A 121,896-nucleotide genomic window follows, 5' to 3' on the forward strand; every position below is an offset into this window, starting at 1 on the left:
TGTGAACACTCTGTCCTGATCAAAACAATGTTTGCATGATTATATACATTTGGCAAATCTCACAAAATGACGCACCTCTATTTTATGTCATTTACATCTCAATAAATCTGATTTAAAAGATGTTTTATTATTACCATAACGAGGAAATGTTTTCTTTTTTTTTTTTTTAGCAAAAGTTCGTCATTAAGAGAGAAAAAGGGAACATTATTTATGCTACTTTCTTGAGATTAATACATGACTACATATTTTTGCATAGCGCTATAAATAAATATAGATAACATGCTCACATAGCATGTTATGTACATCACACCCAACAGGAAACTTTTAGAACCACTGCTTCTATAATAGTCCCTGGCACAGAATAACGACAAGGAAGGAGAGATAGTTAGTAGCCACAGTCCTGATGTAAGCAGGGCTGGTGTAATTGCTTCCATTTTATAAATGCAAAGATGAAGTTAGAATGCGTGCCAAAGATCACACAGCAGGTCCATGGCAAACCCTGGACTTGAATCCCTGTCCTTTTACCACAGAGAGAACTGGATTCTCCTTCTCCCCAGATGCCGCAAAGTGAGAAGTGTGGGGTGGGCGCCATGTCCAGCATCGCAAGCCCAGTTGAGGGGAAAGTGGATAGGCAGGAATAAAACTTGTTTATAGACCCTGTGGTTTATTTTGGGTGCTTTCCACAAACTAGCTCAGTAGGTGTGAAAACGCCACCCACATCTTAGCGCTGGGAGCCTGAGGCGGCAGAGCCCAGGTGTGACAGCAGTGGGGACACACCGGATGCTGCCCTTCTGTGGCTCCCTTGCTCTGACGGGTTCTGAAGTGGAGATGGACGACTGGGCCCAAGTTCCCCTGCACCCCACGTTCGCTGTGGTGTCTTAGCCAGGCAAGCAGCCTCAGGCCCCAGGATGGCTTGTCCCAGAGCCCCGTCCTCCCCAGGGCAGGCCAGAAAGCCTTCTGTGGTGTGGTCCTGGAAAGGCCAACCTCTGCTTCCCCGTCCTGTGGTCCTCCCTGCCCCGCGTCCAATCCAGGGCCTCAGGGAGGACTCCAAATCCCCTTCCAGCCCTGGGCGGTCTCCCCTGTGGTCACTTCATCCCTTGGTTGGCTTCCCCATCTTGTTCTTCCCAGGTAGCATTTCCCAAAGTGAGTTGCTCTCGCCACCAGCTCAGACGGATCATCGGGGAGCATTTTGAAAAGAATTCTGAGGAATAAAAATAAGTTCTTAGGAAATTCTGAGCTAAACAAAGTGTCATGGGGTGAGTTGTGTCCCCCCAAAAGATATGTGGACGTCCTAACCCCCAGCACCTCAGAACGTGACCTTATTTGGAAATAGGCTCACCGCAGATGTAATTAGTCAAGATGAGGTCACGCGGGAGTAGACTGGGTCCTTAATCCAATATGACTGGTGTCCTTATAAGAAGAGGAGAGAGACATGTCGAGGGGGAAGAAAGTCATGGGATGACAGCAGGAGGCAAAGACTAAGGGGCTCAGCTTCAGGCCAAAGAAAGCCAGGGATCGCTGGCCACACAGAAACTGGACGAGGCGAGGGAGGAGTCTCCCCCATGGGTGTCTCAGGGAGTGTGGCCCCACTGACACCTTCGTTTGGGACCTCCAGCCTCCAGAACTAGGAGAGAACACATTTCTGTTTTAAACCACAGGGTTTTAGTACTTTGTTATGACAGCCCTGGGAAACCCAGACACGACATTCAGCATACTCTTTACTTCGCAGAGGTTTTAATGAGCTAACCTGCCAGAATTTCCAAGGAGGGGGGCATAAGCCCCACTTTCTCCATTTATTTTACCACAGAAATTTTTTCCTTAAAAAAAAAAAAAATTAGTGCTCCATGAAATGATCTTTGGGAAATGGGGATTTTCAGGACTTATCTCTGGTACCTCAGGGAGATGACAGAGAATAGGCCGAGCAGAGTCCACAGAGCCTGGGAGACCCTCCAGGGAGGGTGCTCCCTCCCACAAGCCCACCACCAGACCCCACAGATGACCCGGTTCCTGTTCAGTTTAAGAACAAATAAATGAACGAGGTCCCATGATTGGCAGCCATGTCAACTGGCGGATGGCTGACCCTCCTCTTTCAGGGGCTCAATGTCAAAGTGAGGCACCACAGACATTTGCTTGCCTCTCTGGCCTCTCCCACTGCTGCCTCACCCCATGCACACCCAGGGCTTTGGTGAGACCAGATTAAAATGTCCATTCTCCTTCCCCTACCCCCAGGGACAACGTTTTCCCCCTGTCCTTCTTCTCAAAAGTCCTTGTCCTTTCCAGAAGCAAGCTGAAGATACTACAGCAGTGCTCGCGGGGAAGGGAGGGCCTGGAGAGCAGGGGGCTAAGAAGCTGCACTAGCAGCTCCAAGGCATCTGGTCTGGGCAGGGACGGAGCAGGGGAGGGGGAGGGCAGAGCCCTCAGGGCAGGGGCATGTTGTGACCCTTCCTGTTTTCTGGGTTTACTTGTACTAGATGTCCCCATAAACGGATAAAAGCCATGTACAAAAATAGGCACTCATCAAACAAATAGCAAGCACTTCCTAGTTACCAAGCTCTGTCAAAAGAACAGGACAAAATAAAAATGGAAACTTCCTACACTTAAGAAATATATTAGTTAAGGGGCACCTGGGTGGTTCAGTCAGTTAAGCATCAGCCTCTTTATCTCAGCTCAGGTCTTGATCCCAAGGTGGTGAGTTTGAGCCCCGCATTGGGATCCACCTTGAACACAGAACCTACTTTTAAAAAAAAAGAAGAAGAAAAGAAAAGAAATATATTACTTAAGGTACATGCTAAATGGCTAGGACAGAAATTCCCCCAATACAATGGCCCAAACCATAAAGGAATTTCTTTTTCTCTTTTGCAACAGCCCAGAGGAAAATTCGACTCCACAGGGTCATTCAGGGGACCAGGTTCTTCTTTCCTTTCCTTCCTGTGGCATAACTTGTGTATAATACAGCTCAGAAATAGTCAGAGGGTGGCTCAATTATCTTTTATGTATGTACACGTCAGTGAAACTACCATCCAGATCAAGGGAGCAGAACATTCCCAGCACTCAAGGTCTTCCTGTCTTGTTTGCCATACCCAAGGGTGTTATCTTATTGCCATGATCAAAATTCATTCCTTTGTCATCTTCACACTCCAGTCCGGAAAAGGGGCTGGGATGGGGATAGAGGACAGGCACATGATTTCCTAATTTAAAAAAAAAATGTGATCTGGAAATGCACATATCACTTCTGTCCACACTCCTTTGGCTAACTCCTAGTCATAGGCTCTGAGGGGCTGTAAGAGTAGCTGGGGGTAATTCCCTCCCGGGCAATCACATCTGCTCAAACACTGACACAGCTCTATTACTAAGAGGGAAAAGGGGAGACTGGATCCCAGGGTGTCACACAGGCAGGATAAATAACCAGACCTGGCCTGTTGAAGCCTGTTTACTGAGGGCACTCATGGAGTGGCAGCACAAGACATCAGAATCTGAGAGAGGGATGGACTCTGCCCTTGGGCTCTGAGGCTTTTTAGCTGGATCGTTACTGGGACACAGGCTCCTCCACTAGACTGATCAGAGGTTAGAATCCAACATCCGTATGGCATGGCTGGAGATTGACTCCAACTCAGCCCTACCATCTCAGCGTCCGTGGTTTGAAGAACACCTCCTATGTATGTCGTTATCAAGGGCTAGACTGAAAGTCCTCCCATTACCACTTCAGGCCACCTTAGGAATCTTCTAGAATTGACTGCTTCAAGCTCTTGGGTCTACCGTGTCTCCAGGGAGACACGTGGCAAGAGACCAACTTATAGGGAACTGGTCTTGGACAAATCCACCCTTACCTGTAAGGGGCACAATCCGCAGGGAGGGCCACAATAGGCTCGCACTCCAGCAGTGACATCCAGGTGCTAAAGCAGATACAGTATGCTCCAAGTTCTAACTGAAGTCCAGAAGGAGGGGCGCCTGGGTGGCTCAGTCGGTTAAGGGTCTGCCTTCAGCTCAGGTCATGATCCCAGTGTTGCAGGGAGCCTGCTTCTCCCTCCTCTGCCCCCCCTGCTTGCTCTCTCTCTCTCTCGTTTTCTCTCTGTCAAATAAATTTTTAAAATCTTAAAAAAAAAAAAAAAAAAAAAGTCCAGGAGGTGTGCTCCCTATGGAAGGCTACAGGTACACAGAAAAAACATGTTCACTGAGTCATCAGGAAAGAAGGAGCTCTGTAGTGCACAGGGGGAAGGGACATGGATGGCAGAGGAACAGACAGGCAGACACTGAGGGGTGTGACAATAGGGGCAGTGGATCTCTTCCCAAAAACACAAATGTGACATATATATAGGGAAAGAAACACAATTAAAAGAAAGTCTATGGTGAATACAAGTTTTTGATAGTAAGCATTAAATTGACACGACTCTAACTTTCCTGGAAGCTAAAGCATAAAGGAAACCCACCAGATTACATAACTTTCACTGCCTGATATAAATAAGTCAAGCTTGTCAAGAGTGATATCTTCCATAAATGTTGTCTCCCATATACTTGGTTTTAAAATCTAAAGGAATTCAAAATTATAAGCAAAAGGGCTAGCATATGTCTGCTATAAAATCCTGAAAAGTCTTAGCAATCTATGTTAGATTGGGGATAGCAATAAATAACATAAATCCATACAGAATTCAGCATAAAACCATATTACAGATAATTAGATACCTAACCACACCTTCTGTGAGATCACACATATATTACTTAGGGTTTAGGCTAATCCGTTATGTCAGAGGCCCCCAGATACAGGGACTTAATATAGAAATGTGTTTGTCTTTCACGGAACACTCTGACTATGGGCAGTGGGCCAAAGGCTGGCAGGTGTCTCTGCTCGGTGAGGTCATTTAGGGATCCAAGTTTCTTCCGCCCTGTTGCCTTGCCGTCGTATGCTGTCACCACTGTCCACATGGTAGACACTGGCTCCAGAGCCACCTCCATATCTCTACCCGGGAAAGACAGAGGGTCAGCAGAACATGCAATTGAGGTACTTAGACAAATAATTCAGAAATGGCATACAACACTTCCTCTGACCCTGTTGGCCAGACTTAATCGTACAGGCACAGTTAGCTGGAAGGGAGACCACGAAATGTGGTCTGTGATGGTTCATTATGTGCCAGGCTAAAATTCAGGGGCTCCTGTTGCCAAAAGGAAGAAGGGCAGTTAGCAATCTCACCCTAAACAGCTACGTTCAGGTCTTTGCAGAGATAAACCAACTGAATGTCCAAAATAATAACAATCATAATAAAAAGCTCACCGGTTCCAGGGCTTTATATTTCTTTTAAAGCAAAAACTCTGGGGTGCCTGCGAGGCTCAGTCGGTTAAGCGTCTGCCTTCAGCACAGGTCATGATCCTGGCGTCCTGGGATCGGGCCCCACGTCGGGCTCCCTGCCCAGCCCGGAGTCTGCTTCTCCCTCTGCCTCTGCCTGCTGCTCCCCCTGCTTCTTCTCAGTCTCTCTCTCTCTCTCTCTACCAAATAAATAAATAAAATATTAGGAAAAAAAGAAAGGATAAAATCTGTTTGTTGCTAACTGTCCATTATCGGTAAGAGAGTCATAGAACAAAGCAGGAAGGCCTTCGATAAACTCTCTAGGCGACAGGCTCAGAGGTCTACTCCATGAAGCCCGCTGCGAAGGTAGGTATCTACCATAGCAGGTGGTCAAGGTGACAAACCTCTGTCCCTCCATTCTAACGGCTGCCAAATCAAGGTGCGGTTTAAACCCAAGCGGGCCTCCTCGTGCCTCCTAACCCCCCCCATCAGTTGTGCACCTGATGCCGCCCTCCACACCTGACCCAGCGGGCAGGGGTTCGCCCATGTCCCCCCGCAAGTCCCTGGCACAGCTGGGACCGCGAGGGAGGACCAGGAGGGACGGAGCCCCGGCGCACGGCCCCAGCCATCATTTTGTGGGCACACTCACAGCCCCGCGCCTCCATTCCCTGGAATCTGTTTGTTAAAAACGGAAAGCTCTTCTCCGTGAGCAGGACCAGGGAGTTTAAGGAGTGGCTCTGTGACTCATGGACACTCAGAGGGGCTGCCCAGAGGACACCAAAACAGGAGATGGCTAAGAAGGAGTGCATAGCTGCGGGCTGAGCTGGCATTTGAGGAGACGCCAGGGACTTAGGGAAGGAATTCCTGTGCTCTCCCTCCCAGAGCACCTCTCCCAGAGCACATCATCCTCAGGGCCAGGGGCCGGCCCCTCCCGAGGACGTCTGCTGGGCAGCAGTGAGATGCCAGCTGTCAGGTGGACATGGACCCAAGACCGCAGCCAGGAGCTTTTGTAACCTGGTTAATGCTGGTCTTCTCCCCGGAGACTCCAAGGCCCGTAAGAGCAGGGACCAGGCTGTACCCCTAGGGCCTGGCACATAGTAAGTGCTCAGTGAATCCTCCCGACTCAGGCCTCACCTGGAGCCACAGTGCAAGGTTTATCATCTGCCACTGGCCAAGGGCTGAATTAGGTCTTTCCCCATAGGGGATCCTGGTTCACAGGAAGAACCTCGAGAGCTGGGTGTTATTACCCTCCCTGGGGCACACAGAGCCCCTCCTCTGCACGGTGCTCTGGTCTCAAGATGACACACTTCCAGGACCAAGGAGCTAAAGCAGACCCTAAAGGCAGCTCAACCTCTTCATCATTGAAAGCACAAGGCACCGAGGGCTGGAATCTCCCGAGAGGGCAGAACAGGAAGGAGGTCCCTGGAGATGGGGGGGCGCCAGCTGCTGTTGCCAGTGCTTCCCACCCACCCCCCGGACTGAGCCTTACACAGGCCCTGGGCGCTGTGGCCGCGCCGTCCCACCTCACAGAAGAGGAGGTAGGCTGGGAGAGGTGATCGCTTGCCCGCATCCCTCTGCGGCAGGATTCGAACCCAGGTCGGCCTGACGGCTACCCACCCCCACCCCGCAACTTCTGCCCGTTCCACACCTGAGTTTTGCTGTGGACCCACTTGTGTCCCCCCAAATTCACATGTCACCGCCCTCCCCCCAACATGACGGTATTAGAATCGGGGCCTCCAAGGAGGTGATTAAGGTAAATGAGGTCATGAGGCGGCGCCTGAGGGGACAGGACCCGCGCCCTCACAGCAAGAGGAGGGGAGGCCAGACCGGGTGAGAACACAGCAAGAAGGTGGCCGGCCACCCGCCAGCCGGGGGCCCTCACCAGAACCCGGCCACGACGGCCTCCTGAGCTCAGATCTGCATCTGCGAAAAAGCTCACCTGCATTGCTTAAGCCCCTCTGTCCGTGTCTACGGTATTTTTTACGGCCACCCAAGCGGAACAAAAAAAGATTTTTCAAACACCAAGGAACGCTTAAGGACTCCTTTCCCCACTGTTCTGTATTTTAGGGAGAAGACTGGTTTCATATCGCCCTGGGGCCATCATAGATTTTCTAGAGGAACTGAGAGTTGTCTTAGGGCCAGGACCTGCTGGCTTAATTTCCTTATAAAGAATTCGTGGTCAACCAAGACTCCCCAAGAAGCTTCCAGAATCCCCTAAAGCAATTCTTCCCAGTTGGAAGATCCCATCTTATAAAGGCCTGGCCCTTGTCACCGCTCCGGAGTGGGCTGTTCTCCCTAGAGGGCATCTGCTCTGCCAGGGATCCCTCATAGCCACATCCACCCCACGGGATCTGAGCCAGAGCACTGAGAAAGGAGTTGCCACCACCCCAATTTCCCGCAAAGGAAACTAGGGTTAGGGTAGGGGGGCCCTGACTCGCTGATGACAGCCGTCCTTGAACTCCGCCCCCAGCAGTCCCCACGGCCCGCCTCAGCCACCCTTTGCTAAATGTTCTCATTTAAGTACAATGCAAAGAAGTACATTTGAATAAATTTTGTTAAGTGAATCAATTTATGGGCAAACAATTACACGCAAGCTGACAACTAAATAATTAGAGCTCTTTGAATACTTTGCCAGCCGAGAGAAATAACACAAAAATGAGGAGGAGGAGGAGGGAGAGGGGGGAGACGGGCATTTTCCCTCTCTCTTGTTGACCTCGGTCCTAGAGACTGCCACCCAACTCCATGGTCCAGGTGTCACTGATGGAGGCCATGGGCCAGGCGCAGGTCAGGGCTAAGTCCCAGGGATGGCTCGGGCAAGTCCCCTGGAGGGTACCTGACCCTTGTCACATCACCGCTAAGTTGTGCTCAGCAAAGCAGGCCCTGAGAGTGGAAGGCATGATGCCAGGCTCTGTCACCCTAAACATGTGACATGATTTCCGGGTCCTCTGATGCTCTGATCACACCCTTCTGGGGACATGCCAGGTTTGCTGATGAACCCCAAGTCTGAGGGTTTCGGGGATGCTTCATCACTCACAAAATGCCTCCCCAACGCTCATCCTATGTAGGCCTCACAATACCCTTGAGAGGAAGGTGCTGTGACGAGCTCCTTTCCACAGAAGAGAAAAATAAGCTTCAGAGAGGCTGATTAACTTGCCCAAGGTCAAGTAACCAGTAAGAGACCAAGCCATGCTTTGAACTCAGACTTCCCGGCTCCACATCCAGTGTTCTTTCCACCCTTCAAACTGCTCCCCGTGCCACAGCCGACATCCCATTTACACACATGTATGTCTAACTTGGCAGGGTCCATACAAGCTTGGGGCTGCACACAAATTTGCCCGCATTCGGAGAGTGTCAGCTAAGTGTCCCCTTTGAAGGAAACTATTTGCACCTGTTTCTGAGAGGAATCTGAAACCAGGGAAGTGATGCCTGAGAATGAGCCCTGTCAATCGCTGAACTCCGCCAATGTGGGTCAACACCAAGGTCAAGGTTGCTTGCTTGTCCCCAGCAGGAAATAGGACAGGGAGCCCAAGTTCACGCTGGACAGGCTCCTCAGGCTCTCTCTAGACTGCCTGGCTGACACCCCCCTACACAGTCTCTGCCACATCCCCCCATATCCTAAAGCCTCCACCTCTCCATCAACAAAAATATAATTTAAACTATGTCTGATGATTCACAGCAAAGAAGAATGGTGCCCTGGCATCTTAGCAGGTACGGGTTCTGCCAGAGAAAATCCTGATGGCTTTCAACAGCATCACATGCTTCTTCAAAAGTGAAAAGTGATTCTAGCCTTCTCCATAGATGTCAAACCAGAAATGGAGTTTCAGATCTACATTTTGAAGTGCTTTGTAAAGCATTTCACCGGAAATAGAAATGCTTTTGCTTTTTACCAAAACTCACAAAATAGCTTGTTTCTGAGTTTTTTAAGTGATCCTATTTTTTTCATGGATGTGGTACAAAGGGGTAATATGTGAGATTTACAAGTAATTCTCTTACTGATGTTTTCCCCCCGACATCTAATTATTCCATTCAAACCCAAGTACATTGTCTTCTAAATTTCTATGTGGTTTAACAATAGAATTGCTTCATTAACTCTGATACATGCTTGGGAATCAAGCAAAAAAAAAATTAAAGGAGAGCTAGAAAAACAAGCAATGATGGACAGGTGTATGCTTGAGTTCTAAATCCTTGCGGGTTCTAATGCCTGCTCCTCCCAAGCCGCCCCTGCCCTTCCTTACAGAGACGCAGCTGTCCCATGACCCTTCTCTCCTGCTTTCTTCCTACAGTGAAGGAAAGGGCCACCACCCTCCTGAACAGTGAAGGACGGGAGCCAGAAGACCTTCCTCCTCCCGCCCCTACATCCGGTTCTGCAACCACGAGCAGCTCAGATTCCTACACAGGTGCATCACGCATAGAGAGCCCAAGAACCACAGAGATCCCAGGGGGTGGGTCCCCCTTTGTTTGCATTGAGAAAACATGAACCCCAAGAGGAGGCATGACTTGACCAAGGTGACATCAACCGCGAGGCCAAACCAGGTCTAGGATCCATGTTTCCCAGCTCGGTGCCCCCACCTCTACCTCCCCTGGGTGACAGATGGGTCCTCCCTTCCCTCCAAGTGGCACCTGCTTGACTTCCAGGAGCTGTCCCAGGGATGACCACCGCCTCCTGCCTGCCTCCCTCAATCCCCCCCATCAAACCACAGTCTCCACAGTAACATCTCTCTCCCAACTCCACCCCTCAGTGTCTTCCAAACAAGGTCCCAAAGCTTCCGCCTGGCATTGGAGGACATACTCACCCTCCCCTTCCCACTACTTCCGACAAAAACCCCGCAAGCCCATCTGCTCTCCACCTCTTGCAGTCTCACTCCCTTCCAACTCAACCCGCCCGCCAGCCTCTCCCCGCCCTCCACACGCTGCTAGAGCACAGTGCCAGGGACCCTCTCTCGGCACGCATGGCCTTGAGCTACCTGGCAGAGCTCCCTCTGCGGGCCTGGGCGCTCTGGGGATAGGGGTGGGGCCGGAGAGCCACATCTGAACTCTTTTTTGTGTAACTTTCCTTTGGGGCTCAATGCTTAGCACACACCAGACGTTCAACAATCCAGTAACCCATAAAGGGAGAATGGGTGAGTGAGGCGGTAGTCCTTGCTGAGAATTCTCATTCTCGGCAGATTAACTAAACTCCCTCCAAATTGTCACGGTGGTCCTTGCCTAGACTGTGAAGGATTTTTTATGGAAGGAGTTTCCAAATAAAACCTACCTGCTAGAATGTTGAGTAAGGACAATACTTGTGCATTAACCGTAAGGAGGACCCAAGCCAAGGACCTTCTGCAGAGTCACCAAGGAGCCCCCCACACATGAGGTACAGACACCTCGAGCCCCCCCCAACATCTTCTACCAGGTAAAGACTGGAGTGGGGGAGGGGGCATTTACGGGACAAATGCCCAGCCCCCCCGGGGAGCACACAGGCGGGTGCAACTGGAACCCCCACCCGCAGAGAGCTCTGCCTGGGAGCCAAAAGCCAAAGTGCAGTCCAAGGGGAGCCAGCAAGACACGACAAGATAGAGGGAGCTCAGAGTGGGACCCAAAGGCTTTCCACTCTCCTGCTTGGCCATCATCAGCAATGCGCTGCCACGTGCGGCCACAAAGAGGCTCTTCCACATGCAGGTGGGCTCCGGTCCTGAGGAGGGGCACTTCCCCCTGGGAAGTGCAACCCACTTCCACTGGCCAAGATGGGGCCACGTTTCACATTTAAACAATCCCAACAAGGGGAATAGAATCGTTGCCACAAAGAGTCAAGCTTCACTCCCTGGAGCGGGGGAGGTGGAGGGGTTCCCCAGAGCATAGAGCCCCTCACATGGGAACAAAATAGGGGTTTTGTTGGCAAGGAAGAAAGGTGGGGGACAGTGGCCATATCAGTCACTAAGGCAGAACCTCAGCCTGACCTACTCAACCTTCAGAGTGGACTGCTGGTCCAACACGACCTCTCCTGTGGTGTGACCGAACATCTCACGAGAGGCAGCGTCAACGGCCTCAGAAAAATCTAGATTTTTCTGTTCCGTTCTGAGTCTTGTGAGTCATCCGAGCCTGTTTTCTCCTCTGAAAACGGGATTATAAGGCTTCGCTCCACCACCGTAAAGATCAAATGGGCAACAGCTGTGTAGGCTCCGTGTAACCTTATCTCTAACCTTACTCTGTGCTAAGGGGCCTCCTTGTCTCCTCAGAACCATGTAAAATATGACTGGGAGACAGGATGCAGTTCGCCGGCTGGCACCAATGGAGGCTATTTTGGGAGGAGTGGTTACTAAGAAACCCGAGGCTCTGGTAACCTTGACAACCATAGGTAAGACAGGATAGTGGCGCATCGACTTTCTGTGTTCCATTCCTAGCTCCCCCCCAACCCCGACAAAGCTTGTATCTGGTGATCTCTTTGTCAGACGAGGCGTCCTCCCAGGGCTGGGCAGAATCTGGTGCTGGTCTGCCCAAACTACCCCTAGACGGAATGGTCCAGATGAGCTCTTAAAGGACGCAGATGACGCCCTCCTTCTGAAGTCCCCCTGGAAGGAGCAGGGTGCCCTCCAAGGAGCTCGCTTTCTGCCTCGCTCTTTCTCGTGGTCCTTTGTGCCAGCCCAGCCCCACTCCAGCTGGCCAGCGTCCACAGACACGGAGAGCTGGAGTCGGGATTGTATATAGGACACCTGGTTAACGATCCCAAACACATGGAGCAGCTCTCAGGTGCACGCAGGGCTCCCAAGGAGGTGCAACAATTATGCTCCCCTGGAAACCCAAAGGGTTTGAAGCAGGGTGTCTACTGGGTAGATGTAGAAATATAAGTAGATATAAATAGGTACAGATCTTTATAACCAGCGCGTAGGATGCAAAGACCACCACTTGCTCCAGGCGCCCTTACACCCACAGCCCAGGTGTGGACCAGAACATGGCAGCATCGTGGCGGCACTGCGCATCCGCCCCGCCCTCCGCCCTCCCCACCCCCACCACGTCCCAGCACCGCGCTCATGAATTGTGCCTACGTTTCCTTGCTGTGCTTCATAGTCTCGCTGTGTTTGCATCCCTGGAAAGGTATTTAGTTTTGCATGTTTTTGAACTTCACATAAAAGAAATGGTACCGACTCGTTCTTCTACTCCCTCTTTTATTTAGCATTCCATTGTGTGAGTACCCCAAAACCTCTCTCATCCCTTCTCCCGCCAGGGAACCCTTTGGTTGTTGGCTCTGAGCACCCTTGGTAAGATTTCCATTAGAATAGACTCCCAGGAGTTCAGGGCGGCCGCAGCACCCCCCCCTCCCCCCGCAGGCGCCCTCAGCTTTGCCAGGTCAGGCCACATTGTGTTTTTCAAGTAATGTGCCCATTTACATCAGCAGTAAACAGATTCATGAATTCTCTTCATATCTCATTAACGAACAAGAATTCTTCATTTTAATATTATCATATTTCTCCATCTTTACCTTTGTGACCATAATCCTTTGTACCTCATCCAAGAGCTTCTTCCTTAACTTTAGGTCGTAAAGATGAACACAATATTATCTTCTTAAAGTTTTATAATTTTGACGTTTGGAGCCTGGTCTTTAATTGGCCTGGGATTGATATTCATAAATGGCATAAGGAAGGATCCTATTTAGTGTTTTTCTTTCTATGTGGTTATTCTTATCTCAGCAATATTAATGATAAGTACATTTCCCCCACTAGCTTATACCGCTTTGTTTTGTCATAAATCAAGTTTCTATGTATGCCTAGTCAATTTCTATCATTTTATTCCATTGGTTTGTTTTCACATCCCTGCCCCAGTGCCACACCATCACTGCAACTTTTCACTAATTACCATTATCTTTCAGGGCTAGTCCCCACCTTCTTCTTCTGGAGTCTTTTAATTAAACTTGGCAAATTGCTCTTCTCGCTACATTTTTGGGACCAACTTGTCAAATTCTACGTACAAAAACATGGGTGCTTAGAGTCCCATAGAACTGAATGTGTGCAATGGCTTAGAAAGAATTAACGCCTATACGATTCTGGAAATTTTGTATCCATGAACCTGACATATTTTGCCATTTATTTTTTAATGTTTCTCTGTAAAAATTGTATCATTTTCTCAACCTTGGTATTACATACTTCTAAATTTATTTCCATGAACTTAATTTTATTTATGAAATTGTAAGTGATATTTATAATATTTTAATTGGCTGTTTGAATATTAAAGTGCATTTGACTTTGTCCCTTCTTTCTCTACAAACTATATCTCTGGGTAACACACGAGTTGATAAGGACATGATTATTTTGGCATCAATAATCTAGCTTAGGGATGCCTGGGTGGCTCAGTCAGTTAAGCATCTGCCTTTGACTCAGGTCATGATCCTGGGGCCCTGGGGTCAAGTCCTGTGTTGGGCTCCTTGCTCAGCAGGAAGCCTGCTTCACCCTCTGCCTCTGCCTGCAGCTCCCCCTGCTTGTGCTCTCTCTCTGACAAGCAAATAAAATCTTTTAAAAAAGATCTTTAATAGTCTAGCTTAAATGAAGGAGTTATAGAATTAGACTGTCACCCTGTTACAATGCCTGAGGGATTCATGGTTATCATTAATGATCGCTAACACTTGCTGACATTCCCAAAAGATAAAGAACCAGTTATTTCACTCCTCTTGGTTAAAGAACTTACAAACACCCTCTGAAGCAGACTCCCCTAAAAAAAAAAAAAAACGCAATCTAAAATCGATCAAGTCTTTAGATAGAATCCAAAATGTACAGAAAGAACAGAGAACAGGACACATTAAATGACACCATGGACACATAATGGACACAGTCAACAATAAACAACCCAGTTTTTTTCAACAAATAAATTGCAGAGGAAAATGAAAATTTAAAAACATGGAGAGGAATCTACAGATTACAAGAGACACAAGAGACAGGCTAACGAGCCAGTTCATAATTCAAACAAAGTGTATATATAAGAATTGGAGAAATATGAAGTCTGAATGCATATTAAGGATTCATTGTTAACATCTGTTTTTAGGTGTGAGCGTGGTATTACGATTCTGTTTTTAGAATGTATCTTTTTTTTTTTAATTTGACAGAGAGAGAGAGAGAGAGCAAAAGCAGGGGGAGTGGGAAAGGGAGACGCAGGAATGTCTCTATCTTTTAAAGATACATACTGAGATGCTTATGGGTAAAACTGTGTAATGTCTGGAATTTGCTTAAAAGATAATCCAGGATAGAGGAGGGGGGAGTGGGTGAAACAGGCATGCCTTGTTTCACGTGCTAATAGATCATTTAAGTTGCTGATGTACATCTGGGACTTTATCCGACTATTATCTCCACTTCCATACACATTAGAAATTTCCCATAGTATAAAACCTTTTTTTTAAATTTTAGACTAAAAGGAAAGAATGTCATTCATTCATGGGTTAAGATGTTCTATATATTGATATATGTACCTCATCAATGCTTATTAAATATATTTTTCAAATTTTCTGTATCCAAACTGAATTTTTTATTTGTTTTCCCTCTGGATTAGTGAAAAATTGTATTTAAATTCTCCCAATTTGATGGGATTTGTCAATTTCCTCTTATAGTTATTTTCTTAAATGAACTTTTGCTTTATATATTTCGAGGCTATATTACTAGGTAAATGCAAGTTTAGAATTCTTATAACTTTATGATGAATTGAGTGTTTTCATTATCATGCAGACCTACTTTTTAAAAAATATTTTATGTATTTGAGAGAGAGAGAGAGCATGAGCACGGGTGGGGAAGGGGGTGAGCAGAGGGGGCGGGACAAGCCAGACTCCCCACTCAGCAGGGAGCCCCACACAGGGCTGAGATCATGACCTGAGCAGAAGTCAGATGCTTATCAACTGAGCCACCCAGGTGCCCAAGTTTATAACTACATCTACTTTTAATTAATATTTGCCTTATATTTTTCTATACTTGACTTCTAACAATTCTGTATGCTTATGGTTTGTCTGTTTTGTTTGATATTTGCATTTGCTTTTTATTAGAGAGTCCATACATGTACAAGAATAGACAGAATCATATATCTCATACACTCATTATAGTCCCAGCAACGATAAATGTCCGCTCTCATGCTGCCTACACTGCCATCCGTTTATCTACACCTAACCACTCATCTACCTATTCTGAAGCAAATCCCAGCCCTTAGGTTTTAGATGTGTCTTATAAACAGCAGAAAGCCATCTTTGTTTTTCTGTCCAGTCTAAATTTTATCTTTTGAATGGAATGTTAGTCCATTTACATGTATTGTGATTTCTGATATATTTGGATTTCTTTCCTTACCATAGTCTGTCCATGCTTTTTTCTGCATTTTTTAATTTTCCTTCTTCCTTGTCTTTATATGGATTAGTTAAGGTGGTGTTTTATCCTTATCCCACTTAGTCCCTTTACCGGTTTGGAAATAGACGCTCTCTCTTCTTTCAGTAGGTAACCCACATGCATACTTAATAAATTTTATCTTCCTTCCCAACAAAGAAGAACTTTACAATTTTAAGTGCTAAGATTTCTGGTATGTTAATTCTATCTTACTTGTTTAATCTCCACAGATTAGCATTTTTTATTCTTGTTGATGTTTCAGCCTAATCGCAGCTTGTTAGATTAATCATATGTTTGTCAGCTTCTTCATCCTTCCATTAGGTTGGTCCTTCTGCCTTTAAAACTTCCTTCGGTGAGGTGGTATTTGGGACAAACTCTGCTGTCTTGACATATCTTCGTTACCCTTATTCTTGTAAAACAAATTTTCTGCAGGTAAAATTCTAGACTGTCAATTATACCTCCCAGGACATGGAACGTACATCACTTTCTGACTTCCATCGTTATTATTAAGTTTGCTATATTGCCTTCTTACAAATAGTGCCAAAAGGCTTTGGAGGCAAATAGGCAGTACAGAAAAGGTGTCCACAGCCACAAACAAAGATGAAGGATGAGGGAGAGAACTTGTCTCATGTCCCTCACGTTCCACATTCCCACAGCCCAAGACACTGCAACTCTGAAAGCAACCCAAATATCCTCAGAGGAAGGCACCCAAATAATCCACTTGACCCCTGTGCCATCGTCACCTTTCCCCTGAGCTCATCATCAGCCATGAAGATGAAGAACAGCAGTGCCCTGACAGGTGGATAGATGTCAAGGCTAATAAAAAGCAGATCAGATTAGCTATAAAGCAGCTCTTCGATGCTCATGTGGCCTAGACCATACCCTCATGTGGCCCAATGGAGAGAAGAAGGTACTGGAATTGTTCCCTGGGCTGTAGCTCTGGATGTGGCCAACAAGTCTGGGGGGGATCATCTCAACAGAGCACAGCTGGTGAATTCTAAATAAACCATCTGTAAAAGGAAGGAAGGAGAAGAAGAAAGAAAAGGAGAAGACATCTCTTCATATCAATTGTCATTCCTTTGAGAGTAATCTGACTCTTTTCTTACTACTTTCAGTGCTCCTGGCTTTGGCATTCTGCAGATTCAAGATGATGGGATACGAGCTGTCTTTACAACACCCCAGGAGGCCGACAAGATGGCGACTGTTGTGACACTTGATTTGAAAGCTAAGGCTCAGAGAGCCCAAGGCTTACCAGGGAGAGAAAGACCAGTTCTCAACTTCGTAGACTCAGAAGCTCCAACTTACTCATCACTCAACAGCTGATCCCCAAGTCCTTGTGAGGCTGATTGGGAAGATGAGAAAGCATTTCAGAGTGTGACTCTGCAGCTCAAAATAGAATGACAGGGATCAGGCCATCAATAGCAGCGATCACCCAATTTTTCTAATGGGCCGCCCAGCGATAAATGTGTACCCTCGGTAAATGTACGTATTTCTTTTATATAGATTTTTTTTCTTGTATAGATTTTATAAATGGTGACTATGATTAAAGTACCACATTATGTGCGCTCTAACAAGTGAACTGAAAATAGCATGTTAGAACAAGATGAAATATAAATATAAATGGGAGTTCTAATATTTGTCCCCACTCCTCAGTGAGTCATCTTGCGCACACCCACTCGGAGGCTGTGAATGTGGCCCCCTGCAAACCGTGTCACAGCAAAGGATGGCACTGCACAAAAAGCCCAAGGGCAAGGGGGTTGGATGCTGTGGGCAAACCCAGAGCCAAGGAGGGAGACACACCAGTACTAAGGAGGTGGCTGCTTGGCCCCCCATCTCTTCCATGGGACAGGACTATGAGGAGGGAGCCCTAGGCCAAAGCTCCCTTCCTCCAACCAGACCTGCCTCCCTCACCCCTGCTGCTCTAGGCTTGTCTGTCAAGCTTCTCCTTTGGCCAGACACACATGGACCCTTCCCGTGTTAACACCCAGCCTGCAGTCAGGCTGTGCCCTTCCTTCTGGGCTAAGGACACATTCTCTGTTTTTAGGGACATCAGCAGGAGCTGATCTTCTCCATACTCAGTTTCCACCAACGTCTCCCCATCCTGGTAATTTTTCATGAGCAAATGCCCCTCCTTCTGTTTTGAAGGATCTGTTCAGCCATATGCATTATGAGATAAACTCCATAAGGAATGACGTCCAAGCCCTCGGTGGCATGGAGTTTGGTAAATCATCCTCGACAATGTCACAGGACATCCATTCCAGTCAAGCAAACAACAAGAGCAAGCATCCTCCTGACTATCTCATCAGACACAAATATTTTCATTTACATCTGAGGAGATCAGGAATCAGGAAGGTCACGGTCTTGACTGACATCAGACCTAGTAAGTGACACAGCTGGGACTTGAATTTGGGTCCAGGTGGCTTCAGATCCCGAGTGTCATCTTTTTACCCTGCTGTCTTTTCCCTAGTACCAGGGGCAACCACGTGAAGACGGGTTGGTTAGCAGGGCTGGAGCTGCTAGTGCTGTCGCAGTCAATAATTATAAGTTGAAACAGTCCTGACTTCGATACCATATTTAATTTTTGTAAACACTTAACTTTTTTATTGTATATGAATAAAAATGCCCATTACACTAACCAGATACCTAGCATTAGAAAATAAGAAATTTTTAAAGCACTGAAACATCTATGGGTATATAATTATTCTCTGCCTACAGACTTTACATGTTTAAAATAGTCACAAAAAGGCAGGAATAATTAAGCTGGCATTATGACTCCATTATTAGATCACCATTGTGTTTTAATCACACAACTAGCAAACTTCCCTCCGGATTGAAGCTGAAATGCCTATCAAGATCAGTTGGATTTCAGGGTCAATCATGGGAAAATATAAACTGTAACTGGGGGGCTGGGTTAAACAAACCTGGATCCTGGCAGCGGACAGCCTCTGAAATTGGCATGCTGTCCCCAAGAGTCTACAAGGTAACAATGCGAGTTCCCTTTAATGCAATTGGAAGGGAAGTCCCACCCAGTGGCCTGATGCGTCCTCCCCTAAAATCAACCTAGAGAAATGACTGAGCGAGAGAAACACGGATCAGAAGAAGGAAGAAGAACGAGGAGATGAAAAAGAGCTGGAAAAACCAAAGAATGGCTTAAGCAGTGCCCGGTGCCTCCCGAGCAGGACTCACACGACCTGCTGAGAAAACTCGTTGGAGTTCCGTGCTTCCCATGGTAAACAGGAACATCCCCTCCCAGAGGTCTGGCAATGGCTCAGACAGGAGACACCCCCATCAGAATTCACTGAGAACTGGAAGTTTGATTTAAGGCAGTTGTTCCGATGGAGGAAAGCTTCATCAGGATTGGGTGGGGCCATGGCTGGACAGTCCGGTTTGATGGAAACAGAAAGGAAGGATTCTGAGCAATGAACTCAAAAGAACCTTAGGGCGCAAAGGGTTTCTTGATGCTTTCCATTGAAAAGCTGATGAGTCTTTTTTTTTTTTTAAAGATTTTATTTATTTGACAGACAAAGATCACAAGTAGGCAGAGAGGCAGGCAGAGAGAGAGAGAAGAGGAAGCAGGCTCCCTGCGGAGCAGGTAGCCCAATGTGGGGCTCGATCCCAGGACCCTGGGATCATGACCTGAGCCAAAGGCACAGGCTTTTACCCACTGAGCCACCCAGGTGCCCCAGAGAAGCTGATGAGTCTTTATGGAAACTTCTATAACAATAATCAGGCTGGGCTGAAGACTCCTGGAAAAATGAAGTCATGTTATTGAAGAGAGAAGAATCACACAGTTACATTAAGTTCAGAGTAAGATTGGCCTTGGATGGTGGAAGACAGTAGAGAGGGTGGGTAGGGCACTTGGAGTTCTGCTCTGGGCGCCATCTTGAACCTTAGCACAGTCACTGTTGGAGCGTCAGGCCAGACCACTGCTGCTCATGTCTGTGGAACAGTCAGGGCACTAGGCACTGCATGATCCCTGCTGTGGGGAGGATTTGAGACCAACCAGGGAAGGCAGACCACTCATCCTTCCTCTTCACCCCAACAACCCACAGCACAGGGACCTGGAGAGTCTGGCTCCTTCCAAGACACTGAGAACCAGAGAAACATCCCTTACCAGAGTAGTTTCAGGGAGGGAGACCACAACCAGGAGGGATTCTCTGGGATCTGGGCCTCAGACGCCCTGGGTTGCATGGAGAAGGGAATCTTCTTTTCCTTCTCCCTGACTGGGCCCATGCATCAGACAAAAGGCAGATTAATAAGAGGAAAAGCAACAGAAGTTTGCAAGCTTGGGCATCACACTTACCCAGAGACAAGTAACTCAAAGTGGGGATTAGAACTTGGGGTCTGTATACCTAATTTAGGGGAAAGGGACAAGGAGAAAGAAATCTCCCCCTTTTTAGAGAAAGTGCATGACTTTGGGGAAAGATAAATGGGCCCTCAGGAAAAGAGACGAAGATACGACAGTTTGTGACAGTCTGTCTGGGCCTGGTGTCAACTCCGAGAGTTGACTGAAGATGCTCCTGGAAGGGGTTTCATGACAACTGACTTCTTTGGTGAAGACTCTTTTAGGCAGATTAGGGATTTCAGGAACCCAAATGCCTTCAGCTCAAAATAATTCTTATGTCAAAGTAGCAAATTTGGGGTGGCATGTCCTGATCCCTTCTGTTCCTTCCCCCTCCCCCATGAGACTCTGGGATCCATGCCAGCCTGACCTTTGATTGACATCGTTATGGGGTCCTGAAGTAACCAGATTCCCAAAGAAGACACCTGCTCCAAAATAAAGACAGTCAAACATTATATACCTCCTGAAGCAGAATTATCTGGAAGAAGGGGATGAAAAATGTAAAAGGGCATAATAATAAATATACTTTAGATAAAGAAAGAATTGATCAAAATTACTTGCAATCATAAGAAAACATTCTTTAAAAAGAAAAGGAAGGAGACAGCTCTCCGAAGTATACAAATGACCAATAAGCCCATGAAGGGATGCTCAGTGTCCTTACTCATCAGAAAAATGCAAATCAAAGCCACTATGAGGTACCACTTCACACTCATCAGGACGGCTATCAGAGTGGGGGTGTGGGTCCAGGAAGGAGCAAGTGCTGGCAAGGGTAGGGAGCAGCTGGAACTCCTGTGCCTTGCTGGTAGAAATGTGAAATGCTACAGCGGCTCTGGACAAGACTATGGTGAATAAACGAAATGAAATATAGAATCATAGAATTGAATAAGTCATAGAACTACCAGTTTAATCCAGCAAGTGTGCTTTTGAGTTCACACCCAGAAGTATGGAAATCCAGGACCCCAAAAGATATTGGGACGCCCACGTTCATAGGAGCATTCTTCACAATATCCAAAGCAACCCAAGTGTCCGTTGACAGATGGCGGGATACACAAAATATGGAGTGTCACCAGACTTACAAAGGAAGGCAACTCTGGCACCTGCTACAACGTGGTGGCCGGCATGGAGGGGAAATGGGGAGTCACTGTTCCAGTTGGGATGATGGAACAGTTCTAGGAATAGATGGTGGTCATGGCTGTGCAATAATGTCAGTGGCCTTAATGCCCTGAACTGTACACTTAAAAATGGTTATTACATAGGCGCCTGGGTGACTCAGTTTGTTAAGTGTTGGACTCTTGATGTCAGCTCTGGTCATGATCCCAGAGTCGTGAGATCGAGCCCCACATCGCGCTCCACGTTGGGCTCTGCGCTCAGCGTGGAGTCCGCTTGTGTGTTTGTCCCTCTCCCTCTGCTCTCCCCCTGCTAGCTTGCTCTCGCTCTCTCTCAAAAAAAAAAGAATTTTTTTTTAATGATTATAACGGCAAATTTTATGTTCTATGTATTTATATGTATGTTATGTCTATGGATAAACATGCTTCCATCTTTCTATTTCCGCTGAGAACAAGACCTTACTCTGCCTGCAGTCCCTGCCTCCATAGGAAGATGCGTATGTCCCGCGGAGGGTCTGCTGTAGACCCGGAGCTACGGGGGGAGGGGCAGTTGGCTTGAAAGGGGCCCAGGACAACTTTGGAAAGTGATGAAATGTTAAGTATCTCAGTGTGGTGATGGGTACAGGGGCGTCTAAATTCCCGGGAAGGCACTTTTTAGTTCATTATTTGCATATAAATTATAGCTCCATAAAGTTTTGTTTTTTTTTTTTACAGGGAATGGATGAAACAAAACTAACCCAGCCCGATGCTGTTAATCATTGAGGTTGGCAATCTATTCCATCTACTTTCATTTGTATTGAAAATTACCATAACAAAAAGTTTTAGAAAATCAAAATAGGCATCATGCAACTACCCTGACTCCACCACCCCAGAGACACACCTCCACGGGACTGAAAGTAAAGGCAGTAACACTCCTGACATTGGCACTTTATTTACAAAATATGATTCATAAGTTTGACTCCTTATTCTCCCGAGAATCCGGGACGGCCATAAATTATCGTGTCGCTCTCACGTGGGGACCACACCGGCGTGGCGGCCAGGCTGGGGTCTGAGCCCAGGGCAGGCAGGGGGTTCTGCCCATCCCAGGGCCACGACCTCCCACCCTGTGGGACTTGTGCCTCTCCCAGCTCCTTTCCAGGCTCTCCTAACAATGTGCCAAGAGCTTCCGGCAGGACAATTCTCACTCAGATTAGCCACGGGAGTTGGAGGTGACTGCCTGTGAGTTATGTCCTACTCAGCCCCCAGTGAGCCCGAAAGAAGAAGCTCATACAGGGGTGGGGAAGCTTCTCAGGCGGGGCCAGAAACACTCCCTGGCTGTTTGCAGAACACGTCAACGTTCTCTGGGTTCTGAGAATGACTTTATGCAGAAAGGGTCGCAAATGTACACGAGGAATGCCATTTCCGGACATCCTAAGCCATAGGCTATGAGTGTGGAGGTGTCGCTGTTTAAGGAAGAAAACCAACAGCTCACTGGCCCTGTCGGGCCCCCACGGCCTGCAGCGGCTGGGAGACGGAATGAGCCAACTCTGGTATCGTGCTTAAAACCATAGCTGCCACACGGTGAACCCCCCCGTATTTTAATTACTATTACCATTTCAAATACCTTCACGGAATATATTAAAAGTGTTTAAATTTCTCATTTCAAATAGAACTTTCTGGCAGCTCTCTTATCTTGGTTCCAGAACTTGCTCATCCAGAGGACGGAGGAGAATGATCCTAAGCCAAAGGCCGTGGAGGTCCCCAAAAGCTATCAGGAAGTTGCCGTTAAACCTTTAATCTCCACATTCCGCCGAGAGCGAGATCTATTGCTTTGCTGTTGGCTGCGTGACAGGTGAGGCAGGTGAGCACGGCCCTTGAAGCCTCCACTGGTGCCCGTGAAGGGGTGAGCTGCCCCCAGGCACAGCGCCGCGTCTGATACACTGTGCGTCACGGGGGCGATGGTGGTTGGCCCACATCAAGGGATCGGAGCGCACTCAGTGCGGCACAGGTGCACACACGCTCACAGACACAGCAGCGTCCCGGCCATCAGGAGGTCCCTGACTGAGAACCAGACAGACAGAGCCAGCCTGGTCCCCCATCCAGAGTGCGGCTCCCATGGGCACTGCACACCAGGGCATAGAGACCATCCAGCACCAAATGGAGGGGCTGCCAGGGGGCCCAGGTGCGGGCCATGGAAGGCTTTCTCATCCCTGGCGGCCCCTGTAGGAATGCAACAAGGCCCCTCGACGTGGGGCTTCCCTGGCCCACTCAGCGTATCTCCAGTCTTGGGTGACTGCCCGGGACCAGCTCAGAGCGTCCTGCCATAGCGTCTGGCTCGCCCCCTAACCACCCGACCTCTCACCTCCCATAGGCCTCGACGCCAGCCTGCACCTCCTCCCCGCAAAGGAAAGCTTGCAGCTCTTAGTGGCCCTTAAAGCCCAGAGCAACAGCAGTATTGGCTCCTCTTTCTTCCGGGACAGAGAGCGCTTCATCTCCTAGGCTATAAAGCAGGGGTAATTACATCCCATCCTTCTAGCACAGCAAAGAAAAGATTTTAAGCTGCATATTAAAACAGGCCGGATGTTTACAGGCTGCCATTATCTCAATTCATTCTCCCTTCCAGGTGCCTACCCTGGGCCTGCTCCAGGCCCTGAGGCCCTCCTAAGTGTCCCCACCCTTGGGTGGCCCCTGCCAGGTGCTAAGGAGAGCGCCCTCTGGTGAGGGAACGAGGGAACAGGGAGGGTGGCCGCAAGCTGTAGGAAAAGGGGTCCCAGCTGGGGGTCAGGGTCAGGACGCTGCCATGCCCTCGGGCCCTCCTCTGAGGGGTGCGCAGAGAAGGGACTGGAGAAGGAACAGAGAGTTCCATCAGCAAGATGGCAGGAGAGAGGACGTCAAGGTGCTGTGGAACTCGCTTCAGGACCACTTCTGGGGAGACCCGTTGGCGGGGCTGGCCTGGAGGACTTGGAAAGAGGCAGGACCCAAGGGCTGCGGCCGTCCCAGGGAAACCCAGGCTTCTCGTCAACTGAGGGGTCGGCCGGTGCTCTGTCTTGGTTTTGAGTTCCAGCACTGGCGCCTGAGCCTTGGCTGGACCCGGGGGGCCTGACCAGGAGCGAGAGAGGGCGGTGTGCCCTCCCAGCCAGCAGTGAGCTGCTGTCTGAGCAAAACGGACAGCAGAAGTAGGGTCTGTGCATCAGGGCACAGAGCAGCTGACACCTGTGTCCGCTGGCCGAACCCTCCCGTCTGCAGCCTCCTTCTAGCCCTGCGTCCTCGGGGCTCAGCCTAGGACATTCCAGGAGTCTGCAGACGGGACCCACTTTCTGGCAGTCTGAGCTGGACGCACACCCACCTCAAAACCAGCCTTCTCTTTCAGTCCCCCTCTCAGAGGTCTGGCCTGAGTCCCCGGCGGCCAAGCCTGGATAGAAATAAGATTTCATGTGCTTGCTTCCTCGCATCTCTCCCCTGCCTCATTCCAAAAAAGATCTGAGATAACGTTCCAGCATCCAAAAAAGTGAAGAGCGGATAGATGTAAAAATCAGGACATTGGAAGACGGTTTGGCAGTTTCTTACCAACTAAACACATTATTTTTATTATTATTGTTACTTATTATTATTATCATTATCATTATTATTGTTATTTTATCAATATGAGGCTTGAACTCATAACCCTGAGATTAAGAGTCACACGCGCCCCCATCGGAGCCAGCCCAGTACCCCCTGACATAGTCTTACCATGTGACCCAAGTGAATTCCTTGGTATTTACCCAAATGAGTTGAAAACATGTCCACACAAAACCCTGCACACAGATATTTACAGCAGTTTTATTCCTAATCGCCCAGGGTTGGAGGCAGCCAAAATGTCCTCTCTCGAAATGAATGAACTGCAGTACGTTCAGACAAGGGGATAGTATTCAGCACAAAAAGCAAATAAGCGATCAAGTCATCAACAGCTGTGCTGGAAACTTAAATGCATGTTACTTAAGAAGCCAATCTGAGCAGATAACGCATTACGTGATTCCCACCATGTGACGTTCTGGAAAAGGCAAAACAATGGAGACAGCATAAAGATCAGCGATGGCCAGGGATTAGGGGGAGGAAGGGGTGAACAGGCAGAGCACGGAGGATTTTTAGGGCAGTAAAAATTATTCTGTATGATGCTCTAATGTCAGAGACGTGCTATTATACATTTGTTCAGACCCACAGATGTACACCGCCGAGAGTTAACTGTAAACGACGGACATTGGGGGGACGCCTAGGTGGCTCAGTGGTTGGTCTCAGGGTCCTGGGATTGAGCCCCCAGTCAGGGTCTCTGCTTGGCAGGGAGCCTGCTTCCCCCTCTCTCTCTGCCTGCCTCTCTGCCTACTTGTGATCTCTGTCTGTCAAATAAATAAATAATATCTTTAAAAAAACAACAAATTATGGACATTGGGTGAGGACGGTATGTCAACACAGATTCCTCGATTGTGTCAAATGTCCCTTCTGGTCGGGGGGGGTGTTGATAAGGGGGAAGGTGTGCACGTGTGGGCGAGGGGGTGTGTCTGAAAAATCTCTGTACCATCCCCTCAACTTTGCTATGAGCTTAGAACTGTTCTAATGTTGAAAATCTATTTTTCTTTGAAATCGGAGCAAAGAAAAACACAGGTAAAGTAGAAAGATAATGCCTGAGGGAAAGCTAATGGGCATGTACTCGGTTATGAAATCAGGACAGAGATTCCTAGGACCAAAAATAGAGAAACATCAGCTAATACGTCGACAGCAGGTAAAATAAACCAACTGCTCCTATATGCAACTGCATCCACAGACCTCAAAGATATGGAAGGTTTGAACGGAAAAGCAAGTTGCAAACACGGTCAACGAATTACACGTAAAATTTCTAGACACACTCCATGATATTGCACATTGCTCAAGGAAGCAGACCCTACAAATCAGGAAATCGTGCCATGGCGGCCTCTCAAACTCACGACGGCAGCTTCCTCCAAGGAGAGATGAAGTAGAAAAGTCTTCAGTTTCATCTGCCTTGTTTTATTTCCGAAAACAAGCAAACCGAAAGGTCTGAAGTAAACACAAAAACTTGTTAATATCTGTTCATTTGGGGTATCAGGAACATGAGAGTTACATTCTCCTTTGTCCTGTCTGTCTCGTGAAGTGTATTCAATAACTATTTCTAACTTCACAAATCACTGCAGTAAAAAAAACATACTACATCCCGAACCGGAAAACCAAGCCAGCCACTCAGATGGTTTTTCCTGGGCCAAATGCCCAGGGGCACTCCCCCGGGCACTCAGAAACAAGGACCTCCATGACCACAGGCTTCCCAGTCTCAACAGCAAGTTGGACAAACCAAAGGCGTAACCACAAAAACAAAGGAACGAGTGAGAAAGACCTGAGTCTTGACCCCACCTAAGACCATTTCATGATATTTTGAGCAACACTCAAGAGAGCCAGAGGGGCAGCCGTCATCCCTCCGCCTTGCACGTGGGACCGGATCTCTAAGAACGAGGTCCTGCAGGGCCTGGCGGACTGCACCCCCTCGGTGCTCACCCCATACTCAGGCTCGGTGGCTACGGTCTGTGATCACAAGGGAAGAGAAGAGCAACTGTGACATTGCACTTCACCCCGCTTTGCCTGAAGAAAGACCTTGTCCCCATCAAGTTGTTCTTGATTCCACAACATTGCCAGGGCCGCCCTGGGGTGGGCACAATGCCAGGAAACTACCTGTCTTACCTCTGGGCCCCAGCATTGCCAGGCAAGCCCACGCCTGCGGGTTTCACAGAGGCTGCCTCAAAGCTCAAAGCATCCTTCCATACATTCCACCAGGCTGACTCTTCCTCGCGTTGATGAGACCCAGCTCAGGTGTTGCCTCCTCCAGGAAGTCTCTGCAGATTGCTCGGTGCTGGGTTAGGTGCCCCTCACGCTGGTTTCTCTTCGGTTTGTTGCATTTCCTCCAAGGAATCTGTGTACTAGGTTCTGTCCTGCACTCAACCACGGGACCTCAGAGGAAGAGACCAGACCTTGCTCATCTCCTGAGCCTGGCCCACAGCAGTCCCTGGGTCCTTACCCATGGCAGGGAATTATACAAAGACACACCTGAGACCAGCTTCTGCCTCCCAGACCCGCTCCCCATCCATCTGTGGAAAGACAGGTATGAAGAGAACAGATTGCCTACATCAGGTAAGCAAATGCTCTCCCTGAGCCATGCAAGGGGCTGGGAGGCGGTGCCCAACGGGGAAATGGCAGCCTTGGAGGTCACGTGGGCATCCGTATTTTCCGTGCATCCCTCAAAGCTGCTGGAAGTGAGCTATGGGTCAAATCGGACGCCCCTGCATGGGAGGATCCACAGGGAGAGGGAAGGAAGGCATCGCCAGTCTTGGCGACAGCAGTGACCCCACAACAAAGGCTGAAGTGACATTGGATCTTAAAGGTGGCAAAGTCCAAGTCACAGCTCGTTTCCCCAGTTGGGACTCCGCTCTTCCGATCCCCCTCAGGTTAACTTGGAATTCCGGGAGATGACCCAGGCAAAGCCCTTACCGTGTACTATTCGTGTACTAAGTGCCGGTCGCGGACTACCTGGAAATTCGGAGGGAAGGAGGGTAGTTTTTACCCATCTCCTGCGTCCCTCTAAGGAGGAAACCGGCTGACAAACCCATGCAGACATTCTAGAACGCTGTGTTCTTGTATAATTTGGTCTTGCTTTCTAGAACACTTAGCCCGGTTGAGAACACGCTGTTGCTAGGATACAACCAATGAGTAAACACGCCGACTTTCTATTATGGGTTCAAAGAATCCCAGCCTCTGCTTGAAACCAGCTCTGCTAAGGGCACTCGTGATCTCCTAATTGCTCTAATGGACACTTTCGAGTCCCTGCCTTGCCAGACCTGTTGCCTCCAGATTCGGGAGTTGATGTCTTGGGCCTCCAGAATATTCCTTGTGCCCCTTTCCTCCATCCATGAGCCTCTCCTGCAGCCCACCCCTTACATAGGGCAGAGCCCCAGGCTCCCCGACCAGGGCCTGCATAAGATGAGACAGGGAGGGACCCAGACAGCAACAGTCAGGGAGGCCTTTCTTCTCACGACCGACGAGAGCCGAGTGGGGGCCCAGAGGGAGGCCCTCCCGCAGCCACTGCATCCGGGCCCCTGGCTCGCTCTTCCCTCAGATGCTGGGTCCCCGGGCACGCTGGCCCAGACTGTCCCATCAGCCCTACTGGGGCTTGCCCTAGGGCTCTTCCCTAGCCTCCGGCCCATGTATCCAACTTCTGGACGTTTCCACCTGGATGCCCTCAGCTGCTCTGAAGCGACCTCCCTCCCCTGCACCTCCCAGTCACACCAGGTAGAGAAGCAGAAGTTGTCCTCACACACCCCTCTATCACCTGGGTCGGGGGACTCTGCCTCTTCATGTGTTTTCCCAAACCACTGCTTCCCGCCACCCCCACCATGACGGCCGCACGGGAGACCCTCATGTCTCTCCCTCGCACTTGCAACAATCATCCGGTCACACTCCCCACTTCCCTTCAGACGACCCACCGCGCCCAGTCGCCGGGGACTCAACCCGTTCTCGCTGCAGTTCGCGTCCTCGGGCCCCGGGGTGTGTGCACGGGATGAGCTCCCCTCCGGTGAGGGACGATTTGGCAACATCTATTAAAATCATAAATGCATCTACGCCCTCGGACTCAGTGATCCCATCACGGGCGGTTCATTCTCGGCACACGTTGCTCTGTACGAGGACCCGAGTCCCAGCATCGTTTACGACAGCACAAAATCGGAAACCTCCTCCACGTCCATCCACAGGGCACGGGTCGAATGCGGTATGCTGGATCCACGGAGCATTTTAAAGAGACGGAAGCAGCTCTGTTGGCACTGAGGCAGAATGACGTCCGTGGCCTGTTGATTAAAAGCCAAGGGTAGAACAGGACCAAGGGCGACCACTGTGCCAAAGGGGAGACACGGACACACCTGCTCTTACAGTCACCTTCCCTCTGGAACAAGACACTCCTGCCCAGGCCAGGGATTGCTTCTGACAGGGCCGGGGGAGACTCCCTCGCCGCGATGTTCTCTTTTTTGCCGCCTGAGTTCTTTATGTCGCGCACGTCTTGCCGTCTGGGCTGCACAGCCAGCGACCTTTCCAAAGTGCAGACGGGACCGCGTCACTCCTGGCTTCGAACACTTCAGGGGCTCGCCGTGACAGGGGGTCTGCCACGGTCGTGGTTCACGCTTGCCTCAGAGCAATTAACTCCTGATCATTATTTTTAAGCCCCTCTTCACTCTCCAAGGTGTCCTGGGGTGAACAATCAATGACACCCTCCCTCTATCCATGACCCCAAAGACGCGGTCCACCCTCCCTAGCATGGCTTGTGAGCACCCCTCATCCGGCCAGGCCCGTCTCCCCGCCCCCACCCTAGCCGGCTCCCAGAACTCCAGAAACACTGAATTTCTTACAGCTCCCCTGCGCAGGAACTATGGTTAGACCCAGGGCCTTTGCTCATGCTGCGCCCTCTGCTGGGAGAGCCCAGCATGCCCACCCAATCGGGGCAGAGCCAGTCAATCCATCCCTCAAGACTCAGCCGTGGGCGCCCCCATCCCATCGCCTGGCTGCTCTGGGACAGAGCCTGCCCAGAGCCCAGGGCCTCAGTCACACCGTAAACCTCTTCTGTACCACGGTCTATCCTTGGGGTCCAGAACCCATCCTGTTTGAAAAGGAAGAGAAAAGTACTGCACTACATTCCAGCCCGGCTCCGGGGTCAGGGGCACTCGACTCTGACGTGGGGTTTGCCCTTTATTAAAGCACAACCTTGGGAGAAGGGGTGCACATCCAGGGCTCCCCTGAGCACCCTTTTCCTATAAGATAAGGAGTTTGGGCCTTGAAGTTTCCTTTTGTAGGGAAAAAAAGATGATTGCTCTACTGCCAAATACAGAAACGTTTGGGTTCAAGAATCTGAGAACTCCCCCTCTGTCTAGGCTAACTTCTCATACAGGCATGTCGGTCCTCAATGGAAACTTCCTAAAAGTGGCAGGTGTTTCTCTTCTATCCCTGAGCCCAGAGGGCAAGGTTAGGCCAACAGGGACGAGAGGTGTGGACTCATCCCAGGGACAGCTGGTGTCCATTTGTCCTCCAGATGCTCTCCCTGAGGGTTGGTTCCTGGGGCCAATGCAGCGAGGTGCCCCAAAGTGAGTGGTTTGAACAACAGATTGATGGTCTCCCAGCTCTGGAGGCTAGATGTCTGAGATCGTGGCGTCAGCAGACTCGGCTCCTTCAGACGGTCCCTTTTCACAAGGACACCAGTCCTACTGGGTTAGGGGCCCACCTCCTCCTGTGGGGCCTCATCTTCACTAATTACATCGGCAGTGAATGACCCTGTTTCCAGACAGGGTCCTGTCCACAGACGCCTGGGGGTTGGGACTTCAGCATGTGAGTCCAAGGGGAAGGCAATTCAACCCACAACACCCTGCTTGTGAGTTATTTTCAGCCCCAAAATGCACAGGCCGGCTAGCAGGGCCCCGCCCCGGAGGCCCCCTCTGCCATCAATGAGGGGTGCCTGAAGCCAGCCTCGCCTCCCTGTGGAAGCCAGGGCCAAAAGGGACACCCCGCTCCCTTCGTGAGGAAAAGTCTCAGGATTCCTTGTAAGATGAGGAGCTCCCGTGTCGCGTGGCCGGTGCAGACCATGGAGCATGTGACTCTTGAGCTCAGTCCAGAGTTCAAGCCCCATGGTGGATACAAAGACTACTTAACTAAATCAACTTTTTAAAAAATGGGGCGTTCCCTCTCCAAACCCAGATCTGAGGATGCCGCTTCTTTGATTCTGCCCTATATCGGGGTAAATATTAGACAAGGTACCATGGAAAGCCAGATTGGGTTGTTATTGTCCCCAAGGACTGACTGACAAACACCCATGGTCATTTAATGCAGAACTCTAAGAAGTTCCCTAAAATGGGAGGAGTCAGCTCCCCTACCCCCACCCACCCCATCCCCGGCCTGGGCTCAAGTGACACATTTCTCTCAGTTGGCACCTGGGGGAATGGGGTCATCTCTGGCAGGAGCAGGATTGACGGCTTCCAGGCCATTGCAGACATGACTTGTTTGAGGGCTGAGCCCCCCATCCAACCCATCTGGCCACCGAGCAAAGGCGAACTTCCGAGGGGAGCCCAGCCAGCGCTCCGCACCAGTTTCCTCCTGGGCCCAAGAGGTCTGCTTCTCATTGATGAAAACATGTTCTTGATTGCACAGGGATGGCTTTCAGCACGTGTAGGCGCCCTGCTCCCTGTTCCCTCTCCTTCCCAGCCGCAAGGCCCCCAACGCCACCCCCTGGGCTCCCTGCAGCGACACCTGGAGGACGTTTCTGGCATTGCTGGTAGTTTCTGGCAGCCAGACCTAGCAAAGGGTTTCTAGAAGGAGGGCTGGGAAAATGTGCTATAAGAAATACACCCAAGAGGGGCGTCTGGGTGGCTCAGTGGGTTAAAGACTCTGCCTTCGGCTCAGGTCATGATCCCAGAGTCCTGGGATCAAGCCCCACATCGGGCTTTCTGCTCCGCGGAGAGCCTGCTTCTCCCTCTCTCTGTCTGCCTCTGCCTACTTGTGATCGCTGTCTGTCAAATAAGTAAATAAAATCTTAAAAAAAAAAAAAATACACCCAAGAACGTAGGCCAGACAGTGATATGTCAGGAAACAGAGTTCCATCCATTCACCATGGGTCGGCAGGTCAGCAACACACGCTCCGGAGTCTGATGGCTCGGGTATGACATCAGCTTCACTCCCCTGCCAGCCCTGTGACCCTGAACATCTCAGCCATCTCACGTCTACAATAAAAATAACCCTGCTCGGGTCACACACTGCAGATGAGGCTTACGTGAGATAATCAGCACAAAATTATCAGTAATTTCTTGTTGCCCCAGGCCAAGACACTCACAAACCTGCGCTATCAAATTAGTTCATCCAACAAACGTGTGCTGAATGTCCACTGTATGCCAGACACCAATGTCCAAAGAGAAGGGAAGAGGCACAGACATCTAGAAGGTTCCAGAATATTCCCTAGCCACTGAGCATCTGCTTCTCTCCAAAACTCACTGCTGTGGGCAACATCCGTGACCCACATAGAAATAGAGCTTCCCTTTGATCCAGCTCAAGATTTCCACCTTTCTAATCTCTCCCCAAAGGTAAAGCCTGAATGGACACCGAGTTGCTACCTCCCTTTGAATCATGCAGCCGCTGGCACAGAAAACATAAAAATTCATTGGAGATTTTTCTTCAGATCCGCACTTCGCTCTCTGTGTAAGCTGTTGGGATTTTGCAACAGTATTTAGAAAATTTGTAATGCCAGGCTTAAAACTTCTTCAGAAGTTTGGGGGTTGGGGAAGGGAGAAGAATTTATTTTAGAATTCTGTTTCCTTGTGGCATCAACAAATGATAAGCGAAATAGAGAGAGAAGCAGCGGCAAGGACCAGGAAAAGGAGACAGTGTCTGTAATGAGAACCCACAACCTCTAATAAGAGTCCCTGGCTCCCGCTCGGGGACCCTGGTACCCCTTGAGTTGTGCTTCAAGACACTTTGTGGCTTCTAGGCTGGGGACGTGCTCAAACCGTCCTGCCTTGACTCCCGTATCCACTCACTTCACAAATACCACTGTTGGGGCTGCTGTATGCAGAAGCTTTTCCCAGGGAACACATTTGGGCTGGAGCACCCAGGCCGGCCCTATAGAAGCTCCAATCTGTTATCAGAGTGGGAACAATGTGTCCTAATTTTAAGGGGCTTAAAAGGCCTGTACCAAGTATACTGGCATTTGAGAAACTTCTGGGAAGGGGCTCAGAAAAGTTCTGAGTAGATTGCTGGCCAGGCCAAAGTCAGGGCCCTCTGAGGACCACTCCCCTGGTCTGTGAGGTTCCTTGCTCACCCTGTAGGACTGATTGAAAGGTGGAGGGTGGGGGAGGTGATACATCTAAGGGCAGAGAAATAACAGAGAAAGAGCCCTGAGGAATTGCCTCCAGGCCATCCTGGCCCCAGGAATTCCAGAACGAGAGAAGGTGGTGGCAGCTATGGCCAGCCGTGGGCCCAAAGGAGAAGAGAGTAGGTGGCAGTGGGGAGGGGACCCTGAATCTCAGGGGGCCTGCCCTCAGGCATGAGTTAACCCCGGGGCCAGATTAAATCTGGAGGCCAAGCTGGCATCAGTCCCTTCTGCAGTGGCCTGACCATGGGCACCAGGCTGGGTGTGACCAGAAGGCCACTTAGCAACCTGGATCAGCTGCTGGTGACACATCCCATCCAGGCCAAGGAGAGGCCTGCCGAGGATCCCTCCATGCCCTGTGTATACAGATGTCAGATAAAAGCACGGACTCTGCCGCTGGAAGCTGAGAGGCTGTGGCCGCCATGCCCCAGGAGGCTTCCCATCCAGGAGGAGCTGGCACCCTCTCTGCGGGCAGCACGACTGTGCAGTGTCTTCTTAGCAAGCTGAGTAGCTCTGCAGGTGGGGGAAAGCCCAGTCCAAGGACCCCCAAGTGGGTGCCAAGTGGGTGCCATTCCCACGGACTACAATACAAGCAGGGTCTCTGGGGCAGGGCAAAGCTGTGGGCCTGGCCAGGTGGAGGGGGCGGGGGAAGGTTCAGGTGGGCACGGGGTGGGGGATCACAGAGCTAATCAATGGGAAGCCTGTCTGTCCAGCTGCGAGTCTAATTCTCATCGTCGTCCTCTGTCACAGTGAGTTCATCTAGGGGCAGCCAGGATCAAGCGCAAAACCTACCCCGGCTGCCCCAAGTGCAAGGAGTCCCAGAAAGACAGACATCGGCGTGCGGGATGGTTTCAGCAAGGACGGCAAGCGCGGTGGTGTCCCCTTCACTTCCAGAAGGACCCCAGGGAGAAGCAAGTTGGGAAGGAGCCTCCCCCCCCACCACCACCATAGCTCAGGGACAGCGAGAGGCTAGTGTCTGCGGGGAAGGAGTTGTTACTGACCAGAAGAAATGGGGCCACGAGCTCAGGTCCGGAGCAACAAGATGTTCTCCTAGAGAGCTGCTCCGAGTGATCCAGGCCCCTCCCCGCCCTGAGAAGACCAGGCCACCATCCATACCTGTTCGCCTCTTGACGACCAGCCAGCAAGGTAGTGCTGGGTCGTAGCCCTAGGTTCTAGTGTGTTCTGTGAAGGCAGACTTCCTGTGTGCCCAGGGGCCCGGCCACGTCCTCTCGGGGGGCCTCGCGGCTGCAGCAGGGGTGACCGAGGACCCGTTCAGGAGCAGTGTAGCTGATACAGCCCTGAACTCGGGCTGTGCTCTGCACACGTGGACTAATGTTGGACTAGTTTCTGCCTTCGGCTGAATTTAGACATCTTTAACAAAATTTCTTTTCCTCCATGGGCTAGATTTGGGATGTTAGAGTGAGCTCATGGGTACTCCAAGAAAACAACCTAGAGGAATCTTCAGTCTCTTGGAACGTTGGAACAGACTCTCTGGGCCCTGCAGAAGAGGCGGATTGTGACGGTCCCCCACGGGCACTTAGCGCCACCTGGTGGTCCTTCTGGTCACACGCAGGTGAGCGTAATCCCAGGCCTGCAGGAAAGAGGAAGAGGACTTTGGCCTTGGGCCGGAACTATGGCCTCCTCCCAAGTTCACCACGCTCCACCAACTCAAACAAAATCATCTAGGTCAGAACAAACGGAGAACTGATAAGGCACAGAGCCCTGTGGCATTTCGTTCACTTTTTACATGTATTCACTGGAACCTTCACTCATTCATCCATTTCCCTGGGCCCCTGCTAGAAGCCAGGACGCAGCCCTGACCAAGTCATGGCCCTTGTCTTCGGAGCTGTTCACAGAGCCCTGGCGGGGGTCAGACACAGACTCACTGTGCTGCAGGTCATGGTAAGAAGTCAGCGGCACAGGATACAGGCAGCAGGAGGAGGGTCCCTCAACCTTCTGACGGGCACACATGGGGACACTCCTGGAAGGGAAAACACATGGTCTTAGACCTTAGAGGCTGAATGGGATCCGGTCAAGGGCAGGATGGCGGTCGGGCATTCTAGGCATAGACAGCCAGAGAGCAAAGTGTTCCCTTAAGACCTGAGGCTCCCCAGGGCGGGCAGGTGCACACAGGGTGGAGCAGGAGGCCTGAGGAAGGCTGAAGCCACTGAAGCTTGGCCACTCGGCCACTGAAACTTGTTTTGTGCCTTGGTGGGTGGCCGGAAAGCCCAGCTTCTAGTTCGTGAAGGAATCCACAGTCGGACGTTCAAGGCTATCTTCAAATAGGAGTCAACATTCAAAGGACATACTGGCAAGGGAAAAAAAGGGAGAGAGCAGCTGGAGAAAATAATGTATGTTAATTTAAAAAGAAAGAAAGAAAGAAATGCGTGTTGTACTGTAAAAAAACGGGGGATGGTCATGAAACTACTTTGGACCTGTGTCCTATCACCGGGTCAGACCATTTGGAATATACTATATTATTTTTTAATTCCACAGTTATAACTAGCACAACTGAAAAGCATTACATTTTTCACATTTAAAGCATTAATACTGGGCGCCTGGGTGGCTTCAGTCGATTAAGCGTCTGCCTTCAGCTCAGGTCATGATTCCAGGGTCCTGGAATCGAGCCCCGTGTCTGGCTCCCTGCTCAGCAGGGGTCTGCTTCTCCCTCTCCCTCTGCTTCTCCCCTCCGCTCATGCTCTCTCTCTCTCTCTCTTTCTCTCAAATAATAAATAAAATCATTTTTCAAAATCATTATTTTTTTAAAAATAAAGCATTAATACTGTGAAAAGCAAACATGTACAATGCATCATAACCTTGTAACCCGACCTTGAAATGTCTTTGGTTTTTAGTACATCAAAAAACAAACTAAGGAAGGGGCCTGGGCCTCTCTCAACTTATGGAAAGATCTAGAAAGTTCTGGGGAAGGAAGGAATGGAAGAGAACCAAAAGAAGGCAGAAGCCAGGGGCTGCTGTGGTAGTTGAGACCTTAGCTGCTGAAACCCGGCCCGGTCTGGGTCCATCTGGAAGGAGAGGAGGAATACTACTGAGGCTTCAAATCTGGCAGGATTTGCTGATGATTCTGTGAAAAGAAAAAAAAATGTTAATAATCCCTTGTGCCTGCTAATGAGGGCAGATCCTGGTAACTAGAGGACCTTTTGTTTGGAGAGCAGAAAGTCAACATCCTTGGTCTGCTGGCTTTTGGCCAAATCACAGGCAGTCTCTGGCGTGGGAGGCAAGGCATTGAGAATTTACAGAAGTAGGAGGGACCAAACTACTCAATCAGGAGGGGACAAGGGATGTGGGACATTCCTGAGGCTGCAGGAGCCAGCGGTCCTGGGGGCCACCACGGAGGGTCTCCAACAGACAGGGGTCCCGGGGACTTCATGGTTCAGAAGGGACCTGGAAGACATTTGGATTGGGCAGCCAAGAAGCCCCTTTGCTTTTTTTAGCATCAAACCTTTAACCTCTGAAACCCAAGAAAAACTGAGCAAGGTGACTTGTTCAGACCATCTCTGCTCTGGAGAAGCGCTTCACAGCATGCTACCCATCACAGTCTAACCACAGATGGGGTGGACATAAGCCATGCCGAGACCCTGGGGTATTCCAAGATCAGCCCCAACAGGTCATGGGAGGCAGGGCGTAAAAACCGCCCACTGCCTACAGAGCAGCTCCAGCTAGAGACCAGCCACCTGGGCAGGCTGCGGAAGGAGAGCCCTCATCTTTGCCCACGAAGCTCTGCTCACCGTCCGTCTCCTGAGAGTTGCTACAAGAGCAACATGTAGGGCACCTGGGTGGCTCAGTTCCTTAAGTGTCCGCCTTCAGCTCAGGTCATGATCTCAGAGTGCTGGGATCGAGTCCTGTATCGGGCTCCTTGTTCCGTGGGGAACCTGCTTCTCCCCCTGCTCGTCCCCTATCTCCATCTCTCTCTCTCACAAAGACAAAAATAAATAAATAAAAATCTTAACTACAACAACAACAACAAAAAGACAGCAAGGTCTAACAAGGAAGACTTAGGCCATGTCTCGCTTGAACAGTGGCCGTGAGGCCCTATAGCTCAAGGGGCTGGGCCTGGTCTCATAAAGCCCCTCACTCTTTGGCTTTAGCTTTGTCTAGAAGCCTCGCAAATCGTTTACCAAGGGAAAGCCAGGCCCAAACATATAACCAAAGGCCACTGGGTCAGCCACTGAGCTGCCTGTCTGACTTGTCGGGTGGCATATTGGGTGGAGATCACATTGGTCTCTGAAATGCCTGTTTAGGAAGGCTTCCTGGAGGAGGAACATACTCCCAGTTATCTGTGTTTGCTGAACGACACTAAAGATCACTTATTACTGCCCTCAGCTCGGATCTTTAAGCCACAGAAATACTTATGACCCTGCAGAGGGAAAAGCCCTTGCATTTTCTGGTCGTTGGGGGAACAACGATTCAGATATTGCTGAATAAGAGGTGACACCCACCTGCACAGCCAGAAGCCCTCCCCGCCCCCTCCGTTGGAGACCTGGCCTGCCCTGAGCCCTCCTCCTCTTCTCTCTACCCACTTCAACCTCTCACTTACATTTGCTTGTCTGGCACTCATTTATCGGGGCGCCTGCCTTGTAAGGGGCATTCCGTCTGGCCTCAGGAGCAGTGAATATCGATGAAACCAGTCTTGCCTTCCACCTGCTTGCAGGGCCACAGTAGAGACAGGAAGCAAGAGAATTTCAACCTTCAGGAAACAGGTGGGGGTGGGGCTAAGGCAGATTCTTGCAGGGATGAAAAGTATTCAACAGCACCAAAGGGAGACAAGAGCATTCCAATCTGGGAATCGACTCCCAACTCTTTAATAACATAAACCGCTGCAGGTGCTTTTAAAACTTGGTCATAAAATTCTTTGGTACTCTTGTCGCGGAGACGTGGGTCTGTGTCCCCTCGCCTTGAGTCTGGGTTCTATTGCTGTTCAGCTAATGAGAGATTCCGTCTCTTCCTGAATCGTGGAGTGCTCACTCTTGAACCCAGCTTCCAGAGCAGAAGGGAACCTCTGCCCCCCCGCAACATACACACACACACAAAAGCCTGTGTAAAGAGCCCACGGGACAGAGTAGGTGTTGTCACCAACCATCCCAGCTGAGGTCCTAGCCAAGTCCCATCCACTTCCCGACGTGCGTGAGCGAGCTCGCAGAAGCTACCCAGACAGTGACCGGTATCAGAAAGCCGCAGGCCAGGAAAGGTATTCCTTTAGGAACCTTAGAAGAGAATTGTTGCGAGCACTTTCAAATGCTGCTGATAAAGCTGTAAATTGACTAAGAATAGCTAGGAGATAACTGGGAAATAGAAATCAAGATCTCTAAAAATGATCCTGGGCAGGTGAATAGTTGTAAGAAATGGCAAATCAGTAAACCGTGATTGTAGAACTTGGGGCGGAGGTGGGGCAGGTTGTGAATGTTTACTGAAAAAGTCTTCCGATATTTCTAGGTGTTTGATATTTTTAATAATAACACGTGGGGAGGGAGAGGGGCTTGTGAGTCACTAAAAGGGAAGCCTAAGGAAATAGTCAAGAGATGTGATTTTTTAAAACCGATATGCCCTTGCACTGTTGGTGGGAATGCAAACTGGTCCAGCCACTGTGGAAGAGTGTGGAGGTTCCTCAAAAAGTTGAAAATAGAGCTGCCCTATAATCCAGTAATTGCACTATGAGGTTTTTTACCCAAAAAAAAAAAAAAAACCCACAAATGCAAAGGAATACATGCACCCCGATGTTGATAACAGCATTATTTACAATAGCCACATTATAGAAGCAACCCAAGTGTCCATGGACAGATGAGTGACTAAAGAAGGTATGATATAGGGGCAGCTGGGTGGCTTAGTGGGTTAAAGCCTCTGCCTTTGGCCCAGTGGTGGTCCCAGGGTCCTGAGATCGAGCTCCACATCGGGCTCTCTGCTTGGCGGGGAGCTGGCTTCCTCCTCTCTCTCTCTCTGCCCGCCTCTCTGCCTACTTGTGATCTCTATCTATCATATAAGTAAATAAAATCTTTTTAAAAAAATTCTAAAAAGAAAGAAGGCGTGATATATATATTCAATGGAATATCACTCAGCCATAAAAAGAACAAAGTCTTACCACTTGCAACAACATGGATGGCGCTAGAGAGTACTGTGCGAAACAGAATAAATCAACCAGAAAGAGACAAATCCTGTATGATTACACTCATATGTGGAACCGAAGAAACAAAACAAACAAGCCAAGGGAATAAGGGAGAAAGACAAGCCAAGAAACAGACTGTTAACTGCTGAGAACAAACAGACGGTTCCCCGAGGGGAGGTGGGTCAGGAAGGGGGAAACGGGACGGGGATGAAGGAGCCCTTGTCCGATGGGCACCGGGGGATGCATGGAAATGCGGAATCACGATACTGTGCTCCTGAAACTAATATAACACTCTATGTTAACTGTATCAGAATAAAAATTAAAACTTAAAAATAAATTTAAAAATAAGAATTAAAAATAAAAAAATAAATTTTTTAATAAAATAAATGGATATTCCAGAATGTCTGCAGTGAACACCAGTGGCCCCTCCTCTTTGTCTGGGCACCACCTATCTCTCTCCATCCCAGGGTGGGGGGCTGGTCTCCTCTGTCCTGTGTCGGCAATCCAGTTCCATCCCACAGGCGTCAGGGATGGGACTGGGCACATGACCTGCACCTATCAAGATTCTGTCCCCGCCAAGTTGGGATCTGACATATAAATCTGAGTTTATTCAAATCTTGTCCCCAAGAAAGATATGTTGAAGTCCTAACCCCCAGCTACCTCAGAACATGAACTTATTTGGGAATAGGGTCTTTGCAGATATGATTAGTTCCGATGAGACCATACTGGGGTACAGTGGGCCCTTAATGCAATACAGCTGGAGTCCTTTCAAGAAAAGGAGATACACAGGGTGTCTGGGTGGCTCAGTCAGTTCAGCGTCTGCCTTTGGCTCAGGTCATGATCTTGGGGTCTTGGGATCGAGCTCCCTGTTCACCAGGAAGTCTGCTTCTCCCTCTTCCTCTGCTCCCCTCTCCTCCCCAGCTCATGCCCTCTTTCTCAAATAAATAATAAATAAAATATTTAAGAAACAAAGGAAGAGGAGATGCACAGACTTGGGGAGAAGGCCGTGTGAGTGGGGAGGCAGAGGTGGGAGTGATGCATGGGCCATGTAGGAGCCCCAGGAAGACTCCAGAAGCCGGAAGAGGCAAGGGAGGATGCGCCTGCAGGTCTCAGAGGGACCACCGCCCTCAGCGGCCTTGATTTCAGACCTCTGGTCCCCAGGACTGTGAGACGGTGCGTTTCTGCTGCCTTCTGTGGGGTAGCCCTAGCGACCACTGCGGGGGCCATCTTCCACCGGGAGAACCGAGCAGAAGGAAGAACAAGGCAGTGCCGCCAAGGGAGTGGCCAAGGGGGTGACCCATGGCTCTCTTCTTCCAGGCTGTCCCGAAGGCAGGCACATCCCCGCCCTCCGGCCACTGGGGCAACGCCTGCGCTCACCCTTCAGTGCCCTACTCCTTTTAAGCCAGATGTGATTCTAAGCAGGTACGAATACCAAGTACCAAGGTCAGGGCAGCCCCTCCTGTAGCAGGGGAAGTAAAAGAGAAGCCAACAAAATGGCCCACCAAGAGGACCAGGGAAATAAGTGGTGGGACATGCACAAGAGAGGCTATTAAGTCGTCCACCCAGAATCACGACATTGAAGCTTATGGACTCCTGTGCTTTATACGCATTTCGCCTGGAATAGGAGGCCTTTGCAGATTTGACCCCCGCCACCTGCAGGGGGCGCGCTCATGTCCCTGCCCTCCAGGTTCGGGGGCAATGCCTGCCTTCTTTGCCAGGTGGCACCAGCGACCACACAGACCTCTGTAAGCAAGGACAGCGGGGTTTGGGTCGTTCCTGCTGGAACGCGGACCAGCCTCTCCAGGACCTGGGAAGAGGCTCTTCTCAGAACGGCGGCCCTCCAGGACCCGTGGCTCTCTGTCCCAATTTGCCTGATGCTCTTGGAGAAACAGAGGCGAGATGGATACTCCCTGCGAGCACCTGCTGTGCTCCTGGGCTGCCCAATGCACGCGGGCTCCCAGAGGAGCGCCTAGGGAGAACACTGTGCCTGTGGACACTTCCAGAAATACACCAGGATGAGGGTCACTCGCTTCTTTTTGCACTAAAATAAAACACGTATCAGAAACCTAATGATGTCAGGTACCGGGCCACACACCATCACTGACCCGGCAGGACTCTCCGCCAGCAGAGTAGCAGAGAACAAAACAGTATATTATACTGATGCAGAGAACCCCCCGACACCTGGGCGAGCCCGCAGGAACACCTTCTTCTTGCATGTGATTATGTTGCTAACGTTCACATGAAATCACATTTACACTTGAACGATTTTCACGTGTTCAAGTCAGTGGCATCAAGCACATTCACACTGTTGTGCCGCCATAACCACCAGCCACGTCCAGAACTTTCTCATCTTCCCAAAAAAAAAGTCTGTCCCCATTAAACGTCAGTTCCCCATCGCTCTCTCCCCCAGCCTCTGGAAACTTCTATTCTACTTCTTGTCTTTATAGATTTGACTAATCTAAGTGTTTCATCGAAGTGGAAGCATATAATATTTGTCCTTTTGTGTCTGGTGTATTTAATACATATGCCGTATATATGTTAGCAGATATGCTTCTGAGATTCAGCCATATTATAACATGTGTCGGAAATTCATCCCTTTGTAAGGCTGAAAATTACTCCCATGTACGGATATACTACATCTGGTGTAACCATTCATCCACCCGTGGACGTGTGGGGAGTTCCCACCTTTTGAGTCCCGAGAATAATGTTGCAATGAACATCAACGTATCTGTTTAAGTCCCAGCTTCCAACTTTTATTTTGGTGCGGGGAGTGAGTGAGTGCAGGGAAGGGGCAGAGAGACAGGGAGAGAATCTCAAGCAGTCTCCATGCCCTGCCTGGCTCCTGGCATGGGGCTCAATCTCACAACCCTGAGATCATGACCTGAGCCCCAGTCAAGAGTTAGACACTTCACTGACTGAGCCACCCCGGCACCCCCACCCCAGCTTTCGGTTCTTCAGAGTATCTACTTAGGAAGAGAATTGCTGGGTCATGTGGTATAATGTCTCTGTAGACAGAACCTCCACTGCTTCCACCAGCAGAGCACGAAGGTTCTAGTTTCTCCCCATCCTTGCCAACTCCGGGTATTTTCCGTTTTTTAAATTGTTGCCATCCTAATGGGTCTGCAGTGAAGAATAATTTCTGAGCCGAGTTAGTCTGGAGGAATGGCCAGAATGGCCAAGCAACAAGGGGAGAAGGAAGCCCCAGCAGAGCTAGCTGTACCTACAATGTCAGGAAGGTGTGAGAGTTCTGGAATGCCAAGGAGAGTAGGACGAGCGGGGGAGCCAGGGCTGAGGCCAGACGTGGTGGGCCATGGAGGCCGTGTCCAGGGGACCAGACTCTCCTAGACTAGCGGGTGGCCTGGGGGAGAGGCAGGGTAGCATGGAGTGTGGCCTGGAGGCAGACAGGACTGTGGGGGGAATCTCTACTCTGCTTCTCACCTGTGTGTCCTCAAGGCAAGTCACTCAACCTTCCCGATTTGGTCCCATGACTGAGAACTGGGACCCCGCCACTCTTCAGCACAAGACTGCTGCCAGGCTTCACTAGAATGATCCAGGTGAGCTCTCCACACAGCCTCCGACCTGAGGCTGACGTTCCCTGGGTGGCGGCCATGATGGGCAAAGGATACTAATGAAATAATAACGTACACACATCTGAGGAAGACGCTGAGTGTGACAAGGTGTAGGCCACCAAGCAGGCAGCATGGAAGCTTCCAAGAGGAAGGAAGCGAGCCTCGCTCCTCAGTGAGCACGTGATCTGTTGCAGGAGAGCCCTGAGGAAGGGCTTCTTGTTGGGACTCTGGCGTGGAGAGGCTGGGTTAGAATCAGGGGAGGGGGAGAGTATATATATTTCTGCAAAATGTTCCACTTCCCATCCCCAAGATATTCTTCCACAAGAGGAAGGGACACGTCGATATTACCAACTAGTGTTCCCTCAAAAGTCACTCAGTAAAGCCCTGACCTCCAGTGTGACTGAATTTAGATATAGGGCCTTTTTGGAGATAACTAAGGTCAAAAAGGTCATAAGGTGGGGCCCTAATCCAATACAACTATTGTCCTCACAAGGAAAGGGAGAGACAGCAGTGAGGCTCACACAGACCAAGGGCCACGTAAGAACCTGTGAGAAGATGGCTGCCTACGAATCTGAGAGAGGCCTCAGGAGAAAGCAACCCCGCTAGCCCGGTGATCTGGAAGTTCCAGCCTCCAGAACTGGGGGACAAGAAATTTCTGTGGTTTAAGTGACCCGGTCTCCAGTATTTTCCTTCATTCCTTTATTGTTGTGAGCCGCTCAGATGAGGGGTCGTGTGTTACTACAGGATAGACTCGTCCATTCTGACGATCACAGATTCCAAGAGCCGAGGCTCTGGGAGCTTGGGTGAGTTGGTTCACCTCTCTGAGGCCTGTCTGCCACAGGGAAGAGTCCCGGAATGCCTGCCATGGAGGGGCCTTCATTCCTTCACTGGACGGTACTCACCGAGTACCCTGGGGGAGTCACCACTGGATAACGGGCCCCAGAATTCGTTCATGTCCCAACCCCTAGAACTGGTGAACACGCTGCATTACATATCCAAGGGGAATCCTGTTTGCAAAGGGAAGGAAGGGATGCTGATCAAGTGATCTTAAAATAGGGAGATTATTCTGAATTATTTGGATGGGTCCGTGTAGTCCCAGGGGTCCTTAAAAGTGGGGGAGGGAAGCAGGAGAGAGAAAAGAGAGAGATGGGACATGAAGAAGACTCAGCCGGACATAATCCGTGGCTTTGCAGATGGAGCGGGGCCGAGAAGCAAGGGATGTAGGAAGCTCAGGAAACAGGTGCTCTCTCCTGGCCTCCAGGAAGGAGCCCGGCCCAGACGAACCCCTGAGGGCAGCCCAGGCAGACCCGGGTGGCACTTCTGACCTACAGAACCATGAGTTAATAAATTTGCATCACTGAAGCCACTAAGCTAGAGCTAACTTGTCACAATGGCCTGAGAAAGGAACACAATTGCTGAGAAGGGGAAAATCCAGGGGCGTGCAATAGAAAACCGGGGGTGGGGGGGCGCAGAGGTGCAGCACGGACTTCTCCCTCCCTGACTGTCCGGGGAGGCGGGGTTGGCTGATAATCCAGTTCCTTCCTTGGGGCTTTCATTTCATTGCATTCACTTCTGAGCAAATATAACGATCATGACAGTCCCCCCAACATATTCATTCTAACCCAGCCCCATCTGCCTTTGTCTCCTCTCCTTTCTGGGTGGAAGGGGTGTTTTCGGAAGTCAGGGTGAGGGACAAGGGGAGACAGGCAGCAGCCACAGTAACCCAGCTGGGGGAGAGCAGAAATGATAGGGAAATAGAAGAAAAAGAAATTTCCACTTTATTCACCAACATCTCCACTCCCGACCCTGCTTTTAAAAATCTGGGAAGGACGTGCAAAGCTATCCTATGTTATTTATTATTATTATTATTATTAATTATATGAAAGTTAGTGGAAATCTGAGTTACTAATTCTGTTCATTGCCCTGGGGGGGGGACAAAAGTCAAGGTCCTGGACTGTCCTTTCCTCCTCCTTAAATCCTCTGGTTTATTCACTTCTGGTTGGTGATCAAGACATTGTGGAAGGAGCCTTCAGAAAATATTATGGTTGCCCCATGAGTCTTTTCGGGAACCATAGCCCGGAGCTGGGGCTTGACAGGCTTAGCTTCCAACCAAGGCCAATGGGACTTTCTGCAACTGCCTCAAATCTTGGTCACCCAACTCTGGAACACTCCGTTCTTATTGACTGAGAGCACCTAAAGAGCAATGCTGAATATGCACCCAAAGTTCTAGAATTCAAGAAAGCTAATTATGTAAAATGTTTTTGACATTTTTGTTCTTAAAACCCAGTGTTGCTTTAAAAAAAAAAAACAAACTGACCTTCTGTGTTCACTGTCTCTGTGGCTCAGTAGAGCTTTTGAGACTAGTCTCAACAGCCCCGCTATGGACCGCTGCCCGCGACTGACTGCACACTCGGTACTTTTCTACTTCTGTGCCTTTGCTCACGAGCCCGCCCTTGCCTGGCTCATCCCTTCTAGCCTTCCTGCCATGGCAGGAAATCTCTTCAACATCAGACTCCCTCAAAGAGAACACACTGCTTGCTTACTATGTGATCCCATGGAACTTTCTGGATATTCCTTCACTGTAGCTTTTTACTGACCTGCTTCCTTCATTGGACTGTGAGCGTCTACACCGCCAGGAACATCTATTAATCACTGGAGTAACCCCCGGAACCCGGGACCATGCTTGAAATAAATGGACATTCAGGAAATACTCGTCAAGTGAATGAGCGGAATGAGTGAGGGACAGGATCAGTGAATGAGTGAACAGTGAACACATCTAAGCCTTTGTTTAAGAAGAGACAGAATGTTCTAGATAAATCCATCTTTTTTTTTTTTTAAAGATTGTATTTATTTATTTGACAGAGAGAGATAACAAGCAGAGAGATAGGCAGAGAGAGAGGAAGAAGCAGGCTCCCCGCCAAGCAGAAAGCCTGATGCGGGGCTCGATCCCAGGACCCTGAGATCATGACCTGAGCGGAAGGCGGCGGCTTAACCCACTGAGCCACCCAGGCGCCCCTAAATCCATCTTTTGATGGCTGAATCTGTGTTCTCTAAATTCTTCTGTTCTCCCCATAGCCTCCAGGATACACGAGGTCTTCGGAGCCTAGCTAGCTTTTTCCCGCTTTGCTCTTCAGTCACTCAACTGGAGAAGAACCAGTCAAGCACTCGAAGGAGGTTCTAGACCTGTGCTGTCCAATACAGTAGCCATTAGCTAGCGGTTGTTATTGACCACTTGAAATGTGGCCAGTTTAACCTGAGACGTGCTCTAAGTATCAAATGTACTCTGGGCTTCAAAGAGTTGGCATGAAAAAACAAGTAAAATAGCTCATTAATCATTTTTATATGATCATATGTTGAAATGATAACATTGGGGGTATTGGGGGTTAAACTCTATTATTAAATTTAATCTGTTTTTCTTTTTCTTAATTTTTAAAGATTTTTATTTATTTATTTGATAGAGAGAGATCACAAGTAGGCAGAGAGGCAGGCAGAGAGAGAGAGGGGAAAGCAGGCTCCCCCGCTAAACAGAGAGCCCGATGTGCGGCCCGATCCCAGGACCCTGAGATCATGACCTGAGCTGAAGGCAGAGGCTTAAACCACTGAGCCACCCAGGCGCCCATCTTTTTCCTAATTTTTAATTCCAGTATGGTTAACATACAGTGTTGTATTGGTTTCAGGTGTTCTTTTTACTTTTCTCATGTGGCTACTAGAGAGTTTTTTTTTAAAGATCTTCCTAATTTATCAGAGAGAGCGAGCACAAGCAGGAGGAGCAGGCAGACAGAGGCTGAGCAGAGAGCCCGGCGTGAGACTGGATCCCAGGACCCACTGAGCCACCCAGGCATCCTGGCTGCTAGAAATGTTTAAATTTCGTATATGGTCGTGGCTGGCATTGTATTTCCGTTGGTGTCAGTTCCCCCTGCTGGGCCTTCTTCACTCCCTTAGCTTCTTATGCCTGGATGACTTTCTCTTTGCCTGGGAAATCTTTCAGACTCAGCTGTAGCTCCACTTCCTCCAGGAAGCCCTATAGGCCCTCACCACTCCTGGACTCCACTTAATGCTAAATGCTTTGGCCAGAATCGGAGCTACCTTAGGCACTCAGCACTACAGAGAAACAAACCATTACTAATACAAAACCAAAATGCTCAAGTCCACTCCAAACACAGGACGAGAAATCAGAGGGGAAAGATACAGCATCTTAGTCTGCTACGCTTAAAATACTTAACTTTTGCAAATTTTGCAACTGATGGCATTGCTAAGGCCCCTCACAGGGCAAGGAGGGAACCCCCCCGTACTGTGGAGCTCTGAGCCTGAAGGCCCACGGGCTTCCACAGAGAACCTGATCTATCAGCGACATGGTTTTGTACTCAGGTGTCCCCGAGATGGGAACTTCTAAAGTAATTCCACAAAATAAGTATATGTTCACTTATAGTGTATACAGTACGTGCTTAGCAAGCGTTTGACTGAATACTCGTCCGGTAGACGAGAAAGATTAGAAAAATATAATTAATATATTACTTAATTAGCTCCCAGATGTACTGAGGGCTAAAAAAGGTTACCCCCCACCCCCAAAGAGAACAAGGGGTGGGGAGTGGAGGGGCAAGGGTTGAGTGACGGGTGGGAAAGGGGGTCGCTAGAGGCCAGGGAGGGAAAGAGAAAATAAAGACCCTTAAGATAACAAGGACCAAACCCCAGACTCCACAGGAGGGACAGGAAGTCCTGAAAACCCAGTTCGGAGTTCGCGCAGGACCAGGGGGCCACCGAGAAAAGAGAGGTTGATCCGCCCCGCCCCCAGCAAGTCCCTCCTTCCGCCGCTCGCTCCGCCCCCAATAAAAAAATCAAACCGGGAACCTCTACCCGGCCGCCTCCCATTGGCTATGCGAATGAGCGAAGCCCGCGAGGACCAATGAGCCGTGGCCACGGCTTGGCGAACGCCTTCCGGCCCGTCCCCTCCGCGCCGCCCGGCGCCTGCCTCACAGGCCGAGGGCGGGACGTGGGGCGGCGGGGGCGCGGCGCGCGGAGCTCAGGCGACGGCGGGACTACACGACGGCCGGGGCGCTCGGCATGGCTCGCCTGGTGCTGGGTAGGCGCCGGCTTCCTGGTGTCGGGAGGCCGCCTGGGAGGTCCCGGCGGGGCGGGCGTGCGGCCTCAGCCGGAGCAGGGGTGGGGGATGGCGGGCCCGGCCGGCGCGAGGGTGCGGGGCCCTGCCGGACTCGGGGCGCGTGCGGAGGGGAGGCACGTCGGCGGGGGCTCCCGCAGCCCACCCAGGGGAGCGTGGCGCGGCGGGGACGCGGAGCCCCGGGGCTGGGCGCGAACCCGGGGCCGAGGGGCGGCGGCGGGCCGGGCGGGAGCCGAGGCCGGGAGCTGCGTGGGAGCCGCGCGGAGCACCTTGATCCCAGGCGGAGGTTCCGGCCGGGGGCGGCCTGAGAGGGTCAGGGTCAGGGCTCCCTTGATCCGGGCCGGCTGTCCTCACGCCGGCCTGCGTGCGGCTCGGCCGCGGGGTCACCACCTGTTCTGTGGACTTGCCACTGACGAGGACCGAAATACCAAAACCCAGCCCTGGGATCAGACCGAAGAGTTGCCTGCGAAAGGGGACGCGGCCTTCCAGAAGCCCTTTAAGCGTGGTGGAACTTTCAGAAAGTCGGTGGAACGCGGACTCCCACGAATTATGTAAATGCCCGTTTTAGAAACGACGGCGACGGAGGTTGAGGATGATCCCGACCCTTTTCTGGCGCCCCTTGGTCCCAGCCCAGCCCAGCCCAGGCGCTCTCACCGGCGTTCCCGGGACGCCCTGGGCGCAGACCAGACCCCCGCCCGCCCCGGCTTGTGCTGGCTGTGTGACCCGGAGCGGGCCGCTTGGCCACTCTGGGCCGTTGTCAGGATGAATGAGTTCACTCAGGTCTCGGGAGGGTAAGCGAGATACGAATACTTGCCGTGGGGCTGCGGAGAGGAGGCGGGAGGACCCCAGTCTCTGTTTAGTTGCTCCCGGGTGAGTTCAGAGGCCGCTCCCGAAGAGTCCGGGATTCTCTCAGTTACCTCGTGATTCGGATAATTGTAGTCAACCCTTGAGGGAGCCCTGCTGGTTTCTAGATGACCGCGTTGGGATCGGGTACTCTTGCTGGCAGGTGTAGGACAGAGATGTTGCTGATGTGGGTTTGTAACGTCCTGAACTACTGTGGAGGAATAATGGGGAGCCGCGGATGGCAGAACCATCTGCTCACATAGATTCTAGACACTCGGATATGCCAGTTTCCCACTGGTGCTCATTATCGGTGAGTGGAAATGCGATGCGAATTTCAGAAACGGAACGTTCATTAGTGGAGGTTGACCTACTTTATCATCTTAAGTGGTCTGGGGTTTTTTGTTGGTTTTCTTGAGGGTTTTCATAGGGGATAGTGACTCCCTTCTTTCTGCTGTTGGAATTTATGCATCTTTTGAACTGTTTTGTTTTTTTTTTTCTCTGAGTATTTCATTTCATTCTAACCCTACTAGGGTTATACTGCCTTTTAAGGAATTTGGGTTTCAAATCTCTGTTATCCAGATATTTCCCCTGGAGAGCCAGTTAAAAGAAAGGGGAATCCCTTGTGAGAGTCAGGCAAAATTTAAAGAAAATAAAAACTCCAGCAACATGGTTAGAAGAAAAAAAAAAAAAGCCCGAGTCCGTTTTACACTGATGTCATGACCATTTTTGTATGGAAAGGAAGCACATTCCCGAGGTAAAAATCATGGCCCATCCCTGAGGTGACTCCAGCCTGCTGTCCCTGATTGATGGAGAAGGGAAAGAAACCAATTCTCCTACCACAATCTACCTAATGACCCTCCCTGGGATTATACGAATGCAGTCTCCAGTCCTTTGGTTAAAAATCTGGATTGCGTAACCATCTTTCTAATGAGGTGGCCTTAGGCAGGTTACCCTTTCTGTGGCTCCGTTTTCTGGTCTAAAAATGGGCATGATGATACATACCACATAGATTTCTCAAAATGAGTTAATATATCCTAGACAGTTCTGGTGTGTAATGTCCTTTAAGCATTATTCATAGTTAACATGTCAGTGTATGGAGAGTAGTTGGACAGATACATACATCAAAATATTAGCTATTCCCCATCCCTCCTGTAAGATTATCTCTTAAGGAAATATTTATATTTATTTGGGAGAGAAGGCAAGTATAAGAATTTTCAGCATTAGTCTGTTAATTGTGACAAGTTGGAAATAAATTCTGTGGGGGTAGACTGGCAGCGTGATAGAGCCATTAAGAATGGCTATGTAGGGGGTGAAGGTGATCCGTAACTACATAGGAAATGTCTTTAACTTATTTTGAGTGAAAAAAAATTATGGAAAAGAATGTGTAGTAAGATCACATGCATATAAATAAAAGTTTTAGACCTCTAGATTACATGGAGGTGTCGGTAAGAATAGTCACCAAAATATCGCTCATCCTAGTGGAACTGTTGATGGGTTTCTTTTGCATTTTTGAAAATTCCACAGTGAGCTCAATGTAATGAACAAGTGTCAGTTCGTGTTGATTTTACAAAAAATGATAAACTTTAGAAAGTAGAACTCCATGGAGGATTTTCCAGGACCAGTCTTAAGTTCTAAGCTTGTTCAGAATTAAGATTCTCTCTGCTTAGGTTCTTAATTTACTTGCTTTGTTAAATACGTCAAACTCCTCTTAACCTTTCCTGCAGCAACAGAAAGATTAGTGAGCAATGCAGTCCAGTAGAGATAATAATGCAAACTTTATATCTGATTTTAACTACTCTAACAGCCTCGTTTAAAAAGGTAAAAGGAAACAGGTGAAATTAATTTTAATATATATTTCCCCAGTGTGTATAAAATATCATTTTAGTATGTTATATCAAAAATACTAAGAAGATGCTTTTTTCCCCCTACCCAGTCTTCAAAATTTTAGTGGGTTTTTTAATACCATCAGTGCCTGTTGGGGCAGCCACATGTGGCGGGTGGCTGCTGTATTGGACAGCAGCAGTTACCAAGAGAACCCCACTTTGGATGGCCTGATCTCCATCCACATGCACCCTTTCCCATCTTGGGAAGTGGGAAAGGAGGTCATCCTGTCCCAGGCTGCTCCCATCACTGGCTCTGGTTCCCTCCCTTCCTGATTCCAGGCATTTTGTTTCATGATTCCTCCACTTTTTCTTAGTCTCTCTCACTCCCCTTTGAAGAGAAACCTTCCTTCCACCCCACATTTGCTTGCCTTCTTGTGCTCTTCATAATAAGTCTTGTTTTAAAGACTTACCTGTAGTTTCCATCAACTTGTTCCCTCCTACACTCCAGCCTTCTGCAGATTGGCTGCTGCGTATTTTCACTACTCCGCCACAGCTGTCCTGCGGCGGAGGACAAGTCCTGCAGTTAGTTTTCAGTCTCCTACTTGACCTCCCAGTAGCGTGTCTTACTGTTGCGCATTTCAACTTTCCCTGGGTTTGGGTGATCCCACTCTCCCACATTGCAGCCAGAAAACTCTCTAGAAAACAAATCTGGTCATACCCCTCTGCATGATAGCCTTTTATGTCACATAGTAAAGTACACAGTTGCAATATTCTTTTTTTTTTTTTTTTTTTTTTTTTTAAGTAGTCTCCAGGGGCACCTGGGTGGCTCAGTCAGTTAAGGGTCTGCCTTTGGCTCAGGTCATGATCCCAGAGCCCTGGGATCGAGTCCCACATCAGGCTCCTTGCTGAGCAGGAAGCCTGCTTCTCGCCCACTTGCCACTCCTCCCTGCTTGTGTACGCATTTGCTTGCGCTCTCTCTCTCTCTGTGTCAAATAAATAAATAAAATCTTAATAAATAAATAACTAAAGTAGTCTCCATGCCATGTGGGGCTTGAACTCCCATCCCTGGCATTGAGAACGGCATGCTTTGCTCTGCTGACTGAGGCAGCCAGGCAGCCCTGGGACGCAGCCTTCTTGAACAGTATGATTACATTGTTCCTTCATGCCCACGACCTAGTGAGCCGTTTTCACCTGAGCAGTAAAAGGACAACAGTGGTTTAATGGGAAGAACTTGGAAAAAGAAGTCAGAGGCCACAGATGGGCCACTGGATGTGCCTTTGTTTCCGTATTTATTAAAGAGGGATTATCCCTGCTCTTTAGTTAGTGTTGCTGTGAAAAACCCAGTGACCTACTGTGTTTGAGAGTGATTTGAAGATTCAAAGTGCTGTGTAAGTAGAAGATGGAAGATTTAGCAGTGGAGCAGTTGGCACTGGTGTATGCACCTTCCTGGAGAAACTCTCCGTTGGGTTATTCAGCAAAGCTCGGTTCAGAGTCTTCCAAATTCTGTCCACAAGGCTTAGGAAAATGTGACTAAGATGGTGCGCGCCCATGCTGCCTCAGAGGACAGGTCGGTTTCACAGTTTGGTACATCAGTAGATTAAAAGAAAGAAATTATATGATCATCTTCATAGATCCTAAGAAAAGGTAACAGGAATTTCTCTAATATCATCAAGTTTATTTTTCAACCCAAAGCCAGCAAATGAGAAAATATTAAAGTCAAGAATAGTTCATTATTAAGCATTATTAAGCATATTGTATTAGATGCAATGCAGTTGGAAAACAAGGAAGTCCTATATATATTTAAAAGGAGGAGGTGGAGCTGGATAGTACTACCAATTCAGAACTTTTGAGTTCTTAAGATATTCGTAAGTCAGTTCAGAACTTGTTTTCCTATATAATTGTTAAAAATTACGTTTCAAGTCCTAGAGTAGCTAGCAAAATGCACAAGGTCCACAATGTGGCTAAACTGTGCTGTTAATAATGCAGGACTCCATGCTCGCTTTATAACCTGGATGAGAAAATTCTTTGTAAGCGCATCCAACAACATTTTAAGGGCCTGCAGATTGCCATGAATAGTGTTAGCAGAAGTAAAACTGTTTATAAAAGCGGTTATTGCCCTTGATGTCCCAGTTTAGTGGAGGAAGCAAGTGATTTTTCCTCCAAAAGTAGTAAAGGTAGCGTGCTAATATCACAACTGTGTGTCACAAGAAATAAATGCTGTGTGCACTGTCCAGGCTCACAGGGTGGCCTCCCAACTTCTCAGTGTCCTCGCCCATGAAATGGCCGTAGTAGTAGTACCTCCCAGGGTGATTGTGAAGAGTGAAGATGTTCGTGTATAATCACGAAGTAAGAAATGTTTTGTCAGTTGCAGCTCGAGAGGTGAAAGTGTGGCCTCTGTGTCCTTGTGTCCTGCGCCAGGGAGAGCGAGATCCCAGGGGCTGCAAGGGCGGCAAGCTGGGGGCGGGGCTGGGGGTCAGAAGGGCCCTGCCCCGGGAGCACCTTGGGCTATTGACTCCCGTTACTGAGTTTGCTGCCAGAGCCTGAACCCTTTCACTCATGTTTGCTTTGTGTCGCCGCAGGTCTGATTAGCTGCACCTTCTTCCTGGCAGCGAATGGTCTCTATTCCTCCAGCGACGATGTGATCGAGCTGACTCCATCAAATTTCAACCGAGAAGTTATTCAGAGTGATAGCTTGTGGCTTGTAGAATTCTATGCTCCCTGGTAAGTAGAAAGCCGTTGTGGGTTATATATGGTACTCCATAAAGTTAGAGAAAATACTATTTGAAAGTGTGGTTTTATTCAGTCATCTAGTTTATCTAGCTTACTGCTTTTTTAAAAGAAGTAGGGAAGTGGGAGACTCCCTAGAGTGGTGTGAGTTAAAGGCCGTGGAGATTGAGTCCACCGAAAAAATACGGTTGAAGCAGCTAACTGTTGCAAAAAAGAAGAAATAAAATCCTTCTGATTTTAAGAAGGTATATTTCAATGATGAGGCAAGTGGGATCTTGATGGGAGGGAAACACGTTTATGCTGAAAAGTACTGGGCACAGGAAAGGGAAGATAGATTCCATTCTGTTTCTTGAAGAGTGTTGCTTCCAGAAATAGGTCATTAAAAACTGGTTTAATTTAAAAATTCTTCTCTTTCCTTACATGCATTGCTGGCGATGGGGACCCTTATGGGGTAAAGATGCAGTTATTGTTGAAATTAATGGTGCATGATTATACGTAGTCAAAATACAGTATTGCACTAATTATTTATGTAGTTCAGTCTGTAATGCAAACAAAACAGAAACCCAACAAATAGGCAAGTGTAGAGACAAATGAATGGAAACTGCAAAATGTGCTCAAGGCTGTTACTTCTGTAATCTAGCAGACCGTGAGTAGCGTTAGGAGACCTGGGTCCCAGCCAGCTGTGTCCCTCAGATGATCTCAGGAAGTCCTTTTAGATGTGAGCTGCGCCCCCTATGCTCACATAGATGTAGTCAGTGAAATTCTTACAGATTCTTACTGGGCTTGAGAAGGGTACATTTGAGGATATACCTGATGGAAGGTTTTCCTTTATTGCTGTAATTTTTTCCTTTGCAAGACCATGAAACTGACTTTTGGAAACTCATTACCAGTCCTCATGGACTATTTCAGTTAATGTCCAGTGTAGCAAATTAAGGTAAAAACCCTCTACTTTTATGTTGCCACATTGTGAATACTACTTATCTGAGTGCCTTTATTATTTTTTTTAAAGCCTCTCTTTTTTTTGTTAAATCCAAATGAGCATTCTGTATGGGTTAATTCATTTGTATTAGTAAATGTACAGATTGTAATTGTACAAACTGTTCTGTTGTTGAATGCTTTTGTATGCAGTTTTTATGTTAGATTTTTTTTCTTTTTTTTTTTTTTTTAAAGATTTTATTTATTTATTTGACAGAGAGAGATTACAAGTAGGCAGAGAGGCAAGCAGAGAGAGAGAGGAGGAAGCAGGCTCCCCACTGAGCAGAGAGCCCGATGCGGGACTCGATCCCTGTACCCTGAGATCATGACCTGAGCCGAAGGCAGCGGCTTAACCCACTGAGCCACCCAGGCGTCCCAGATTTTTTTTTTCTTTTATCATTTATGGCATGAGTAACTGACATTGTTTTGGGGAGCTACTATATAAAGATAATATACCTCATTCCAAAACTAAACCAAAGAGCATCATTGAGAAAGCCGGATCTGGACCCTGTAGTTAATGGTTAACTGTTAGTGGCAGTTTTGCTTCCTAATGTTCTGGGGAACAGGAGGTCTCATTAGAGCAGGTATTTTTTCCCCTCTTCTTGTATTGGAACTTGGCAGCTTGGTGAAGGCTTTGAATTCCTTCCAGAATAAAGATTTTCCTCTTTTGCGTGTAAAATAAAGCATATAGGACTGTGTAGGGAACCTAAAATATCTAAATAACATCAAAATATTAAAATAAATCTTGATGTGGTTATGTGGTACTCGTTCACTGGGACAGTAAATACCAAGATCTGGCAGCAGCTCTAACGCCTAGACACCATCGTCCCGAAGTAGTGATGAGCATAGGCAAGGCTAGAAGAGAAGTGTAGCACTGGGGCAGGGATCTAAGAGTAGGCGTGTGTAATGTCCATCGTTAAAGGAAAGCCTTCATTTCCATTACAAGCTAGCAAAATAGAGGTGTCTCCCCCCCCATCAGAAGTTCTTGAAGCCCCTGCATTTTTGTCTACCAACACCTTCAGGGTCTGTGGACCACAAGTGAGGAACCCTTGGGTTAGAGATATGCATATCAAAACTGAAGGTAACATACGCTCTTGACAATCTCTGATTTGAGTCCTTTCATAGTATAAGCTGAAATTAAAGAGGCGCAAAGTCCTATAAAACTTTGGCTCTTGGACTTCTAAGCAGGAGCACGTGGACAGCAGGATATTAGATAGAAGTATGTAGAAGCAGCATTCCAGGACATTTCCCAGAAGATCCTGACGTTCATTCATTCATTCATTCATTCATTTAAAGATTTTATTTATTTATTTGACAGAGAGACAGTGAGAGAGGGAACACAAGCCAGGGAAGCAGGGGAGGGAGAAGCAGGCTTCCTGCCGAGCAGGAGGCCTGACGTGGGGCTGGATCCCAGGACCCCTGGATCATGACCTGAGGCCAAAGGCAGATGCTTAATGACCAAGCCATGCAGGTGCCCCAAGGTCCTAACTTCTAAAATATTGGATTAAGCTTAGGCCCCTGTGGAAGGTGATAGTACATAGTGATTAAGAACGTGGGACCTGGAGTCAGAGACCTATCCAGCAGATCTGTCACCGGTCCGCTGTTTGATAGTGGACAGGTTTGTTAATTTCTCCACCTCTGTCTCCTCATCTGGAAGATGAAGATAACAAGGCCTGTCTTCACTATCATGCCAATGAAATGAAGTTCTGTGTGAAGGGCTCCTCATGGTGCTGGCATATGCACATTGTGTTTGCTCATTTGGTGTTTAGAAACCTAGATAGGAGACTTGACTTTGTTTTGTCAAAAAAAAAAACAAAAAAACAAAAAATAATCACCTATGCGTAAACTGGTTATGGTATCTTCATATAATGAATGTTACTCAGCCATAAAAACAATTTAATGTCTGCAGGTTCGATAAAGGGTGTAAACATAACAGGTTTGTGTATGTATAACTTTTTAAAAGCACTCATCTGTATGTGTTATGTTTTACAATATTTCAGATATTGTTCCCTACAAGATTAAAGTTGGTTTTTTTTGTGTTCTCATCTGCCTCTCTCTTGCCCTTTTAACTCCCCACCTTGTGGTATCGAGGACTTTTCAGCTTGCGAGGCTTATAAATTTGGGATTACATGTACATTTTTAGCTCCACATGCTGCTGTGGGAGCCAAAGAACATTGAGATTTAGGCTCTAATATTGATGGCCTCATCTATAAAATGAAGAGGTTGGATTAGATCAGGGAATATCAAACCCAATGGGCTTAAGGATCACTAGCTTATCTTACTAAAATGTGGGTTCCTGAACCCCTTCTGTAGGCATTCTAATTTTATGGCGCCCAAGAATCTGCATTTCGCCTGGCCTTATAGAACTCAGACCAAACACTGAGGTATACTTGACCAGAAAAATGCTAAAGTTCCTACCCAGGGATAGAGTTACAGGGAACAGTTTAAACTCTTCAAATATAATTTGATTAAACAGTAATTTGAAAACTTTTTAAGTTAATATATAAAAAAAGGATTATTGTAAAGTCACTTAAAATGGCTAGTTCCTTCTCGCCACCGATCAGGTTTTATAAGTACATGTATTCCCGGCAAGCACCCGCCCCGTGCAAGCCACTCCGTAGACTGCTGGTGGAGTGTTTTTTTTTTAAAGATTTTATTTATTTATTTGACAGCAAGCACAAGCAGGGGGAATGGCTGGCAGAGGGAGAGAGAGAAGCAGGCCCCCACTGAGGAGGGGGCCTGATGTAGCACTTGATCCCAGGACACCGAGATCACGACCTGAGCCGAAGGCAGATAGACACTCAATGGACTGAGCCACCCAGATGCCCTGGTGGAGTATTTTTGAATTGGGGATTAAAGACATTAATTGTTGCCATGTGTTTTCATCTCCTAAAAGGTGTGGCCACTGTCAGAGGTTGACACCGGAATGGAAGAAAGCAGCAACTGCATTAAAAGTAAGTTTCTGAGACATCCACGTTCCCCTGTGAATGTGTAAATCAGTATGCAGCTGGGCTTGATGTAGGATTGGAAGGTCATTTGCATATTGAAGCTCAGAGCCTTTGTTCTGGTGCCAGAACCATGTAGGGAGCAAAGGGATAGCATACATTTAATTTTTATGTTGTCTATTTTTGTTAACTCGGTCTTCCAGATGAGTGACATGATGATTCTTCATCATGTTGATTCTGGAAGCTGCCGAGTTCCCTCCAGGGCTGGCTTCTGTCTCACCCATCATTCCACATTACATTAATTCTGTTTGTCAGCCTAACCCTGCCCTTTACCATCTTGTCCCTGAGTCTACAAGAATCGATTGATGGGTTTTGTGGAATCTGCTCCAGCTGAAAGAAAAGTAGCTAACGCTTTTCTGTTTTCACAGGATGTTGTAAAAGTTGGCGCAGTTGATGCAGATAAGCATCAGTCTCTCGGAGGCCAGTACGGCGTTCAGGGCTTTCCTACCATTAAGATTTTTGGCTCCAACAAAAACAGACCAGAAGATTATCAGGGTAAGGACTTTTCCTAACGACTCCATTCCTCTGGTTGGAATTCTGATTTGAACAGGTAGGTCAAAATTAGGAGCAAGGGCATGTCTGTTTCTGTAAATAAAGTATTTCAAAACACAGTCACACCTGTTAACGTATTGTCTGTAGTTGTTTCACGCTCAGATGGCGGCATCCAGTAGCTGCTGCTGACAGGGAGGCCTGCCCAGCTGAAAATAACTTCTTGTTTGGCCCTTCACAAAGAGTTCGCCAGCTCTTGGTCTAGAGTGAGAAAACCCTCTCTTTCTTGGTAGTACCTTTCTTAATTTGGTATATTCCCAGGTAGATTGGAGGAAGGGGTGCTGGTTCAGAGGGTGGAGGCCTCTGGAGATAGAGAAGGAACAGAAGGCTGTGGTCTGTTCACAGCTTGCCCTTCGGTGTGAGGACCTGTCAGCCAGGGCCATGGAAGGACACACTTGGAACGTGTTCTAAGTGGTGTTACACTGTATTTGTTTTCTGATGTCAGGTCTGAAAGTATTGTCAGATGTTTTTCTCTCTTCCTTGGCAGTTTGATAAGAAACTATTTTTTTAAAAAAATGAAATTTTCCAGAGATTTTGTTAGAGTATTGCCTTTAAACTGTGAAGATAACCTCACGGCCTATATCAACCACGCACTTCTGAGTCCATTACGAGCCCCCTGACTTTTTCCTTGAGTACTGTAGTTTCTTGTTTGTTAGTTTTTTGTTATCTTTTTAAAGATTTTATTTATTTATTTGATAGAGATCACAAGTAGGCAGAAAGAGGAAGGGAAGCAGGCTCCCCAATAAGCAGAGACCCCGATGCCGGGCTCTATCCCAGGACTCTGGGATCATGACCTGAGCTGAAGGCAGAGGCTTAACCCACTGAGCCACCCAGGCGCCCAGAGTAATATAGTTTTTGATGAAATTTCTAAGGGCTGTTGTCATTATTGAGTTTCAGTTACAGGGTTTAATATTTCTTAGATTAGGAGTAAATTCAGCTAGAGAACCTAAAAAGAAGCCCAAGATAACTGTGTCATACGCAGGGTAGAACAAAGAGGCCTGGACTGCTTTCTAGTTTCTTGGCTTCACATATTTCATATCCTTTGTCCACATTTTTTTTTCTCTCTGTTATCATAGAACTAGTTCCTTCTATTTTTCTCAGTTGGTAATTTACTTTCTGCTGTGGCAACTAGATAATAAGTTTCTTACGCATCTGTGTCCATGTTGCACATTATGTAAACATTTGTGAGTTACTTTCCTTTGTAGATGATATTGATAGGTCAACAGGAAGGTGTTCTTATTCACACTAGTAATCTAAAACTGAAGAAGGGGATTAGGTTTTCCCAGTGAAAAGTCTAGTGCAAAAGGCATTAGAGGGAGAACTTGGCCCTTTGTTAAATACACGTTCGTACTGTTGGGTGTGTTCAAACATCCGATAAAGCTGACAGATTGAGGTAGTGTCCTCCAGGCACACAGCTCACCGCCACCTGTCCGTCTGATTGTGCTATGTCTTCCTGTAGGTGGCAGAACTGGTGAAGCCATCGTAGATGCTGCTCTGGGTGCTCTCCGCCAGCTCGTCAAGGATCGCCTTGGGGGAAGGGGCGGCGGATACAGTTCTGGAAAGCAAGTAAGGCTGTATAGTGTTAGTTTTTGATGTGTGTAATGATTCTGATGCCAGAGTATGGATTCCTTGTAGAGGATAGGTTTTTTTGTTGTTGTTGTTCTACTTTTTTTAAAGTCACTACTACTATTGTAGGTAGTAGAACTTTCGGTTAAAAACAGGTTAGATCAGCTAATGCCAGAGGGAGGCAACCAACCATCCTGTTCGTTTGACCTCCTCAGAGGCAGTCCCAGGGTGGCTTGCCACAACTGTAGGCCAAGAACCAGGCCACAGATGGGCGTCTCTGTCCCCATGCTAAAATGGAAGAGTTTGAGCTGTAGACCGAGAAAGAGCTCCAGGCCGGGGGAGCCAGGCTCTGGGGTCCTATGGCCGCTGTAGTTCTAAAGCGAAAGAGAAGAGACCAGGTGGACTTTGGGCAAAGAGGGGGGAAGTTTGAATGATCTCTTGGCCTGTATCTGGCAATCAGCCTGAAATCCTGGAAAACGCCTATGAATGGACAGGAAGAAGACAAAGACGTTCTTGTTCCATGGATTGGTATTTTAGATGTCCGTGTAGGAGATGGGATGTTTAACCATGATGTACTTATATTCTCGTGAAGAGGCCTTAAATTCTTACAAATAGAGATAAAATGGCCCTTGACTCTTAAAGAGACCAGTACAACTAGCTCCTTACACAGATGAAGAAGTTACCCAGAGACTCCAAGCTCTTATCCTTTATTTCAAACTCCCAGCATTTAATGGGCATAGTTGTCTCCCTGCTTCCATGGCTTTTGGCCCAAGCGCCAGTAAGCAGTAAACAGAACTGACTGCTTCTGAGCCTTGGTACTCAAGAAAGTTCTTTGGAGGCACCTGGCTGGTTCAGTTGGAGGAGCGGGTAACTCTTGATCTTGGGGTTGTGAGTTTGAGCCCCACATTGGGTGTAGAGAGGACTTAAATAAATAAAACTTTAAAAAAAGAAAATTCTTTGAAAAAAGGGATTAAATGTTATATTTAGCTTTCTTGAGTGATAGGGATTCTATCTATGGAAAGGTAGCAACTGTGGTGCATTTAACATCCTGGGATGAAGGAGCAGCTGTGCCCGGTCTGAATTAGAGTAGTGTTACTGGGCGGTTCTGTGAGCAGTGTGGGGTTTCCCTTAACAAAACAGCAAGGACAGAACTCAGGTGCGTGCGATAGCTTATACTGTAGGAGCTGGTCATTGACAGTAAACACCTCTTAACACGCGAAAATACTGTTAAGGAATGCCCCCAAACTGAGTAAGTTTTCACTTGAAAGAAAAGCTCCAAACCTCATTAAGATGTGGGTGAGACCGTTAAATCTGTTTGGAACAGGAATAATGTGCTTTCTGGCCACGCCTCGTTTAATGTTCAGTGTCACCTGTGACAGGGTAGGAGTGAAAGTTCAAGCAAGAAGGATGTGATTGAGCTGACGGACGACAGCTTCGATAAGAATGTCCTTGATAGTGATGATGTTTGGATGGTTGAATTCTATGCTCCTTGGTGTGGACACTGCAAAAAGTAAGCGCTTCGTACCGAGTTCTGTGCGTCACGGTGCTTTCAGTACAGTCACCTCGATTGCTTCGAGGAAGCGGGCCCAGACCTAGGTAATCCCCAGGATCTCTAGAAAAACTCTGGACTCGAGGTGATGGTTACACGTTGGCATTAGAATCTTCTGTTGAGGGACGCCTGGGTGGCTCAGTTGGTTAAGCAGCTGCCTTCGGCTCAGGTCATGATCCCAGCGTCCTGGGATCGAGTCCCGCATCGGGCTCCTTGCTCAGCAGGGAGCCTGCTTCTCCCTCTACCTCTGCCTGCCTCTCTGTCTGCCTGTGCTAGCTTTCTCCCTCTCTCTCTGATAAATAAGTAAAATCTTTGGGGAAAAAAAAAAAAAGAATCTTCTGTTGTGTTTTCGGAGATGAACAGGGAGCCAGCGTCCCGATTTGGGGAGGGCAGTGACAGAAGGCCCGGGAGGGAAACGTGCAAGGGTGGTGGTGCTTCAGGCCGCACGTGTGCACGGCGTGTGTCCAGGTGTGCTTTCACAGGCCTGGCCAGACGTGCGCACCTCAGCTAACGTATCTGTGCCAAGAGTTAAAACGCTTTAAGGTGCAAATATTTTTCTGTAGCCTTGAGCCAGAGTGGGCTGCTGCCGCTACGGAGGTCAAAGAGCAAACACAGGGAAAAGTGAAGCTCGCCGCTGTGGATGCCACCGCGAACCAGTTCCTCGCCAGCCGATACGGGGTGAGTGTGTCTGTAAGGCTCGTTTCTCTCAGAAATACACCGTGTTTTCAACTCTTCAGCCAGCGTTCCAAACCTCCCTGTGTGGTAGGAGGGCATTTGTAATGAAACTAAATGACTTGATTGTTAAAACTATTAAATCTTCAACTCAAGACTATCAATTTTTTTAATTAATTAATTTATTTTCAGCATAACTGTATTCATTAGTTTTTCACCACACCCAGTGCTCCATGCAGTCCGTGCCCTCTATAATACCCACCCCCTGGTACCCCAGCCTCCCACCCCCTGCCCCTTGAAACCCCTCAGATTGTTTTTCAGAGTCCAAAGACTATCATTTTTTTTTAAATCCAGTATCTCACTATTTCTGCTGTGTGCTTTGTGCAAATATTCAGCTTGCCCAGGCTTTTAAAGTCGCTAACATTGCTTTCAAAGTCGGTCCATTTGTTCTAGAACAGATGTGTTGTATGAAGTATATAGGTGAGTTTTGAATGAGCCTTGGCTAAGCCTGGTGGGCAGACTGTTAAAACCACCTGGTTAACAGACCTTTGTCTCATCCCCGATCACTGATGTAGGCTGGGACATTGTTTTGTTAAATGACCTAGAAGGTAGTTTTAGAATCCATAGAGATTATTTTATTTCTTACTAAATGTTAATTTGAAAAAAAAAAAAAAAAAAAACTAAATGTTAATTTGATTGTCTTTTTTTTTTCATAGATTAGGGGATTTCCTACAATCAAGATATTTCAGAAGGGAGAGTCTCCTGTGGATTATGATGGAGGGCGAACACGATCCGACATCGTCTCCCGGGCTCTGGATTTGTTTTCTGAGAATGCGCCACCTCCTGAGCTGCTTGAGGTAAACCACTTCCTTCACTCGAGATAGGAAACACTTGTCCAGGCTGATGGCGGGGGCTATGCCTCAGTGATGACTCTCATTTTGTCTTTTCAGATGAGCGCTTTCCCTTCTCTTCTAAAGCGTTCTCTTGGAAGTGATACTGTACTTCCAAGTGGGGAAGATCTGTCTGATAAATTGTTGCGTCTTCATGACTTTTAGCACTAAAATAGTTACACTGCAGGGATAGATGTACCAGGCTGCTTATCAACAGAACGCCTCCAGTCACGCTGTCCTTATTCTTCAAGTAATAGCTGTTCTGTGCAGCTAAGCACGTAGCGGGCATCGTGTGGGTACGTTTACGTCTGTTCCTCTCAGTTCCCACACGAATGCTTAGAGGTAAATATGCTTTTACCTCCGTTTTACATTTTTAAACAGAGGCACAGAGAGCCTCAAGGGCTTGTGCATATATAACACACGTATCTATCTGTCTAGCTAATGGTTGTCGGAGCCAGGCCGCACCCAGGCTTTGTCACTCTAGAGACTGTGTGTGCGTGATGTCCGCTGGCACCCCAGAGGGAGGGCTAAGGGACAGATCACAGGAGCCCGTCACAGAGCAGAACTGTCGCTGGTGCCACAGTACTTAACGAGGCTGTCGTATTCAGAAGGAGCCGCTCGGTCCCGTGAACTGCTTTGCTCTTTAGTGAATGTGACAGGGCCAAGTCTTTGTTGTCACACTGACCTCTGGGTTTCGTGTCAGCGGCCTTCCAACCAGCTCTTGTCTTCTGGGCCCACAGATCATCAGTGAGGACATCGCCAAGAAGACGTGTGAGGAACATCAGCTCTGTGTCGTGGCCGTGCTGCCCCACATTCTGGATACCGGTACGATGAGCAGAGGTTCCCTCGCCGTCTCCGCTCCGCGCTCCCAGCTCTGAGAACGCGTGCTCGGTTGATGAATGTGACGGACTCCTTTCCCTTTCCCCTGAAAAAATTCTGTCTGTTTCAATCAGGAGCGGCTGGAAGAAACTCGTACTTAGAAGTTCTTCTAAAGTTGGCAGACAAATACAAAAAGAAAATGTGGGGGTAAGTTGTCATTATCTCAGTAGGATTTGGCTGGAAGAGCTTCATTGCTCCTGAATTTTGGGTTTCCACTGTGTTCTCAGATGTGCCCTGTTTCTCTCTGGCTTTTTTTTTTTTTTTTAAATAGGTAAATAACAATTATCCTCTAGAAGGAAAAGCAATCAGGATTCTTCTTTATATAAAAGACACTCATCTATGCCACGGTGTACTCTTGCTCAGAGCAGTCATTTTATTTTATTTTTTTTTTTTTTATTTTTTTTTTTTAAGATTTTATTTATTTATTTGACAGTCAGGGATCACAAGTAGGCAGAGAAGCAGGCAGAGAGAGAGAGAGGAAGGGAAGCAGGCTCCCTGCTGAGCAGAGAGCCCGATGTGGGGCTCGATCCCAGGACCCCGGGATTATGACCTGGGCCGAAGGCAGAGGCTTTAACCCACTGAGCCACCCAGATGCCCCCAGAGCAGTCATTTAAATGGTGGTTGGGGTCCCAGCTTGCAAGCAAAAACCGAGTCCCCTAATGGCACTCTGGTACAGCTTTGAGGGCTAGATGAGGCAGAAGTAGAAGGTTGTTTTCTTACCCTTTTCCAAGTGAGGGGGTAGATACAGGCAGATTTCAAGGCACAGTGTGTCTGCCTCCTGTTGGATATTTTTGCTTCTCGTCCTCAATACCTCTTGCCGTCCCCCCGCCTCCTGCCCCTGCTGCCCCGCTCAGGTGCCGAGTTCCCAGGATTGTGGCCTACAGAAAAGCACTTTCCGGTGCCCCTTAGTCTTCACCGCTGTAGCAGTTGAGTAAAGAAACGCAGTCGAGCATGTTCGTAGGTCTGGAATAACGACATGTCAGTAAATATTACAAAGAAGTCACACTCCTAGAGAGCATGTGTAACCCTCCCAGTGATCAGTAGGAGTTCAGGTAACACAGACAGAAAACTTACCAGATTTAGTGGATATTTCAGAGGCCAAGAGGAAAATTTTGTAGATTTGAGGGACTTCGGGAGGTACAGGGTAGGGCTTCTAAGAGGGGCCTGGAGTTAAGAGCGTGTCTAGAATACATTATTTTGGTAAACTTTTTTATTTCTACATCCCTTTCATTCCATGAAATAGTTGGAGTGTAATCATTTTTTCAATACCTGCTAATTATATTTCAACTAATTTGAAAGGGATCTTTACCCTGAAACCCGCCTGTCTTTCTAGGTGGCTGTGGACTGAAGCTGGAGCCCAGTCGGAACTTGAAAATGCATTGGGGATCGGAGGGTTTGGGTACCCTGCCATGGCAGCCATCAATGCACGCAAGATGAAATTTGCTCTTCTAAAAGGGTCTTTCAGCGAGCAAGGCATTAATGAGTTTCTCAGGTAATTTCTTGCTCTCTCGAGTTGTTTTTATTTCGTGGCTTCATTCTGTGGTGGTGTGGGTTCACAACTGGGTTTGCACAGACCAGCCAGTAGCTAGAATTGTTTGGCATCTGGCATTCCATCGAATTACATGTTTGCGTGCTAAGTCATCTTCCTGTAAGAGCTGTGTTCTCTTTCCTGTCGAAGGATTCTACAGAGCGTTGGCCACCTTGCCGTTTTGTGCCACTAGCATTGAACTCTTCCTGATCCTCATAAAAGTCTCACATGGGCTGGAAGGAGCCCTTTCTCACCCATTCCCCCCCTAGCATGCTCTGTGCCCCTGACCTCGGGTAGGATGGCTTCCGTTTCTGGCCATTAGCTCTAGAAGGTCATTCTGTGGAAACGAGCTTACTTCTGCAGTGACTTCAGACAGTTCGGAGCTGTCTGTCGGCCCTGCTCCTCAGCTCATCCCAAAGACTTCATCGCCTTCCAGCAAATAGAAGGCAGCAGCGCTGCACTGTTTCGGTGAATGCGTCTCCTTATAACTGTGCCTTTCACAACGGTGAACCTTGTCAGCCCAGACCTTGTCTCTCTCCACTCGTGTAGAGCTGGTACTAAGCTCCGGGTAAAGAGCTGATGAACACGTATCTTGTAGGCTTTATGTATTGTGTACCGGATTCTTACACTGAAGTAAACCCCAGAAGAAGACGCAATTAAGAAAATCAGAGAAAATAGTTTGTTACTGTAGTGTGAGAAATCTGTGTAAATGGACTCGCATAGTTTAGCCCATGTTGTTCCGGGATCATCTACTTAGAAAAATGTCAACCTTTTTCAGCAGCGGATCCCAGTGTCAAGAACCTTAGGAAATGCATGAGAGCGATAAGTAACAAGATTGAGCCCTTGGACTCACTGACTGGCAATGACCCGTTCTAACCCCAGCTTTGAGTTTATTCGTACTTCTTTTCAACTAGTTTTTCTTTTCTGGTTTGTTGTTGTTTGTTGAGTACAGAGGAGTTAACTAGTCTGGAACTATCAGGGTTGCACCCGCGTTCTATACCACCTGGGATAGCTTTTGTGTACTTAATTTGTATTTAAGCAAAATAAGTTTTTCTTAATTACTGGTGATAACTGGTTTTACCTGATGCCAATACCTGAGCAATTTCACGCCTGGTCGCTTTGCTGTCCTTGCTTGCAAAGATAACACCATGCAGGAGCGAGAGGTGAGAAATGCCTCCGCAGGCACCTAGTAGGCAAGTAGCCGTTTTAAAAGCATTGACGTGCTCGCTGCGGCAGCACAGATACTGAAAGCGTTGTTCATGCACGCGCACTCGTTCATGCACACGCACTCGCTTTGGTCCTTCCCCCGCAGGGAGCTCTCCTTCGGGCGGGGCTCGACCGCACCTGTCGGAGGCGGGGCCTTCCCCCCCATCAGCGCCAGAGAGCCTTGGGACGGCAAGGATGGCGAGGTGAGTCCCCCGCCACGGGGCCACGTGCCCGCGGGACTTGTCGTTGGGCTGCTTGTCCAGCCGCTTCTAGCTCTCCCTGTCCGTGTGCCTCTCTGCTGTTTGTCAGCCAAGTCCTTTCCACCGCGAGGAAGCCTTGGCATGGGGTCACAGACGTCCTGCCCTCCGCAGCCTTTCAGGGCCGCATGGCACTGGATATTCTTGACGAGACCGAGGTTTCCTTCCTGCGTATCACTCCAAAACTGAGCATTTAGCCTGGAATTCATTTACTCTGTGTCTGAGAAACAGTTACAGCTTTGGGATGAGTGTTTATTCTAGTACACTTCTGCCCCTTCCTCCTCCGAAGGACCAGCTAAGTGGCCGTCGGTGTTAAGGAGGTGGGAATTTGTTAAATTCATGCTCCACCCAAGTTCTCAGATTTTCCAGCTGACATACTAGGCAGTGTTCATGCAGGAGCTGGGTGAGGGAGGAACGGGCTCTCCAATCCGGGGCATCCCTAGAAATGGCCGCTCCATGGTGAGCCCAGGCGCTCGGAGCCCCTCCCCCCCCCGAGTCCCTGCAGGGCCTCACGTTGTCTTTGTTTTCCAGCTTCCCGTGGAAGATGACATTGACCTCAGTGACGTGGAGCTGGACGATTTGGAAAGAGATGAGCTGTGAGAGGCTTGGCACAGACTTCAGTTCGCTTTCCTTGGGAGAGTTCCCCAGCAGTGAAGGAACGTTCTTCACAATCAGATGAGTCTACCAGTGGCCTTTTTAACCAAGAAGTAGCACTTGATTGGTCATGTGAAAACACTGCACCAGTGAACTTTGCATCTCAAGAGAACAGTGAAAAATTCTATGAATTGTTGTAGCCAGTGAATTGGGTTGTATTCTGTCAAGTAATATTTTGAGGAAAACTGATGGGCTGTTGACATATTTTTCCCTCCCTCTGACTGCTGCTGAAATGTTCTTGGAGGCTGTTTCTTACATATTAAGTTTTTTTAATGTGATTCTTTCGTTTGAATATTAATGGCTTTTTTCCATTAAAAAATAAAATAATATTTTGGACAATGCCAATAAATGTATGAAATTAGTGTCCAGATCATAAAATCAGAGTCCGATGTTTAGCCAGTAAATTAATATAACGAAGGAAAGACCCTGATGTCTTACCTCCCTATAAACCTGTGACCCAAAGGACACCATCTGGAGGCCGGCCGCAACACAGATTTCTTATGTGCCCTGCGAGGCCAAGTTCCAGCTGTGAGATGTGACCTGTACAGCGAGTTTGTAGAAAGAAGGGTGAAAAGCAGTGGGCGGTCAGTTGAGAACTGCCCTTCGTGCCCAGGATTTTGTCTTCGGCCCGTCCCCAGTGACCGTTAGGAAATACGGCCGAGGACACAGCTCGGGATCGGACATGCTTCCTTCCTCTGGCCGCACGAGGTGGCCGTGAAGGCCCAACACGGCAGCCGCTGACCGACCGAGGTGGAACCCGTTTCTGTAAAGTGCAGTTCCAGTAATGTTAGAAGATAAGAGACCATTCAAAGGACTGAGCATTTCTTTATTGTAACTTAAAAAAAAATAAATACAACTGTAACTAACTTTTGTGAGCAATTTCTCTAAAAGGTGAATTCCGTAGGGTCCTCCGGCGAAGGGAAAGGTGTCTGTAGGAGTCTGGAGACAGGAAAGCATGCTGGGGCCGTGCAGCTCTAGTCGAGGAGACTGAGGTCGATGTGGAAATAGACGTAGGGAAAGTAGTCCTGGGTGCTGAGCTGCAGCCCTGGGATCTCCACGGACGCCTGCAAAAGACGGCACGTTGGCGCTCTATCTAGATGCAGACAGCACTCCGCTGTCCCGCCTCGTCTGCCCGTTTCAAGGTGGCTCTCTAGCTCTGACACACACACACACACACACGGCCTCCTCCCTGTTAGCCTTGCACACTTGTGAAACGTAGGTCTTAGCAAAAGGGTAATGTCCATCTTTGCAAAGTGCCTCCCATGTGGAGAGATGGACGTCTGTGCGGAAAGCTGGCGCTTTCTGGATTCTCTACCTACATCCAGTATGCTTGCGGCTGCTACTTGATCCAGATGTCTGAAGACGGAGTTCAGCACCTCCCGTAAACGTTTGGTGGAGGACTTCTTGTGAGGCTGGAGGAGCACCGCCTGGAAATTCACCGGAAGTCCGTACCTTCCCAGACAGACAAGACATGCGTTAAGTTACCTCAGAAGCAAGTGTGGGTCTAATACTCCCGACAAGAAACAGGAAGTTCTCGTAAGAAAAAGGCCTCAGTCAACATAGCTTAAGAAAATAAAACTCAGCTGAATGAAATATCTAGGGTCAGAGGTGAGACTACCTGGATTCTTCTGGATAGGAACATCGCTAGTAGAACACGCTCCCCAGCCATTTCTGGCCGTTCATGGCGTGGTGTCTGCTGACAGCGAGGTCGCCTGGACCCGCAGGAGGACACGTGAAGGAGGCTGCTTGTAACCACGCGTGCGCTGCTTTCACTGGAAATCGAGCCTACGACCTACTTAGTCCTGTGCCTTCGATGGACTCTGGACTCTGGGCGCGCTGAAGCCCGGTTTCAGAGGCCCGCCGCGGTCTTCCCAGGAGCCAAGTGCCGGAGAAGCTGCTGGCCCAGCCGATGGCCTTGTCCCTCCTCTGCTCCCTCTTCCCTCCAAAGCTCTGGCATTCGGGGAAAACGAGCCGAGGGGCCGCCGCCGCCGCACACCCGAACGAGCAGTTTCCCTTCACACGCCCTACCCCAGCGGCCCGCGCGCTTCGGAAACCCGCTCCAGGCCCGGACTTCACCGAGACCATCCTCTCCCCGCGCCGGCCGTCACTGCCGCCCCCGTCGGACTACACAGTCGCCGTCCCGCTGCTCTGGGAGATGGTTTATCCTCCCTCACGAGGACGGCGGTGCTGAGAGCTCTCCTGCCTTTCCCAGCCTGGGAGCTGCTGCAGGGCAGAGGCACGGGTCCGTGGAGAGCAACAGGCCCTCCACTGCTTCGTGGATGCCGGCGGAATGCAGCCTCTGAGCCCGTGGCCCCTTTCACAGCCCACTCTTGACTTCAGGGCTTTTCCCATTCTTGCCAGACCCTTCCAGTCCTTTCCCTGCGAACCCCGTGGCAGATCAGTTTAAAGGAACGCCTTCTGTTCTGCTCGGAATGTGCCTTCCAGGAACAGCTGGGTCTGCTCTGCTGCTCAGGGCCGCCCCCGCTGCTCCCTCCTGGATCACTCAGGAGACAACCCTCCTCCCTGATCACTGAGGCCACTTGGTGGGGAGCCCTCACCGGTACCCTCCATACCGAGACCACTGTAGCCAGCACCCCCACCCGGCTGCGAGGGGCGTCAGCCTTTCTCACCTGCTGCCCCCTTCCCCCGTCACCACTTTGCCCTGCTTAAAATAAACTTCCTCGGCTCCCTACGGCTCTCATTCCAAACCAGAGTACCCAGTGTCCTGTGTCCCCCAATCATCCTTCGGCCACCACTCTAGCTGGTCCCACCAATGGCCTCACATAGCCTTTGCAGGACACGTAGATCCTTCTGCTCCCTCTCCCTCCTCCTGCCTCTGACTTCCTCATGGGCTTTTCTGCATCCACCCCATCAACATCCACGTTGGTGGGGTTCCCCCAACGTGCCCTTTCATGTTGCCTCTATACGACTCTCCCTAAATGAATGCACACGCACAGCCACCATTAGGGTTCCCTAACATTCCCCACCGGCACCCCTCGCAGGAGCCAGACCGACCAGCGAGCTCCCTGGCCGGCTGGCCCATCTCTTCCCGGATGACTGCGGGCCCCGGTCCCCTCCACCCTGAGGGGGAGCTAGGTGAGGGCTGGGTCCACTTCACTTTGGTTTTACTGAGCCCACCAACAGTCAGCATCTGGTCCTTGTCCAGCTCTGGGCTGAGGGACAGAGGTGGAGGGCGAGGAGGAAGACCGCACCGCGCGCCAAGCGGGGAGTCCAAGGAACGGGCCGGCAGGTGAGCCCCGCCGTCTTTGCTCTAACAAACTTGCTTCCAACATCTGTTTTCTTGGACTATGATCTCTCCACAGACTAGAATATGGAAAAGCTGTTTAAAAGGATCAGGTAGCGCCACACACACGGGTAAGAACTGGAAGCAGGTGAAAGAAGCTGCAGCACAGTGAGGGCGAATGATCCCACCCGGGGGCTGAGAAAAGTCTTGAAACCACGAACCGTGATTATCTCTGGGCCGGGGGACTGTGAGGAACTTTCTCCACAGTATAGATTTCTAAACTTGAATTTTTTTTTTTTTAACAGTGTTCATGTATTACGACTGTATTCAGGAAAAATGCAGATACAGTAAGAAAAAGTTCTACGCTGATAGTCTCATAAAGAATCATTCCTACAGCTAAGTGTGAAGTGTTAAGTGTCTGCCTTTGATTCAGGTCGTGATCTCCAGACACAGGGACTGAGCCCCGTGTTGGGCTCCCTGCTCAGTAAGAAGCCTGCTTCTCCCTCGGCCTCTGACTGCCACTCCCCACTCCTTGTGCTGTCTGCCAAATAAATAAAATTTTTAAAAGAAGAATTATTCTACATATACTTTTAGGGGAAACCGTTTGATCCAGCTTAAGATACTGAAGACCTCTACCTCGGCTTCTCGAGCAAAAGGCATCCGCACTATGGGGCCTGAGAACCACTGACTTTGGAGGCAGGTAGGTCAGTGTGGGGCCCCAGATGGCTGGAACACTGCGGGTTAGCCTGCGTACACCCTGCGACCCAGCACCACAATCCAGGCCATTCCAGGCCTCGGAGACGGGCGGGCGAGGAGCTATCGTGTTTGGACAAAACCACACCTGGCAGCCACCCTATTGTGTTTGGGCAAACCCGTGCCTGGCAGCCACCAGTTTGTTTGAACGAAACCACACTGGCAGCCGTGTGGAGCATGAACCAGAGGCAGAGAACCAAGGCGAGCCCGTGGCAACAGCTGGGCCGGGGAGGCCAGAGGCAGAGGGAAGAGAGAAAGCAGAGGCAGGAGGATGAACTGTTAAGGGCGCTGGGGGGCCCTGGGAGTGGGGAAGGGAGCGAGGATGCAGGAGCAGAGGGAGCTGAGCCCTCAGGTTTGGGGCCTGGGGACAGGGAGGATGTGAGGCCAGTGGCATTGATGGGGCAGCCAGAGGGAAGAGGAGCCAGATGTGCAGAGAAGCGGGTTTCCGTTGAGCGGCAGAACCAGGAGATGCAAGAAAGCACAGGCAGGGAAAGGGGCCTCCGGGTGGGCGGTCGCCGGGCCGGCGGGTGAAGGGGCTGGGGACAGCACTCCAGAGGCTCGGAAGACCGGGGGGGCCAAGCAGCAGGGGTGGGAGCTTCTGGAAAAAGAGTGTCCAGCCAGCCGTGTGCGGTGCTACCAAGATCTGCCCCCTGAGCTGATGACATGGGGCATCTTCAAAACACAGGAGAAAAGCAGGCTTCGGACAACATTTCCTGGATGTGAGGGCAATCCGGCCGCGACATCTGTCACCCCACGGATCACCAGGGTTGATTTGGCTGATGTGGCTGGCTAGGCCGGTGTCCCCGTCCCCCCTCACGGCTCCACGTGTGTCCCTCCCAAAGCCGCACCCTCCGTCCAAGGGGACGGTCGTCTCGGTAGGGGAGGAATGCTCTTCGGTCAAGGGTATATGAGCAGCTGTGCTCCCCTTCTAGAACCTCCAAACCAGCTCTCAAAAAATATTTCCTATATAATTCCATTTTTGTAAAAATTAAGTAAAAAATGGATCTATCTATAAACTAGGGGAAAATAGAGCGAAACAAGGACAAAAACTCCTAAAGCGGTTCACGCCCGCACCTGAGCCAGCAGCGCGCGCTCTCGGTGTCAGAGGTAGAGGTCACTGTAGCTCACTGCGCTTCTCTACGGTTGCCTCATTCTCCACAGCGAACCCACTTCGCTTTTGTTAAAAACAAGACAAAATTTTTGTCGTCGTTAATTCGCTCTGCTTTAGGTTTTAGTTTTTGGGTTGCCTTGGGCCTCAGAGTCAAGGACGGACGCGGTGTGGTGTCTCTTCCAGGAGTGGCCAGGCCCCGGCAGGTGCGCAGACCAGCACAGAACCTGCTGGAGAGGGGGCACGACCCCCACCCCGGGGCCGGCAGGAAACGGACGCGGAGCACAGGACCACAGGGACTTGGGAAATCCTACGCATGTCGCCAAGAGCCAGGAGCAGCACAGGGAGAGGGCAGGGGGAGGTGTGGGTGCTGGATGGGAGAGGCGGCAGCCCCAGAGGCCCCCCGAGCTGGCTGCTCCCCCCGCCCCCCGCAGGACAGCCCGGGCTGGGCGCCCCCTCCACGCACCTGAGCACAGACTCCACAAACACCCTCAGCGCCTTGATGTGGATCCAGGCAATGAAGGCTTCGCTGAAGTTCACTTTGAGCCAGCGCAGCAGTGGGCCCTGCGAAGACAGGACAGCCTGTGATGCCCGCGGGCAGCGGCACCAGACGCCAGGCCAAGGGCGACACGGGTCCCGGCAGAGCGAAGCCTCGCGTGGAGAGACGCCTGGCGACCAGCAGAAGCAGCGAGTCAGCCGGCCCCGGCCCACGTTCCCGGGGCACCGGGTGCCCGGCAAGCTCAGCGGGCCGCCACCTGGCACATGCGTGGGGCCACCAGAGACCGGGCTGCGGAGGGCCGGGCAGCAGCGGACGGGCTTCCCTGGACACCGGGCCACCAGGGAGCCCATCTCTGAGGAACGCATCGCATCCCCCCGCCCCCAGCCCCGTCCTGGCATCAGCCACCAGCTGCCGCTTCCGGGGGCTCCGCAGAGCCCACCTCCGAGGCCACAACCCCAGTCACCGAGGCTGGAGTGGCCGGTCCTCCAGGGGAGCCCGAGCACCCGGAGCCAAGGCTCCGAGCCCCCACTGATGCCTCCACTGCCCACAAAGGTCAAGGGTGGGTCCAGCCAGCGCAGCCAGGGGAGGAGAGCTGGGGGCCTGACCCCCACCAGCCAGCAGGGCCTGCCCCCATCACCAGCGGCCACCACCTCCAGGCAGGGCAGAGGACCCCTGGCCACCAAGCCGGGGGGCGGGGGGCAGCTCCGAAGACGCCTTCCACACGAGGAGGCAGGCAGCGTTCTGGGCTCCTTGATGGAAGCCCTCCCAAGCCACACTGGGGAGCAGAAAACGCAAGGCGCCGTTTCCTCCGAAGATGCCTGCACTGGCGGGGACATGCGAGCGGGGGAGCCCCGGGGCTGCAGGGGTGCTGCTTACCTCGCCCTCGCCCTCACTCTCTCTCTCTCTGTCCGTCTGCCCCGCCGCGGGCCTATCGGGGTTACCTAGCGGGGTTACCTTAACCTTGTGGTCCGGGAAGGTGGAAGATCCCTTTTTAAGAGCAACACAGGAAGTTTGCTAAAGGCACAGAAATCATTTATTAATCTTTCAGCAAACACGCATCACAACAAACACACAAAATCCGCATCTCCGGGAAAGCGCATGGGAACGCCGGACCGCCCTCCGGACTTGCAGGCCCGATGGACAGGAGATGGGGCGGGGCGGCGGGGGAGGGGGGCTCAAATCTTCGGGGCCCCTACCGCAGGGACACGGCCATAATGCCAGCAGCGGGGCAAGCTCCCGCATCCTCGCCCCTGCCTGGCCTTGGTCGGGAGCACCCCTCCACGGGCAGCCAGGACATGGGACCACGGAGCGCCCCTCTGCCCTGTCCAGCCACGGCGGCTCCATGGCACTCATGGAGGCTCCATGCAGAAAATGAGCCAGGCACGCCGTTGGGACCTACCATGCTTTATCCTCTTTTCTCTGCAGAGAAAGAGGAGAAAGCCCTGGAAAATCCTACCATGTGCTCTCCAAGGGAGCCGGAACCCCAGGACCTAGCCTGTCCCCTCTGGCTGACAAGTACCAAAGACAGTGCGGGATGCTGATGAGACCCACCTCCCGACAAGCTAAAGGGGAAAGAGGTGCCTCAGAAGCCAGGGCAGGGCTTCCCCCCGGCTGCCCCCTGCTCAGTGGCACACAGCCGGAGCCTCGCATGGAGCTAAATGTTTCCGAGTTCGCGTGTCTCCTCTGGAGCTCCATTTCCCCTCCACCGAGACCCTGGCAGGGCTCCCGGGGCAGCCTGGGTGTGCAAAGGCCTCCACTTGCCGCCTTACACCTGCGAGGAAGCGCCAGCTGGCAACCTGAGCCCCAGACGGCAGGCGACAAGCTCTGGTGTGTCACCTTGCTCCTCAGGGGGTCTGTGCCAGCGCCAAGGCTGGTGCCAAAGGCACGATGTGACCACCTGTCCTGTGGGCAGGGCCTCCTGCCTGGACGTTGGTCAAATCTGCCACTGTCTCGCCTCCCCCCGCCCCCCGAGACACTGGGTAGGGGGCCCAGGGCCAGGACCCAAGCCAGCAGGGATGAGGCTAGAGAGAGACCACGGGGCGCTCCTGGGCGATCAGGGTTTGGGGCGAGCTAAGGCCAAGGAGCAAAAGTCCCCGCCTGGGTGTGTGGGGTCTGAGGCCTCGGGACCCAGCACCTCCTCACAGGAACAGCCCTAACCCAAAGCCCGGCAGATCTGGGGTCTGAAACGCGTGCGTTCACTTGGTGTGCACACGCACGTCCGTTCACATGCGCGTCTGCTTGGGGGCGGGTTAAAGCCCCCCACAGGCACCACTATAGGACGAGCTCCTGCCTCATCCTCAAAGGGGATGGGCCCGTCCAGTAAGGCTTTGAGAAGCCCAGTTTGTGGACCCCATGCTGCTGCTCACTTCCGAGGGGGCAGCTTGTCTGGAGTCCCTGTGAAAAAGCCACTGACCAGAGAGGTCAAACCAGACATGCCGATTCCGCCAGCCCGAAGTCAGAGAAGGCCCGGGGTCAACACAGGGCCGCGAGGGGGGGGAATTCCTGCTCTTCGCCTAAGCCCGTACTGGCAGGTTCATGTCTACACCACAGCTTTCTTCCAGAACCTGAAGTACATTCTACTCCTTCTTCCCTCCACCCTACACCAGAGGCCAAATTGGAAGTTTCTGAGAACAGCACCCAGTGGGGATGGCGGGGAGAGGGGCCCTGAAGACATTCCGCCAGGGGGGACCCCAAAGCCACCCGGCTTAGGTGTCTCCACAGCAGGAGGATGCCACGTGTGGAATGAGCCCCTCACACAGAGCAGCTGAGTGACCTTCCCAAGGCGACACTGTCACATTCCCAAACTCCAAGCCTGGTTTGCTCCCCCACGAGCTCAGCGGCGCTTGCACGAGGAAGGTATCTGTCAGGCTGTCGTCAGAAACCTCAAGGAGAAGCCCCCACTCTTTGCTGAAAGCATTGGGGGAATAAAGCCAGGGGCTGACGACAGGGGGTGTCCCATCACGCATAAGAACCACACTGAGGAGGCCAGCAAGGAGACTAAGGCAACAGGCCTGCCCGCGCTTGGCACAGGGACCCCTGCCTGGATCCCCGCCTGCCCTGCCCGGATCTCGGGGCACAGGAAGGTGAGGGGGGGTTCTCCTCTTGGGGGAAACGCTCTGTGACCTCCCAGAGCCTCAGTTTCTCAGGGGCACGTTGGAGCTCGGAGTCCCTTCCTGGAGGGGCAGGGGCAGGACTCGGGAGCTCTCCTAGGGACGGCGCCCAGCGCCCTAGCTCACAGCTCAGGTGTCCCCTGGGTGCCCCGCCCTGGCAGCCTCATGGGACACCTGTCCCAGGCCGCGTGCCCCCAAGGGAGGGGGACGCTCTAGAAAGTCGCCCGCCTGCCCATGTAGTCTACTCACATACTGTTGCTTCTTATCAGACAGCAACCTGCTCATCTCTTCCCTTTCCCTTTTAATTTCTTTCTCATCATAGTAAAATTCACGGACAGTGAACCTTAAAACAAGCAAATGAGAGGCTTTCACCAGGAAGCTTCCCGACGGAGCAGAGAGACCCGTCCAGTGGAAACAGCCCAAACCCAGAGAAGCCCACTGAGGCCAGCCCTTACTTGTTCTCTTTGGCTTTGGTTTTGAAATCCTCGATCACTTTTCGAAACAGGGTCACCGTGAAGAGGCCGCCCTCGTTGTCCTCAGCAATCAGTCTGGTGGAGAGAAGCATCTGGTCACTGGACGCCTCACCACAACTGCGGTCGGAGCTGGGCTAGGAGCGGCCTGTTCCCTCTCCCAGGGGAGGTGGGTTCCTGCCCAGGGGCGGCTGGCTTGTGGGCAGGCAGGGCCCCCACCCCACCCCCACCAGCTGAGGGCAGGGAACCAGACGCCCCTCATGACTTCCTGACTCCCGGCCGGGGGGTGCGGGGCTCCACCACCTGCTGCTGCTCCCGCCTGCTCCTTCCACCCCCGCACCGGGCTGAAGCCTCTGGGGCCTCTGGATGACCTAAAGGCAGACCCTCGAGGGGAGGGAGGGGCAGGGGACTAGCTGCAGAGACCCCCAGTTTGGCTCCAGTGTGTGACGTGCTGAGCCATGGAGCTCTTCCCGGGTCTCAGTCACCTGTGTGCGTGTGTTGGGGGGGACGTGCCCAGGCTCGGACGCGCTACGCTCAGAACGAAGCAGGACAGACAGACTCCAGTCGGTGGAAACTGTCCCACCGTGTCCACCTCACGTTCAGTGTCCCTATGTTCCAATCAGCCAGCCTCCAAGGCACGCCTCAACACAGGGCCACAGTGGGCACTGTCCCAAACACAGGGGTCACGGCAGCCAGCGGTCAGCTCCTTTGAGCCGGCCTTGTCGGCCACAAGACCTCAGGGAAGCCCTCCGCCAAGCCCGGGCAGGACTCACAGGCATGCTGGCCAGGTCACCTTTCCTGTCTCTGGGCCACCCCAGGCTCCAGAAACTTCCAGAATTACCTCTGCAGACCCTCCGGTGGCTCCTGACAATGCAGGGCCGGGGCTTCCGGTCTGAGCAGCCAAATCACCTACCAAGGTAGCCGGAGGGGTCCCCCAGCTCGTGGCCACAGCTCGTGGTCGCAGAGCACTGGCGGCCTCTGCCGAGCTGGCCTCAAGGACCAGCCCCTCCATCCGGCCGTCTGCCCTCCTCTCCCTGCAGACGGCCCTGGCTTCCTCCTCTGGCCGCCCCTCGTGACCTCAGGCTATGGCTGTCCCGTTCCCTGCACCCCTCAGTGTAGCTCCTGATCGCCATCTCCTGTGAGCTGTGACCCCGGGAGAGCCACCCCGACCAGAGGGGGCCTCAGAGCGGAGAGGGGCACGGGCAGAGCTGTCCTCACCCTACGCTGTGCGCCCAGAAGCAGGTGAATTGGTGTGGCTGAACGAGACCCAAAGCCAAATCTTTTTAAATTACAAACTACTTCAGACATACGAAAAGGAATAGAGACGGGCCCTGGGTGGCTGTTGGTCTGCCGTGGGCTCAGGTCATGATCTCCGGGTCCTGGGATGGAGCCCCACTTCCAGGACCCGGCTCAGTGGGAGTCTGCTTCTCCCTCTCTGCCTCGCCCCCTGCTCATGCACACGCTCTCTGTCTCTCTGTCTCAAATGAGTAAGTAAAATCTTTTTTTAAAAAGAAAGGCATGAAGAATAACAAATACTACATATAGGCAGGCCCCACTTAACACAACTCTCACGTGGCAGAGAAGCCCCAGGCCACACTCTAGCCACATGGCACTCTCTTCTCTGAGGTCACCACTGCGCTGAGTCGGGCGTTTCCAATCCCCCGAACACCCCCTCAATTCTCCTGTGCACCTGCACGTGCCCAGATCACGTATGGTTTCGTTCTGTCCATTTCCAGGCCTTGAGTGGCTGGCTTCACGCTGGGTGTCCTTCTCAGCCACTGGCCTGTCCTGCTCCACCCAGGATGGTGAGACCCACGCCTGCTGCTGCAGGCAGCCCCCTGCTGGGCTGGTTTCCCCACGTGCGTGGTGATCGCGGTTTGAATATATTCCTGTATCTCTTCTCCTGCCACTTTCCCAGCTCTCACCGGCCACTCCTGCTCTGACTCCAGCAGGCCAGACACTACTCCAACTGTCCCCACCCCACCCCACCCCTGTGGCCATCACGGATCAGAGCGCAGTGAGGGGGATCTTCACCGGCATACAGCCAGAGGGGGCTTCCTGGAAGAGGGGGCAGGGAAGCGGCATTCTGAAGGATACAGGGAGCTTGGCGCGTGGCTGGGGGAGCGGCTGCAAAGACCTCCAGGCTGAGGGACTCTCATAAGCTCAAGCGGGGAGGGCTGAGGGTCCCTGTACCCTCACAGCATACTTGGTGCCTAGGTGCCAAGGTGGGGTTTCACTCACTTAGTCGACCGAGGGACCACCATGTCCGAGAGGGATTCATAGGTTTTTTGCCATTGTGCGTAGCTTGATCTGCAAGAATACGGATCATTCAGTGATTTCTGCAGAAAGGCTGGGGGTGTTCAAGTGTCTAGGACACTGTACACTACTTTTCCCAAGGGACTGAGATCAGCAGGCCTGGGCCAGAGAGCCCCAAGCACCCCAAGGTCCTGCCATGGGCAGTGGGGACCCCCTCCCCAGCCTGGTCCTGGACCCAGCCTCCCAAGGGCGCCAGATGCCACAGACGGTTCAGGTGAAGGGTTCAGCTAGATATGTGGGGAAGCTTTCCAGTCCTGACCCTGTGTAGCCTCGGAGAAGCCAACTGACCTCTCTGGCTTCTGGACAAGGGGGTCACAGGCGCCCCCGCCCCCCTCCCCAGTTTATTGTGAGCAAAATGGGCTCCTGTCTAAGGCTCGTGGCACACGGAAGCTGCTCACTGCTTTACCTGTGGGCACTCACCCTGCTCCCATTCCTGCCGCTGGAGCCCTGGCCATGGAGGGCCCCCCTTTCTCTCCATTGGACAGGGCTGGTTTCCTTCTGGGATCACCAACATGGGCTGAGGCCCCCAGTAACCCCCTTCCCAGGCCACTTACTTGGGGACAATGACCAGAAGTGTGACGAGATACTCAGAACCCAACACGAAGTCTTCTTTGCTCACGATGTCGCTCAGGGTCCGGGTGAAGAGGTTTCCCCTGAATCCGGGTGGGACAAAGGGGGCGGGATTAGCAGACAGGCAGAGGGAGGTCGCGTGGGCCCGGGCTTCTGGGACGCATGGACCCCCGCACACCCTCAACACACAGGCCCTGGGTCAGGAGGGCAGGCAGGAAACATGAAAGCTCAGAGGTCCCCGGGCTGAGTGTGCCCCTTGGTCCCCCAGCCGAGGGTGGCCAGAGCTGCTGGGGCTGGCGGGGCCAGAGGCCCCCTCACCAGTCCCCCAAGGGGCGGCAGAACCCAACACCACCATCACCTGCGCTGCCCCTGGGGCTGCCGGGAGGGGACTGTGGGTGTCAGGCAGCTTGAGTTACACCGGTGTTAACACGGGCTGTCCCGAGCTGAGACGGGCCCAGAGAGAGGCCCGGGTCACTTTTCACACCTCCCAGGTCCAGCTGCCAGGGGACCTCACCTGCCATTGCTTGCTTCATGCCCAGCAGAACCCGGTCTCCATCGAGATCATGGTATTTTTAGCACATGGTTCAAGGGTATTGTAGCAGCAAGCAGGCCAAGGACGGCTACAGAGACTGTAGCCTGGGCACCCGGACCGTGTCAGCTAATACATTAGGAGCCGACACTTCCCTGGCCAATGGGTCTCAAGCACTCCACCAAGGCCAAGGTCTTAGGTAACATGCCACCTCCAGCCTCACCTCTCCCACGTGCGCCTTCACTGCTAAGTCCCTTAGGACCCTCTCCAAAGGCACGGGCACGTGTCCCCTACCGCACCCCCATTCTGCTCTCAGGTCTGCTCTGTCTCATCGACGCCTGCGCTCCAAGCACACAGCTGATTCTCTGCAGACACTTGTTGGGCAAGTCACTGGGAGCTCCCCGAGGGCAGAAATCCAATTTTCTTCTGCTTTGTTATCTTTAGGGGCTGGCATAAAGCCTGAGAGGATAGCCGGTGCTTACTGCACATTTGTTGGAAGAAGAATGGGCGAAGGCGGCAGAACAGCTTTACCCCTTCCCCCTCCAAGTGCTCTCAACAGATCAGCGCGGCGGTGAATCAGCTGAATGACAAGGCTGGGCCAGATGTCTGCTCAAGTCCCAAACGATTCTCGAGGAGTCCACAAATCCATGATGCGACGAGTAGATGGCCCAGCAGGCAAATGGTCAATGCCGTGACGGCTCTAAGCCAAGGTCGCCATTTAGGGTGCTCTCTGCCATCGGCACGCTGCCCTTCTCCTATCTCACGCCTTCGCAGGGCCAAGAACGAGGCGAAACTCAGGGGATGCCCATTTAATTCGGATGCAAAGTCACGCAACCGACGGCGACCATTTCTAGTTGAAGTGCATCTCTCCCTTTTTGGTTTTAAAATCTCCGCTAATGTACCATATGCTTCTTTCACAAGAAGAAGACACCCGGCCCAGGGACCATCCAGAGGGAGAGGCGGGAATGGGACGGTGAGCTGCTCAGAGGAGCAGCTGGTTCTGACCTCCCCTGGGCACTGCCCTTCTTTGGAGGCTCTTCAGACAACTGCCAACAGGATCAGACCCAGAACCTAGGACGCCTGGGAGGGTCCCACATGCCAGCTCAGCCCGACTCAGGAGCACCTTCTTCCAGACTCCGCGGCAGGAGCTCATCTGGCCTTTCCTGACATGCCCCCCACGACAAGACACTTACTCCCTTACGAGAGAGTTGCAGCCGCCATGACACTGGGTTTCTGCTTTTCTCCAGAAACCTCCCACCATCTGGGTGACTGGTGACCGCTGTCCGCAGGCCACACCGTCTGCTCCCTCTCTCTTGTGGGGGGTCCGTCACTTGAGTGCAGAAGGCTCCAGAGTCCCTGCAGATGGTCTGCTCTGGGCTGCAGCCCCCGCTACCCTGGGGGCCCTCCCCCAAGGGCCAGGCTCGGCTAGTCAGGTCCCCCCACCGCCTTTGCAGAGAGGGTCCTCTGTTAAGTTTCCTCCAGGGGAAAGGTCTTAGGGCCCCCCAGGTGTTCTCAGTAACCTGGGGAGGTTGGGAGAAGGAGGGAAGGGAGTGAGAGGCAGCATGGTGTTCCTCTCTGGGCTCAGGCAGGGGGGTGCCATCACCCTGGCTCGGGCCTTCTCACCGCGTGCAGCAAGGCCCCCCTCCCAGTCCGCAGCTCCCAGAGAGGCAGGAGGGCTGCGGCGTCTGCCTGTCTGGCTGGTGCCCTCTCTCTCTCTCTCTGACCCAGCATAGACCCTGGTTTACCCAGAGACCTGAAAGGCACACTCCTGGCCCACCCGGCCCCCGCCCAGCCTGGCCCCTGCCCCCGCCCTGCCCCTCAGTGCAGAAACTCAGACTCACATGGATTTCTTCTCCAGGTTCTCCAGGTTTGTCTTCAGAGTGTTGTAGGCGGCTGTTCGGGATTTCAGGTCAGTCTCGATTTGGGCCAATTGCTATTCAGAAAAGCAAAAGACAGGGCCCCAACTTCTCAAAATGACCATAAAGTGAGCACAGCACACTTCGGAGTAAGCAGTAAGTAATCAACGCTGCCCGCTTGTCCGGAGCGCTCGTGTTTCCCTCCCCACCGCTCCCGCACACATGCCAGCATTTGGCCCTGCATAGCCCGTGGGGAGCAGGGGACAGATTCACGTCCCCACTCTGCAAGACCCCACACGGGCACGGCTGTTCCAGAACCCCTCAGTGAGGTGACTTTTCTGATGGCAAGCCCTCCTCACCCTGCCAGGCCAGCCCAGGCTGACCCCATCCTGGCTTCTGGGGGGCCCGTGATGGCTTAGCCCCGCTGACCCACGGCCCCCTCCCACGGGAAGGGGTAGGTCGGCAGGACAGCTCCTTTCAGCTTGCATGCAGGTCACGGGTCTGGCACGCAGGAGATCCGTTGTCCAGTTTCAGGGAGGGCGTCCCAGACCCCCACCCGCAGCAGGCCCGGGCGGATATGTCGTGGGAGGAGGGAATACAGGCCGAGCCCAGGACCCACGGCCTAGCTCTCCTGCTTTCTGGCTGCCTGACCTCAGAGGCCCACCTGCTCGGCCAGAGGGATGATGTCCTCCCAATGGCTGGAAACAGAAAAGGCAAATGCCCAGCAGGAAGCCCTCAAAACACAGAGGGCTTGTCCAAACTCATGCTCGGACAGCGGAGTGCCATCCTCACAGAACTGCTTCAACGAAGGTGGGCGGCCCACGCTACGGGACACGGCGCGGCCTTCCAGATGGTCGCGGGAGACTCCTGCACACGAAGGCCGACCCCCCAGCTCCTGAGGGACCGCACCCCTCCTCCCAACTCAGAGCCCCACGTCCTGAGCCAGCTAGCTCCCCGGGGGTGCGCAGTCGCACCCCGTGGGACCCCCGCTCCATGCCAACAAACGCTGCTGACGTGGATACCCCTGCGTCGGCACGCGACAGCATAGAGGCCGCCTGAGGGACCGAACAACCCCGAGCTGAAACAGATTTCGTTCGTATAGACACGGTCCACTATATGTATAGACACGTATAGACATGGAAGGATCCACTTCCAAAGGTTAACACGTCGCTCACCTTTTGGGGGAAGAGGAAAGACAGCGGTCTAGTCATGGGAAGCTTTTCCCGTTTTTATCGTTATACCTTGATACGTCTGATTTTTAAAATAAGATATGTAATTTTTATTTTTTACCATTAAAAAAAATATTATCCTTTAAAATGACGACAGATTTCATGGGAAATTACAATAAGATGACACAGGGAACACCTTGCTGGCTGTTGGTACAGTGTACGGTTCTTGACCCCGGGTTCATGGGTTCAAGTACCATGTCTGGGGTAGAGATTACTTTAAAAAATGAGTAAATAGAGACACCTGGGTGGTTTAGTCAGTTGAGTGTCTGCCTTCGGCTTGGGTCATGATCTCAGGGTCCTGGGATCGAGTCCCGCATCGGGCTCCCTGCTCAGTGGGGAGCCTGCTTCTCCCTCTGCCTGCTGCTCCCCCTGCTTGTGTGCTCTCTCTCTCACAAATAAATAAAATTTTTAAAAATGAGTAAATAAAATACTTTTAAAAATGGGACAGAGAGGGGCGCCTGGGTGGCTCAGTGGGTTAAAGCCTCTGCCTTCGGCTCAGGTCATGATCCCAGAGAGCTGGAATCGAGCCCCACGTGGGGCTCTCTGCTCAGCGGGGAACCTGCTTCCTCCTCTCTCTCTCTGCCTACCTCCCTGCCTACTTGTGGTCTCTGTCTGTCAAATAAATAAATAAAATTAAAAAAAAAATGGGACAGAGATTCCATGTACTCATCTTACATAACAACAGTGTGCAATCATAACCAAGAAACGAACTCAGGTACAATCCAGTCTTAACTTTTAAAATCATATATATATATATATATATATATATATATATATATATATATATTTAAATCAAACAAAAAAGTCCCCGTTCAGCAAGGTGGGGTCCACCTGCCCCAGCCAGAGCTCTTCCAGGGAGCCGGGTGCCCCACCCAGTGTCTGTGACCCCCATGTCTGTGACCCCTGGGAGGGAAGCTGGCACTGGCCGTGCTGAGGGCGTGCGTTCAGCTGGGCTCCGAGGTGGGGGGCCAGCTGGCCGAAGAGCCCCAAGAGCCTCGTGGACCCTCCCGCAGAACCCAGAGATGCTTCCGGTGGTGGAGACATCAGCCACCAGCGCCCTGAGGGGTCGGCATGGGCCCCCCACCCTCAGCAGCACGTGTGCATGCTCAGGAGTAAACCTTGTGCCGGGTCACACCGGTGAGGTCTGGGGGCTCTTCTGAACCTGCAGCATAACCCGGCCCGTGGAGACTGACACCACGGTGGGCTGGCACCAGGTGACCGCACGTGCTGCCACATGCAGGGTGGGGAGGGGGCAAAGCCCTCCTCACCCTTGAGCCTCTTCTTTAAGGGACACGTTGGGCTCAGTTCCCAGCAGTCGGGAGGGTCTGGGGCCCGGCCCTGACCACCTCAGCACAGGGCTCTTCCAGGCTAAGAGACCTCCCCGGACACCTGGCAAGTACAGCTCGACACCCGGTGACACAGCGACCTCTGTGTCCCCAAGGCTCTCCCCAAGAAGGGCCTCCTGTTGGAGTAACAGACCTGAACCAGGGCTGAGGGCGTCACACACGGGATCCTGATGCAGGTCAGCCTCCAGGGCCAAAACTCAGAGCCTCAAAGAGCTGGTTCCCTAGAGCGGAGCCGGCTCGGGGCCTCCTTGGGAAGCCCTGTCTCTCTCTATGTGCCCCACCCCCCAACCTCTCTCTCTCTCTCTCTCACACACACACACACACACACACACACACACACACAGTACAATCAAGACCTGCATTCTCACCCCCCAGGTCCCGGAGCCAGCCACTGAACCTCTCTGCCAGCCTCCTCCTCTGAGACCAGAGGAAGGGGTTCCACCTCACGGGGGTGACACGGGAAGGAGACCCTGCCTCGCGGGGGTGACACGGAAAACAAGAGCCCAGTGTGGCTGTGGCCCACAGGGAATGCTGGCCACCCCGGTGCCCTCCCCCCCATCCCTGCTTGCCGGCCAAAGTCACTCTCTGGGTCCCCGAACTAGAGAGAAGCCAACTTCCGTCCTCTACAGCTGCTCTGCTCCCCTCTCGGCAGACATCCTGTCGTGTCCCGGGGTCCTCACTGCTAGCCGGCACCCCCGGGACAGCCACGCCAGTGAGCCCCGTCCTGAGAGGACGCAGATCACAGCCTGACCGCCTGCCCGGCTCGGCCTGGCCTCAGAGAGCCCCGCGGGGTGTGGCCGGCCCCAGCAGTGACAGCGCGACCCCGGGTGGGTGGCAGAGGCACACAGGACCTCCGGGAAGCCACACCTGGCCCAGGTGCGCTGGGCAGCCCCTCCTCAGAGGGCTTTCCGGAATCACTGCCCAATTGTCCCAGGAGGGGCCGGGACCTCTGTGGCGTAAGCAGTGCCGGAGGAGCCGCACCCAGATTCCGGAGCCTTCTGGCCCCACCCGAGTTTCCACAGACACGGGCCGGGCACCAGCCCGCCATGGCGAGCACACAGGGCTGCACTCGGATGGGTCCCAGGGGCCCATCTCCTGCCCCTGACCCGCCCAGACACACCTGGGAGGCTCTGTGGTCTGAGGAGACAACAGGAAGGCTTTGTTCCTGGCCTGGCTGAGTCGCTCCCCGCCACCCGGGCCAGGAGGAGACACGGCCTGTGAGGGGCTCAGTAGATGGTGGAGGGAGGGAGCAGTCCTAGGCCACGGGCGCTCACCCTCAGTGAGACAAACAGGAGTCAACAAGGCCACAAGCCCCCACAATGTCCCCAGAGACTTGGGCCACAGTCCTGTTACTTATGAAGAAAAAGCTGGAGGCTGTCGCTTACCGAGATGGTAGCACAGAGCCTGATGCGGGGCTCGATCCCAGGACCCTGAGATCACACACGACCTGAGTCCAAACCAAGCCAGAGGCTTAACCGACCGTGCCACCCAGGTGCCCCTTCCTGGCCTCACTATTGTCACAGGTGCCTCCAAGCAGGTGCAGGACCTGCTGCGATGCCTTCCGTAAACGCCTCCCAGGAGTCAGGGCTCCTAAGCCGGACTCTCCATGGAAGCAGATCCTTCTTGTTAAGCAAACAATCACTGAGGGATGTGTGGGGGCTTGCGGCTCTCATGAGGAGGTCAGGATGGGGCTGAGCTGCTCCATCAGCACCTTCCAGAAGGTAACGAGCTGGAGGGAGCCCACGGAAGGGGCACCAGGGGAGTGTCCTGTGGAGGCCGCTGCCTGGCGGGGGACATGGCCGGAAGAGGTGGAGGAAGGGCAGGTGCCCGCCTCAAAACCCCAAAGTCCCTGGCCTTGCCCAGGGCACGGAAGGCCACGCCTGAGAAAGGCACCAGGCCTGGTCAGGGCTGGCAAGAAGCAGAGGGGAAGCGGACTCCGCCCTGGGTCACTCGGCAGAGCTGGGACCCCACCCAGCCTCCCGACTCCGGCCTTCCAGAAAGTCCCTCTTGGCAAACTCCGCCTGGGCCCCCAACACCCGGGTGGTCAGCAGCGCCCGGGCGCCGAGGTCAACTGTCCCCCGAGAGAAGGCCATCTTCTCACCTTTGCCAGAGTGTCCACCACGCTCACCAGCGGCTGCTTCGCGGGGTACTTCGCCATGTCCCACTCAAAGTGGGTCACAAAGGATTTTAAGTCAACTGGAAGGAACACATTTCAGCAAGTGAGTGGGACTCTCCTCGCCTCAGGAGACCAACAACGTTGCCAAACCCCGAGCCAAGCAGCCCCACTGAACCCAAGGAAGCGATCAGAGAAACGGGGGGACAGAGTTGGGGCTCCGGGAAAGCACATGCTGCCCCCCACCCCCAGTGGAGCCCTGGGCCAGCCGTGGGCCTTCCATCAAGACCGTCAGCAGCACCCAAAGCCCCTCAGAAGAACCCACCAGTGGCCACACCTGTGCCCTAAACATGCTCAGACGGCTGCCCCCAAGGTCTGCCTTAGGGAGATCCTACTTCCCCACGAGGCAGAAGCAGGACTGGGAGAGATTCTGAGAGCCAGGCTCGTTCCCCGCCCGCCTTTTCTGGTTGTGCTGGCCGCACTCCCCTGTTGGGTTATTGTTCTGTTTTGAGGGATCTCGGAGACATACCCGAGGGCCTCAAGCCAAACCCAAAGACCACAGAGCCAGGTACGGGCGCCACCTGCTCGCAAGAGGAGCTGAGCTGTCTTTCTACCGTCCTCACCCAAGCACTGGGCGGGGGCGATTTCAAAAAAGGCATTTTAGGGGCGCCTGGGTGGCTCAGGTCATTGATCGGGCTTCTCTTGATTTCTGCGTGGGTCGTGATCTTGGGGCCGAGGATCGGGCTCCCCACTGGGCTCTATGCTCAGAGTCAGCTTGAAGAGTCTTTCTCTCCCTCTCCTCGGCTCCTCCCCCTACTCTCTCTCAAATAAATAAATCTTAAAAGAAGAAGAAGAAGACGACACAACGATGAAAGTGGCAGCATTTTAAAATCTTGGCAAAATACTCAACTCTGCGACTGTGGTTTTTGGTACATGGCAAGGAGATGCATTTTTCAGTCCTTTATATAGAAGTCTATAATGAGTAGACCAAACCAGAGTTTTCTCAACAAAATTTCCCTTTTCTCCTTGCTTTCTCCAAAGGCAAACCAAAACCCGCTCCCCTTGAGATGTTTCTGGTTCCCTGTTGGCTGCAGGCCGAGGAAGGAGCCCTGGAGTGAGGACCCACATGCCACACGACTGAACCGGGGCCGTGGGTCTCCAGTATGTTAGTAACTGGCCCCTCCGCACCTCAGTCTCCAGCATGTTAGTAACTGGCCCCTCCGCACCTCAGTCTCCTTACCTGAGAAATGGGTGGGAAAGCAGGCCACACACCTCTGAGTGCCCCCTCTTCCAGGCGCCCTGGAGCCCGCTGCTGCTTACACCCTGCCCCTCGCTCCCTGTACTAAGTCAGGTCTGTGCACGCAATGCTGGGGTGGCCCCCACCATGAACCCGAGCCAGACCAGCCTTCCTCCACTGGGTTCTCATGCCACAACACGTGCACGCCTGCCCTTCCCAGCATGTCCTTGTGCACGGAAAGGGCACTGGTGGCTGCTCATTCAACGGTCGGGCACGTCCACTGAACCCCAGCTTGCCACCATGAGGGGAGCAGAGACCACAGCGCCTGGATTTCAAGGTGCTCAGTCGCCTAGGGAGACAAGCAGGCAAACCTCACACCCCGGCGAGTGGCAACAGAAGCGTGGCCTGGTGTGAGGGCTGGGAGAGCCGGTGTCCGACTCCCAGGGAGGGCGGGGAGGGCGACAGGCAGGGGCTGGAGGGGGAGGGCAGTGGGTGTGAGCTGAGGACACCCAGAGGGGGTGTGCGGGGGGCCCAGGAGTCTCTGGGACAAGCCGATGGAACAGGAGGGCTGTAGCAGGGCCACAGGAGGGCTGGGACAAGCCGATGAAACAGGAGGGCTATAGGCCGTGTCTACACTTTCTCCTGGGGTGATAAAGACACCAGGCGCACATATGGAACCCCGCCCCCCATTATCTGCCAGCAAGTGGCCATACATCGCTCCAACTCCAACAGCAGGGCTGGGAAGGTCACCAAGCAGGTTAGGATACCAAGCCTCTGGGGGCTGTGTGGTCAGTCAAGGACATTCGTACACGGAGATTTCTCGGGGGCCAACGGGGGCTTTGCAGGAGAGAAGCTGGCAGGGGAGTGTGGGAGAGAAGGAGCAGCTGAGAGGGGCCCAAGCTCTGGAAACAGAAGGGGAAGGGCAGGCCCACACGGCTGCCCACGGAGGCGGCCCAAGGCACACCTGGATTTCCAGGTGGGGTGAGAGGGTGGGGGGGGGCGACAAGCACTCGGCTGGGCAGCCGCGACGCAGCAGGAGGGGGCAGAGGGGAGAGGAGATGAGCTCAGCTCAGGACAAGCTGGAGCCCGACAGGGGGGCAGCCGAGTCCCCAGGACGCAGATGGAGATGAAATGGGGCTCAGAGGAGGCAAGCAGCTTGCTGGAGAGGCGGGCGCGCAACAAGCGGGAAGGGCCTCAACCGATCAGGCAGGTGACACTGACTGTTCCCCTTGGCCAGGACCCGGGAATTATTGCATTTCAACCCTACTAAGTGCTATCATCATCTCCATTTTCGACAGAGAGAGATCACAAGTAGGCAGAGAGGCAGGCAGAGAGAGAGGAGGAAGCAGACTCCCTGCTGAGCAGAGAGGCCGATGCGGGACTCGATCCCAGGACCCTGAGATCATGACCTGAGCCGAAGGCAGCGGCTTAACCCACTGAGCCACCCAGGCGCCCCTCATCTCCATTTTCGAGGTGGGACCGGCACGCAGTGGTGGGGCATACGGAGTGCCACGCCCCTTCCCTGTCCGCCCACAGACGGTCACGGCTACGGTGTGCACCGTGGCCTGTCTCTGCCCAAGAACCACGAGCTGACACGTCTGGCTCACCTGCCCTTAGAAGAGGTCCCTCGGGTTCCAGTGGGGCTGGAATTGACAAGAGTCGCCAAGGGGAGGGAGCTCATCCGTTAGGATAAGCGTCCTTGTAAGGAGAGACGCCACGGAGCTCTCTCTCTCTCTCCCTCCCCGCATGCTCTCTCTAAGAAAAGCCCCTGTGAGGACCCAACGCAGGAACCAGCCTGCGGGCACCTTGACAGTGAACATCCAGTGTCTAGAACTGTGGGAGATCCATGTCTGTTACGTCGGCCGCCCAGGCTGGTGTTTCGTTAAGGCACCTCGAGCCAATACAGATTTAGGTATAAATCTGGGATTACGATGGGTTTTTGTATGACCACCCCTGCAGGGGGAGACTGCAGACCCGGGAGGACCAGAAGGAATGTGTGGATAATGGGGGTGTAGGTGGGGGTAGAGCCGGAGGCAGATCCAGAAGGCGGAGAAGGAGCCCTCCTATGGTGACTGATCCACTCACAGAGCCCCCTACCTCCCCCCCCACCCCCTCGCCCCTGCTGCCTGGTCCCAGGCAGGAGATGCTGGCCAGAAGCCCCTCCTCCTCCTCCCCACTCTGCCACTTCCAAGCCTGTTGCCTCCCACCCCTTACTCTCCTGCTGCTTTTGTCCTTCAGCATCAGGACAGGGCCCACCACCTAAAAGCCTGCCAACTGACTGCCCGTCCCACAGTCTTGGATGTTCCCCTGTTCCCTGCTTCTTCCAATGCTGCCTGATCCCCCCCGCCCCCATTCTCTTGGCACTTTCAGGCTCCTGGAGGGCAGATGGCTGTTTCTGTGTCCCCAGAGCCTGTCACAGTGCCCAGGACAGAGCAAGGGTCCCATATAAGACCGTCCCTATAACTTCAGGGACTGAAATAACTCGCAGGACATGGGTCGCTTAGAAGAGATATGCTGTACACTGAGCTCGTCCCCAGGCATTGTCACAGATGCTAGGGTTTCTGTGGCATTTAGATCAGAGAGAATGAGCTGGCTCTTTCCTCTAGAAAGGCTCCTGTCATTCCTGACAGACTCTGCTCATCTCCTTGGGGGGATTCCCCAGGCTCCTCTGGCATCACAGCACGTGCGGGACCACAGGGCTGTCCCCCTGGCCAGGAGCGCTTGGAGAGCAGCCCCTCTGCATGTTCAGCACCCAGCAGAGAAGCTTCCTGAGGCCTTTGCTGAGTGACCCTCCCATCCCAGCTCCTGACCCCGACACTCACCCTCAGCACACATCCAAGGGCAGCATGGCCCTGCCCACGCCCATCATCTTTGGTGACAACATGGCCTGAGGACAGTTCTCCATCTTAGAAAGCAGCAAGCCATTCCCTTGGGCCTGCCTGTCCTTCCAGCCCTGCCCTAGAAAGGACAGGCCTCCCCTCCCTCCCCCAGCTGAAGTCAGAGGAGCCTTGGACGCCTGGCCTGGGAGGTCAGACCATGACCCAGGCAGGCTCACTCAGAATCAAAACATGCAATAAACAGGCACTGCCCTGGAGTAACAGGAACCTTGTCTGAGAACCATAACAAGGCCTTCCTGGCCTTATATGGGAGCAGGACAAGGGACCTGCAAACACACATGGGCCACGGCCCATCTCCCGCTCCACTGAACGGATCTCCAGGTGTTTATGACTTCTGTGCATGATCGAGGGCCCACTCCAAACCGCGGTATGTCTGCCAGGCTTCTGCTACAATCCAAAGCATCCACAGCCTTCCTTCTAGACTCAGAGCTCAGCTGGGGGCAAAGAACAAGCCAAAACAAGAGATGCCTCAGCAAGGCAAGGTGCCTGAAAAGGATGAAGTCCATGGACAGGGGAGAAAACCAGGACCAAGAGAGGTGACCCGCCAAGGTCCAGGACCGGGTCTGACCTAAGGCAGTTGCCGCCACTGGCTGTCCCCATGACATGGCCCTGGGGGAGATGGGTTAAATCCCGCCTACTGAGGCCAACCCGGAGCCCTCCAGTTCATTCTGCCCATTGCTAGCTCACTAGTTCCATGGATGCTCTGCAGAAGAAAAAGAAAAAGATTTCCCAAGCCCAATCCTACCAGGGAAGCCCCAGCCAAAGTCAGTCTGACCAGGTCTCTGGACTGCAGTACTTTTCAGAGCCTTTATTGTGCTAACACGTGTTGTGAATGTCAGGAGTCAGCGGCCACAGCCCTTGACCTCTGTGTGCACAAAGCTGGTTACAGAACAAGCCTTCGAAGCTCTAGTCTCGCCAAAGTCATGGGGCCCCAATTCACAGGGGGCCTGGAGGTAATGAAGCGTATTACATAGATAAATACAGCTGAATCTCCTCCTCCTGAGAGGAAGCCGGGCTTCAGAACAGCAGCCATCTGCCCTGGGGATGGAGACCACGGGATGATAAGATAAGTCTAGCTTTAAGTAATGGGAATTTTGAGTAAAACCAAGCATCCTGTTTGCTATTTTAACATGGGCTCAAATCCTCGTGGCTTAAAGACCAGGTTTTTATATGGCAAAGTAGCTCTCTGCCTTAAGCCAACCCTTCCGTCTAGGGCCCTTACAAATTACGGGCTGGGAAGGAAGATCAGTTGATCAATTTAACAAAATAATTTTTTACTAGCACAGCAAGAAATGTCAGTGCCACTAACAGACTGCTTTTGGAAAGGAATTTTGGTTAAGTTCCGATCTGTAAAGACCCATGTTCCTCCTGAAAGGATTTGCTGGGCTTAAGTGTTTGTCCTAGAAGGATCGGCTGGCCTAAATTCCACCAGTTTGAGAAGGTTGGAGAAAACCTAAAGCAAATGGTTCCTCTGAGCCAGCAACAGCCTGTTGAGGCCCAGGGATGGCCCCTCCTCTCCAAGGCTCCTGAGAGAAGAGCCCTTGTGTGAGTGGACCCCAGCAGAGCCACACGATGCTAAGCCTGACATGTAGGCTGCCAGGGTCCACAAAAGCCAGACTCCCAGTGCAGGCAGGAAGAGTGGGCACTGAGGACAAACATCAAAGAGCAAGGAGCAGACCACAGCCGAAAGATACAGAAAGTCCACCTTGAACTCCAGAACCAGAGGATCACCCCACTTCCGGAGGCATGCGGTGCTGGGGGCGGGGAGGTGGGGAGGGAAGCAGGGCAGACATGAGAAAGAGGGAAAAGGAATACAACAGGTGATAGGTCATACGGCTACGGTGACCCAGGTCCCAGGCTGTTCCTCGAGAAATCCACCAGGACCCAATCACCACACCCCAATGACCAGACTGAGAGTCCCCCTTCCCAGGGACACGCAGGCATCACGCCAAGCACACTCACGGCAAACAACGTACAACCTACTCTTTAAATATTTCATTTTTTCCTTCAAACCTGCAATGTAATAAGGAAGAGTTATTCCATCGCACGAACCCACAAAGCCAAGTTCAGATCTGGGAGCATGAGCAATACCCTTTTTCCATTTAAACAAGCAAATAAAAAAAAAACCTTCTGTGGTTCCCAAGAGGGGAAAACTATGAACTGACACGTAACGAGTGACAGAAATGTCAGATACAGAATTTACACTCTCATTTTTGGTCTTGTGTACATGCGGACGGTCACACATTCTGCGACTTCTGCGGGGTTCAAACACCTGATTTGAAGTTTCCCAAGTCTCCAAGTTTGCGCCTTGCACATTTCCAGCACACTCAGATTCTATGTCTGCAGTTAAGGGGCCTGAATGTCTCTGGAATCTGGGGTCTCCCCTACGGCCCAGGAGAGACAGAAATTCTAAATGCGAACACACAGCACAGAGAGCATTTTTGGTCTCTCTGGATTGACTGGGCACAACTTGAGACGTAAGTCTGAGGCTTTTCTCAGCCCCTGAAGGCATTTTCCATCTTCTTCTGGGAGAAGGAATGAATGGGGCTGGGTGGGGTGGGGATGGGGGAGGGGAACAGGTGGAATTTTCCAAGCCGGACAGAGCAGAAGCTCATGGGGAAGGCGGGCAGATCCAACAACCCCGAGACCCCACTGACCCCATTCTCCCTGCAGGTTTCTATAGGGTAAAAACGTCAGATGCTCTAGAAATGCCACAGCAGGACCCTCCACAGGCCAAGGGGCAGGTCTTCAAACTGAAGGTCCTGCTGAGCTCAAAATGGGGGGTATAGCTCTGCCCAATGTGCCCATCCAGACGCTCTATGGGTCCTGTGCCTGCAGTCTTGACCGGGCAAGCAATGGGCTAGAACCCGCTGAGAGAGGCCTGGGTAAGAACGCGCCAGTGACCTACCTCCGTTGGCTAGGAGGTTCTCCGGAACCTTCCCCTTGGCATCTTCCATGACTTCTACCACACTCTGGGCCATCTTCTTTATGAGGCTTTGGGAAAAGAACACAAGGCAGTCAGACTGGGAATGTGCCCTCCAAATCATCTGTGACATTCCATTGGGGGTGGGGGTGGGGAGAGATGGGCACTGCCCTTTGGGGACTGTGGCAATGTGGAGGCACAGACTTCAAATGTGCAGACCCTTCAAACCAGTATTTCCACTTCTGGGAAACCGTCTTAAGGAAATAGGGTGAACACGAAAACCTCCCTGAATCAAAAGATGTTCTTCGTAGCACTCTTGCTGAGAGCAACACACTGGAAACCATGGGAAGGTTCAACAATAGGGGATTGTTGGAAGCAAATGGGATATCCGACTGAGGGCCTGCTGCACACGCCCCTGGAAGGAAGGTCTCCAAAGAATTCCTGATACTGTGGAACAAGGCATGTATTATCATGTTCCGTGGAAAAAACCCAAGATACAGATTTACAGAGACAGCACAGCTGGAACTACGGGGAAATGTTCTTCCCACTCTTTGTTTTTTCGATTATAATCCATAATGATGGGGCGCCTGGGTGGCTCAGTGGGTTAAGCCTCTGCCTTCAGCTCAGGTCATGATCTCAGGGTCCTGGGATCGAGCCCCACATCGGGCTCTCTGCTCAGCGGGGAGCCTGTTTCCCTCTCTCTCTCTCTGCCTGCCTCTCTGCCTACTTGTGATCTCTCTCTCTGTCAAATAAGTAAATAAAATCTTTTTAAAAATCCATAATGATGATTCAGTATTGAATTACTATGGAATATAATAATTCAGTATTGCTTTTTTTTATCAAAAAATCAAACATTTAAGTCTCCAGAAAGGATCCTGAAGGCTTCAGAAAGTATGAGGAAGAACAGTGAGCTGACGAGCAGACAAAGCCGTCAAATCACGATGTTGTACACCTGAGACTGATGTGACACTGGAAGATCCAAAAAAGAATAAAACAAATAAACCAGAGGTTCCCTCCCCTCAAAAAAACGAAGTATGAGACAAGAACGGGAAGGGCAGGATTTCAAGGGAGGACTCAAATCCACGCGGCTCTGCCAATTACCAAATGTATCATTTTTGTTTATTTTGCTTTTAATTTTTAAGTGGGCTCCACACCCAACCCAGGGCTTGAACTCACCACCCTAAGATCAAGAGTGGCAAGTTCTACCAACAGAGCCAACCAGGCACCCTTGCAGCATTTTCTTTTCTTTTCTTTTTCTTTTTTAAGATTTTATTTATTTATTTATTTATTTGTTAGAAAGAGAGAGAGAGGAAAAGAGCACAGCGCGGGCAGGGGCAGGGGCAGAGCGGGGAGGAGAAGCAGGGAGTCTCATGCAGGACTTGATCTCAGGACCCTGGAGTCCTAACCTGAGCCAAAGGCAGATGCTTAACCAAATGAGGCACCCAGGTGTCCCGCCTTTTTCCTTTTTTTTAAAGTAACCTCACACCCAAGGTGGGGCTCATACTGATAACCCCGAGATCAAGAGCCAGACTCTTCCCACTGAGCCAGCTAGGCGCCCCCAAATGTATGATTTCCGTTAAATCCATTAAATTCTTTGTGCCTCAGTTCTTTTATCTGTAAGGCACAGATTATGTCCGTTCTGCAGGATTATTATAAATATTAATATAACTGATCAGGGCACCTGGGTGGCTCGGTCAATTAAGCATCTGCCTTCAGCTCAGGTCATAATCTCAGAGTCCTGGGATAAAGCCCCGTATCAGGCTCCCTGCTCAGCGGGAAGCCAGCCTCTTCCTCTCCCGCTCCCCCTGCTTATGTTCCCTCTCTCACTGTGTCTCTCTCTGCCAAATAAATAAATAAAATCATTTAAAAAACATATATGTAACTGATCAGACTCCAAGGGCCTAGCAGCAGACTGTCCGCTCCTGGAGGGTGAGCACTGAGAAGTCCGGCTGGAAAACACGTCAAACCAGGACCAAAGTCGAAAGCTCTCAAGATCCAAATCTTTGCCTTAGGCCCTCTCTCGACCTAACCCTGGCCTCCAGGAAGGAGGCAGTGTTTGCAGGAAGCCTGGATCAGGTCACCGAATTCCAGATGGGAACATGGTCTTCTGCTGTTGTAGGGACCAGCCATACTGGCCACGCAGAGCATGAGGCCAGAGGGCTGGGGACCAACACAGGAAACTGAGGCAGAAGGGCACTGAAAGGTCCCAGATTAAAGAAGGAGAGGGAGAATAGGCCGGAGGAAGGCAGGAAAGGGGACGGAGGAAAGGCAGAGAAAGATGCGCAGAGGAAGGAAGGAGGGGGGAGGAGAGAGGGAAGAACCGGTTTTCCCATCAGAGTAAAATGCATTCATGACCAAAATTTTAAAAATACCCAAAAATGAAAACCATACTCCTCTGCCCAAAAGAACACACACTTTGCATTCTGGAATATTTCCAAAGCCTTAACACGTCCATAGCTTATGTGAGTTTTCTTTTGGTAACACCTACCACGTTAGCGGAGTCTACCAGGTACAACATCTGTAAACATTACCCCACGGAATCCTCACAGATGACTTGAAAACAAGTATTAGCCCATTTGACGGATGAGGCCCAGAGAAGGAACTGGACCCCATCCACCCGGTCCATCTGAGGACTCTGAGGCCACGCTGCTGTCGACAGTCGCTAAGACCCAGCCTGGACTTAAATCTCGACAAATGCCCTGTCATTTCTTGGAAGAGTAGCTCTGCATCACACTAATTATAATGAGTTATAATTATCCTCATTAGTGACCCAACTGATCTCATTCTGTTTCCTCCACTATCAAACGGAGACGGTCCTGCTCGTCTCCTGGGGCTCTTGGTGGAGTCTGATGCCATGCCCCTGCGGTTCCAGGCACGGAGTTCCAGGCACGCCTCTGATGTGCTCCAGGCAGCCCGGTGGACCGCATCCAGCGCTCGCCTCGCTCACGGGGAGACTTAATGGGAGACCAGGGAGGGTGGGGGACCCTCACTCTGGTTCCTTCTCAGTTCCCAGAAGCTTTCTGCGCTCTTCCGCTCCAACCTGCAGGTGTGACGACACTTCTGCATCTGCCTGGGTTTGCACACCATCCCTACTGTGGGTCACCTACAGCTCACAAGCAACTGTCTATCCCTTTATAAACAGATTCTCCTTGTCTGAATAGGTCTTCTGTTAGCTGTTAAGACCCTGACTCACTAACTTTATTCATCTGTATGCTCATTCAGTCACCAAAATTCTGTATGTTAAGCAACTGGGTGCCCAGCACGGTTCACAGTGTTGTGAACTAAACAAAGTCCCGGCTCTCGGGAAGCTTCTATTCCGACACCGTCGCCAACTCCTCCTTATCCCTGGTCCAGTGGTGCACCTCCATATCCTCTGTGGTGCTTGCTCTGAGAAAATTACCTGTTTACCTGGAGGTAGCAGTGACTCTCACCCCCACCCCAGTGCCTGATGCACAGCTCAGGAAATGTTTGTTGAGCAAATACACGAATCCCGGCACTTCCCAGCACCTAAATGCCACCCATGCTTGCTTCCTTGTCCACTGCAAAGCAGAACGCACTCATCATCTTGTGAACGACTCTCTGCTGCTCCCGATTCCAGCCCATATGGAGCTTTTAGCCACAACAAGATGGCCGCGCATCTGGCCTCAGGCGTGTCCACCACCGTGGAACAGCGCAGAGTAACACGGTCTGATGAAGTTTAACCACCGGAAAGCTCACTTACTTCACATAACAAAAGGGGCCCGACGTAGCTGTGATGACCAACGACAGTCATCGGCCAACTGTGGTCTTACCGAGTCAGGATATTCTCCTCACCGGAAGGAACCTCAGGGACCACGTGACTCCACAGTTCACTGGGAACACACTTCCGTGAACGGAGCTTCCTGGTTCCTGGGCTCTGTTGCCCTACTCATGGACATGTGGGTTGTTTCCCCTGTGATGGGATGTTGCAACGGTGCACATGTTTGGCCCACTTACGTAGGCAGGGTCAGGTGTTAAAGGATAACCAGTGGAATAAAGGGAACGAACGCTGATGATTTTTAACAAACAGGCCAAGCAACTCTCCAAACACACAGAGCCGGCGTACAGCCCCACCAGCCCTGGGCAAGAGGGCCTGCTTCCCGAAACCGTCGCCAGCATCAGGTGCCACGAATGTTTCATCTCTGCCGATCTGATACCTGAAAAACGCCATGGCACTGCTGCTCTGATTTGCATCTCTTTGATCCTCACGAAGGCTGGACATCTTTCACAGGCTCATTGACGCCATAAATGGTCTGTTTTCTTCTTCTGCAAATAGCATGCTCATGCCCTTCCCTGTTGGTTTTTCTGCTGGTATTGTTCCTTTTTAAAAAAAAAAATTATTGACTTGTAAGGGCTTTTAAGGATCTCAGGAACACAACTCTTGAGATGGTGCTTTGAGCTGGGTCATATCCCCATTTGAAAGGTGAAAACATGAAGAGTTACGCTGCTGAAAGTCACCCCGTGCAGGGGGACAAGTGTCAAAGCAGAGACTGATCCAAATCTACATGACTCCAAAGTCCACGCTCCTCAGTGGTGGTTTAAATGACACGCGGCCCCTTCCTCTGAAGTACTCAGTGAAGATGTATACTGATCCGTAAGGGAGAATGTACAGATCGTATTTTGAGTTAAAAAAGCAAATCGCAAACACCGTGTATTTTGATCGAGGCCTTGGGTCCATCGGTGCCTGTCTCGCTGATGTAAGGAGAGGAACCCTGGAACCTGCTGAAGGCTTGCAAATGCCGATGGAAGGCTTGCACCATTCACTGGGGTTAATCTGGGCCAATTTCAGTTCTCAGCACGGTAGCAGTGACCCCTTTCACAACCCTCAGACGCATGATGGCAGCTGTGTGCTCCTGGACACGATCTGCAGGAGCCGAGCTGGGTCTAAAGGGTGCTGCCCTCGAGACACGGGGAATCTGTTCCGACGGCTGCTTCTGATCACGGGGGTACAGAGCCGGGTGGTCAGCGTTGTTATGCCTCCCCCCACCCCCTTAGCTACCCTGACCTCCAAGGGATTTAAAGAGCCTGTGTCTTTCTCCCGCCTTCATTTTTCTTTTTCCGCTTCGGGAGCCAGACATGAAGATTAATATTCAAAAACAACTGCGCATACAGGGAAACGTCAGAAAGTGAGCGTTCAGATCCAGGGAAGGGCTGGGAAAAGACCTGAGGAGACTGTAAGTTTATGCCTCAGGCTGATCCTTGGCACGGACACAGCCTACAACAATTCAAAATGATGATAATAAGCAACACTAATAACCAAAAACCAGCAAACCCAGAGAAGGACGAGGATAGGATTTCTAGAATCAACACGTCATTAGATTCAAAGCCCAACGTTCAACAAAAAACTCACAAGGCATACAAGAAAACAAGAGAGTATGGCCCATTCAGAGGAAAGAAAGAAAGGAATACAAACTGTCCCTGACAGAGAGATGATGGCAGGACTCCCAAAGACTTTAAAATGACTGTTTTAGGGCGCCTGGGTGGCTCAGTGGGTTAAGCCTCTGCCTTCGGCTCAGGTCATGATCTCAGGGTCCTGGGATCGAGGCCCGCATCGGGCTCTCTGCTCAGCGGAGAGCCTGCTTCCTCTCTATCTCTGCCTGCCTCTCTGCCTACTTGCAATTTCTCTCTCTGTCTGTCAAATAAATAAATAAGATCTTAAAAAAAAAAAAATGACTGTTTTAAAGGCGCTCAAAGAACTAAGAAAACTGAAGAGAAAGTTGAGAAAATAAACCATGAACAAAATGAAAGTATCTATAAAGAGAAAGCCTTGAAAAAATACCCCCCCAAAAAATTCTGGAGCTGAGAAGTATAATAACTGAAATGAAAAATTCACTAAAGGGCTCCCAATGCAGATTTGAGCAGGAAGACCCAGCCTTGAAATCAGGCCTTGGAAATGATCAAGTCTGAGGAACAGAAAGAGAAAAAACTGAAAAAAAGTGAACAGAGCCTAAAGGACCCATGGGACACAGAAAATGCACCAATATATGCATTGTGGGAGTCCCACAAGAAGAAAAAGGGACAGGAGAATATTTGTGAAACAATAAAAACAAACCAAAAGCCAAAAGGACTCATACTTCCTGATTTCAAAACTTACTATAAAACTACGATAATGAAAATAGGGTGGTACTGGCATACAGACAGACATATGGACCAATGGAACAGAATAGAGATCCCAGAAATAAATACTCATATACAGCAAGTGATTTTTGAAAAAGGTGCCAACGCGGTTCAGTGGGGGAAATGACAGCTCTTTCAACCCATGGTGCTGGAAAAGCTGGATATCCACACATGAAAGAATGAAGCTGGCCCCCCACCTCACGCCATATATAAAAATGAACTCAAAATGGATCAAAGACCTAAATGAAAGACCTAAAAGTATAAAACTATAGAATAAAACATAGGGTTAAAACTTCTACCCCTGGATTAGGTAATGATTTCTTGGATATGACACCAAGAGCACGGGCAAGGAAGAAAAGAAACTGGATCTGATGAAAGTTTTAAAATTCTGTCCATCAAAAATATCAGCAGAATACAAAGGCACACAGAATGGGAGGGAATGTTTGTTACATACCTGATAAGGGATTAACATCCAGTGTATATAGAGAACTCCTAAAATTCAATAACACAAAAACAAACAACTCCACTCAAAAGTGGGCATAGGGCTCAAACAGACATTTCTCCAAAGAAAACAAACAAAAGACCAACAACCACCTGAAGAAATGCTCAAAAATCACTTTTTAGCACTAATCGGGGGAGAGGGAGACTGGTAAAAATGCTTGGAAGGTAAACAACAAATGGCTCATAAACACTTAGGATAAAAGCTCAAACTCACTCGCTATGAAATATTTCTCACTTATCAGATTGGCATATTACAAAGTTTTATGACTTCAGCACTGGCAAGCACCCTGGAAAATTGAAACACCAGTGCCCTGTTGATGCCGTGTCTACTGGTATAGCCTAGTTACTAGAGAGTATTTTCAGAACAACTATCCAAAGTTTTTAACATGTAAGGTATTTCCACCCACAATTTCACTTTCAGGAACTGGTTCTTCTGATAATCCTTGCTCCCGTGCACAAAACTCCTACGCAAAGATGTGCCTCTTACGGATGGCCACGAGAGGCCGTACCTCTTGGAGTAAAGGGGGAAAAGAAAATTGTAAGTAGTATCTGTAGTTATGGTCACATTTTTGTAAAAACAGAAGACATAAAAATACATGCATTATGCATGGAAAAGTCTAGAAAGATTGGCACCACGGTGGTGAAATGGATTTCTTTGGGCAGTAGATTTGCAGAGGGAGAATCTGGATTTTAAAATTAACAGCATGTATTCATTTAAAAAAAAATAATAAAGAAGAATGGCATTACACATGAAAGAGAGCTATAAGTAAATCAAGTCAAGAGCATGCTACCTGGGCTCAGCTGGTTAGGATTTCTTTCAAATTAACTTTGCCCGTCAAACGGGGAGTCGGGGGGAGAAAGGGAGAAAGATGGAGGCCCCACCTAGGTGTGAGGCAGGGCAGGTAGGGAGATGATCGGAGGGCAGGGCAGGCCTTCGGGAGCTGGGCAGGCTGAATCCAGATGCTAGGAACCTGCGGGGTAAGGGGTCAGGGAAGAAGGGCTGCCTCTGGCCAGGTGTGCAATGACAATGCTGTTCGTTCTTCCTGAGAGCCCCACGGGGTACCTCTCGGCACTGCTGGTTTTCGGACCCTGCGCTCCACGGGGGCCATTCCCTGGGGCCGTTGGGACATAGGATGGCTCAAGAGTTGAGAGCCTAGTGGGACAGGGACGCCTGAGATCTCTGTGTCCCTCTTGTCCTCCCGCAATCCCACGCTCAGCAGGCCATCTGTCGTGCAGGGCCCCGGGGCTCTTCTAGGCCCAGCCCAGATGGACGACGGGTACAAAGCAGAGGGCTCATCTCCATGGGCTCATCTCATGGCAGCGCCCCTGTCCCAGGGCCCCAAGCACAGACAGTAATTCCTGAAGGGCGGCCCCACTGCAAGCGCGCACAGCGAAGCTTCATGTCTCCTCCATCCAGTGCACCCCATGTAGCTCGACCTACCCATACCTCGGAGGGTCATCCTTGGTCCTCGTCAAAAGCCCATCTATCCTCAGAGAAAATGTGGACCCAGCTTTCCTCAGGGTACCCCACCCTGGCAGGCGGCCCACCCTCACCTGCCCGACCCCTTGCTTTGTGCAAAGAAGGACTGAGTCTCACACACCCAGTTCTCCATGAAGGGAGAGTGGCTGTCAGGTTCCCAGGACCCAAGGGCATCCACAGGAAGGGAAACACGGGGCTCCCTGCCTTCCCCTTGTTTTTTGGATGATTCAGACCAAAGCAGACGAATGTTGGTCTGGTTTCCAGAAATGACTCCAAGCTGGGGCGGAGAGGACCCACAGAGGGGGGGGGGGGGGGGGGCAGAGGGCTTCCATAGGGTCTGGAAGCAAGAGTAGCAACAGCTTTTATCTAGTGAGTTGTCACCAGACCTTGGGCACCTTATGTACATACGTGTCTATAAATGAATGATAAACAAGGCGAGGCCACAGTGAGCTCAGGAAACTGAGGTTCAGAGAGACCAAGACCCTTGCCTGAGATCCCTTTGCTGGTGACCTTGACATTAATTAGTACCATCCCCATGCCTCGCCCCGGTGCAAGCTTCCGTCCACCGCGCCAACCGTTCTCAGCACTCCAGTGACCAGTGTGTCTCTCTCTGGCTAACCAAAACCCCAAGCATACCCCACAGATGGAGGGGCTCTGACCACCCCGCCTTCCTCTGCGGCCACACAGGAGCCCAGAGGAGCGAGGCCCAGCAGCCTCCACCTGACTCAAGGAGCCCCTGGGCACCTCACCCGGCTCCATGGTCCCTGCTTCCTCTTCAGCCAAAGGAAAAAGGAATCAACATGCCTTGCAGCAACTGTCAGGAACATGGGACTGGACTGTGATTCTATGACTTTCTTTTAATAAAAATAAAGGTCCCAGGGCGCCTGGGTGGCTCAGTGGGTTAAAGCCTCTGCCTTCGGCTCAGGTCATGGTCCCGGGGTCCTGGGATGGAGTCCCACATCGGGCTCTCTGCTCCACAGGGAGCCTGCTTCCTCCTCTCTCTCTGCCTGCCTCTCTGCCTAGTTGTGATTTCTCTCTGTCAAATAAATAAAAATATTTATAAATAAATAAATAAATAAAGATCCCGTGAGGACTCTGAGAAGGCTGCCCTCTCTGGAAGGCTCTGGAGGGTTCTAGAACAGCCTGGGATGACTGGGGAACTCTGGCCTCAGAGGTGCCATGCTTGGAATTCTGGCCTTGCTACTTAGAAGCTTTGGAAGTGGCAGGAATGGACTGATCTTTCCGTCTTCAGGGGGATCCCCCTGCATACTGTGTGCAAGGCCATTTAGTAAAATCGTCTGTCACTCAAAACAGAATTCACTTTGGTCAAATTGGCCTCCTGTAGCTCGACCTACCCATACCTCGGAGGGTCATCTTTGGTCCTCGTCAAAAGCCCATCTATCCTCAGAGAAAATTTGCCCCCGGAAAGGCTAGGGACAAGGAAGGCCCCTGGTTTTTAAGTGTTACTGACATGTTCTGGGGTCCTGCAGGCTTTCTGGGTAATGGGGCAGTCCTCTGAGCATCTGAATTAGAAGGAGGACTGGAATTTAAGTTCTAGAGTGTTTTCCAAAAAAGTCAATCCACCAAGCAGCCTGGGCACCGGACCCCACAGCAGGGGCCCCACTCGCACCGAGCAGGGCCCAGGCGCCCAAGTGAAGAGCGCCCCCCAGAGTTGTGTGACCTGCAGCCCCGCCCCCACCCCCAAACCAGAGGATGGACGGGCAAAGGCCAGAGCAGGCAGACCACAGAAACAGAACGACAAATGGCTGGTGAGCCTCTGAAAACGTGCTTCCTCTTGCTGCTGAACCAGGAAATCCACATTAAAACAGCACACGTCATTTGCATTCAGCCGGGTAAGCCCGCAGGAGTTTCTAAGGGCACCACACTGACAGGGGATGATGAAACAGCGCGGCCTCCCAACCTCATTGGAAAACAACTTAGCGATATGTACAAACAGCTGAAATGTGCCCGTGTCCTCTGAACCAGTCGTTCCACTTTCGGAAATGCCGCTGTAGGACGCGGCCGACTTAAACCAGCTACAGATTTAAGCGAAGGTACTTCTAGAAGAGAATGGAGTGAGAGTTTCATTACCATGAGAAATCAAATGAAAGAAGCCCTCTCGTGTGGAAAGTCCTTGACATTAGAGTCATGCCTGGGAAGGGTGACTAGAATATAAGCCACTTACCCAGAATCACCAGTAGGATGGGCCTTTAGAGACCCAGGAGAGGTGGGGAACTACCGGAGGTCACACAGCCCTTAGGCAGCAGACCAGGGCCAAAACAAGACCTCAACTTTAGAGTAATAAATTGAATTTTAAAACTTTTTTTTTAAACGTCTCATTTAAATCCCTTGTCTGTTTGTACTAAGAGATCTTTTTTTTATTTTTTTTTAAAGATTTTTATTTATTTGACAGACAGATCATAAGTAGGCAGAGAGGCAGGCAGAGAGAGAGGAGGAGGAAGCAGGCTCCCTGCTGAGCAGAGAGCCCGATGTGAGGCTCGATCCCAGGACCCTGGGATCATGACCTGAGCCGAAGGCAGAGGCTTTAACCACTGAGCCACCCAGGTGCCCCAGAGATCTTTTTTTTAAATAAGAAGAAAGCTAGGGGCACCTGGGTGGCTCAGTGGGTTAGGCATCTGCCTTAAGTTCAGGTCATGATCCCAGAGTCCCGGGATCGAGCCCCATGTCAGGCTCCCCGCGGAATGGAGAGTGTGTTTCTCCCCCTGCCTCTCCCCCTCCTGGCTTGAGCCCTCTCTCTCATTCACTCTCTCTCTCAAATGCAGGAGGAGGAGAAGGAGGAAGAGGAGGCCGAGGAGGGGGAGGAGAGAGAGGGGGAGGGGGAAGGAGGAGAAGGGAGAGGGAAAAGGGGAGGGGCAGGGGGAGGGGGAAGGAGGGGGAGAAGAAGAAGAAGAAGAAAGCAACAGACCCCACAGGACACGTAGTCACCCACCCTATAGGGCCCCCCGTCAATACACACATTTCAGGGCAAATCTGCAGGGAAGGTGAGTTTCCTCTCTTGGTTTATCTGAAAATATCCAGGCTTTCTATTTGCATGAAAGGCTCACAACAGGTGAATCTACAGACTTGAGTGGCCAATGACCAGAGGCAGGAGGAGTGGAGGGGTCGGGATGAGGCCAGGGGCTGGAGGAAGGAGTGAGCAGTGACTGACAGGCACGGCGTTTCCTTCTGAGATGACGGCCTCGTTCTGGAACCAGGTGGTAGTGAGGTAAATATAATGGAGACCGATGAACAGTGCACATCAAAGGGTGACTATTCCAGTGTGTGAATTCTATCTTAATTTTTAAAAACATGCCCCTGCCTTTCTCCTGGCTTTGAAGGTGAAGACCCAGCCTAGAGGAGAATGCCAAGGACGGATATGGCCCTTCCCACTGGATGTCATCACCTTCTCCAAAGTTCCCTGGCTCCACTCCCTTCTTTTCCATCTCCGCCAGATTCTCTAGTTACCGCAAATCTGTCCGAGCCCTGCCCTGGGTCACGGTCCCAGCCAGGCCGCACCATCTTTCTCCACGTCTCCTTCAACAGCCTCCTCTCTGCTTGTCCTGCCTCTCTTAATCTGGCCCCCTCCTCTCCAACCCGCCCACAGCATCCAGGCAAATCTCCGACACTACACAGCTTAGCAAGTCGTTGTGTTTAAACCAGGTCAGCGGTTTCCCAAGAAGTTCAAATATTGACGGTCTGGCTCCTTGGCAGAGTCTACAAGGAGCACATCTGCCTGTCCAGGCTTCTTGTCTACCCGCCTGCCACGGCCCTTCCCGCATCAGCTTTCCAGACCCACCTGGTGCCGCTCACCATTATAACAGGCCAAGCGCTCCTCCTTGTGCCAAGTCACCCCTAACAAACACAACACAGTGTTGGGTAACACTGCGCCCAACACATGTTGCTTCTTGCACTCAATAAAAAACATATTGTGTCCATGACGTACCAGGCGGAACCATCGGGAGACAGTTGTGAACAAACCATAATCACTTCCCTCGTAGGGCTTACTAGAAACTTCCCTCCACCACATCACTTACTATACTACCGTAGTGCTGGTTTCCTCATCTGGGAACTCCATCAAAACAAACAGATCTCTGAAACATTATTAATTGTACTACCACCAGCTCTGGCAAAAATACAGTGGTTCCCGGCAAATACACAGATGCCCGGCAAATGCTGCCTGGGGGGACTTGGGCCGACGACGTGAAGTGGGTGTTAGACCAGGGCTCCTCAGAGCCGACACGGTCCACCGCCATTTTTGTTTTGTTGACGCGTCACACGGGATGGAAATGATCTCTTCACTCATCGGCTGCATCTCCCAGAATGTGAACTTTCCAAAGAACGGCCATTTCCTTAAAAATAATGACGACGATGACGACAACTCAGTATTCCCTCTGTCTACAAAACCCTAAGTACTCACTGCAATTAAACAGCAGGCCTAGCCCGTGAGAAGGGGGCCAGGTTGTGGGACCACATGGGACCCCATGCTTTAGAAGGTTCCAGTGTGGCCTTCCTCCAAGCCACGTCCATCCCATGGGGTCAGGAAGCAATCCAAAGATTTGAGGGTCAAAGGGTATGTGTGTACCCGCACTTCATGTGTCCCTGACTCTAGCTGCCTCAATGGGTAGATGCTTACCTAAGAAAAATTAAAATATATGTCAATACGAAGACCGTACATATGGATGTTCACAATACCCTTCTTTTTTAATAGTCCAAAACTGGGGTGTCCAGCTGTCACAGCTGGTTGAGCGTGTGACCCTTGGTTGTGGCGCAAGTCACACTCCCAGTGTCATGCGAATGAGCCCCACAACAGGTTCCACGGGGTCTGCTTGAGATTCTCTCTCGCCTTTGCCCTCTGCCGGCCCCCACCCGCATGCGTGCGCACACACTCGCTCTCTCTCTAATAAATAAATAAATAAATAAACGTCCCAAACTGGAAAGTGTCCATATGTCCCCCAACCGCTGGAGAGGTAAATAAATAGGGGCTCACCCCTAAAACAGAACACAACTCAGCAGTAGGAAATGACTGCTAAGGGGCGCCTGGGTGGCTCAGTGGGTTAAACCTCTGCCTTTGGCTCAGGTCATGATCCCAGGGTCCTGGGATCGAGCCCCACTTTGGGCTCTCTGCTCAGCGGGGAGCCTGCTTTCCCCTCTCTCTCTCTGCCTGCCTCTCTGCCTACTTGTGATCTTTGTCATATAAATAAATAAAATCTTCAAAACAAAACAAAACAAAAAAGAAATGACTGTTAATAGACACAATCACATGATGATGTGGAATGGAAAACTCAGACCAAAGGAAGGGGTCTCTCCTGTATCATTCAATTTGTATCAATGTTCCAAAAGACGCAAATAGGCTTATAGTGACAGAAAGCTTACAAGCGCTGGCGGAGCTGTAAGAAAGAAACTGATTACAAAAGGCCACAAAGAACCTTTTGGGGGAAGGGATGTGTTCATCATCTTGACTGTGGCCATAGTTTCACCGATGTGTCTATTTCAAAACTCAGCAAACTGCACACTTTGAAAACTTGCTCTCCGCTGCTTGTCATTCATGTCTCAACAGAGCCATTAAGAAAAACAAACAAAAACAGCTACTATATTCTAGGAGCATTTCTGAACTGTCAAGTTCATAAAAACCCAATATTCGACAACACATTTTATGAGAAAGGTGTAGGGAAACGCAAACCCTTCTTCATTGAGGGTGGAAATGCGAAATGGCCAATGCACAGAAATCTGGCAACGTCCGTCAAAATTACAAAAGCCTATGACCCTCGGCTCCGCAGTCTGCTTCTGAGAATTCGCCCCGCAGGCACACCTGACACGCTTCCACGCGAAAAAAATTATACAGGCATCAAGATTATATACACGACACAGTTGGTAACAGCTCCCTGCCCTGTAAACGCCGAGAAGCCAGGGTCCACCTCTGGGGCCGCTTCATAAACTAGGGTACGTCCCCCGAGTGGAATGCGAGGGAGCCCAGAAAGAGAGACAGCTCTGGGTGAACCGACAGGAGAAATCTCCCAGGACATATTGCTCAGTGAGGGATAAGCAAGATCCGTAACAGCATGTGTAGATGACCACTTTGTGTTTAGAAAGGGGAGAGAAAAATAGAGGCTGAAATCGCCTTGTGTTGGCATCAGGAAGCACCAAAAATGTACCCAAGCAATTTGCAAACCTGGTTTTCTTAAACTGGGACCAGAGAAGCAGGGAAGAGATCAGGCACGGCAGGGGAGGGGCGGCATGGACAATGTAAGGGAGATTTCTCATGGTTTTTATCTGGGATGCACGTGAATGTATTGCCTGTTCGGGGAAAAAATTATTCTCTACTTTTTAAAAAAGATTTTATTTATTTATTTGACAGACAGAGATCACAAGTAGGCAGAGAGGCAGGCAGAGAGAGAGGGGGAAGCAGGCTCCCTGCTGAGCAGAGAGCCCCATGTGGGGCTCGATCCCAGGACCCAGGGACCATGACCCGAGCCAAAGGCAGAGGCTTTAACCCATTGAGCCACCCAGGCGCCCCTATTATCAACTTTTTAATATACATTTAGAGACCCCGGCCTGAAGATCGAGTGCCCAGAAGCGTGTCAAGATTAAATGGGGTCATGGCTGGTAACAGTAACCAGATTCCTCAGCATCTCCAGCCTGCCTGCCCAGAATCACCCTGAGCCCCCCAAAATGCAGGTTCTGAGGGGTGCCTCGGTGGCTCAGTTGGTTAAGCTTCTGACTCTTGATTTCAGCTCAAGGTCATGATCTCAGGGTCATGGGATGGAGCCCCGCTTCGGGCTCAGCACAGAGTCTTCATTAAGTTTCTCTCCCCCTCTGCTCCCTCCCCATGCTCAGTCTCTCACTCGCTCTCCCTCTGAAATAAATAAATAAATAAATAAATAAATCAAATCTTCAGGAAAAAAATAAAATAAAATACAACAAAATAAAATGCAGGTTCTGGGACCCCACCCTAGATGTACCCAATCAGAGTCCCCGGGGATTCTGTATGTTTTTTCTAGTTCCCAGGCGATCATATGGGCTGAAGGAGGCGGCCCATGACCTCCTGACGGGGCAGATGAGGCCCATGTGTTCAGTATGTATTTATTCAACTCCCACTATGAGTCAGGCGCAGTTCCAGAACCTGCTTTCTTGGGGCTTATATTCTAAAGGAAACAGATAAAGACAAAGAAGAAAAGTATTAAATAGTGGCATATGGAATGCAGGTATCAGAACAGGGCGACCTGGCAGGACGAGGCTGACAGCCGGGCCGGAGAAGGCCTCTGAAGGTGACATTTAGCCTGAGATGGGGATGACAAGGAGGAACCCGCCCTGCGAGGGTGGGGGGACTTCCAGGTCAAGGGAAGGTCGAGCGTGACCCAGAGCAGGATGGAGCCAGGGTGGTGGTTGTGGGGGGGGGGTGCGCATAAAAGAAGGCCTGCCTCATTAGGGTTCTGGAAGCCAGGGTCAAGAGCATGGATTCTATACTGAAGGTACTGGAAAGCCACAGAAAGGTTTTAAGCACCAAAGTCATGTGACAGGGCGTTTTGAAAAAGACCACTCTGGCTGCCATGCGGCAGGGCCGGGGGAGGCGGCAGGCGGGAAGAGTGTGTTATGGGAACACAAGGAAGGGCAGAAGGTGGCTTGCATGCAGATGTGGCGCGGGACACGCCAAGAAGTGATGGACACGGGCCAAGTTTGGAAGGTGGCACCCACAGGACTCTGTCCCTACTGGAGTGGCAAGTGGACTGTGGACCTGGAGGAACACCAGGATGCCTGGGCAGCGCGTCTGTGGGCCCACGAGCCATCAAAGGGCCCCATAGAGACTCCACATACGTACTCGGTCTCCTGAGAATGACATTCACTTAGGACATGAAGCCCATTCTTAAAAAAGAGCCATTTAAAGCTGCCCCTTAAGCCCTTGAGAACCAGAAAAGTCGAAGGGGCTGCCGTCCAGCTGAGGTGTGAAGAGTCAGCGAGGGCCGAGTGGCCGTGGTCGGGCTGAGGTCCCAACGCGAGTGGAGCTATGGGTCCCAGGAGCTGGTCAAGATCTCGGAGGGAAGTAAGTGCCTTCTCCTAAATTTGGCCTCCAAAAGATTATTTCCTGGATTTCACAATGTTGCCTCCGGCTGCCCCTGACCCAGGCCTGATGCATATAAAGCAGCCGGCCCACATTCCTTCCCTCCTGGCCCGACTTCTAGTTGCCAGAGCTGGCCGGTGGGGGGAAGGAGAACTGTCAGGGCCTGTGTCACATCAGGCAAAGCAAAGAGTGTGACAGCAGGGTCTGAAGGAAGGGATGAAGGCCGGGCAGGCAGGCAGAGGGGGAGCCAACTGCCATCTGCCCCCGGCCTCTGGCTGAGGCAGGGAGAGAAGCAGGCGGACCAGGTTAAGGCCTGACACACGCATCGTCTACACGACTTTGCCAAAGCAGCTTCTCTCGGGGAACAGCGATATTCTCACCTGTAAAGAGCAGATACTCACACGGTTCACAGGATGGTGGCGGAGATTTTGTGAGGAAACAGAGAAATGAGAAGCACCTAATACAGTGCCTGGCACACAACGAGGAATGGGTGAAAGGCTGTCGCCAGTGTGGCACTCCGGACAGAAAACGAGACAAACAGGCACACACACCATCAAGTGGCAATCCCCCACGGAGGGACAACTGTCATCGCCTTCATGCCTCCAGCCAGAGCAGAAAATACCATCATGTATGAAAGCATGGGTAGAGCAGATACGAAAATCATTATAACTGTGGTTCCTACAGACACCTACCAGCTCTAGACAACAGGAACAGGAGAAAACACTCATCAGAGGCCCCCATGGGACACTCAGGAGAAGCCGCAGTAGAGGAGGTCCCAAGAAATCTTCAAACACCCAAAGACAGAAACAGCACTTACTTCACACTGAAAATGCACATGTTCAGGCCCCGACTCAGCTGGAAGAGAAGCCCAGGAATCTATTTTATTTTTAATGGGGGGAGAGAGGCAGAGAGAGAATGTTACGCAGGGCTCAATCTCACGATCCTGAGATCATGACCTAAGCTGAAATCAAGAGTCAGGCCCTTGGGGCACCTGGGTCCAGGCTCAGTGGGTTAAGCTTCTGCTTTCGGCTCAGGTCATGATTTCAGGGTCCTGGGATCAAGCCCCGCATCGGGCTCTCTGCTCGGCGGGGAGCCTGCTTCCTCCTCTCTCTGCCTGCCTCTCTGCCTACTTGTGATCTCTCTGTCAAATAAATAAGTAAACTTAAAAAAAAACAAAAAAGAGTCAGGCGCTTAACTGATTAAGCCACCCAGGCGCCCCTCCCATCATCTATTTCTTAATAAGTCTTCCAGATGATTCTGGGGCACAGTGCAGGTTAAGAGCCACTGATTTAAGTAGGCTGAACATAGAATGCCAAGTGTGGTCTGTGGACCCGCAGCACAGGATAAGCGTGGAGCTTGTAAGAAACGCAGAGTCCCAGGCTCAGCCCAGACCCACTGAGTCAAAACCCGCATTTTGCCGAGATCCCCAGGCCATTCATCTGTGTTTGAGAAGCACTGTCTAGAGCGCCAGCCCAGCGCTAACAGAAATGTAACTGAGCCACATGTCACTTAAAAATTTCTAGTAGCCACAATAGAAAAAAATAACAGTGAAATTAATTTCAATAATATATTTTATGTAACTCAATATCAAAAACATTATTATTTCAACAGCTATTAGAATTTCCCTTTTTTTTGTTTTTTGTAGTTTTTTTTTTTTGGTACTAAGTTTTCGATATCTGAGGTTTCCTACATTACCATCTCACTCAAACGAGCCACCAGTCAAGTGCTCAAGCCCCATGTGGCCAGTGGACGCCGCGTGAACAATGTGGAGAAGATGGAGAACAGAGTGAAACTTCCAAATTCTTCTTACAAAGCTGTCATCATTCTTAAACTAGTATGTCTTTCTAATTTTGTGCTGTCACACAACTGACCCGTCTTAATACTGTGGTTAAAAATGAGGACTCTGGGGGCGCCTGGGTGGCTCAGTGGGTTGAGCCGCTGCCTTCGGCTCAGGTCATGATCTCAAGGTCCTGGGATCGAGTCCCGCATCGGGCTCTCTGCTCAGCAGGGAGCCTGCTTCCCTCTCTCTCTCTCTGCCTGCCTCTCCATCTACTTGTGATTTCTCTCTGTCAAATAAATAAATAAAATCTTAAAAAAAAAAAAAAAAATGAGGACTCTGGGGCCACCTGGGTGGCCCAGTGGGTTAAGGACACTGCCTTCGGCTGAGGTCATGATCTCAGGGTCCTGGGATCCCCGCCTCTCTGCTCAACAGGGTGCCTGCTTCCTCCTCTCTCTCTACCTGCCTCCCCGCCTACTCCGTCTGTCAAATAAATAAATATCTTTAAAAAAAAAAAAAATGAGGACTCTGGGGGCATGTGGGTGGCTCAGTTAAACATCTGCTTTCAGCTCAGGTCATAATCCCAGAGTCCTGGGATCGAGCCCTGCATGGGGCTCTCTGCTCAGTGGGAAGCCTGCCTCTCCCTCTCCCATTCCCCTGCTTGTGTTCCCTCTTTCGCTGCGTCTCTGTCAAATAAATAAATAAATTCTTAAAAAAAAAAAGAGGACTCTAGAGCCAGACTCTCTCTAACCCTAACCTTAACCCTTAATCCTGACCCTAACCCTAATTCTAGACGCTGGAATCAGACTCCCTGACCTTTCACATTAGCTTCCATAAGGAAACTCAGTTAAGTTTGTGGGTCACGGAATTAAGACATGGAAATCCCCATTTATAAATAGTAAACATTTCAAGAGAAGATCTCATTTCTAATAGCAACTACATAAAAAATAAAATTTGGGGGGAAAGAGTCCATGAGATACCGTGCTGGACCTTTGCCGACTGAAACGTGAAAGCGCTCTTTCCAGAGGAACAAGAAAAAGAATTAAGCCAACTGGAAGAGCCACCATGCTCACCACAACACTCAAAACGATAAGGATTTAATCCCCCTAACTTCACTGTAATCTCCGATGAATTATCTATAGGATCTTTGCACCAACCATGTGATAGGTTCTGTCCTAAGTGTTTGGGATATATCTAAATTAAAAAAAAAAAAAATCTGTGCTTTTAGATACCTCACAAGAAGGTCTTTCCAGGTTTGTAAATATCAGAGCAGGAATGTACGAGTATTTTTGTTTTGTTTTACCAAGAAAGGAGATATACAAAGCCCTCCTAAGGACTGCCTCTGGGGAGAGCTTCTGGAATCAACTGGAACTATTTCTTTTTTTTACTTCTGCATACCATTTGATTGTTATACCATTTAAATCTTTAAATATTTACAAATACTTTGTAAAATGCCAATGTTAATTATCTGAGCAATGAATAAGACAGGATTAAGACATACTAAAACGTCTGTATTTAAAAAAAAAAAAAAAAAAAGAGGGACGCCTGGGTGGCTCAGTTGGTTGGACGACTGCCTTCAGCTCAGGTCATGATCCTGGAGTCCCGGGATCGAGTCCCGCATCAGGCTCCCAGCTCCATGGGGAGTCTGCTTCTCTCTCTGACCTTCTCCTCGTTCATGCTCTCTCTCACTGTCTCTCTCTCAAGTAAATAAATAAAATCTTTAAAAAAAAAAAAGAAAGAAAACAACAATGATTGATTGGTGGATCTGGGTCAAGGCTCTATTCTTCCTCTGCTGCCCCGAGCCCATCTAGCTCCTTCTGGGAGGGTCTCTCTGGGCATGTTTGTTTTCTCATCTAGAACACGAAGGGGTTAGATTCGATCTCTAAGGGTCTGTGCAGCCCTAATATTTCAGGATTCTTTCTTCCATTCATTCGTTCAGCTGGTTTTGGAGGGCCTACAATAGTACAGGTGCAAGGGATCAAAGTGTGCCAGTGGCTAACCTCAGGGAACTGACAGTCTAGGTGACGGGCTGGTATTTAAGCAGATGATCCGGCAAGGAAACGCACAAGGGCACTGTAGAAAGTGCAATGAAGGAGAAGCAAACCAGGACGGGGGAGATGAACAGGTCTGAAGGCAGGAGGGTTAGGAGAAGAGTCTGGGGGAGTGGAGCAGCATGAGCAGGTATTAATGGGGCCTGACAGGGAGGGGAAGGTTGGAAACACCACGGAGAGCAGGAAAACAGCAAACACCTACAGCAGGACCGCCCAGAAGCTTGGAGGAGTCTAGAAAGGCACGCAGCATTAAGAGGCATTCAACAAATACCTGTCTAATGAACTGGAGAAATGTCACGCAGCTAGGGGAAGTTGTTAAATCATATTTTGCGTCTCTTCAGAATGCCCTTGGAAGAACCCACCATTAATCAGGCATCCACACTCAGATACATAATCTGTGATCCACATCTTCGAGCTAACCCTCAGTCAACTTCATGGAACCACGGGATAAAGAAAAGCCACCAGCTTTTCCACAAGCCGGGGGCAAGCGACAGTCACCAGTGTACCCCAGGAACCTGTGGGGTGTATCTGAGTGCAATGTAGTTGAAATGTAGTATTTCAACCTGCATGGCAAAAGAATCGAAGATACTGAGAAGAACTCAAACACTGATAATGGTGTGTGTGGGGGGGTGCTTTTTCCCAAGATAAAATCATTTGTTTTCTCCAGTGTTCATGAATTACAGGGTAAATACAAAGTAAATTAACAAAGGGAGCATGGGGGAATTAAAAAAAAAAAAAAAAAAAAGGCAGTAAGCAAAACCTGCCTTCCAGCTACATGGAAAAACACTCCAGTGCCCCGAGTAAATAAATAATAAAAGGATATGGAAACAATACACCTTGAAAACTCTTGTCCCTCCTCTGTTCTCCTGGCCAGAGGCAGTGCTGACAGGTTTGCGCTGCCTGGGCTACAGAACAGGCCAGCATTTATTTATCTAACAACACTGGAGTCCCCTTTAAAGAATCAGGTAGGGCATTTCAAAGGCATGAAGCCCCTGGGTAGTGTATCCCATTACCTCACTCCAAGCCCCAGCATTAACTCTAAGACAAAGTACCCTGGCCCCTGGAAGTAAAGAAATGCTAGAAATAAGGGAGCTCAGATCACACCATTTTCCTCCCCGCCCCCCACCACGGAAGGTTCTTGAGAATATCTGCCCACAAGGAAAAATAAAACAATGCACAGCAACTGCCATTCTCACCACACCTAGCCCCGGCTTTTGAAAAACACCTCCTCTTTTGAAAAACACCTCCATTCGTATGGGTTCTGTCTGTTTCACAATGACAGCCTAAACCTGGCCGGCGCACACATTTTTATGTTATTCCTTAAACACACGCTATGCCACCAGTGCAAGCAAACTGTGCAACCGCTAGGGAAGGAACAGGACACGCATCAAAACAAGGCAAAACGAAACACAAAGGAAAAAATAAAGGTGGAAATAATAATGCAGGATCACAGAATTTTAGAGCTAGAGGAGGGTTTGGGGAATAAGAAACAGGCTCTCGGACCTGCATTAGAGCAGACAATCGGTAGCAAAGAAAGATCTAGAAGGGTCTAGAAAAGTCTAGGAAGAGAAAATGCTGATTAGCTGTCCTTTCTGCAATAGGCCGGGAAAGCCATCTCCTGCCGAGGGCAGTGGGCTGGCCTCCAGAGAGGCTGTCAGACCCAATTCCCTGTGGAGCAGATCAGCCTAAGAAAGGAGCTGACATTCAGGGATCAGGCCACTTTTTCTTGGACGTTAATTTTTCATAGAATGTGGCCTCGGATTTGGTAACACTTGAGGCAACACGATTTTACTCCCCTTCATTCTTCTGGGAAAGCACAGAGATGTTCACTATTATCCCATTTTACAGATAAGAAAGCCAAAGGTTAGTTTTCTTTTTCAAAGACGGTGCGCTGCCCAGGACCTGGTGACCAGGACTGTCTTTCTGTGGTCAGAGCAACATCCCACGGGTAGCAAAATGTCACTAACAAAGCATTCCTTTCATGCCCGGGGAAGGGGGCAGGTGAACAGCAACAGAACCCAGGACACATTTCGAGCTCACAGCCCCAGTCTGCAGATGAAGGGTCCTCCCAGTGTGACCTCGAGGGCTCCCAGGAAATGCGTGAAAAAGGCAACTGACCCATCACATCACCACATTCGCCCTGAGCGAATCTGAAACCTTCTACGGAGGCAGCGAGATCAATCCGCCGGCCCCGGGTCTGTGTTCTGGTCATGACCTGGCCTGCTTGGACTGTTTTCCTCATCTACCCCCACTCTGCATTCTGTTTCAATCAAATGGGAACATTGGTTAAACACCGCATTTCTGGATGCACCAAAACTAAGGGTTATTATTATTATTTTTTAAAACACCCAAATAAACAAATGCTGGCAAATCCCTGTGGTATAACACTAGTGGAACAGTCAACAGTGATCCAAAGATATGAAGAGAGGAGGCGCCTGAGTGGCTCAGATGGTTGAGAGAGCATCCAACTCTTGATCTCAGCTCAGGTCATGATCTCAGGGTCGTGAGATCGAGCCCCATGTTGGGCTCTGCACTGGGCATGGAGCCTGCTTAACGTTCTCTCTGCTTCTCTCCCCCATTAAAAAAAATAGATTCCTGGGCTTCTCTTCCAGCTGCGTGGGGCCTGAACATGTGCATTTTCAGTGTGAAGTAAGTGCTGTTTCTTTGTGTGTTTGAAGATTTCTTGGGACCTCCTCTATTACAGCTTTTCCTGAGCATGGACCCTGCTTAGGATTCTCTCTCCCCCTTTCCCCCTACCCCACTCATGTGAGCGTTCTCGCTCTCTCTCAAATAAGTAAGTATTCTTAAAAAAAAAAAAAAGATATGAAGAGAAAGCAAGTTATAAAATATGTATAACATGGTGTCACCATTATTAATGTACGCAAGCATATCTGTAGAAAAAATTGGATTTATCTACTGCAAATACAACATAACATCGCTTGCAGTAGCATTCTCTAAATGGTATAATTACTGGGGTTTTGTATTTTCTGTCTCATGATTTTCTACGATCTATTGGTATTTTCCAGTGATTATGCACCAGATGGGTAACAATTTAAAAAAAATGATTTTAAGACTTTAAACGATCCTCATATGCACACTTTTTGTGGGACTGGGAATGGGAGTAATTCATTGGAGAGGTGATGCGGGCATATCTGCACAAGTTCACATCCAAATACTCTTTGACCCAGCATTTCAGTGTATAATTATCCCACTCCAGGGCGTGTACAAAGAAATAAAAAAAAAAAGGACCATCACTGCAGCATTGTTTGGAACAGCAGAAGACAGAAAACTTAAATGTCCATCAACAGGGAAATACTAGTAAATCAGGACACCTCCAGTCGAGCTAATATAGCCCAACAGAAAAATCCAGTTATGTGGGGCGCCTGGGTGGCTCAGTGGGTTGAGCCGCTGCCTTCAGCTTGGGTCAAGATCTCAGGGTCCTGGGATAGAGTCCCACATCAGGCTCGCCACTCAGCAGAGAGCCTGCTTCCCTCTCTCTCTCTCTGCCTGCCTCTCCATCTAGTTGTGATTTCTCTCTGTTAAATAAATAAATAAAATCTTTAAAATGCAAACTATTTAAAAAAAAATCCAGTTATGGACTGACACCAGACTATGTCTAAGATACGTGATTAGGAGAGAAAAGCAAGGTGGGGGGCAGATGCTATTATTTGTTCTCAACCTGCTTTCCAGAATATACTCATATTGGTGGTACACGTACAGGCTGTCTCCAGAAGGTGCCCCCCAAGTTGATAACAGTGTTGCCACCTAAGAGGGGAAGTTGGGGAGCAGGAGAGAAGAAACCAGACGAGAGGGAAACTTCTTGTCATTCGATAGCCTTCCGTCTGTCCTTCGAATCTTTTATGATGTGCTTATATGTCTACGAACACAAAACCAAACCAAGAACCTTAAAATACAAAAGCCTGGAGGGAAATGGCTCAATTATTTTCTAGAAGTTTCAGTACCTTATGCCACACAGTGTTCTTCATTCTGAAGGTGGCCCCCGGAAAAACGCTGCCTCCAGCCAAAAAAAAAAAACAAAAACAAAAAACAAAACTACTCAAGGGCCCCCAAGTGCTGCTGTTGACCCGATGCCCTTATGTGACTTTTAGGACCGGGTGTGGACAAGATTGGCTTGGCCAAAGCAAGAGCACTGTGTCCCTTGACAACACTGTCCAATTCTCACTTGTATGCAGTAAATAAGAAATAGTTTACCTTTCAGCAAAGGTATCGAGTTTCCCCAGCTCGTCGGAGAGGCCAACAAGGGAATCCAAGGTCCCCACCTAAAAAGATCGTAAAGAAGTTAGAGGCTCACGCTTTAAGGCAGGGGAGAGTTAGGTCACTTTCAGCAACAGCAAAGAGTTCTCTAAACTCCATCTCCCCTTAGTTATTCTTGGTCAGTGGCCGAACTGGAAACTGGGAAGGGCTGTTAAGAGAAGCAATGAATTGGGGAATTTTTAAATTATTATTACTGTTGTTGTTATTATTATTTCTGCCAATAGGATAAACTATCCTATTTCTGCCAGAGGAAGGAGTGACCACTATGTCACTGTGAGACCCCAGCTCATTTTCTTCTTAGAATGGCCGTCTGCTAGTCATGGGATTCATCCCCATAGTTGAGGAGATGGACCAGAAAGCAAGTTAAAGCTGCCGCCATTTCTGGGGCGCCTGGGGGGCTCAGTCAGTTAAGTATCTGTCTTTGGCTCAGGTCATGATTCTACAGTCCTGGGATGAGCCCTGCATGGGTTCCCTGCTCAGTAAGAAGCCAAAAAGCCTGCTTCTCCCTCTTCCTCTGCCTCCTGACCCCAGTGTGTTCTCTCTCTCTCTCAAATAAATAAAACTCTTTAAAAAAGAAATAAAGAAAGAAAGAAATTGCTGTTTCTAAAGCCTTTCTTCTTCAAGATGTCCAACCAACCCCCGTCTCTGTTCTTCTCTGCTATTACTAACGACGATCTTGGGGGTGCAGAAAACCAACTCCCCCTCCCACCTCCTCATTCATGCAAGTCCTTTTCTTTTCCCGTTACTCATAACACTCCGCTTCTTAAAGTGACAGTTATTAGAGTCCAAAACTGTATTTAAAGGTCTAGTCCACAGAACCAGAAGGAAAGGCTTTGTTTTCAGGTCATCAACCACCAGTCAGACATTAAAAAGCAATCAGGATTAACGCTGTGTGGGAGCTATCCTTTCATAAAAGAATATTTTTTACAAAAAAATACTTTAAGAAAGGAAATTAGGAAATAAGAAGGCCCGGACATGTCTCGTAAATGAAGCTGCTTCTTTTCAAGCAACCTGACGTTAAGCATCTTTGGGGAGGGTCCTGTCTCTTCTCTTTGCTCCCTCCCGTCTGACACGCTGCCTTACACAAAGTGCTGAGTGTTCATTGATTCCCTAACCTTCACAGCGGGGGCCACGGGACAAACAGGGCAGGTTTGACACAGGCAGCGACACATGGGTTCAGAAACAGGTGCTGCCAATTACCAGATCTGCAGCCCTGGTCTCCTTTCTCCTCCCTTCCTGATCTATCCCTGGGATTGGAAGATTCCAGACGATGTGTTTAAAGTGGCTGGGCCCCAACCATAGTGCTCAGTAAACACCAGCAAATACAGCGGCATCCCCGATGTCTATGGTGCTGACGGTGCAGCTCCCAGCGCAGAGGGCAGACTGTGGTCTGAAAGATTATATGGCAGTTTTCGAGAAGAGCTGCCCCTGGTCAGTTGGGGCCATCCCTCCAGCAGCCACAGCACATTTGCACAGGTGTCATCGAGAAATGCCTCAAGCGCCTTCCTTTTGGAAACGTACAGTCTTGGGAAGCACGGCAACAATTCCACTCTTCTGAAGCAAAAGGACTGTGCTCGCCTTGCTCCTCTTGCCTGTTTGTTTCATTCTAACTTTGTTCTCCACTGCAAGAGCCCTGAGAGTCTCCTGCCTCCCGTCTCTGTGCTGTCACATCTCTCTGCCGTCTGCCCACCGATCATTAAATTCCCTTCCTGCCTCCCCACCAGAACCAGAAGGATCCTGAAGCTTCCCTCCCTGCTCCAGGGCGGGAGCACTACCAAGGCGGAAGCTCTCCAAGCCTGCACGTTTAAACTGTACTGGCGGTCCTCCCCACCACACCCATCTCTCCCTGCTCCTTTCCTCCTGGGTCTGGAAGTCCACACACACCACAACCAACTTCGGACGGTGGCATGAAGTCCCATCCAGACCACTGACGTGCCCGGTTCATCTTCAGCCCCAGGTTGAGGATCAGCGTCACTGTCTTTGCCCTGTGATGTCTCCTTGACTTCCCAGAAGCCACCCACCCCTAACCCACCACCTCCTTCCTCCGGTCCAGGAATTTTACCTTGAAGTCAGGAATCGAGAATTTGGTGTTATAAGACAGGTTGGACTTGGCAGTTACGGTGTTCATCCTCTCCAGAGCTTGTAAATTTTCCTGGTCGCCAGGGGCAGAAATTAACCAAAACTCCGACATGCTTCAGCCTTCTTTTACGCAGGTACTGACCAGAACCACAGCAACACACACAGAAACAGGAGGAGACAAGCGTCAAATATCTCTATTCCTTCAGCACTCCCTTCCACCAGAATTCATCCTCTCCGGGATGTCTTGCGTTTACCAGTTTCCCATTCTTTCCCATACTTTGCCCCTTCGACCTTCCAAATTAGATTCTCCAGTTCCAAGGACACCATAGGCACAAAGCAACATGCAGTTCCTTATCGCAACTCTGAAAGCCCTCAGGGCTCCATCCCTAGGGTGGTTCTGACTGGTTTTTAAGGGTTGGGGGACAGGGACAGGGAGAAGAGATGGGGAAAGGTGGCTACCCCTTCCTCGGTTTCCCCCCTTCTCACACCATAATGCAAACGGGGGAGGGCCTGCACAGCGAGCCCCTGCGTGGGGCCCTCTAAAATACTTTCCTCCTCTCCACGTTGTACTTTCCGGGACTCAGAGAAGGATGGGGTAAAGGTGGGAATGAGACAAGGAGGGAATTTCACAACAGCTCGGACAAACCCCAGATCTTAACTGAGCAACCTTGAGAATGGTGCTAGCTTTAAAAACACTTCAGAGGGCGCCTGGGTGGCTCAGTGGGTTGAGCCGCTGCCTTCGGCTCAGGTCATGATCTCGGGGTCCTGGGATCGAGTCCCGCATCGGGCTCTCTGCTCAGCAGGGAGCCTGCTTCCCTCTCTCTCTCTCTGCCTGCCTCTCTGTCTACTTGTGATTTCTCTCTGTCAAATAAATAAATAAAATCTTTAAAAAAAAAAATTAAAAAAAAAACACTTCAGAAAAACTCCTCTTTTTCCCAAATAAGAAGGGGGGGTAAGGTGGTGGGGGAACTACTGAAGTTGTTTTTCCCTAAGAACAGGCGTCCACTCTGCGGAGGTGCGTTACGTGCGGGGCCTGGCAGTTTCTGTCCAGTGCCTGCAGCTTGCAAAGGCGATTAATTCTGCTCATTCAAACGTGCACGCGGCCGACCGCTCTCCCCTCGGCCCGCTCCTCCCGTCCCAGCGCCTCGCAAGGCGCCACCGAGGGCTCCGGGGCAAACAGGCAAAAACAGGTCAGAGACCCGTCCTGGAAGCTCTCTGGTTGCCCCCCACCTCCCTCCACGCCGAGACCCCCTTGGTCCCTCCTGACCCCGCGCACTGCCAACGCAGCTCCTCTGGGTCTCGCCTGCTGATGGCCTCGCGACAAACCGGCCGCACGCGCAGAAGCTGCGGGGATGCCACCTGCCCGGCCCCGGGAGGGCGCCGCGGAGGCGCGGGTTCCCTGGTCCCCACGGAGAAAACGCGGCCGGGGACAGCGCACGTAGGCAGAGGCGAGCCGGGGAGCCGGGCCTGCGGGGCGGCTCGGGTGGCCCCGCGTCCCCCACCCCGCTGCGCGTCCTTACCGGGCGCCGGCGGCCGCGGGCGTGCAGCAGGCAGGCGCGGGGACGGAACGCTCGGCCGGCTCCCGGGAGGCAGCGGCTTCGGCGCGGCGCCCCGCCCCGGGCTTTTATCCGCAGCGGGGAGGCGGCCCCCGCCCGCCCCTCGGGTATTTGCATACGGGGCCGGGCTGTGGCCGCCCGCGAGCCCCGGGTGCGCCCGCGGCGGGGTGGGGAGGTGGGTCCCGGCGGGATTCTGAGGACCATCGGGCGGGGCTGGGGGGGGCGGGGTGGGTCTCCAGCCCACAACGTTGCAGAGTGCACGGGGCCAGCACGACCGAGAGGGGCGGGCGAGGCGAAGTCCTCGGGCCGGGGACGCCCGGCCCCCGCGGCCACCGCCTCGCTCTCCACCCCCACCCGGCGGTGACCCGGCACGGGGGCTCGGGAATCTTTGGGCGAGAGCACTGATCTGTGGGAAGAAGCGCAACAGGTCCACCTATGTTTTTGGAATGCACCTGGGCAGAGGACCAAGCCTTGCTGTCCGTGTGGGCGTGAGCGTGCCCGGGTCGCCAAGGAAACTCCCGGTCCCACGCGCCCACCTCACCTTACCCCCCTGCGAAACGGCCCTGGATGTAGGAGGGATTTAAAAGGCAGGGTCTCACTACCGCGGTGTGCGATCCGTCCTGTTTGAAAAAAGAGGACGAACCCGCAGAAATTAACCTGGGAATGTTGAAAAAAGAAAAGCTCTAAGAATTCATTTTCTCTGGAGTAAGAGGAGGAAGTGCGAGCATATCCTTCCCTGTGGACAATGTTTTCAGTGGTTTCTGGGAAAGATAAAAATCTCAGGATTATCTTTGGTGGAGGGTGTTGAAGAATTCCTTGAGAAATGAGATTCCCCTTACTAGATAAAACTAGGGAGACTATCAACCTACTGCCCAGAATGCTTTCGGATCTTTGGAAGGAAAGG

At 50.8% G+C, this 121,896-nt stretch overlaps 2 protein-coding genes and 1 long non-coding RNA gene across 9 annotated transcripts; 1 reads left to right on the forward strand and 2 right to left on the reverse strand.

Annotated features, from left to right (window-relative positions):
• Positions 1–33,563: 33,563 nt before the first annotated feature.
• Positions 33,564–37,602, reverse strand: LOC101686523. Its single transcript, XR_001178400.2, has 5 exons — positions 37,512–37,602; positions 35,945–36,038; positions 35,057–35,264; positions 34,843–34,937; positions 33,564–34,547 (listed from the first exon to the last, which is right to left on the reverse strand). It is a non-coding gene; the product is annotated as an uncharacterized LOC101686523 (long non-coding RNA).
• Positions 37,603–47,586: 9,984 nt separating this feature from the next.
• On the forward strand, positions 47,587–67,748 carry PDIA6 (protein disulfide isomerase family A member 6). Its single transcript, XM_045084880.1, has 13 exons — positions 47,587–47,723; positions 53,005–53,146; positions 57,024–57,081; positions 57,501–57,627; positions 59,141–59,247; positions 60,627–60,757; positions 61,360–61,474; positions 62,185–62,325; positions 63,099–63,183; positions 63,312–63,384; positions 64,571–64,729; positions 66,078–66,174; positions 66,760–67,748. Exons 1-13 carry the CDS (start codon positions 47,705–47,707, stop codon positions 66,826–66,828), a joined length of 1,323 nt encoding a protein of 440 aa, XP_044940815.1. The 5' UTR covers positions 47,587–47,704; the 3' UTR covers positions 66,829–67,748.
• ATP6V1C2 (ATPase H+ transporting V1 subunit C2) lies at positions 67,688–121,044 on the reverse strand. 7 transcript variants are annotated; one of them, XM_045084874.1, is made up of 15 exons: positions 120,957–121,044; positions 119,420–119,573; positions 117,295–117,362; positions 93,068–93,153; positions 92,143–92,172; positions 86,014–86,108; positions 81,323–81,414; positions 78,937–79,035; positions 78,308–78,376; positions 76,052–76,144; positions 75,846–75,939; positions 73,363–73,500; positions 72,454–72,551; positions 68,202–68,334; positions 67,688–67,946 (listed from the first exon to the last, which is right to left on the reverse strand). In XM_045084874.1, the coding sequence occupies exons 2-15, from the start codon at positions 119,546–119,548 to the stop codon at positions 67,857–67,859; spliced, it is 1,314 nt and encodes a 437-aa protein (XP_044940809.1). In that variant the 5' UTR covers positions 119,549–119,573; positions 120,957–121,044; the 3' UTR covers positions 67,688–67,856. The 7 variants fall into 7 exon arrangements, 6 of the variants coding, with proteins under 6 accessions (XP_044940809.1, XP_044940811.1, XP_044940810.1 ...); XM_045084876.1 differs by lacking the exon at positions 120,957–121,044 and adding an exon at positions 97,258–97,420 and having other exon boundaries at positions 119,420–119,438; XR_006608065.1 differs by lacking the exon at positions 67,688–67,946 and adding an exon at positions 71,954–72,053 and having other exon boundaries at positions 68,201–68,334.
• Positions 121,045–121,896: the final 852 nt, after the last annotated feature.

This window comes from Mustela putorius, unplaced genomic scaffold (assembly GCF_011764305.1).
Source record: "Mustela putorius furo isolate JIRA1106 unplaced genomic scaffold, ASM1176430v1.1 tig00000813_pilon_pilon_pilon, whole genome shotgun sequence".
Taxonomy (NCBI): Eukaryota; Metazoa; Chordata; class Mammalia; order Carnivora; family Mustelidae; genus Mustela; species Mustela putorius.

What these genes read in the sequence shown, in the direction of transcription:
- PDIA6 (XM_045084880.1), top strand. An exon ending in TCCTCGCCAGCCGATACGGG is followed by an intron (nt 61,475 to 62,184) that starts GTGAGTGTGTCT and finishes TTTTTTTCATAG; the next exon opens with ATTAGGGGATTTCCTACAAT. An exon ending in GCCCCACATTCTGGATACCG is followed by an intron (nt 63,184 to 63,311) that starts GTACGATGAGCA and finishes TGTTTCAATCAG; the next exon opens with GAGCGGCTGGAAGAAACTCG.
- ATP6V1C2 (XM_045084874.1), bottom strand. Translation starts at nt 119,548, where the DNA reads ATGTCGGAGTTTTGGTTAATTTCTGCCCCTGGCGACCAGGAAAATTTA. An exon ending in AACCTGGAGAAGAAATCCAT is followed by an intron (nt 79,036 to 81,322) that starts GTGAGTCTGAGT and finishes ACCCGGATTCAG; the next exon opens with GGGAAACCTCTTCACCCGGA. An exon ending in GTGGTCCCTCGGTCGACTAA is followed by an intron (nt 76,145 to 78,307) that starts GTGAGTGAAACC and finishes TCTCTCCACCAG; the next exon opens with ACTGATTGCTGAGGACAACG.